At 43.0% G+C, this 133,238-nt stretch overlaps 2 protein-coding genes across 2 annotated transcripts in view; both read left to right on the forward strand.

Annotated features, from left to right (window-relative positions):
• The first annotated feature begins 21,649 nt into the window (after positions 1-21,649).
• ARFGEF3 (ARFGEF family member 3) lies at positions 21,650-109,440 on the forward strand. Its single transcript, XM_074168180.1, has 34 exons — positions 21,650-21,734; positions 22,878-22,929; positions 39,650-39,731; positions 40,473-40,604; positions 56,058-56,126; positions 60,192-60,314; positions 61,901-61,943; positions 62,960-63,038; positions 65,753-65,857; positions 68,575-68,899; positions 71,291-71,403; positions 72,132-73,042; positions 78,018-78,184; positions 79,445-79,610; positions 81,546-81,653; positions 81,907-82,122; positions 82,362-82,472; positions 83,742-83,892; positions 85,010-85,324; positions 86,356-86,489; positions 88,038-88,183; positions 89,737-89,916; positions 90,272-90,416; positions 92,247-92,369; positions 94,353-94,456; positions 96,026-96,170; positions 98,104-98,232; positions 98,791-98,967; positions 99,538-99,652; positions 100,766-100,868; positions 101,513-101,644; positions 103,178-103,308; positions 106,962-108,192; positions 109,249-109,440. The coding sequence occupies exons 1-34, from the start codon at positions 21,650-21,652 to the stop codon at positions 109,438-109,440; spliced, it is 6,540 nt and encodes a 2,179-aa protein (XP_074024281.1).
• A 23,490-nt stretch (positions 109,441-132,930) lies between these two features.
• Positions 132,931-133,238, forward strand: part of SMIM28 (small integral membrane protein 28) — a 6,667-nt gene continuing 6,359 nt past the window's right edge. Inside the window, exon 1 of the mRNA XM_074144401.1 lies at positions 132,931-133,041. Coding sequence (XP_074000502.1) covers positions 132,931-133,041 — 111 coding nt within the window. The remainder of the gene's footprint in view (positions 133,042-133,238) is intronic.

Here is a 133,238-nt window from a genome sequence, read left to right on the forward strand (position 1 = left end):
TCCTGGAGGAAGGGGGGTGTATGAGTTCTTATCGGACCACATCAAATGGGATTTTGTCACATTCGTGTCAAACATGGTCAAACTGTGCCCAATGTCAGAGTTAGTCAGTGTCTGAGTTTCACCAGCCCTCTCAACGTCCTCCTCAAAAGTTCCCACCAGAAAAATCTAGAAAGATGCTGTATCTAGAAAGTATGTACTTGTATGTACTTGTTAATACAATGTGAGTGAAAAATGGGATTGTGAGAAGTATTAATTCTGTCAATAATAGATAAAGCCTACAATTTCTATTAAAAACTAGCTTTAAAAAATAATTTGCATACTTGGTGCATAGCATGCAGCTTTTCAAAGAGTGCAAATGAAAAACTGTAGCTAGGAATTATTGTAACATTTCCTAAAAATTGAAAAAAGGGTATTTTTAAGTTAATGCTTTTAGGAATTTCTACTTTTGTATATTGCTGCGGGACTACTTGCCATTTAACTGTCTCAAGGGCTTTTGTGGCGAATGCATATTGGCTGGCAAAATAATGAAGGGCTGGTTTTAAGATGTAATCTAGCTTTAAATCACCTATCTGGAAAAATTAGTGGCTTTCATATTCCTGCATATTAAATTGTATTGTGACAAGGTATCAATTTACTGTTTAATTATAAACACACACACACATATATATACTACTCACAGATACTTTTTATTCATAACTCCTCTTCCACTCTTCAGTTCTTGCTACTGTTTCCTTAAAATATGGATTTATATCATAACTACATTCGTGTTATTGGTGAAGCCTTGATTACCACAACTTTGTCCTTCTCTAATCCAACCAAATCACCAGGACCACACTACAATCAAAATTATCTTCCTCCTTTACTCCTGATGGTCATTCCCATCATTCAGATTTCATTCCGAATTCATAATAAAATAGAGCTGTAAATAAATTTTGCCTGAACTACTTGCAGGCATGATTCATCAGCACACAATTTTTGCATAGGGGAGAAGTAAGGGCAGAACTGGGCACCGTGATCATCTCCTTTTGTCACAAGTAGCAGAACTTGATTTGCGCAGTGCCGAGAGGTGATTTTCCAGCAGTCTCACTGCCAGCACTTGAGTCACCTCAGAAGGAGAGGCAGAAGGTATTTTCTTCAGCCCAAAAAAGTCAGAGCTGTTGGAAGAGAAGGGGGGTTAAATTTCACCCATTTTGCGAGAAATAGAGTAGGAATGGACCACTCAGGAAACTGCTCACTTCACCACAAGGTCAAAAGTTAGAGAGTTCTCCCCAGTTCAGACAGGACTGTAGATCTGGCTGCTGGTTTTTGTAGCTGCATTAATTGGTTTCCCAAGGCCGTGCCTGCACCTGGAGTACCTCGGCGCCTGGTCACTGAGGTGGCCAGAAGGACACGAGAAGCACCGAGGGCAACCTCTAAGCCCACCTCTGGCTTTTAGCAGCTCTCATGGCCTTCCCTGCTGCTTCCAGTGACCCCACAAAGAGAGAAATGCTGTCTTCTCCTTTCTTTTTCAACATCTGGCTTTTAAACAACTGGGATATTTGGCTGAAGTCAAAAAATAATATACCAAACATGTCATTCTGTGTGATGGAGGGCCTACAACACAGTCAATGAAGTTATCTGCCTTCGGTCCCGATGTTGCTTGGATTTAGTAGTGAGGAAATCTAGCAAGCTAATAAACCAGTGCCTCCTGCAGCAAAACGGGCAGCTCCAGCAGCATATGTAGCTTTTCTCACCTCCGGGCCCTGTAGCCCGCATCTTCACAGGGACCAGATGGCAGGAGTCAGCTCTGTGGGGCTGCAGCGATACACGCATGAAAGACACGTAGTGCTACGATCCTGAGGAAAAGATGCCCTAGTACGGAACAAAATAAGCTGGAGGTTTGCTTCAACTAAACAATCAAAAATGCCTGAATCTATCTAGGAATTCTGGACCAAGCTGCTCTGTCAAAAGTATGTTCTCTTCTACTGTGAACACAACTACGAGTTCTTTAGTAATTACGAACATCTAGACCCTTTTCCCAAATTTTTCTTTTACCGTGGAAAAAAAGGAATCATAAGCTTCTTTCACCACCACTATCCTTACCTTTAATTATTTATTATGTAAATAATCAGATAATTTCATAATCTTTGGGGCGTTATCGCAATATTTTTTCTGTTCAGCGTAAGGAGGGATATGCCGCTCGAGTAGACGCTGCTTTACGTGGAGTAAATCATTTACCACCGCTGGCAATCATTCACCCAGCTATCAGAGAAAACCAAGCGGCGCTGAGTGAAGGTCAGGGATCAGCTCACGGGGACGGATTTGAAACAGGTCAGTGGGAATCTGCAGGCTGGTTCCCAAGAGTGCATTTGGGGAGGTGGGGGGACACGGTGGGTAGCACACTGCCAAGGGCACCCCTCTGCCCTGCAGGGCGGGGGGTCCCCTGAAGGCTGAGTTTCCTTTCCTTTTTCCACTTTACCTGAATATGTTTTCCTAGCCTGTTTACCTCTCAGCTAAAACCATTAGGAAAAAAAAAAAGCAATGTCTGCTGACTGAATACCTGTTGTAAATCCAATTATTTTATAATTCATGGGTGTTGTCCTTCAGCGGCGTCTTATGCTCACTTTCCACCATGTCCAAGTGCCCTAATTCTACTTAATCTCTCTTCAGGCATCACAGCCTAATTAGAACCACCAAAACAAGGTAGTCATTCAACCCATAAAACAGGATAGGGATGGGAGGTACTTGATATAACCCGCAACAACCGCTCCAGCAGTATTTTAGGATCAAACTTCAATTTCCGCCTGTGTGCTGAAAAGCTGCCATTATCTGAATTTAAAAGAAAGCAATTTTCCTGACCAACTCTTGTCAGTAGCCCTTGGTTGAACTCAGCTTATGTTAGAGACTCATCTGGGGCTGGCACAGCCGAAATAAGCTGGCTCTGTGCAATTGATGCACACTGAGCCTGCTTCAAAAGCCTTGGGAAAATACTAGGACATCAGCGTGGCCCGCAGAGGTGTGACTAACCTTTTCTCATTCCAGCAAGAGACAACTTCTGTGAGTCTGTTGGCCTGAGATGACCTGAAATCTTAGAAATAAAAGGATGGTAAAGAGCCCTCCTCCTTCTGTGCGCGCTGTGCCTATGGCTGCCGTCGAAATAGTTGTAAAGTTGACTAGAAATTAGAAATAGTTGTAAAAGTGAGCACTCTAACTCCAGTTTTCTACACTTGGGTTGTGCAGAGGCCTCTGTACTGGCTGAAATCCCGTCTCTGTTAAAGGAAATGCCAGAATCTATCCTGGTGGTTGGGATTTTACCCCAGAGCCCTCTAGAGGCTTCAAGCTCACTCAGATCATGCCCACACCACATCCAGGGTCCTCAGACAGTTAAGGTCTACGGACTTGTTGCTGCAATTTTCCCTCCTTTACCTCGTCCTCTCATTTGCATTTTCAAAATGTATAGAAAGAAAAGCATCAAATAAAGAACTGTGCCATCCTCGACCTCCGAGGTAGAAAAAATTTCGGGTTTGTTCATAAGTACTTTTCCAAGGCTGCAAACTGACCATCTTCGTGCCTGATGGTAAAGAGCGGTAACAAAGTGCTAGCAATTGCCTGGCTAACACTGAAACTATTCCCGTAGGAATGGGAGCTTGGTGCAGCACGTGAACATTATTTCCTAAAGTTGTTAATGTTTCCTTTTGAATCACCCTTCCAAGAAAACCCAAGTTGTAGTGTATACTTATGCACGAGGGTCTGGAGGTTTTCAGCGGGTTTTGGCTTTGTTTTCTTTTAACATAAACTTGTATTTACTCAGTACAGGGAGGGCTTCGTAATTCTGGCAGAGCAGCATGCTCATATTTATTCTGAATTGTGTCTTCGCTTCAAATCAGTGGCGAGAAGATGTGTTTTGGAACGTAGCACGCTTGTGCGACATCAGCCACAAAGCTGGAAACGCAATTATCGTAACTCTGATCTGCAGGGACGCTGTTTTTTCACAGCATCCTGAGTGCAGGCACCAGATTTGAAACTCAGCTTGAGCAGGAACTGAGATTTCTCCTGGGATTACACTATTAGGAAGGACATGGACCTGTTGGAACGGGTCCAGCGGAGGGCCACGAAGATGATCAGAGGGCTGGAGCACCTCTCCTATGAAGACAGGCTGAGAGAGCTGGGGCTGTTCAGCCTGGAGAAGAGAAGGCTCCGGGGAGACCTCATAGCAGCCTTCCAATATCTGAAGGGGGCTACAGGAGAGATGGGGAGGGACTCTTTGTCAGGAAGTGTAGTTAAGGACAAGGGGTAATGGTTTTAAATTGGAAGAGGAGAGATTTAGATTAGATTTTAGGAAGAAATTCTTTCCTGTGAGGGTGGTGAGACACTGGAACAGGTTGCCCAGAGAAGCTGTGGCTGCCCCATCCCTGGAGGTGTTCAAGGCCAGGCTGGATGGGGCTTTGAGCAACCTGGTCTGGTGGGAGGTGTCCCTGCCCATGGGAGGGGGTTGGAACTTGATGATCTTTAAGGTGCTTTCCAGCCCAAACCACTCTATGATTCTATGATTCTGTGATTCTATGATTCTATTACACTGTTTTTAAAAGATCCCCTTCCACGTTTGCTGCTTACATGGCAGGTAGCCCGGAGGCTTTCGGGGGTCCGTGGGCAGGGCATGGGTGGTGGCAGCCCCCGCCGCCAGGGGGCAGGACATACCGCCAAAAAGCGGGGGGCGTGGCCCGGGGGGGCGGGGCAGCGGGGATCTCCCGCCAAAATTCCCATCGCTGCCACCGGCAAAAGGGCTGGTCGTGTCCCGGTACTCCCCGCCTGACACCACAGAGCCTCCCCAGCAGCTCAGCCAGGGCACAAAGTCAGCCCTCCCTATTCCTGCTCCCCTAGCAAGGAGATATTTGGGTGCTTACCTCCCCTCAAACGGCAGGTGGGCTCCCAAAGTGGAATTCCTCTCGCTCAGCTGTTTTAGTCGGAGGCTGAAGTGATGTGTCTGCTTGTCTCCTCGCTGCTGATGGAGAATCGCCCAGTCCATGGGGTGAGCTCCTGTCCGTGCACCCACACCACAGACGTAAGGTAGAGCTGAATGCCTTCATGCCTTCCAGTGGGAATTTGGCACTGCCTTCTTATCAATGCTCATCAATATCTAAAGGGTGGGTGTCAAGAGGATGGGGCCAGGCTCTTCTCAGTGATGCCCGGTGACAGGACAAGGGGCAACAGGCACAAGCTGGAACACAGGAAATTCCATCTTAACATGAGGAAAAACTTCTTTCCTTTGAGGGTGGCAGAGCCCTGGAACAGGCCTCCCAGAGAGGTGGTGGAGTCTCCGTCTCTGGAGACATTCAAAACTCACCTGGACACGTTCCTGTGCAACCTGCTCTGGGTGGACCTGCTCTGGCAGGGAGTTTGGACTAGATGATCTCTGAAGGTCCCTTCCAATTCTTACCATTCTGTGGTTCTGTGGTTCCATTTGTGGGTTTGAGTTCATGTGGGGAGCCAGAAGCTGCTGTCCTGCTGTCCGTTCTTAGCACTGTGACTTTTATATATGTGTATATATATATATATACTTAATATTTTTGAGAAAAGAGTCAAATCTAGAAAGAGTCTTCCATTCAAATATCTTGAGGAAAAGGTATTTGGCTTGATAGATTTCATCAATATTAGCATTTGCTTGCATTAATTACAGAATCACGGAATCAGGGAATTGTCAGAGTTGGAAGGGACCTCTAGAGATCATCCAGTCCAACTCCCCTGCCAAAGCAGGGTTGCCCAGAGCACATCACTCAGGACTGCATCCAGGCGGGTCTTGAAAATCTCCAGAGAAGGGGACTCCACACCGTCCCTGGGCAGCCTGTTCCAGGGCTCTGGCACCCTCACCGGAAAGAAGTTTCTCCTTATATTTGAATGGAACTTCCCATGTTCCAACTTGTGCCCGTTGCCCCTTGTCCTGTCACTGGGAACCACTGAAAAGAGTCTGGCTCCCTTCCTCCTTCAAGCCACCCTTGAGATACTTATAGGCATTAATAAGGTCTCCCCTCAGCCTTCTCTTCTCCAGGCTAAAGAGTCCCAGCTCTCTCAGCCTTTCCTCATAAGGAAGATGCTTTAATCCCTTAATCATCTTTGTTGCCCTACGCTGGACTCTTTCCAGTAGTTCCCTGTCTCTCTTGAACTGGGGAGCTCAGCATTGGATTCTTGTTTCCTGTCTCAGTTGCTCCTTCCCCTCTGTAAAGCCACGCACATCTCAAACCTGTCCACATAGCACTATCAAAGACCGTCACCTCTTTTTTTTCTTTCCAGCCTCAGCACAGGCAGCTCTTGTAAAATGATGTCTTGGTTCCCAGCAGCAGCATCAGGAGCTTTTGGGATAAACTTAATGTCCACGTGCACATCCAGAAGCAGAACATTCCATTGCACAGCTCCACATGAAAGACCCTGTTTAGCTTTTATAAATGACTCACCCAATAAATCGCTCAGTCCGCCGAGGCCTGATTTCTAAGAGACAGTCTGGTTTTTAAGGACATGCTCGAATGAGGGATCACACCACCAAATTAGCAGCACACGTGGACGTGACACTGGATTCACGCCGCGTGCATGAACGAACATCAATACTTTGAGTCATTATTCTCAGGGGCAAATCGGGGGTACTGCTTCTCACGCAATCTCTTCCGAGCCTCGTCACAGCAGGAGCTGCCTCCATCTTCCTCCCTGGCAATGACCCACTTTGCTCTATTATTATGAAAAGCAATAGTTATAAATAGTTATATTGCTGAGTCTTCTCTCCCATCGTGCTGGTCAGATAGGAGAAATTTCCATCAAAAGACTCGCCTTCTTCAAATCAGCTTGATCACACTTAAGAGGGTTAGCTTCCCCTTGCAGAAACAGTACCGTACTTCTAATTTTAAAAGCATGTCTTTCATGAGCTCTTTGCTGTGATAGAGAGAGCTGGGTGCAGGAAGATGAAAGAGGACTTTGCAGAAGGTAGTGCCTGTAAATGCCTGAAAAAAAAATGGGAGAAAAAGTCATTTTAAAACTACGCAGACAGGCAGAGTTAGCACAACCACACGTGACCGAGGGTAAGAGTTGAGAGCAATAGGAAATGTCTCCTTCTCTGGAGCAAAACCCACCTGGACACATTCCTAGTGCAACCTTCTCTAGGTGGACCTGCTTTGGCAGGGGGATTGGACTAGATGATCTCCAGAGGTCCCTTCCAACCCCATATCATTCTGTGATTCTGTGAAAGGGCTGGGAGATGCGGAGCGAGAAGAGGGAGACACTGTGCTTGGGGGGAGAAGTTTCCTTTTCGGCAAGGGTGATGCAGGGAAGTGTTGCTTCGGCTCATGAAGTGTGACGGTACCTACCCGTTTCCCTCAAGTGTTGGTGAGCTTCTTCTGTATGTACTTTTGTGCTTTAAAGTAGCAAACGCTGAGATGGAAGCATCGGATTAGTTTAGAAAAAAGTGGAGACGAGGGATTTAGTTTAAACGCTGTCACCGACAACCAGTAAGCACTGAAGATATGCGCTTACACAGAAAGAGAGGAATGGTAGGCAGGGGAAAAATACCCTCATCTTTTTGCTCCTCTCTTTCTAGTTTACACATCATACAGTAGATAGCAATTAAATTGAAATATAACCTGTGGTACAGTGTGATCAGTTGGAAAAGTGAGACCACGAGAGACTTCAATTGATCACACAATAACAGATGGGGTAATAAAACCTGGGACAATAAGGAATATTTGCGGAACAAATGAAAGATCAACTTCCCTTCTGTTGCAGAAGCAAGAAAATAGGCAAGCGTTAAAGAACAATCTAAAAGGCAAATTGATGAGGGAAAGAACATATGGCAAAGATGGAAACTGTTAAATACACACAGAGGAAAATGTATGTTTTTAAACCGTCTTTAAAACACGCCTGTTTCTAGCCTTTGCCTGCTTTTTTTTTTTTTGCTACCATTTGTGAAGAAATAATTCCTTGGATCTCTGTAGTTCAAAGCAGGAAGGAACTCGGTACAAAACGTAGGTTCAGCAAAAATTTAAAGAAAAGCACAATAGGCAGGGGAAGGAGAAGAGGAGGCTGTATCACAGGTGATCTGAACAAAAATGCTACCAAGATATTTTTTTTCCCACACGTACAATTGTAAAGGAGATTAAGCCACGTTTAGAAAGTGAATGCAGTTAGAAATGGGATAGGAATCAGCTCTGTCTAGGCACTGACACTGTACTTTTCAGTGCAATATCTAAACGGCAACATCCAGTGTATCCCATAACTCTACCCTGCTAGGAAAAGAAGAAACACAATAAACATGGGATATGGGATGGGATCAATGGGATAAACATCGATAAACTACTCAAATACTGGAATCTCTTGCAACTACTCAGAGTCTGTTGGCACAGACTGCTGCAGGGACGGAGGAGCCCAGCGGTGGCTGTGCAGAGATCCAGCCTACAAGGGCAGCTCCAGGCACAGCCAGAGCTCGCTTGCTCTCTGTGGGACATGCGGGACCTTGTATGTCCAGAAGCAGCCCCAAATGGTCTTCAGCTTCTGCGTGAGGCAGACGTGAGGAACAGAGGTACCCAGACCAGTGCTTGCTGCCATCCCCAGCTCAGCACACTCAGAGCAGCGTGGATGCGGGCAGTGGTCCTCATCCAGTGATGACCACTCCAGGACCCATCTGTGAGAAGTTCATCGCAGACTCCACACCGAGCAGCCAGCTCCTAACATGAGTTTAAACACATGCTTGAACCACAGATTCCACTGAGAACACCAGGTCCTGTTGTTCCCTCACTCCATGCCCAGCTCTTAGCTAGGAAAGTCCCACTGAGTTCACTGTGACTGTCCCATATTTAAAAGAAAGACCTGCCAGATATCTGCCAGTTGCAGGAGTGACAGAAGGTGACAGGGCTGTGGCCCACGCACGGGCACTGCCCACTCGTGTAGTGGGATGTGCAGCAGAGATGTATAAACTCTCCCTGGGACCCACAGCTGGATCCAGCCTTCTGCAAACCTTTGCAAGATCAAAAGCAGAGTTGAACAGAATTGAGGTCAAACCCCTGAATTTAGAAGTAACACCTTTTTTTTTTTTTTCTCTATTTCTATGTTTTTTCTAAACAAGTAGTTATTTTTCTTTACGCTGCATTTCCTCTTTCTCACGGTAGTATGAAAAAGACAAATATAAGAAAATGAAATGGAAAAGCCTCTCCCCATCCCTACCCACAGCCTCATTTGAATACATCACAGTGAATCTTGTCACTTGTGGTAATATGAGTCCGACAACATGGAGACAACAGCAGCGCTGATGCTTGTCACCTGGGCTACGCTGCAGAGCAGCGTGAGCCGTGCTCTCAGCAGAGCTTTTTCTGGGCTATGACTCATGCAGAGCCCTGCTTTCCCGCTCCTCTCCCACCTACTCTGGCAAACAAGAGAGTTACAGGTAAATAAATAAATAACCAGCTGTTATTATCAACCAGTAATCAATAAAGAAATTTAATATCGTAGAACGGTTTGGGTTGGAAGGGACCTTAAAGATCATCCAGTTCCACCCCCCCTGCCATGGGCAGGGACACCTCCCACCAGACCAGGTTGCTCAAAGCCCCATCCAGCCTGGCCTTGAACACCTCCAGGGAAGGGGCATCCACAGCTTCCCCGGGCAACCTGTTCCAGTGTCTCATCACACTCACAGGAAAGTAAAAATATACTGCTGCACCTCCTGCATGCAAGTGTATCTGGACCCTGGATTCAACATCACACTTGTGCAATGAGTTTTGCCTTGCCCCCTCCCACTCTGAGGCCTCTGTTGAACCCCCCCCTGTTTCAGGCCGCCTTCTCATTTATGGTCATTTACCTACAGGAGTAGGCCAGCGAAGAAGGGAGGTTTCTGAGGCACTCCACAGCCAGTGAAGAGTAGGCGGAGAGGCTGGGAGGAAGGGATGAAAAGGCTAGAGGATGCAGGTGGTTGGGCAATGCAGACACAAGTCTGGGCAGTGGGTAAGAGCTTGATGTCAACAGCCCTGTCACCACGTTTAAGATCTTTCCAACGATGTAGGTAGGGTTTGGGGTTGTAAGAGTTTCACTTTTCTCTTTTTTCAGGATGGGTGTGTGTATGTGTCTCAGCACAGTTAAAGGTAACCAGATGGAAGTCACAAGAGTGAGCCAGTGTTTGCCTGGTGGACAGGACACTGTGGTGAAGAGGTGAAGAGGACACTGGTGGAGTGTCCTCTTCACCCTGACCATAGTAGCAAAGCTAAACCTGCAGAGATTTCAGAAGCTGAACTTGTGGGCCCAGAAGCCTTGTACCATCCAGTTAACTTTGGCAAAGTGAATTAACATAGGAGGTGTCCATCCATACGGATGGGAGAGGATGTGCTCTATGAGCCTGCTTTGTCTACGCTGCATTTCATCCTTTTGCCGGCTTAACGGAGGGGCAAAATCTTGGCATAATCGTAAACTCTTGACTACCTGAAAGTAGGGACTGCCTTTCTAAGGCTCACCAAAAAAATGACCTCGGTGTCTGTTCCAGGTAGCTAGGCACAGCCAGAAATTAAACAGGAATAATAACATGAGTGTTCATGTGTGACACATTAGGATACAATCAGGATGCACAGCCTGATTAAATCTTCAGACAGACTTAATCTTCTATGAAGATACTTTTATTGGAAGCCCATAAAAAAGCTGCTATAAATTCATTCTTTTGGCTGAACTGGCACAAGTACCTCAAAACAGAGCAACAGCTTTCTGGGTTTTTGAGTGTTAGGCTTTTGGGCTCGTCTTTCTGAAACACTTAGCGGTTTCCTCTCCTCCAGTCACTTTATGTTAGTTTCTTTTCTGGGGGGAGGGTGGGGGAGGTATTTTTTTGTGTGCTAATAGTGCAAGAGTGAAGGTCTTCCCTCAGGCTAGTTTTATTTTGTGGGCATCTGAAACATTTGGGATTAGATTACATACTGGCAAGTAGGACAATGGCATTGCCGTAATGAGCTGGAGGCTAATTTATAGGCTTTGCAGATGTGAATGCATTAGCATGCAAATCATGAGCAGCCCCTGCCTATAAATAAAAGAGCTTACCTTGCCAAGAGATGGCTGTCCCAAAAATATAATGAGTATTATAAATTATAGGCAGGTGTCAGCTTTCTGCTTCCTTTGTATTCTTGTTTGTGCTTCTCTAAGGGAGCATTTAAAGATAAAACTTATAATACAATGCATGGCACAGGCAGTTATAATCTTCGCTGCCCAGTGCTATTATTACCTTTTGCCAACTGCCACTCCTCCATTCGTTAGAGAAAGAGCTGTTCAGATTTGTCAGCAACTTTGAATAAGACGTTACTACAGGGTAGTACTCTGAAAAGGAAGGATGAACGGAGCTGTGGCTCAGGAGAAACCTTCTGCTCACAGCTCTGCCTCAGACATGGTTCTTCCTCAGACTTTATGTATGGCCTTGGGCAAATCGTTTCAGCAGTCCGTGCCATCATTTCTTTAGCTAAAAAAAAAATCAGCAAAATTAAAGTTTGTTTTACCTGTGTTTTCTGTTTAGGTAGTGTTTTGGGGTAAAGCCTGTCTGTACTGTCTATCTGTAGAGGGTTGTATATGTTGGCACACGCTGGGCACTCCTGGCAGTGGAAATAAGAGTAGAAATAGCTTCGGAAGTTACAACTTCAGAAGATATTTAGGAATTAGCTCAAATTACGGGAGCAAAAATGTAAGGGTTTTTTTGTCTTTTGAAACTTGATGAGAAGAACTTAATGAGACTGCACTTAGCGATGTGATTGGCTCTGTCAAGCTATGAACACATACGGTGCTGATGTCTCTATGACTTTGCCAGCTTCCTGCCGCTCCCTACTTTCCCAAATCACCTTTTAATGACAGAAGAGCAGGAGCAGCAAAACTGAGGAATTCTTACAAGTTTCATCAAAACACATTGCCTTGTGGAGGAGAGAATCCAAGAGTATCACCTTCCTCCCCTAAGGGAGAAGCTCTACAGTGAGCTCACAGAGAACCACAGAACCATTAACTTTTGCTGCTCATAGAGCTACTCATTTCTTCCTAAAGTTTTGTTTTTTTTTTTTTTTGAGGTTTATTCCAGTGGAAGAAAAATCCTGAAAGTGAAATAGGCCTGCTGGAGAGAAGGCTCACTGATAGCTTTGCGTATTTTATTGACATGTTACAGCAAGCTAAGCCTTTGCCATCTGCTCTGCCCCCGATTGTAAATGCAAAAAAAAAAAAAACCAAACCCAACCAAACAAAAAGAACAAATCACAAGAGCATCAAGGAGATAAAAGTGATTTAAGTGCCTGTATATGCTCTGCCAACAATGCAGCTTGCACTGAAGATGTTCTTTCTCATGATTCAGACACAAATCACGAGGAAAACCGTTCACACACGACACAGTACATTTCCTGCTAAACTGGAGTTTTCTTGAAGCAAATCTGACTCCACAAGAGGGTTCAACTGTACTTAAATGAAATTATGTGAGCTTTATGTAAAGACTGTCCTTAAATATTTTTTATATTGTTTGCAGCTCAGGCAGCAAGGCAAAATGGGGTGTAAATTATTTAAGGGATAATGCCCATGGTGGAGGAATGCGTGAGGCAATTAATGGCTTTTGTAGGTAACTGAACACCACAGCAAGGCTGGGAGATATCTGAGAGGCACAGAAGGCATTCATTTGAAAATATGTCCCAGTGCCATGTTCAACAAGGAAAAAGTTAAACAAACACAAATGTGAAGATTGTGGTTTTCTGGCCAAGTGAGAATTTGGGAAATCTGTGCCTCTAGTTTGCTGGAGAAAAAGCATCAGAAAGCAGCGAGGTGAATAGATTAATAGAGCAAATAATTAGGAGAGGAATAAAAACTTATGGGATTCAGCACACGCAGGTATCAATAAAGATGCATCATCCGTGGGAAGCTTAAATTTTGCACCCTGTGATAAATCCTCATATTGACATGCAGCTCGTTATGTGGTATTCTTGCTGCATTGCTAAGCATAAAGACAAAAGACATGAACCATCCATACAACATATCGTAAATCACTGTAATGCCCATTTAAGGGTTTTCCCTTAAGAAATGAACTTATAATCTAATGTGTTGTGTTCATCTGTGGAATGAAAATGCCTGTAGAACTGGATTCATTGTGAGCATAATGGGGAAAGATCATTAATGAAAAGATTAACAAGCAGTATATCTATTCCTTGAATTTCTCTTTAAGTTAATTAAGTTAATAAAATTTAATTAGCATCCAGACGTTTGATTTTCTCTTTGAATTATGAAACTAGAGACTCTAAATTGTGGGATGTATATGCTTCAGCATAAAAAAAAAAAAAAAAAAAGAAAAAAAAAGGCCTACCTCTTCTGCTGATGTAACTACTGGACCATCTTCTGTGACTTCAGAAACAAATGGAAATTCAGAGCTTGATTTAAAAAAATAAAAAGACAATTATTTTTATTTGATATACTTTGTATTTATATATCCTTATTTATATATCCTAAATCCTGTTATTCTGATATCTACATTCATTAAGGAGCCAATGACACTCTGTTCTTCTGCACTATGAAGATCAGCTTACCCTTGACATGAGCAACTATAGGACTAATTTGGTCCCAAATGAAGAAATTATTCAGGTTAGACTCTTGGTATAGATAACGTTTTCATCTTACGTGCCAATCTGAAAAGGCACAGTAAATTAAATTAACAATATTCTCATTACTAATGACATGTGATTGCATCAAATAAATATTGTATCTGTAATATATATGTCATTTATAAAGTTGGATGGCATTACAGGTGGGACTACCTTAAGGTTACCTGGCAACTGCCACAGTACAATCTCATTTTCACTCACTTTGCCAAATACTAACTGGGGCTGAAATCTTCCATCTGTATGGGAGCAAGGGTGATTGCTTTGCATTTCCATCAGATGAGTTTCACTGTTTCTAGACAAAAGAGAGAAGATACTGTTTTGCCAATGTTAACACAATCTGATAACCTTTCTCTGAGAAGATGTACTGTCCCTGTTTGTTGTCATGAGGGATTAAATTAGAATGCATGAATGGCTTATGTATCAGGGTTATTCTTTTTGCTGCATTGTGGAAAACTTTTCCAAATCTGCCCATATTTCAGAAAATCAGTCTATGTGTGTTCACTTACGTCACTAGTTTTTATCAGCTGATATCTCTGAAGGGTGTTTTTATAGTTATACGCTAAGACTCTACACAGCAAGGGACTAAACACAGGCTTTCCTGTATTTGTTAACCCGCACACCTGTAGGCGGTCATTAGCGTGTGACGCAGGAGCTGAGAGCGACCAGACCTGCTTATCTTGTACCATAACGGTGTCTGTGTGACTTTGCAGCGCCCAACCCAGACTTAAATTGGTCCTTGTGTCCTAAACGGAGAGTGCTGCAGTAACACATAGCTCAATCCAAGTTACTCTAACTTAATTCAGACTAGAACTGTCCTACATACAGGAATATGTCATCTAGCCAAAGATCTACAAAGGGATAGATATAACTTTTTTAAGGAAAAAAGGCATAGACAGAAGGGCTGACTGAGGTTAGACATTGGCAAGGGGCAAGGCAGGTTGATGTTCGTACAAGGGGAACTGGCCTGGCAAGAAGTAAGGGGCAGGAAGGCAGTGAGAAGAAGCTGAAAGCACCTGCAGAGACAGAGGAGATGTCATGAAGCACGGAAGAGCTGTGGCAGAACCTGGGCAGAGTGAACAAGGAGGCTGGGACTGAAGCTGGATGATCGTCCAGACTTTACTGCAATGCACAGGCTGGACCTCCATGTTCTTTTAACAGCTGTGATTTTGTGTGTACGTTCTAACTAAATACGAGACTATATGAGAGGGAATAGCAAAGACAGATTAAAAAGAAAAGAGGACAGTCATCACCTCTTGAAAACTAGCTGTCAGGAAATCATAGCAATAGTAATTCAGAGCATCTTTAATTCAAGCTAAACATCAAATGTTATTATTCACTTCTGAACATTCATCAGTGTTTAAATTTTATATAAAACTTCTGTGCTAAGATCTAATATCTTTTTGTAAAACATGCCATATATACAAATTTATTCTCAGAAATTAAGTACCTGAAAAGGCAAAAAGGTACCCTATCCTGCAAAAATAGAACAATCCTCTTCAGTCCAGTGGTGTGGCTTCTTATGATTCCTATCTCCCTATTCCTCACAGGCCCAGAAAAAAAAAAAAAAATGGGCAAATCATTGTAGCTACTGTGCAACAACCTAAGCTCTTACAGATCAAAGCAGAGAGAGCACATTGCAAAAGTAAAGGGTTATGGTAGAAGACTCCCTCTCTTTTTGTGTCAGCGAGACCTGAAATCAGACAGTTCTGCCGGTTGCAATTGTGGCAATAAAACGTGAAGGAAAAGAGTTGCCCAGGTCCAATCATGTACCGCTGAAATCAGTGATGCTTACAGTAGTAGTGAAAGCAAGGCTGCTCCTAGGGGTGTTTAAGATCAAGCCAACGAAATACATTCACACTGTATCTCCATAAATAGTCATTGTACTTTAAAAGACCATCATTCTAATAGTCTCATTTTCACCTTTTTCTTTTTTTCTGCTTACCCTATAGTATACTGTAGACAGCAAGGAATCCAGTTTGACTACTAGAAACCAGATGAATCTGTAGCTTTGGTTATTAGATCCCTTTTTCCTCAAGGTTTTTCATTTATAGACTGAGTATATTTGATCTGGGAGCTATTGAAATCCGAACAAAGAACTCTGCAATGACATGCTTTGAAATCCCTGTTTGAAATACCTGTTTGGAAATACTATGTTTCTGCTAGATTTTCCATTTAATGTAAGAGCAATTTCCAAAAGCCTTAAAAAAGATGCATTTGGGCAACGGTGCTCTCCCTCAAGCCTACAAGTCTGTGTGCTTGTGTAGCTATTGCTGTAACAACAGCTTTTGTGTGGTTCAATATCCACTTAGCATTGGATTTTCAGGTCATGACTTAGAGGCAATTACTGTCTACTCTTAGCGAGTTGGAAGCTGAATGCTATATTCCCTCTGATTACATCTCCAGAAAGTATTTGCCAATAACAATCTGAGCATAGATTCCACATTGATTAATAGTACTAGTGAAATATAAAAGGGCATCACTCAATGTGCAAGTTCATTGGTCAGTTTATAGCAAACTCTTCTCTTGAAGAACATTCCAAGAAAGCCTCCAAGCATGTGACTATACCACAGGTCTACTTACAGGTTGACTTTACGGTTAATTTGCAATTTAAGTGTCAAATTCAGGAACTCGGTTCTGTGCCCAGTCAGATGGCAGAGAGAGATGTGTAAGTAATTGATAGGCTCCTAATTCATGTTGGAAGTATTAAACATGCTCTGCTTTTGAGATGATGATAAGTAGCATCTGCAGAGACAAAAGCATATGGGGAGTAACAGATCTTTACACCCTTTGGAAGAGCTTTTGGAGTCCAGGGTTTACCTTCTCTTCTTGTTATTGTGAAGAGAAAAAGCATCCTAAATAGGAACAACACTATGTTCTGGAGCTATCTCGCTCTCTTAATTCAGAATATTTTTGCTTCTGTATCATCTAAGTCTGTCTTAAAGTTGGCAAGATAAGCACCATTGACTAACAGAGTTAAACCACATCTCAGAGAATTCGGGGGCAGCATGAAGAATAAAAGGGAGAATTTTTTTCATGTTTAGTCTTTATATGTGAATATTATACGAATGCATAAATGTCAGAAATAAGCTACTGGGTAAAAAGGACCTTGATCTGACCCAGAATAGCTGTTCTGCGGTCCTGATCCCCTCTTCGATTGCCTTTGCAATTCCGCAGGGAGATGAGAAGATTACGGTAGATTGAAGGCAATTAAGGGGATTTTTGCTTTTCTTCTGTCTTTGCAAAAAGTATGACCCAGCAGGGCCAGAGAGTATTGTCTCTTATTTCTATCCTGCCATGGATCTCAATACTTTACCTTTGCTTCAGCTGTTCTTTACAGAATAAATGTAAACACAAACTGACCAGACAGCCCTGAATATACCCTAGCTATATTCACAGCTCCCACTCCAGGGGGTTTTTCTCCTTAACTCTGTTTCTCTCTAGCTCTAGGAGACAGAAGGGAGGGTAACTGCCTCCGGTATCACGAAGGTGCTGGTGAGCCCATGGCCCAGCTACAGGCCCCTTCACTTCTATTTTTTTGAGCAATTTGTCCTACATAAGGGGAGTCACACATACAGAGCTTCCCAAGGAAAACCAAGCCCAAGCTTCTTTTGCAAGTCTGGTCAGTTCATTCATGGGGGTGCTCCTGGAAAACAAGTAATTTTGAAAAATCTGGCTAAGAGCCATTTTTGAGCCATGGAAACAGGTGGTTTTCCTGTCATTAGAGGGTATTTCTTAGTATTTTGTAACTAAACTGGAATTTCTCACGGACACAGCCCATCTCTTTGGTCCATACTGTCCAGTGTCTGCAGTGTACAACGAGATCTTGACCAAGCATATTGTTAAAATGGCCAAAGTACAGGTATTACATGAGTGATAATGATCAATGGCAAATATATGTGATTATTTGACAGTCTAACATGCTTTTGTCTCATAGTTTCCTACTGTACATTTGTTTCCAGTACAGGTTGGGGGTTGACTTGCTGGAGAGCAGCTCTGAGGAAAAAGACCTGGGAGTCCTGGTGAACAATAGGATGACCACGAGCCAGCAATGTGCCCTTGTGGCCAAGAAGGCCAATGGCATCCTGGGGTGCATCAGGAAGAGTGGCCAGCAGGTCGAGGGAGGTCATCCTCCCCCTCTACTCTGCCCTGGTGAGGCCCCATCTGGAGAACTGGGTCCAGTTCTGGGCTCCCCAGTTCAAGAAGGACAGGGAACTTCTGGAGAGGGTACAGCAGAGGACTACAAAGATGATTAGGGGCCTGGAGCATCTCTCTGATGAGAAAAGGCTGAGGGACTTGGGTCTTTTTAGTCTGGAGAAGGCTGAGGGGGGATCTGATCAACACCTATAAATACTTAAAGGGTGGGTGTCAGGAGGATGGGGCCAGTCTTTTTTCAGTGGTGCCCAGTGACAGGACAAGGGGAAATGGGCACAAAATTGAACAATAAGAAGTTCCACCTAAACATGAGGAGGAACTTCCTTACTTTGAGGGTGGCAGAGCACTTGAACAGGCTGCCCAAAGAGGTGGTGGAGTCTCCGTCTCTGGAGATATTCAAAACCCGCCTGGACACATTCCTGTGCAACCTGCTCTGGGTGACCCTGCTTTGGCAGGGGAGTTGGAGTAGATGATCTCCAGAGGTCCCTTCCAACCCCATATCATTCTGTGATTCTGTGATACATTTTTGGAATCTGAAAGACTAGAGTGACAGGGCAGGTGCGTGCACGGGCAACATGGCTATATGCTATGGGAAGAGATTTAAACCAGTACCACATTGCCTTCCTTGGGTACTGGAAGGAGCAGAGCTGTAGCAGCATGGCAAGCATATGCTGCTCCTTAACTCTGCTTACCAGCCTAGAGAGAGAACTAATAGTACTAACAGAATTCCGTCTCTCTGGGTATCTTGAGTTGTTTGTCTTTGCTTACACACTTCTCGGCTGTGTTCAGAGCTGTGGCTGTATCCTGGGATTTAATCTGCATTCACGTAATGCAAAAGATCAGTAGCGCTGCCAGGTGAGAGTCGCAACAGCACGCTGTGTATCTGCCACTGGATCTCAGTGATGTATATAACCACTGCACCCTGCAGACACCAGATCTGCAAAGGATCCTTCTGACTTCCAGTGGGACAAGGCTTGAAGTGTGCACGGGATCATCAGAGCTGAGTCCTAGAATCATAGAATGGTTTGGGTTGGAAGGGACCTTAAAGAGCATTGAGTTCCAACCCCGCCCTGCCATGGGCAGGGACACCTCCTACTAGAGGTCCTAGATAGCCTCTACCACTGTAGAGGGCTGCCGGCTTTCAACAGCCGGGACACGGCAAGGAGAACTTATGAGCTGTAAGAGCGACCACAGAAAGAGCGACCACTAAGCTTTCTGTCTCTTCAGAAGATAGGAGGTTTCTTCACCATCATCCCTACCCTGTACCTGGATTTCCAGCTCTTGTGACATTCTAGGCCACTTGCCGTGAAGGGGAGCCCAAAGCACATGATTAGATGTGGCCTCCTCCCCGTGCAAAGCACATTCAGTGACTCATTTCCAGCAGGAGACATGGTTACTGTGTAGGTATGTGCTTACTATAGACAACAGAGACAAGGACTGATGGACTCCTGTTCGCTTGGAAATGGAGGGCCTCACATGAAAAGCATCAGCAAGCTGACTCGTGGTGCTCTGACATACATTTGCTCGGGAAGATTCATCATGGCTTACTTGTTTTTCCATCTGCATAACCTTATAGGCAGACCTTAAGGTCCTCTAGGGAGCCTGAACATGACCTTTGTTTCTCTCCATCTGCTGACAAAACTACTGGGAAAAAGCGTTCAGCAGCACAGAATCCATTTTGCTGGAAGACATTGGACAGTGAGTGCAACACAAATAAACGCAGATCTTGGCTCAGTGACATCAGCATCTATGAACACACTGTAGCTCTGGTGAAGATTTCAGCTGCAAATGGCTTCCTGTAGGGACCACAGAGAAATTAACTAGTGAGTTGATGATGCACATAGCCAGAAAATAACCCAAAATTCAAAATTAATTCAGTCTCATCAGTGGCTTCCCGAAAATAAGCAATGAATTATTTACTATGAAGAGATACATATTTATCTTTTAGCATTCCACAGGTCCATCGTTTCTACATTAAAAACACCTCAAACACCATCACAGTCCACTTTGTTGTTTTCCTCTCAGGAGAAAAAAAATAAAAATCAAAGTCAGGAGCCGACCCCCATGCTCATTTCCACTAAGCACATCGCAGAATACAGAGGAAGCACACAGGGGGGGAACAATTCATCATCACGCTTCAATCTGAGCCTTGACTTACAGCATCATGGTTCACTGACAACCGGGGCTGCTAGCTCTTACCAGTTGCCCATTCCAAGGGATGTGGCAGAGCATGGTCAGTGGTAAGAAACTTTGGGAAACTACCTCCAGTTTCTTAGAGGCTGGTTTACATCCTGGAATCTGAAGTTTAATGGTCTTTCTTTTTGAGCTTTTATTTTTTAATCCTTAGTATTATAGCTTTAGGCATTCCCTATCCAGCTCCAAACCTTTCTGGCATCATTCTAAATCCTTTTCTTCAGACACAAGTTTTACACTCTGGCCTTAAAATGCAACTATGGATTATCCATTCATTAGACTTCCGAACACAAGCAGGATCAGCCCTTGTGAGTATTTGGATAAAGGACAGCCTTTGAAAGCCCAATATCCTATGGGAAATGCTATGGCTGATTCACCAGGTGCCAATATTCTGTCTGGTAATTCACAATTGGTACTCTTCCAATTAGCAGTAGGAGACATAACCGCTAATACTGCCAGCTGCTACCTGGACTGCCTTTCGTATCTGCTGTCTTTTTCTTTTCCTATCCTGTTTGTCCTCCTGTATCTTTTAAGAGACATCCCGCAGCAAGACAACGGCATTAAAACATTCAATTAGCATTAACTGATGCAGTCACAAAAAGGGCAAGCAGCCTATCCAAGAGATAAGGCAGGGGCACAACAAACTGAGGAAGGCAGAGGTTTTGCTTGGTAGAAAGCGTTTGGGGAGTGAGGAGGAAGCTCTGAGCTAGCGGAGTGGCTGCTCTTCCTTCCCAGGGGCTGCCTTGTCAGGGCGACACAGGGGTGCAAGTGCTTCTCAAGGCACAGGTCATGACTCCCCGCACCCCCCACCCCCACCCCCCGGCCGTGTGGCTCCGGAGGACGCTGCGGGAAGAGAAGGGCCGGGCTGGCGGGGCTGGGGCACAGGAATCCAGCCCTGCAGGCCCAGGCCACTCAGCGGCGGGGCGGCCGGGCGGGCCCAGGTGCCGGCCCCCGCCTCAGGCCTGCAAAGCCCAGAAAGCGGCTGCTAGCCCCGGACGCGGGCACGCCGCCCAGTTCACCGGCTGGAGCCGCGGAGCCTAAACCGCAGGCAGACACCAAGCCCACCCTCCCGCTTCTTAGGGGCAGGTAGGGGCTGCCGGCGCCCCCCGCCCGCCGGCCAGGCCGTCGGTCGCTATGGCAACGGGCCAGGCCGCAGCCCGCCCGCCGCCTGCCCGCGCCGTGTTCCTCCCCCGGGGGCCGGGGCCGCTGCCGCCGCGGGGGCCAGGTCCGGCGGCATCGTTTCCCCCGCTCCGCTGGCTCTCTAAGGCCAGCGGCAGCCGCTGCCGCCGGGAAGGGACTCCCGCGGCGGCGGGAGGCCGCAGCCGCCGGACTGTGCCCGCGGCGGGCGGGGCCAGGCCCGGCCCCCGCCCGGCTGCGCCACCGGGGCCTGCCCAGGGTGGGAGAGGAGGAGGAGGAGGAGGAGGGACTCCGCAGCGGCAACAACTGACGTGTCCCCGCCATGGAGCTCGGTGTGATTCATCAGCGGCGGCGGGGCGGCAGCGGGGTGCAGCGCACCGTCCCCGCGTAGGCACGGCCGCGGCGGGGGCAGCCCCGGCACCGTTCTGCCACCTGCACCGCCCTCCTCCTCCTCCTCCTCCTCCTCCTCCTCCTCTTCTTCTTCCTCCTCCTTCTCCTGTTCTTACTCCTCCGCTTCCTCGCCGCCTGCTCCTCTGCCCCCGCGGCTACGCCAGCATCCCGGGGGAGGCAAGATGGAAGAAATCCTGCGAAAGCTGCAGAAGGAGGCGTCGGGGAGCAAGCACAGGGCCATCAAGGAGAGCTGCACCTGGGCCATCGGTAAGGGGCAAGGGGGGGGGCGCGGGCAGCGGCGCCGGGCTGACCCCGCGGGGGAGCGGAGCGGAACGGAACGGGGCACGGCCCGTCCGTGACCGTAGCGATGCGGAGCGGGAGCCTCCGACGGGGAGGTTTGGTGGCGGTGGGAACAGGGAGACCTCAGCAAACTTGTTGGGCGCTGAGCCTCCCGCGGGCGAGGAGGGACCGGAGCGCCCTCGGGCCGTTCGAAACGCCCGGGAGCTCCGCGCCGCTGTGGGCACAGGCTGGTGCTACCGGAGAGCATCCCTCTCCCCCGCCTCCTGCATCTACTTCGTGGGTCTTGCGAGGCAGAGAGGTGTGTCGGTAGCTATCAGTTTCTGTGTATGCTGGGGGGTGTCTTTTCTCTAAAAGACACCCCCGCTTCTGAAATCATCATAAAAAAAATCTTCAGTACAGTTTTCACTGCTGTCGGCATTTATTTTAAAAGCTGGATTGTTATTTATTTTTTTTTTGGACTGGATTCCATGAGCTCTTTTATTCATACTGTATAATGGAAATAATCATCAATAAAATGAGTTGTTCTTTTCAGGGAATACGAGCTTAGCTGCATTTCAGCGTCCATCCATTTTCAGAGATTGGCTGTGACTTGAAGTGGTTTTGATGCTAACTACCTGGAGCACTAGTCAGCAAGACCCCTAATTTACATCAGCTTAACTGTGATACTTAAAATGGCTTTGAATTTTTATTTCCCATCCATCCATAGTTACAGCAATCTGTGGTAGTTCATACCTGTTGCTGTCTTATTGCTGGCCTTTTCAGCTTGATGTTCCGCTAATTGTGTGTTATCCTTGCACAGCAGCCATGCTAATATCCTCTATTCTATTGCAGTTTTAGTGTATGTTTTAGCATCTGTGCTGCCCCAGTGCTGATATGTGAAAGGGAGTTCACTGAGAAGATGGTACTTAGATGCCTTCTCACTGGGTGCCCAATGCTCTGATAGATTCATACAAATCTTTGAAGACTCAGAGCAGCAGTGACTGTTGTTCTGTCAGCTGGAGTAGGTATAAACTTCAGGATCTCTGGTTCAGAGATTGTAGCCAGATGTATTTCTATGGTTGAACTCAAAAGTTTCTTTTAAAAGCCCTGTTGTTTCCTTTTGTTATACAGAAACGTTGGATTCTCCTGATGCTACTGTTAAGATACCTCCGTATCAGCTAAGGTAAGAGCTTTTAATGTTGAATCCTGTGGGGCTGTGAGTATTTGTAAAATTGAAGTAAAAATTTCAATTAGAAGTGGACAGAGGAGAGGGCCAAATCTATGTGATTTCTTTAGTCTGCAGATATGTATATCAGGGCCGGTAATAGTGGATAATTTGCTGATGAGCCCTTGGCCTCCAGCCATGAATGAAATGTAAGGAAACCTGTTAAAATGGGTATGACTGTGTATAATGGTGATGCTTGGTTAGAAAGGAGGGCTATCTTACGGTCTGAAGAGTTTTCTTTCAGAATTACAGCCTTCAGTATAAGTGATGATGCTTCTCAGTGTGTTTGTTTTTCTTTTAAATCTAGATCAGTTTCTGTTTACTGGAAAGAAATATTCTAGAAACTGAAGGGTTATATCATCATATAGCTAGGACACTGGGTAGGAACTAAAATAATACAGTTTCTGTGCCTACTTCTTCTGTGAGAGTAAGCCTTCTCCCTTCTTCCTGCCTCCATTTGTACACCTATAAAATGGGGGAGGTGGCACTGCCCTCATTTGTAGAGCTAAATAGCTCTAGTTTTGGAGATTCTGATTGCTATGGAGAATGTAAATATGCAAAATTATTTACTGTCCCTTCTGACAGAACCATTAGGGAGCATCAAAAGAAACTAGCAAGTGCAGTGTTCAAAACAGGAGGACGCTATTTCCCACAGCTTATAGTTGTGAAGTGGTTAGGCTTGCCTTATTTGAGAGTGTAATGGGTGCGAAATGTTTGCATGGGTTCAAAAAGCACCTCAACAAATCCGTGGAAGAAATTGATTGAAGTCTGTCAGATGCAAAGGTACCCCCTTCTTGTTCAGAAGTGCTTTAGTCAGAGATCACTGAGTTTATAAGAGAGTATGGAGGAGTGTTGCTATAAATTTGGCCTCTCCTGTAGTCTTCCTAGATATCTATTAGCTGCTGACAGAGATGACGCTTTTTTTACCACAGTATTACTCTAGTGGGAGTATTTTATTTTTTTTACCTCATTACTTCTCACTGCTCCTTTCATATACACTTGGTGCAGCTTTATGCAAGGGAAATCAGGGATTGAAGAGCTAGTTATTCCAGAGCAGTCGCCAAATAGGGAAGGAAGAAGAGCAGTTCTTTTGCTGCTCTGAAGCCCTGTCAGCTGCAGTCCATAAGGGGCCTCAAGTCAGTGGGGAGTGGATGTAGCTCAGGTCTGACATGACCAGTGCCAGACACATGCATTTCCAACACAGGTTCGGCAGCTGAGAACGGCTGGATGAGTAATTCCCAGTAGCTCCGTTAGAATTAGGTTATGTACTTGGCACTGTGGTTGGAGAAAACTTGGCTCTTTATCTTCCCATTTATCACCCTTCATCTTTACAGTGTATGGTCTCTCTGTTTTTAAGTTCTATTCTCATTCCCTGTGAATTTGTTAGTTAGCTGTTCCCACGTTTCTTGCCTTTTCACTTGCCTGCTGCCTCTTTACAGATATGCCTGCCTCTTTCTCTTCTTCCTCCAGTGTTCTTAATGTTGTATTTTAGTTGGGTTTGTTTTTCCACTGTAAATCCTAATCTTTTTAAAGAAAGCTAATACCTTCACAGGTGTAGCTATGATGAAGTAAGCTCTTAACGTTAGACTTGTCAGTAACAATGTACTGAATATTACTGGACGTTTTGCCCTAGAGAATTTGAATAAAAGCTTTGGTTGTGGGGTTCTTGGTGTGGTTCTGCCACACAACCTCAGACGGTGTGGGAGATGTTGCTGTCAGAAGTACTCTGAGCTTATTCTTCCTTCTCTGATAACAAGCTACTGCCAGACTCCAGATCAGCACACTGGGCCACATCTTGGGCTAGAGTTCGCCTGCATGATGTGAAAATTAGATAAAAGTTCATCTTTGCTTAGTATTTGTTAAAGAACAGCACTGATGGCTTGGTTCCTAACAGTGTAAAAGAATAGCCTTGAAAACAGAGCAATGGCAGTAACCAGAAATACAGCCAAGGGTGCAGGATGGAGAATCCCAACTATGTCCCTTTCCTGCTTTCATCTTGATCAGGTGCAGATTGCATCATCTGCTGTAACACAGATCAGCCCCTGGCTGCTCATCCACTTTGAATCTGCCATTCACCCTTTCTCCTGTAATATTTTTGGGTGTAGTGGCTGAGACTGGAAATATGGGTTGGGATATTCCATGATACTAGGGTTAGAGTGAAGGTATGTATCGTATTTTCACTCCCTAGTCCACAAGTGGGATCTGAGATCCATAATGGTAACATACTGAAAGTGTTAAAGGCAGTGTGCCAAATAGTTCAGCAGAAGAATACATATTTGTGAGCTTTCTTCTAGAAGCAGCAGCTGAATGAGTATTTAGAGTACTTCACAGCGAGGAAAATGTCCCAACTTGTTTAGTAGGGAAGTTTGGTACGTCCTTAGAATATGCTGAATACAAGGAAAGCATATCAGCACTTCTCTACAGTATATTTGGGTAAGTTAATGAAGTAGGGCACATCTATACTGCATAAGAACGGGGGACAGATTCATGATCTGCCAAGTCCGGTTGAGATAGATACTGTCTCTCAATTTCAGAAATAGCAAATCTAGTAAGTAACCCAATCAGTATTGTTTTTATTTCTCCACAAGGCAACATCTGGCTTCCACTAGCAAGTTGTGCTGGTGTTACTGCTGTTTAACAGGGTGGCCATGCCCTTACTTAAGTCCTTTTCCTTCTGGAACTGAAGGATGAGGTCTGCTTATGAGAAGGAGAAAGCGTAAACTGCAAATTCCCCCTTTTCCCCCTTAAAAAGTAAAAGGCCATTTGCTGTTTTTGAAACCACATTTATAGATGTGTAGAGGTTCTTCATAATGTTTTCTTTTAAGACAGCGATCCTTGCATGAGAATGGGGAGGACAAGTTATCTCTTTGCCTTTCCTCAGACTACGACTAGTTGAGTTCAGAGTTTTTTACAGGTTATATCAGCTACTGCTTATGTCCATACTGTTGGGGTAGGTTACTCCTCCATTCTGGCTTGCTCCTGACCTATCCATAGCTTCCACTCTCGTGTTGGGCTTCCTGAACACCAGGCAGGCCACGTGATAGTTTCCTGAAGCCGGTGCAATTAGTTAGGGGGTTCAGCTGTAGCGTTTCTGTGTGAGCTGTGTCCAGCATGTGGCTGGTAGCCGTTTAGGCAGCACGTGCCTGCTGTGTTTGGGACCACCTGGGGTACTTGTGCCCCAAGGGAGTGCAGTGACTGGACATTCAGCCTGGAATGTCATTCTTTAATTAGTTTGATAGAGATCTGTTGGTTATATCTTCAGGGGGTTAAATGAGACTATTTTGCTGTTCAGCATCCTTTGATCTTAATTGAACTTATGAATCCAAATCCCAGTTAATAACCTTGCATATTAATTCTAGTGAGGGTCATTATTTAAATGTCTCACTTTCTGAAGAAGTAACAAATCTCCAACAAATTCAGCCTTCCCCACAGATTCCGGCCAGCTCTGCCTTGAGATAGGGAGTGCTTTTTCAGTACTTTAAATTGTGAATACACTATTAAGCCAGGGTATGGAATTGTAAAGAAGATTAAAGTGGACCAGGATGAAGATGACCTTAAGTCAGTTCAAGGCTTTGCCACAGATGTCCTGTGAATTCCTGAGAAGGGAGAGTCACGTAACCCATTGGTAATTGGTAACGGCTCCATCGTTGCCTGCCTCGTATGATGTTTGTCTCTGACAAACAGCTGTTATGAAAATTAGATATATACTAAGTGCTTGAAGAGGCTGGATGGACGACTTATAAATAATGAATTAGATAGAAGGAATTGATGTGGTGGTTTAATTGGTGAATTGATCACATGGAAAATAGCTTAAGAGAGCTTACTGTTTTCTGCCAGCAAACAATTGTTTGCTGCTAAGTTGGGCCGCGTTCACTTCAGTATTTTCAAAATGACAAGTTCTGCCTTGAGGCCAACCACCTACATTGAGCAAGCCTCTCTTCTTGGCTAATTCCTGGCCAGTTTCTCCATTGTGATTTTAGAGGCGATCTATAAAAGGTAACTGAACAGACACAAGAAAATGAGCCTTGAAAGAAAATGTTTGATCAGAGCAGTTTAATACTCCTGAGGATTATGTATGTACCAGAGAATAAAACAGGAGAGTAGACAGCGCTTGCCAGTCACGTAGTGCTTTGAAAAAACTCAGTTATACTAGAGTTTTTTGGAATGTTTTATGCAATTAAGTCATGCCTTATAGGCTATATAAAACTTAGTGGCTTTCTGTCAGCACGGACTTGGTGCTGTAAAGAGGAGGTTGGTTGGGCCTTTTGAGGGAGGCTGTGGCTTGGTGGACACTTTAGCTGTTGTGTTTTGGTGTTTCTGTCCTTACTGGAACCTGGAATCTTATGTACAGAATATCTTACTACATCCCTGCCATTCTTCATTAGGAAATAGTTTTTTATTATCCTAAAGAGACTTTCTCATAGTTTTAAGGCATTTCGTGTAACTTCCAGGTCTTTCTACTATCCTGTCACTCCTTTTCTTTTCTTCTGACCATAACATTGGCGAAATATGTTTTTGCCCTTTTGTCAGGGTAGCAGAAGCCTCACTGCAGACTTGAGTTTGAGCTGTTCTGTGGCGCTTGTGTGGCTGTTGTCTCTTTGCTCTCAGAGCAACGTGACTGAGTGCAGAAGATGCGTAAGCGAGATTCTCGATAGTATAAATTGCTGTTCGTGCCAGCTGAAAGTTTCCCCTGTTGACTTTGAAGTAATGGCCATGAGACGTGTTGATGAGTGGGGCAGTCTGGCATAGTAACTGATGTAATTTATATTCCTGCTTCAAAGATGAACCAGGAAGGCTTTCCAAATGCTTACTTATCTCTTCAGCTTATCTGTACACTGTGCATCCCTGTACCGAGAAGTTGCAGAAAGTCATTATAATCAAATGGAAGCACAGGCTCAAGCCTTCGAGGCATGGATTCTGGGTGCCAAATCGGAGAGATAACGTGTCTTGGCTTTCAGAGTTGCTGAGCGTTTCCGAGTCCTGTTTGTGTTGGTAGCGGTTCTTATGTTCATTACTGCAAAAGCTTGCGTCCCTGTGGCATTTCACATTGGCCTTTCAAAAATAGCCGATATTTCTGGGGATTTGAGCTGGAAAGTCAGAAGTCAGTGGTGAGCAGGGTCCTCTGTAATAACCAGTTTATATCCAGTTCTCTCTCCTGTTTGTGTCCCACTGCTGTGCTAGTTTTTGAGAGCAATTTGTGAAGTTCAGGAAAACAGTACAATGACAAGCAGTCAGGAAAAGAAGTAAGACTTAAACTTAGCTGAAATCTGAAATACCTATCCTCCTTGCATTTTTGTTTCCCGTAGTCATGGGGATGTGGGGGTGAAATTGGTAATTCTACTCTGCCATTTGTTTTTGCGTGTCTAGCTTTACATCTGATGTACTTCTGCAGAAGTAGCTGCAGCTTACAAACTCCTAAATAAAACACCATGCTCACTGATTTTAGCTTACATGTACTCAACAAATAATAAAAGCAGTAAGTGTGGTGTGATCATCACCAAACATCCAGTGCCACAGAGACTTCCAATCCACTTAGCTTTGCAGATAAGTCATCCACTTAAAGAATCTTGAGGCTTGGGATGCATCTTGGCTTCTCCATTGTGAAGAAATACTTGTGATTTCATCATCTCATTCTTCTCCCATCTATTTTTTTCATAATTTCTGTTAGTTTATTTCTACTGGGAGAGAGTTGATAGGGAAGCTGATATATATAGCAGATCCCCTGACCAGAAGAAAGGAGCAGGGAGGGAGGAATGATGGCCTCTGAGTCTTTTTGGGGAGGCTTCTTTTAGCATATCTCTCTCTATTTTAGTCTTTGTCATTTTTAAAACACTTTGCTTCCTGCTTTACTGCCTCAGCCACCTGGCATTAAGTACTTCTGTGCTTTCCTCCTGAACCTGACTGCTGGATACGTGACTCATGCTGCTCAACCATTACGGGGTTGCTATCTGGCATTCAGCAAGTGGATGCTGAGTTCCCTGGCAGGTATCCGGCCAAGAAGAGATTCTGGTGGCTGTGGTGACTGCTGAGCTGCATCTCCTCTGTTGGCAGTTTACAGGCTGGATCCAGACTTCTGGGGCCATTTATGTAGCTCATTTGGTGTTTTGAATGGTGTACATCATAGAATGGTTAGGGTTGGAAGGGACCTTAGAGATCATCTCATTCCAACCTCCGCTCTGGTCTTGATTTAAAATATTGCATTCCTAGTTCTAATGTTGGGGGGTGGGTGGGAGGAGAAGATTTGTGTTTAGAAAGGCAGTGTCACTGTCTTGATATTGTATTTGGATCTATCCGCATGTTTAATCTGGGATATGTAACTGGCCTGATGGGCAAGTATTTTTATCTCAGCAGAACTTTGCATCTGTTCTGGGACCCCAAAAGACAGCAGCATTGGAGAAGAAAGGGGTGTGTGGGGTTAGTTTCCATCATGCATGTCTGAACTCTTGCTGTCAAGACAAGATTGCAAAAGTGTTGGAAGGCCTCTAGATCTAGGAGTCCGTAAAAAACAGGGATTATGGCTCTTGAAGGTATCAAAGAAGGTTTGGTATTGTCATGGGAAAAGGTGCATGATTTCTGAAAAATTATTTCTATTACTCTTATTTGTGGATTTGTGTGGGATTTGGTTGGTTTGGTTGTTTGAACCTTAATATTCACCACTGCTTTGGGTCTTTATACCTCTTATGGATTCTTCTGAAAGCCCATTCTAGATTTGTGACCAAAGCCCCCAGTGTACTTACTGGTTTTGGCTGGGCTAGAGTTGATTTTCTTCATAGGAGCTGGCAGGATGGGAGTGCGGAGCGGCTGGGCAGGGCTGAGCTGCCTATTGGGGTTAATCCCCAACATACTTGATCTTTAAGGTCCCTTCCAACTCTAACCATTCTATGGTTCTATACAGTTACTGTGGGATGTATGTAATTCATTCAGTACAGGAATAGCACCAATAAAAGAGGAAAGCAGCCATGGTTTTGAGTGTTTGTCTAATTTCTAACAACCAATGCAACTGATACATTGCCCTAAGGGTGGAAGGATGATAATGGGGTAACAGTGTGTGTGTTTGTTTTAAACACCTGATAATTTCTAGTGCTTGCAAAGGAGAAGAAAGTGAAAACATTGGGAGGCTGTTGATAATTGCCTTAGAGAATGAGATCTGGATGGGCAGGGAAACCAGGGGATGGAAGAGGAGAAGTGGCACTGAAACTGAGAGGACTGTTTTCCTACTGAATGAGGCTTGATTCTGCTGTGCTCTTGGTGTGATGCTGTGCAAGTCATGGCTTTTCTTTGTTTGGAAAATGAAGGGGTGAGTGGGAATAATAAGTGTCTTTTCTCACAGTTCTTTTGTTTACATTCTATGAAAAGTAACAAAGCTGCAGGAAATACACTACCTTTGGTTTCTTTGAATGTTTGTTTGCTTAAGAAATTGAATATGCTAAGGTGCAGTGAGTATAAAATTACATAATGCATTGCAAATGTGGGGATATTTTTAACAACCATCCCTTAGGTCTGTCAAGATTTAGCATTGCACTGCTGTGAAAGCTGAATGGAATTGCAGATTGCAGCATTAACCTTCAAAATGTAACTAGTAATGACCAGAAATACACTTCATCCTCCCATTTCTCCATCAACCTGTTTTGTAAGTAACTCTAGGCCATCCAGCTGTAAGGGAGAAAATAAAGTTGTTTGCAAGATGTCTATGCTATAGTATCTCTGTGTCTCTTCTGTCCCCTCAATCCTACCCTGTCCCAGCATTGTAAAACTTTTGATGGAAGTTTAATTCTCATAAGATGCTTTATTTGATGTTTTCAGTGTACTAAAATTTTGGAGCAAAGATGATTTCACTGGAAACAATCACAGAATCACAGAATGACACGGGGTTGGAAGGGACCTCTGGAGATCATCTAGTCCAACCTCCCTGCCAAAGCAGGTCCACCTAGAGCAGGTTGCACAGGAACGTGTCCAGGTGGGTTTTGAATGTTTCCGGAGAAGGAGACTCCCCCACCTCTCTGGGCAGCCTGTTCCAGGGCTCTGCCACCCTCACAGGAAAGAAGTTCCTCCTCATGTTTAGATAGAACTTCTTATGTACAAGTTTGTGCCCATTACCTCTTGTCCTGAAATCCTCAGCTTCTCTTTCAGGCTTACCAAATACAGGGAAGAGAGGTTTCATGGAACAGTTTGATAAGCTTTTGAAATTGTAGGCTGAGGAAGTCCAGCGTGTGCTCTACTGGAGTCCAGGAGGTATACACTAAGGATGGATGCTCTGCTGCTCACCATATCTTCATACTATGCTCAAATGATAATCAATAAAATCACCTAAATGATACGAATTGCTTTATAATGAACATTTGTGAGGTTTACACGTGTCATCAAATTCCTTAAGAGCAGAGTTAGTAAGTGGCTGTCATACCTTGTGCACAAAGGGCAAAAATCTGCTGGGGTGGATGTTCTAGGGAGAGTGATGATAACGTGTCACAGAGAGATTACACCACAGCTTTGGAGACTGGAAGCATCCTGATTATTATTTTGGCCTTGTCGGCTTTAATATCATGTGGAATCTTGTGTTGTCTCTCTCCCTTTCCTCTCAAGCAAAGGTACACTGTGTACTTATGTTTTGTGTTTTGTTCTGTTTCGGTTTCATCTTGACAACAGTATCAGGCGCCTATCTAGGAACTTTGTGTTGAAATCAAGATGTTATTAACGAGTGTACCAAAGAAGCAAATGACCTTAGAAGCGCTCTCCAGCTGAGTGACTGTGCTGAGCTACTTAATTATGATTGCATGAATTCTGTGGTCTCGGCTGCATTAGGCTGGATGGAAGATTAAATCGTTCCTGTTTGGCTTTCCTGTGAATAGAGCTATACTTCTGCTCTTACGGCAAATACAGTTCTCTTGGAAAGTATGTAAATAACAAAAATTAGAAATGCTACCGTGTCACTCTTTTAATACCAAGCAGTATTAAATTGCACTCTGATTCAACATTCCGGGTTGAAAAATTGTTGAAGTTCTAGCTAACAAACTGTATGAAGACACATTTATTATTCCTCCCTTCCTTTTCCCTATGTCATTAAGTGTCCTCTAATAAGAAACCCTTATGCTTCCCTCCAGAGGCAGGTACATTTTAGTGTTGGGTGAAGCGATTACTTTGTGTCTTGGTTTGAAAAGCAAAAAGAGTCAAGGGAAGAGGGGAATACATGAAGGAAAGAGGATGGAAAAAGGAAATGCTGAGCTGGAAGGAAGACCCAGAGGGAACTCTCAAGAGAAAGCTGGAGTCAGCAGCTTTCTCTGGAGATGAGAGAGAATCAGATACAAGAAAGAGAAGGAGAGTTAAACCTCAAGTCGTATGAAAAGAAGCCTTTCCATTGTAACTGGATAAAAGTGAAGAGTTTTGTACTGTGCGGAGAGAAAAAGAATTAGATTTTTTTTGTTTAAAAAGAAGCTGCAAGTGGTGAGGAGAAAAAACAAAAATCATAGAATAGTTTGGGTTGGAAGGGACCTTCAAAGGTCGTCTAGCTCCCCTGCAGTGAGCAGGGACATCCTCAAGTAGATCAGGTCGCTCAGAGCCCCATCCAACCTGACCTGGCTTTTAGCCAGAAATTATGAAGTTATAAGTAAAGGTAGAACCTCACCTTTACTTGTTTACTGGTTATGTGGGAGGCAAATCTCTGGAGATGGGAAACACACACACAGGTGTGTCTGTGCTTGTGAGTAGCTGGGGTAAAATCCTGGCTCTGCTGAAGCATGTCGGAATTTATATCAACGTAGTACAACAGCAGTCTCTCAGCTGGTTTTGTTGGGGTTTTTTTTCACTGCAAGACCGACTGCTTGTTCATTCTTACGTAGCGCTGTAGCACCAAAGTTGTCTAATAGTGCGTGATCATCTGTGTAGTGGTACAGCATCATAAAGATTATTTATTGTTGGCTTTTTTTTTCTTGAGAAGGAGGGTTCTAACTGGAAGACTTCAGATTTTGTCTTTTATCGTGGTGCTCGAAAACATCTCTTAACTGCTATCAACAAACTTGTATTTGCATAGAGATACAAGTTTTAGCGCTGGAGGGTTCTGTTGTGGTCATCTGGTCCGATTTCCTGCATTGTGGAGGCATGAGAACTTGCCCTACATTTATATGCTGCAAGTTCCAAACTTCTCTCTGAAAATGTAATACTCTTTGTAAGTGGGACAGTCATATTTCTGCTGTAGATAAAATTAATCATTTCTCTAGAATGTGAGCAAAGACTTAAAATCTCCTTTCTTCTTGAAGAGCTGTTGCTTGGAAAAGGGTGTATTTATTTCTTGTTCCTCTTCCAGGTTTTAAGTACTTCCATTATGAACCATAAAGTTTTTGTTGGAGTCTTTTATCAACGTTCTCTAAGCTAGCATAGGAGAAGAAGAGTTATAGGTATTTCTACTTTTATATGTACATGTGTTCATATATACACTGTCGGAATTTGTTTTATGCAGATAAAATCGTTCCCTTTTGTGTAGGGACAGTATTTTCTTCTGTTTGGTTTATGTAAGGGTAACAGAATTTTGTGAATTCATCTTTACCATTTATTTTCTCATGGTGGGCCAACTTTTCTGCTTGAGTAAGTGAGGCTGATGGAGTTACGTGCTGTGAAATTTTGTTCATTTTAAGCAGCTAAAACTGAGGAGCTTTTCTTAACTGTCAGTGTTGCTCTGACTGAAAAATGTCAGACTCTGGCTACGACTGTTATCCTGCCTAACAAACAGCATATCAGAAAATGACAACAGCCCCAAATCAAATTCGTATCTGTTCTTTGACTGGGCTGTGAATTATGCTCTGGAATGCAGATTTACATGTTGATAAGGCCCTGAATTTCTGAATTTGCTTCCCCCCTGTAATTTTCAGGGGGAAGATAATGCAGAGAGATGTCTTATTTTTAATGTCTCTTTATTTTAAATCCCATTTCTGAAAATTAATGTGGTTATCACCATTTGCATGAAGAGAAATAACTCTTACAGTGGTGACGAATACTTCATTTACAGTGTCCCCTTCCCAAAGTCAGGTGGAGGTGGAGGTGAAGGCGGGCCATGAGCCTGTCTTCCAGGCACTAACAAGGAGTTAAATCGGGCAATTTCCTATCTTCATTACCATTTTCACCACGAGAGTGACTTAATGATCCATTATTCTCCTCTCACTAAAGGCTTTTCCCGCTACAACGAGGACAGAAATATTTTTATGATCTTTTAGTTACCATAGTAATTTGTCTTGCTCTGACCTTTTTGGCAGCCTGTTTTGCCTGGCCTGTCCTAGCATCCCTTGTGACAGACCTGCAGGGAAAGAGGGAGGTTGATGAGCCACAGCAAACTCGAGCGACTAGAAAAGTCGTTGTAACCCAGCGTGGGGAATATAAAGGCTATTTACGGTCTCATGACTCATTCTGCAGTTTATGAAGTGGAGTTGGGGTAGCTCCAGAAGGACAACCTGTGCTCCTGGAGGTACTGGTCCTGGATTACGTGCTTGGTTCTGTCTCTGACCTGTTTGCAGGTTGCCTGGGACTTAGTCCAGGTACCATGGAGGTCTAGTGGGAAAACTCCAGGTAGCCTCAGTAGGAATGGGACTGAGTCTTTGTCCTTGGTGCTCTCTGCTTACTCTGTTTTGCACGTAACAAGGTCCACACTTACCAAATGCTGTTTTTTTTAATGGAGTGCCCATTAATGCAAATGGCTACTGGTTTATAGTGTCCTTAGAATACATCTTCTTATATAACTTTTTTTTTCTTTAATTGTTGTTCTGGATCAGGACAGGCAGGTAGTTGGCACTCTCTGCTTTGAAGAGAGGGTGCTGCCATCATGTTATATTCATTTGTTCAGTATTTATGTGTTCTACCGGATTTGCAGAGAAAAAGCATGATTAGGAAAGCTGTTTCATGTCTCTGCAATTACTTTCTTTGCTTACTTTCTTTTGAGAGCACTGCTGTGTGGATGTATGCAAACAATACAATTAGCGTGGATTTCAGCATATATCTGAGCAATATCCTTTTCTTCACTGTCATTGCTTCTTTACATCATCTCAACTTCTTTCTTCCCTCTGGCTTCTGTTTTCATTGCTTTGTTTCATCTGTCAATGCCCAGCATACTTTATCCTGAAGCTTTTGGTAGCTTCCCCTCCTCCAAGTCAAAGGTGCTCCTTTCCTTTCATGATCTCTCATGAGTTGGCTCATCTCATTCAGGGTTAAGTTGGTATTTGTGCCTAAAACTGTATGTATGTCCATACCTGCATGCATCGGTATGGAAACTTAGGAGTTCCAGTTTGAAATTAGTTTCTGTACAGTAGTATAAATGGAAAAAACATTCTTAAATGTGTTTTGAAGTACATTGCTGTGCACCAGATTATTCTGAGAACTTCGCATCTGTAAAATGTCTTACATGTGTAGCAGTACAAAACCGGAATGAATTGTCACTTGACAGCGTAGCACTGCAGACAGGGGAGTAAGGAATGAGATCCCGTGGTGTGGGACCACTCAAAACAGGGTGGGATTATAAAAGGGCTATAAGAGGAAACCTCAATCTCGTTCTTCATTGCACTCTTGAGACCAAATTCTGGTCTGCGTTATCATAGAATCATAGAATGGTTAGAGTTGGCAGGGACCTTAGGGATCATCGAGTTCCAACCCCACTGCCCTGGCCAGGGACACCTCCCACCAGACCAGGTTGCTCAAAGCCCCATCCAGCCTGGCCTTAAACACTTCCAGGGATGGGGCATCCACAGCTTCTCTGGGCAACCTGTTCCGGTGCCTCACCACTCTCACAGGAAAGAATTTCCTTCTAAATCTAATCTAAATCTCTCCTCTTCCAATTTAAAACCATTACCCCTTGTCCTTAACTGCATCTCCTGACAAAGAGTCCCTCTCCGGCTCTCCTGTTATCTCTCGTGCAGCCTTATTGAACCCAGTTCTTAAGTGCTAGACCTTAGTAAGGACTGACTGTGTTAATTTACATCGCCCTTTCCCGTTCTGCCTGAGGATTATCTGCCGTGTCCTTCTGTGTTCTCAGACCAGGAGATGATGCATTTAAAAGGCAGCCGAACTGAAGTGTGGAAGATGCTCGAGCTAATCAAACGTTGTGAGGTATCTCTGCAGGTGTTTTATAGCTGTAGCATGGAAATGCTAAAGATTTAATTGACTGAGTGTGTAACAAGAACAGGAAATGACACAGTGGCAATTCATTTTCTCTGAGAATACAGTGGGAACACAGGCTGCAGCAACCTCAATTAGATTTTCAGTTAAACATTTTTAGCAAGGATGGGAAGTTCAGCTAATTGAATCTGTTCTAATTTCCATCCTCCTGTTTGTCATTTTTTGCTCTTCGTTTTGGGACACGTCTCAAGAAGCAGCTCTCGTTCTTCTCTGCTCGTGGCAGTATGTGATGACAGATGGTCGGCGACACGCTGATGTGCAGGGCAGCTATGCACAACCCATAGGAGCTCCCACCTGTCTTCATTACAATGAAACTGAACTGGATCCGCTCCAGTGACTTGTGACTGCCTTCCCTTTCCCCTCTCCTCCCAGTCTTCGTCCTCTTTAATATGAGAATAAGTTTGCTCTGTGTGAATAATGCCCCCAACGTTTGTACTGGTGCATTGAACTGTAGAAAGTCTGAAAGAAATGTGGTGTTCTGCCCTGAAGAGGTGCAGATCTAAATAATCATCAGTTTTTAGCATCCCTGCAGTTAGTACTATACTTTATTGTGACTTTTTTTTTTTTTGTGTGTGTGTATGTCTGGCTGATCGAGTACCAGTTAATGCACAGGTACCTTGTTTTGGCACCTGTTGATCTAATTTCAAGCGTGAATTCTCTCCCAAAGGGTGATAGTGACAACTTCTTTTAAAAGAGAGAGTATGTCGAAGTCATAATGTAAAAGTTAGCACTTGAAGGTGCTTTGTGGGTTAGAGGTGTATTGCTGTGGCACCTCTCTAAACTAGAAAGTCCTATCGCAGTTTACCTGTGTGCTACCTGTGTCCCCAGGTCCAGGCAAAGCTGGCAGTAGATGCCTCTCTACTGGCTAGGGATGGGGAGGGACTCTTTATGAGGGAGTGTAGCGGTAGGACGAGGGGTAATGGTTTTAAATTGGAAGAGGGGAGATTTTGATAAGATACTAGAAAGAAATTCTTTCCTGTGAGGGTAGTGAAGCACTGGAACAGGTTGCCCAGAGAAGTTGTGGCTGCCCCATCCCTGGAGGTGTTCAAGGCCAGGCTGGATGGGGCTTTGAGCAACCTGGTCTGGTGGGAGGTGTCCCTGCCCATGGCAGGGGGGTTGGAACCAGATGATCTTTAAGGCCCCTTCCAACCCAAACCATTCTAGGATTCCTGTCTGAACCCTGGGGTAGTTGTTTTGGCAGTTTCTGTGGATCTGGATGATACAACACTCTATGAGGAAATACTTCCTAGATGTTCTGTAGTTCAAGCTGGTTTGGCTGCTAAACTCGCAGGTTTTAAAAGTCCTTCTAGTGAAATTGATTCCAGAAACATTCAAGAAAGGAGCTTCTGAGAAGATTGGGCTTTGTGCCTGCCTGTTTCTCAGAATATCCTGAATGAACCAAATGGTTAGCTTTTAGTTAGAAGCCTATTTTAAGATACACATGTAGTCTACTTCAGGTTCTTTAGAAATCTGCATAAATTCATGTTTCTTTTAAAAAAGGCTTCTGGTGTTATTATGCCAAATGACCTGTTACAAATTCCTATAGCCTGGGAAGAAGATGCAAATATGAAAAGACCTGCAGGTTCTCGAGAGGTCTTTGCCAAGTACAGAAGCTTGCTAGATTGCTTAACTTGAGCCATACTTTTGACTTTCAAGTCTCTAATTTATCATTAAAGGAAGGGATTGCATTTCCAAGAGCAAATAGCAGACTTGTGTCCCTTGGGATAGCTTGTGATTTGTGCTTTTTGAGGGCAAGGTAGAGAGGAAGGAGTAACAAGTGAACACACCCAAAATAGAGTTGACTTTTCAGGGTGGACGTTTAGTCCCCTCTGCAAGCAGGACCCGCTGAAGGAGTTACCAGAGAAGTTCCCCAAGGCTGAGATGGTCAGTATTGCTAATCTCCATTTAGGTTTTTTAAAAAGCAAGTTCAGGTTGTAGACTGAATTTTGGAGGGACGTTAGTAGGTTTTGGGCAGACTGTGGCAAAGCATGACCTTAGGTAACTTTGACAGTAAGTCTGAAACTCCAGTAATCACTATTGCTCTAACCTAAGACTTCTCCTTGGCTAGTTATGAAGGGAGGATTTGTGAGAGGAGCAGAATATGCACGCTAGTCTACTGCATATCTTTCATTCATACTGGAACTTGAACCCTTAGAGTTGTAGAAGTGTTAGTCAATATTTTTATTATTATATACTTTTGGGCAAATAAACTATTTATCATTGGGTCAACTGAAACTAAGTGAATTCAGGTCAAAGGCAGCTCACAGGAGCAATAGAGGAAAAACTCTTCATTTTGGTGTTTTTAGAAATTAAACGTCTTTGACTCTGCTTTGACAAGACAGGAGTTTGGGGTGTTTGAATGCATTGATGCTTGACATAGAAGAATACTTCAAATGGAACAAGCCAGGGTTTTTTTGGTTTCCAGTTGGATAAGAAAAGACTCAACTAGTTGTTTTCTGTTCCTTTTTACGTTGCATACGCTTGTATGGGGCAGAAATCAATGCAATTCCAAAAGGGCTTCTTGGGGTGCAATGCTGACAGCTGGAGAACTAGGACTCTTAAGGACAGGCACAGAATGGTTTACCATAAGCAAGTATGTCTATACAAATGCAAAAATAGACTCTGGCTGTACAAATAAGTGGCTGTTAATGATACGTGACCTAATGAAGTGTTGCAAACCTTCAGGGAGACTGCAGTTGGACACGGGCTGAGTATCTCTGATCAGGAATGAGTTTCCTGTTGACCAGCAGGATTTGCTGAAAGGTCTTGTGGTTACTGGGTGTTCCTCATATGCTGCAGCTCTTCCCTGATAAGGAGCAAAGAGAGAAGTCACAGCTCCAGGCGCTGTTTGATCACCAAATAAATGAAAAAAATCCATTATCTGAGCACTGAGTGAAAAGTATCTAAAATACTATCCTAATTAGTGATTTGTTTTAATATTAAAAAAAAAATGGTGTTATTCTGTAATCGAATACAGCTTAGTCATAGTGCTAGCACGTGCTAATTCAGCTGTAAACCAAACTCATCAGTGTACATTTGCTTTTGTCTACACCATTTCTAGTTGGAGGGAGCTAACGTGACAGGGCACACTGTACTGTAGAGGAGGCCAGACCAAAACTTGACTGATAAAAAGTGGATTATGAAACCGCTTTTCCAGCAACCTGAATATTACACTTCAGCCACTTACCTTCTGTTTAATGTTTATCACGCTGAGTTGGAGGACCACTAGTGATTTGAGAATCCCTTCTTTATGCTTTGCACATTCATGCATGCACACAGAGAGCTAACAGTTGGGAAATATTTTGTGACGTTTCAATTAAAAGGCCATTCTTAACAGTATGTGAAGAAATATGCCAGCTTTCTTTAGAGGGTAAAAGTGCTTCACAGAGTTGTGAAATTCTCCTTGATTACTGTATGCAAGTGTTATCTCAGTGAAAGTTATACAGCCCTGCTGGAACGTTACTCCTTTGAATACTGTTTTTTAGTTCCATTATTCCCTCTCACTCTTACTTTTTTTAATTTTCCTCAGGGAGAAGTGTCTCCTCCCTCTCCAACTGGCTCTGGAATCGAAGAGCGTGAAGCTGGCCCAACAGGCTTTAGCAGGGATGCAGGTATGGCTTTAGAGTGAGAGTGTGTTAGTTGGCAGTGGGTGTTAAGGAAATCTAGGCTTTTCTCTTGAAAAATACTACAGAAAAACTGTCTGTCCTCAGATGGATCTAACAATAATGTTGAAGTTTCTGTAACAGTGTTAAGAAGTTAGGATGAAAGTGAAGGCTGGTGATTCTGTACAAGCTTGCAATGCTTGAAAGATGAGAGGTTAATAAAGGATCCGGGAACTGCAGTCTCGATGTGTGGGCACTTTCCAGGTTTTTTTGTGCACTGAAAACAGTAGGAGTAGCATCCAGTTTGGAAGTTTATGAAATTGCGAAAGAAAACAGCACAAGCAACAAAAAGACTTGGGTTTGGCAGTATAAAAACCTCCCCTGCTCCTAAAACGTTGCGGGATTTTGCTGAGGGTGTTACTTGGAGTGGTTTGTGATCTCTCGCATCAATTACTGATGTCTGCTTTCTTCTGGACACTGGAGAAGTGGGATTGGGAAAGATGATACCAGAATGGCAGCTGATTCAAAAGATGCGAACTGTGCACTCATCATGGCACAGATCTCCCAGTACCAAAGTACAGCAAGACAGTCTTGCTGTACTTTGGTACTTTATATTATTGGATCAATTTGAAATTCGTATATAGTCACTGTAGCACCAAACACTAATAGGTTTAGGTGTAGTAGTTTACAGCAGAATTGGGCAGAGGCAGTTTTGTCTCAACCTTGTACATTGCCATTTTCTCTCTGCAGAAGCTGCTCTCTGATGAGAGGTTTGTATCCGTGGAAACAGACTCAGATGAGAAACAGTTGCTTAATCAGATGCTGAATGCCGTCAAAGTGACTCCTTCGCTCAATGAAGACCTGCAGGTTGAAGTGATGAAGGTTAGTGTTTCACACACGTCAGTGCTTGGAACAGAGGCTGCATGCCTGAATGCTGGGCTTAGCAAACAAATTAGTTGTTGCCTTGGAAATCATCACCTTAGGATAGCATTTGATTCCCTCCTTCCTGCAGGCAGGTACCAGTTGTTTTCATTTCTACTTGGTTTGTGTTTCCCTGGGTTAAACAGGAGATCGTTATATCGAGAGTCAGTGCACTGGTGGTCCCAGTTTTAGCAAACTGAAACAGGACAATTGATTCACTCTCTGGGAGTTCACAGATAAATGACTTGTAGATTTGGAAGTTTGTGTTTCTGTTGAGCTTTAGAGCTCCTGAGGTGGGCTGTGCAGGTACGTAATTTTGAATTGGTTGTGTGCAGCTGCTTTCTAGTTTGTTTGCTGTATGTTCTCTTTGTAAAATGCTAATGATGGAGCATGATTTGTTTACGCGCCAAAATGTCCCTGAACTAGTGCATAAGGGAAATTACTGGTTTGTGTACTCGGTGAAAACTTCCATTTCTAGAAGTGCTTTAGCATTCTCCTGCATGTGTTCAGAAGCTCAGCTGCCAGGAGGTACTGCTTTGGAGGGGAGGCGCTGCCAAATTTCCTTGCCCTGTCATTGGGTTGGTTGAATGACTTGCTGGTATTGCCATAAAAAAGTGACTTCTAATACCTGTATTATTTGTGTGAAGCAACACGGCGGTTGATATTCTCAGATGTTTCGGTGTAAACTTAGTAGGACAGGGTTTGTTGTGCTATAGCTGATCACTAGTCAAAACTCTTTTGGAGCAAACTTGGTGGTCCTTTTTGCATGGTTCACTATACCTAGTACTGATTGATATGTTTGGATCTACTTGACTGTTCTTTACTTCTAAGTGCATAGATTAGGTATTTTATTTCTTTCTTACATCCTTGTTATGATGAATGTATGTTATCCACACTGATACTACTCTGCACTAGCTCTGCTCTTTGCCACTGAAGTTGTCTATGTGGGAGCAATATGGACTCAGTGTCAGAACATGCAGGTTGAGCCTAGGAGAAAAATCATAGAATGGTTTGGGTTGGAAGGGACCTTAAAGATCATGGAGTTCCAACCCCCCTCCCCTGGGCAGGGACACTAGACCAGGTTGCTCAAAGCCCCATCCAGCCTGGCCTTGAACACCTCCAGGGATGGAGGCACAGCTTCTCTGGGCAACCTGTTCCAGTGTCTCACCACCCTCACAGGAAAGAATTTCTTCCTAAAAAATAGAGCAGGATTTGTGTGGACTGTTACCTGTTTCATAGGAGCAGGCTTTGGCCCACGTGCAGGCTTAACTGGTGACACCCAGATCCTCAGCCCTACCCCAGTGTGCCTCTTTCCTGCCTCTCTTGGCTCTGTGGTGGGAAGGGGGAAGAGTTAAGACTCTATTGAACCCACAGATCTCCTGGAATGAAGTTATTTTATGTAAGTCACTTTTTTACCTTCTTGAGCATTGTAGATTCAGAACCTGCACGCGTGCTGTTTCTTTGAAAGCCATGACATGCCTCTGTCATGCATTGCCCCAACACTGAGAACAACGTGAGTACTCTATTTTACTAGAGTTATGAGTATCTTCTCAAGTTTTCTTGATATGTGAGAAACAAAAAAAACAACTCCCAAAACACCAAACCACATAAAACCCAAGCGAAAACCCAAGATTTTATTTATGTATGGTTTTTTTAAATTAAAAAAAAAGCCAACAACACGTTTAGTTCCAGTTTAAGCACAAAAGAGAAAGGGGAACATCATCTTCATTCCACTGAACTGAAATTGTGATGCACAAATCCTTTTCTGGCTAAAAGCACAATGAAATCCATGTATGGTAAAAATCAGGCCGAAATTACATCCTCAAAACAAAGCAAAAGTTCTGTTTTGATTTAAATATTTCAAGAGACCAGAGGACCAAAGCATATTGTAATCAGGGCAGTTAAAACTCAGAGGCATTAAATCAGAGCTTTTCCTAAAAGTCAAATCAGGTGGAGATTGTAACCTGAAGGTTACAAATTCCATTGCAAGACTTGAAAATGTTGTAGGTCTGATGAACGGCTGAAGCCTTCAGGGGTTTTTCAAGCAGCTGGTCTCAGCAATGCATTTATATCCCTGGATCTGCTAAAATGTGTCCTCGAGGCAGCACATGGTTGCACATTAGACTGTGTTATTCCATCCGGAGGAGATTAAATACATCTTTATCCACTGCCAGATATTAGACACTCCTGAACGTGGGCAGGTTGGTGTGAAACTGGGTCAGCAGCGATACTGGCCTGGTTCTTTGGGACTTGCTGCACAGTTGTATCAGTCTCCTAAGTATTAAGAATGCAACCATCAGAGATTCCACAAAAGCTTTTAGTCATGCAAAATAGAAGTGAAAATACAGGTACAGGAGTACAGACTTAACTGTAAACTGCTGGCAGGTAAGCTCTTAAATATTTTGGGTTGTTTGTTTTTTTTTTTTTAAAATCCTGCCTAGAATATCTCGTGTTGTTCCCCATAAGTGTACACCAGAAATTCAAGCTTCACGTATTATCCAAAACAGATGTTTTGAATATTTATTTTAATGGCTTCTTGTCATCCACCTGTGTTGCAGATGCGAGTGTGAAGGGATTTGATTAGCTGTGGAGAGCATTCTGTAAAGCTTTTTACATTTAGGTGACAGCAAGTTGGAATTGGCAGTGAAAGGAAGAAAACAGGAGAGATTATGTAGGGAAATTGTCCCCCTGATTTTCCAGAGTAGAAGTGAGACTCTGAAGTCCTTGGTTATCTTTTTGCGGGACACCCTTATTATTACTAAACACTGGGTAATTCTTATGTTGTTTTGTGCCCGAAAGAAGGCAGTGGCCTTTTCAGTGAAGAAGGGGGAAAAAACATGGTTTCCCTGTGATGTGAATGGGCAAACATATGTACTAACTGCATTTGATTTCCCAAAGAGTAAAGCAAGCTTTCTGGGGTGTTTAAATTTTGCATTAAGGCTTGCATGTTATTTAACTGCTGAGCCTAGTATTTCTTTAGAATATCACAGAATCACAGAATCTTCTAGGTTGGAAGGGACCTTCAAGATCATCTTGTCCAACCATCAACCTAACTGACAAAAATAAACACCCACAAAACAGCAAAATGCAACACCATCACTAAACCACGTCTCCCAGCACCACGTCAACCAGTCTTTTGAACACTTCCAGGGATGGTGCCTCAACCACCTCCCTGGGCAGCATTCCAATGCCCAATTCCAATGGCAACATTCCAATGTCTGATAACCCTTTCAGTGTAAAAATTCTTCCTGATATCCAATCTGAACCTCCCCTGGTGCAACTTGAGGCCGTTTCCTCTAGTCCTGTCGCCCGTTACTTGAGAGAAGAGACTGACCCCCCCCTCTCTACACCCTCCTTTCAGGCAGTTGTAGAGAGCGAGAAGGTCTCCCCTCAGCATCCTTTTCTCCAGGCTGAACAACCCCAGCTCCCTCAGCCTCTCCTCATCAGACTTGTGCTCAATGACTCTGCTGTCTGTGTATTCTCTGTACCTCTCATACAGTTTATGACAGAGATATAGTAGTATTTTCACAGTATTTTCACACTGGGGACCGAACTAAGGTTATTTAGGTGCTTTAAATCATATTAAAAGATACTGAGAAATCAGGTAATCCAGAAAGCGTGACCAGAGGGAGCAGTGTATCTGACACAAGGCCACTTTAGCATTTACTTTTGCTGTTGCCATGATATTTTGCTATCACACTGAAAAGGCCTCTAATATATGTAATATCAGGGGTTTTTTTTATTGTGTATTTTACAGCTGACTGTATGAAGGGAATGGAAAATCACACAATCATACAGTGCCTTGTTGTTGATCTTCTTGTAATACATCAATAGCTTAATTGCAGTTTCGAACAGAATAATCTAAATATTTTTACTCATATATTTTCTTTACCATATTCATGTGAGTTGGGAAGGAAGAGATATATTGATCACTAATCAAATTTGGTGTTTTATCAGTGAGGCACCAAAGGAACTCACCACTCTATTGATACAGTTGAAGATGGATAGAAAAAATAGGGGGAGGGGGAAATCCTGATTTCTTTCCTGATTTGATGCTTTTAAATTCTGACCTCAGATGTTTTTAAAATGGCTGAAGTACTTTTGCTTCATGCAGTTAGACCTTTGCTTGCGGGAACACATATAGTATTGACAAAAGCACTATCAGATATGGTCAGATCAGCAGAGGGAAAGGAAACTAATCTATAGCTGAGTTTCTAGATTGAGGTCGTTCCAACCTCAGCGAAACTGTGATTTTTACTTCCTCTCTTTGATTTTTTTGGGTAATTTTTCATCTGCAACCCTGACCCTAAAATCTGGTTCCTCCAGGAAAGGCTCCTGGAAGAACTGGAATTCAGCTTTGGAAATAACTGCGGCGTCAAAGCAAGTGAAACCAAATATGAAGGAAGCGGGGTAGGGTGGAAATTTTCCAAAACAGCAAGGACTTTTTTTTTTTTTTTTTCCCTCCACCATCTCACTAATGTTACGGTGACTTTCATTTATAAGTTGACAACCTTCTTAATAATGCAGTACCTCTCTATCTAACTGTGATAACATTATTCTTAAATAACAATGCAAAAAAAAAGAGTTTAATGAATAATTGAAGATCAGTAGATGAGTTCTCACCCAGAAATGAGCTCTCCAGATAAACTGGCTACACTGTACTGTAATGGGTACTGACCCTAAAGTAGTAATTTTTAAAAAGGAAGGTGTGATTGTTCATTTTCCCTTTCTCCTGCCTCCTTTTGTTTTCTTTAGTTACAGACAAAGCCGTGACACGTAATCAGTGCATGTCAGTTCAGTCTGTGCCCAGATTTCCCAAGAAATGTACAACTAACAAGACAAATTTTCAAGCAAGAATGAGAATAATTACCACAATAAAACTCAGTTTTCTGATATGACGTCTTTTGAAATATTTGGTCGTTCTTTCATTATTCTAATTACTGCTGGACATGTTGTGAATATATACTACATTTCTGTCAGTGGAGCGTCCACCTTTGGTTCTTACTATCTCTGAGGAGCCTTCACACAGTATTTGTGGCTACACTACTTGTGGTATTTCTTGAAATAGGCTTGAAGATTTTCTGGAACCAAAAAATATTTTTCCAAAGTGGAAAAATATGGCTTGAGAGAGAGAAAATTCTTCTAATTCCCATTATTTACCTATTGTCTAAGGGGAATCAGCTATTTCATTTAGGAAAGATTAGTTTATGCCCAGTGACTCTGACTTGCATTTCGTAGTGGATTAGGTGTACTGCTTGCTGATGGGCAAAATTTTTATGGGCTTTCAGCGAGGAGTCAGCCAGAAGTCTCTTTAATCTGTGAATAAGGTTTAATGAACCCTTGCTAAATCTGCTATGTTAAGGCAATCTTTTCTCTTTGTCTCTTCACTGCTCCATTAATACAGCATTTGGGAACTCTCCAGTACTAATACTAGACAGCTCTTTTTGTGATTTCAGTTTTCATTTTGGATATATTCAGAACTGAAATTTAAATTAGAGTTCTTGGTAAAACTTAGCATGTGTAAGTACAGACAAAATGGAGCAAATAGCTCTGCCTCTAAAACACTATCTTTAGGTTGGGTATTTGTGATTGTTCTTGAAGATGCAAAGTTGTTCACTGAGTACTAAGAGCCATCTCCTAGTCTTTTTTTTTTTTTTTTTTTTTCCTTTTTTATAATAACTAATTTAATTGATAGGGCCCCAGTTATGGTCAGCAATGGCCCCAAATTAGTCAGCACTTGAGAAGGTCTCTACTGAAGATCTGCAAGGAGTAGTAGAAAGTTTGGAGACAATTCTTTGTTCTTATTTTTTTAACAATCATAGTTGACCTGGTTTAGGTTCTGCATAACCACGTTGCTACAGGTTCAGGGAGATAGTCCTGATCTGATGCAAATATTGGATTAAGCTAGATTGTGCTTGAGCAACCGAGCAAAACTTACTGTCAACTTTTTCAGAAAACTTGGCAGGAACTTTGTTGCTGCTGAGCAGGAAGCCTAACTTTTTACTTTTTCCAAGAAGTGGAGGGTTTGGTGAGGGGCTAGTTAATTTTTTTTTTCTTCAGCCCTACACAACAGAGAACAAATTATATTATGTATTTGAAAAGAAGTTCTAAACTCTTTGATCAAAAATGTGGACAGAATGCAACTGTAAAATCTCAGCCTCTATGGATGATTATATTCTGCACCTTTTTCTTGGGTACTGGTAAATGAGCCGATTACTGTAATAAACTCTCACAAATAATATATTTTCATTGTTTTTTCCTGTTTGAAATTTATCTTTCTACATACAACTCGGTTACGCTTAATAGAATATCATTTGCAACTGTTCTCTTTGTCTCGAACTGTAAAATTAAATCTACATACTTTAGTTCATATATAATCTTGGAATAACAGATCATTGTTTCCCCTCGATATATTTTATGCACTGCATTATTGCAAACATTTTTGAACATCGCTTGCAATGTAAATTGCAGTCCAACCTCTCTCTGAGCAGAGCAGGACTACGTTTCAAATAAAGTAAAAAATAAAAAACATTCTTCAACATTATTGGCATGTCTTAATCCAGAACTGGTTTAAAATTTATATTAATAGAAAAAAAAAAAAATCCTGAATATGTGTAGAGGAAAGATTCACCTGAAGCTGTTCCTGTAATGGTGGTGCTTGATATGAGCTGTCATAAGCAATAACTGATTTTTGTCCAGTCCATAGTCCGGAGATGTGTTAGCAGCCTGCACTGCCAAAGAGGGGAGTCTGTAAGAACTTGCATGTCGTGCAAATAAAATTCTTTTCTAAGATCAGTCCTGTCCAGGGATGCCAGCTGGAGTTCTCAGTGCTTCCTCCGCTTGGCCTTCGCATAAGACAAATTGCTGTAATGTAGACCAACTAAAAATCCAGACTCTCTTGGGTTTACTTTACTCATTGGGGTTTGGGGATTTTTTTTCTGGTTGCTTTTTAAACTCATTTTATGTGTGTGCTTAGTTATAAGTAACCAGGTTAATTCCAGTGGATTGAGTGACCTACCTTGCGTGTTCCAACAGAAGCTCGTCCTTTCCCAAATTAATTGGAACTGTGGTAAATGTCTACTACTCATAATTAAGGTTATGATTAAAGAACTCCCCTGGTTCTTAGGTGCCTGGCCCTCATAGGAGAAACTGTAGTCTTAAATTAAATACCTGAGCTTTCTCCTTAATGGCTACAAAAGATTGAGAATGGGAATGTCCTGGATATGGCTGAATGGATACTGCATAGGAGCTGCCTAAGCCAGTAAGGGATGAATGCAGTATCTCAAAAATCCAGCTTCTTTCCAGGATCTGTGACTCTTCCTCAGAACCTTTCTTATGCTTGAATTCGTAGCCCTGAACAACCTCTGTGGGCCTGGGCAGCTTTAAAAAAAATCTAAGTGCTTAAAAGATTTTCAGGTTAGAAAAGTAGGCTTAGTTTCTTGCCTGGAGAAATTCTAACGCATAAATTTTGCCTTTCTCGGTGCTCCTTCAGCCTTGAGGTGATGAAGGTGTTTTCAGACAGAGAATGTGCTCATTCTGTTGTTTTGGAACTGTCCCAATTGGTGTGGCATAATCAAAAAGGTTGAAGTCAGGCACAAAAAGCAGTAATTAGAGGAACGCTCTACCCTGGAACTGAGGCAACGGTGGGAAGGGTAAGAGGGTGGGATACCTGTCTTCTGTGGTCATTCCTCCTGCAGTCATGGATGGGTGGGAAGAAGGGTTCCTTCCTCCAGGTTACTTCAGCAGTGGGTTTCTTTCCGTGCATCAGGAAAATGTGTGACTGGTCTGTCAGGAGAGAAAATAAAATTGCCTGTGATACGCTGTGATCAAATACTGTATTACAGTATATATATGCTCAGGAGTAACATTAATAGTGCACGGATTTTGCTGTTCGTGTAGGGGTGTTTGTTATTTTGGAGTGCTTGTGACTGGCATTCTTTTTTTTGCAGCAGTGCAGATTTTGCAGAAATGAAGAAAGTTCAGCGGTGTCGGAGTTTTATCGCTGTGCTGTGCAGCATATGCAAGCAGTGAGTCATTGGGTCATTCCTGCAGGTGTTCCAGTACCAAAGTGGAAAATAGCAAGTCCCTAGTACTGGGGAGTGTAATCTAAGACCTTTCTGGTGTGGAAGTACAAGTTCTTATGGACTTTCTTTAGTCTTAGGCACGTACCAAGAACCTGGAGGTTGCTTAACCATTAAGAAAGTGACTTGGAAAGAGACTGTGTGATCACAAAACCAAATACAGAATTATAGAATCATCTAGGTTGGAAGGGACCTTTAAGATCATCTAGTCCAACCATCAACCTAACTCTGACAAAAAAACCCCATCACTAAACTATGTCCCACAGCACCATGTCAACCCGTCTTTTGAACACCTCCAGGGATGGTGCCTCAACCACTTCCCTGGGCGGCTCGTTCCAATGCTTGGTAACTGTTTCAGTGTAAAAATTCTTCCTAATATCCAACCTGAACCTCATAGAAGCTCTTTAACTTTCATATATTGAATCTTTTCCCTGCTGCCAGACATTATTGCTTACTGGAGGTGACAGTGCCAAGTTCTGCTAGCCAAGTTGGCCACATAACAGTGGCACGGAAGGGTAACTTGCCATAGCTTTTGCATGTAATTATACACATAATCCAGATGTGAGAGAGAAATAGATGGTAACTTGAGGTGGCAATCACAAAAACATCTGATCTGGCTTTTTAGTATCTCTTTCCTGGATTCAGGTCAGGAGACAGGGGGAGATCCTCTGGCAGGCTTTGACAGCTTGTGGGATGCTGCTGCCTAGGTTGTATTTGGGGTTGTCTTCTTGCCAATTAATCTAAAATCAGCTGTTGTAAAGTACATTACCACACAGAAAATTCCCCTGATGGAACCTTGTTTGGTGGAACCTTGTGTGTATCGGAGGGTAAGGGAGTTGTCTTTCCTCTCCCATGTCCAAAAAATTCTCTTGGTTTCAAGAATAAATGTCAGCATTTTCTATCCAGGGGATACACTGGTTCCTGTTTCCTTGACAGCTCTGGGTTTTCTTACACCCATGTGTTGACATCCTTTCTGACCATTTTGATAGTGGATGATGTAACTTCATTTTTATTTGAGAACTGAGTTCAAAGGGAAAGTGTTGCAGCTGAGAAGCAGGGGGTTTAATATATTTCTTTTCTTTGCCTAAGTAACACTTAAGACAATTGGTGTAATTTGCTGAGTGGCTGAACAAACTAATCTGGTGCAGAAAAAAAAGGTTCAGCATGTGTCAAGAAAAATAGTAAAATACCCGTCACACACGCATGCAGTTTGCATTAGTAACTATGAATGAGTGAGCATTAATTTCCTTCTTTTCCTGGCCTTTCCCCTATGTTATAACTTCCTCTCTATTATACAGTCTTCTTTTTTCCCCATTTTTAAACCAGCATAGTTTGTAGCATGGAAAAATTAAAAAAAAAAAAAAAAAATTACGTTCATTGGTATGAAAAATGATTACCTTAAAAATACTTATTATTATTTATGTATACTCATTAAATAGATAATTTTTTTTAAATTTGTGTTTATTTTAAAGATGCCTCACTTAAAATTTCCGTTGTGTAAATTTCTTTATTTTGGGTTTTGCTACTTTCCTACTTTTTTATGGTGATGGTCTTTCTTTTCCCTGCATTTTTGTTTCTTTGCCTCATCCATAATTCTACCCACTCCTATTTTAGGGGAGGTTCCAATCCCTCTGAGTAGACCAAATAGCGCTTTATTTCATGACTGATCTACTTGAATCTCTCATTTAAAAATGTCATTTTTCTTTAATGAGAAAAGGAGTATTAGAGTTTAATAGGGTTTTTTTTAAGTCTTTATAAATTTTTTGTTGATATTTTTCAGTTTTGTATTTCTCCATTTTCAGGGGTTTTTTTGCTCGGATATATATATCTTCTAACTTGTAAAGTAATGCAGTATTACCAATAGCCTGTAACCTGGGAAGTGGGAAATGCCATCCTAGCAGTGCTAGTCAGCCTTTTTTTTTTTTTTAATCTTCCCTGCCTTTAAGTGTTATAATTCTAAAGATAAAAGCCCTTGTCAGAGCCGTTAAGAAAACTTGTTTAATATCTATTAAGCAATTGCTTTAAATCACCTCTTTCCCTTCTAAAACTGTAATACCTAAGCAGAAGTTTCACTTGGTTTCATGCCACCATAAATAGTGTTGAGCAGTAGTTCTGGTTTAGTCTGGTGAACTAATGGGCATGGTCTTCTGGGAGCCTTCAGCTTGTCACCGCGGATAATGTGTGAGGCTCTTCTGTACCAGATACGGTCCTTTTGTTTGAAGCCCTAGTGTATTCATAATTGCTGGTGATAGCAAGGGGGTTTTATGGGTTTACTGATTCATGGAAGACACCGTCTCCTTTCTCTCCGTAATTAAAATCTGCTGGTTTGTACACCGATACATGGTGACACAATGCACATGAGTTCGTTAATGCTCTTCCTTTCTCTTGCCCGTGTTTTCCTTCACGGCCAAGGAACATGACACAAGCAGGTTACAAGTTATTCTGCCAAATAGGAGGACACCTCCTGGCCAAACTATTTTGCAGAAATACTGGCTGACTGCTTTAAATGTCAAATTAGTGAATGAGATAAGAGTGTCGTCCTGCCCTGTCTTCTGGCTGGGTTTTTCCTCCTGGAGGGCAGGATTTGAGAATCATCCAAGCACACATTACATCCAAGTTTACAACCTGCAAGTAAAGTAATTCAGGAAAGACTCCCTTTATGAATCTCACATAGGGATTAGAGGTGGCTGCGACATTTCAGCTCTCTAAAGTTTGTACGTGCATCCCAAGTAGGAGAAACAGGAACGTTCAGAGGATTTTGGCAATGGGACTTTGAGTGCTGGAACAGAAAAAGAATAGCAGTAGCATGTGGATGTTGGACTTCGCACCTAAATGCAGTGAAGTGCTGAAGCATCCTCAGGTGGTGGCAAATTACAGTTGCTTTTAAGTTTTGTACCTTTTCCCTCTTTCTCCATCAGGAGGATACTCCTTGCTTTCTTACACACCTTCTGTATTTGATGCGAGTCCACCAGAAGCTCTTCAATGTGAGAATTGCCTTTTACGACAAATTCATGCTAAGCACTCGGGGAACTTGGCTAACAACACTCAGCCGTCTTAGAACCTGAAAATATTCCCTCTTTTTCCCTCTTTTGGAGACCTCTCTTAAAATATGGGATAGACATTGTAACATCAGTTTAATTAGTCAAAATCTTGGATATTTTATGTCAATTTACCTTCATTGTATCATCAGAAGCACTTTTCTTGTTTTGGTTTGAGGTTTTTTTTTGTTTCTACTTACTGTGAAAACTGTCCATGCGTGCACTCTTGTACTACGGTTGGTACCCTGGGAGGCCAGGGAGTAGGAATTGTATTTCTTGTTCCATGACAGTCAGAGCTTCAACAGTAATTAAAATGAATGCTTTCATTATGGTTAAGCCCTTTATGGAAATGGGATTCCATCCAGGCATTTGCAAGATAATGGAAGCCAATTAAAACATCCAGGAGGTTGTGTGACTTTTAAATTGTATCTACAGTCGTGTAAGTTCCTTCTTCAAAAAAAAAATAAAAATCGTTGCACGAGAAAACCTATCTTTCTTTTCTTCTTTAATTTTTAATTTAAAGGGTGGGTTTTAATTTAATAATTTAAGGGATAGTTAAGCAGCCTGTGGGATATATTGTCTGGAGACTCAGTGTTTTCAGTGGCTCTGAATGATTACGTTTGTGTTTGGTTTTAATCTCGTTTTTCGTCCAGTAATCTCAAAGAGAAGCCTGCTGTCCTCCTGTCTGTTCCACGGAAATGGGAAGACAGGCCAGTTGAGTGTCTGGAGCATCGCCAGGACTGCAAACGAGCCCTGCCGTGGCGCTGATGGAAATCATGGCTGAGAGCAATCTTGTGCGTTGGTCAGGGACCATCTTTCAGATCTCACAAATGATTTGTGAGGGAAGACCGTAGCGAGTGGAGCAAGCCAAGAATATGCTGGCTGAGAACTTCTTACGCTTCTGTGGTTTGATCACATCCGATCGTATGCCCTTTCTCTAGCTCATAGATTGCTAGATCTCGTTTTACACAAAGAGTAGCTGTCAAAACTTAGAAGTCTTTTTGTTGAATTTCCCTGAAATTCATAGCAGGGTTTTGATCATCCCTTCCTTACTGCACTTGATGTCTGACTTTTCTATAGTTCATCTGTTGCAAGCAGGTTATTGGCGCTTGCAACAGAAAAAAATAGGCATATAATTGCTAAGTTTTCATGGTTCAGCTCTATGAAGGTAGGAAATAAAAATTAAAAAGGAGAGAGAAGAGATTTCAAAGAGCAAGGGCTTACAGCAATCCCTAAACCAGTGTGTTCTTCCATGTATTGTGGTATATGGCTTCCAGGTTTTGAGCTGTGGGAAGTGTTAGGTGTTAACAAACAGTACAGAGCCAAAATGGTACAAGAGAGCAGAAGGGCCCTTGAAGCAAACGAGGTTTTACAAGTAGGGAAAAATCAGGACACAGAAACCGCTGAATAAGGTTAGTCTTAGCACGGTAAGAAGAGATTTGTCAGTGGGAGGTGACAGTTGTCGGTCTGTGGGTTTATGAACTGTGTGCTACACCTGTGTTTTGCACAGCAGTGTATGGAGGGTACAAATCACAGTTTTTCCTTAAATACAGAATGGTTTGGTTTTGGTTTTTTTTAGCCAGCTGCTGAGCTCTCACAACTATTAGAAATGTCAATAAAATTTCAGGGTAGTTGACAGCTGAGAAGGTGAGACCCAACAACTGGCCAGTAGCTTAGAATTCACTTAGTGCCAAACAAAATTGTTCGGTTTTGAAGTTTTAAACTTTGTAGGTTTGGACTGAGCAGCAGATGGAAATAACAACCCTTATAATTTATGTCGTTATTAACCAAATGAGATTGAGGGGTTTTATAATTGACTGTTTACTTTCCAGCTGTATTCCTCGTCACTGGCACTTGTCCGTGTGCCAGCAGATGTAGCAGAGAAATTTGCAGAGTCCACATCAAGAAATACAAAGTACAGCACTCCTAATTGTTCATAATTAGAAACAGATTGCCTTCCCCAGCAAATTCAAGCGCTCTGTGGCTTGTATCCCTCCTCGCGATACTGAGGTAGACTGTGTCACGCTTTTGAGATAAGAAAATCCATTTCGCCCATCTCACAGAAAAGGGAAACTATGTAGAAGAAACTCGTCTCAGAAACTTTCCTTTGCTCTAAATGTAAATGCCAAATATCTGAAAAAGAGATTATAGTCTAGGACTAGAAGTAAGAGGCAGTATGTACAGGAAGAGTAGCATGCACTTTTCTGTTCTCATTACCTCTAGTATTTATCCCCATTACTCACCTCTTTATGAAGGACTGACTGAGAGTCAAGGCAAGATAGTATATATAGACAAATGTAAAATTGCCGTTACATGATGATTTTCTTGGAACACTTTTTATAGTGAAACCATCTTCTGTAAGAATAGGATCATACTCCTGACTGGTATTTTATTTGCAAAACAAAGAAGCAATCAAAAAAAACCCCAACCTTGGAGTAAGGTGGAACATCCTGTAGTGAAGTACTGAGTTTTCTGTAGTGAAATACTGTCATTTTCTGCTGAGAAAAACGTTTGTAAAGATGCAGTGCATTTCAGTGCATAGAAACTTTTCAGTCTGACTCTCAAAATGCAAAGAAGGTTATTTTATATCCTTCTCGAGAAAAATGGCACGCTCATCCATGGACAGGCTCTTCTGTCTGTACCTGTAAGATCAAGTGGTTAATGCTCAGAGCTGCTCTTGTACAGAGAATTCAAATTCCCCTACAGTTATTAAATGTCTGCTTTCCAGTAATAGATTTTTTTCCCCCCTCCCTGGTGCAAAATAACTGCAGAGAGGAGTATTCTCCCAAGCAGAGATTCAATAGTAATAAAGGGTGTTCAGAGGCTCCAGCGATGCTTGTCTTAACCTGCAGATCAGCACTTTTCTTTGTTTTATGAAGGCTCCGAGATGCTTCTAGGGTTCATTACTACCTAGAGAGAAGATACACCTGAGAGGTGATCTAGTTTCCAGCTTCCTGCTTTAAAAAATTATGATTTTTTTGCTGTTCCACCATAATGTGGAAACCATGCAGCACAATTAAAGCTCAGAAAAATGATGCTTTTTTCTGAACCAAAGGGCAATAATCTTTCCAAACACGCATCCCTTTGCCTCCTTTTTTTTATGTTTAACTTGCAAGCTCTGGCCAGACACACTGTGGTAAAGTTATTTGGGGTTTTTTGGTATTCTAGACTAAGGAGATAACCCCGGGGTGTTGTACATTAGTAGCTGTCACAGAAGCTACTCATAAAATAAAAACCTAGTACAAAAAGCACGTAATAAATAAGAGAAATCATTAGGAGCCAGCAACGCTAACTTATCTGATGCCCCGAATTTCCTTGTGAAGCAGAGAACAGTAGTTCTTAGGGGCTGAGAAGGTGTAGGGACCAATGCATTAATGTGATTGATATTTGCTGGGATGCTTATCCCAAGAAACTCATGCTATTTCAGACCAAGCAAAGCATAAATCCTGGCACTGGGAAAATTCTGTGCTGTGAAGGAGAGAGGACAGTACCTCAGGTTCTCTCAGTCTTCTGTGGGGCAGGAAGGATTGGAAAGGGAAGGAGGGAGGACATTTCCAGACACTAAAGGCATCACACCACAGCACCTCTCACCATGTTGCCTGACTCACCCACCACACTACCCTGGGCAGATCACATCACATTCCCAATCCCCTTCCCTTCAAAGGAAGGTGTGGGACAGGGCTTTGAGTTCTTATTCCTCCTACTGAGTTCAAGACCAGACAAGCCTTCCTTCATGAATTGGGGCTTATGAATTCTTATTTAGCTGCTCGTTATCAAATGACTATAATACACTTACTGGAAATATCCTAGACTGGGAAATCCTCATGTCAAGCAGTAATTAGCAGCTTGTTTCACATAATACATATGTATCTGTGTCACCTAAATAATAACTTGTATGCATTTTTTCCTTCCTCCTTTGTTATACTAACAGAAATGAATGGAAGGACTGATTATAAATCGTGTGAAGCTTGTGGTTAAAACATGAATGGATTCTGTCTATTGAGTCCAAGACCAGGGTTTATCACTGGGTTGTCTTTCCTTCCATGGGGAGATGTAGAAGACAGAGATAAATAATCCACTGGGCTGTACCTCTGGGGCCAATAGTTCCAGCTTCTCAGGAGGAAGCAACTTGACTGTGCCATCTCCTTTATCCCAGTAACTCGTGGTGCTAAGAAGCTTCTGATGTCTGCTCCAAGAATGGAAGGAGCTGTGGCTAAAAGCACATGGGTGGGAAAGGGAGGCAGTAACAGATTAAATTTAATTTTTTTTCCTTCCTCCTTCTCTTTTGACTCAAGGTCTTGCTCTGTATAACTTATACCTCCACGTTTGAGCTGAATGGGAGTTCAGTGTTGAAGATTGCTGAGGTAAGTGCCTCTGTCCTACCATTGCTTGTGTCACTTAACGTGCCCCTGCTACCTAGAGCGTGTCTTCCGTACTGAACCGGTCCAAATCACAATTGCCATCTTAAGGACTGGTATTGCCTTATGTCTGCTGTGAAGAAACAGTTGCAAGTTGGGCAGGGATTGCATGGGAAGGCACTTCTGGGAACTGATGTGTGCATGTAGGCACCAGCTCCTTAAAGAACGAAGACAACTACCAGTTTGGCTCACAACTTCACTAGACAGCTAATGGATTACTGCGTGCTTATACTGCTATACATTCAAAATGATGTTTGCAGTTTAAACTCTTTCATGTCTTCCTAGTGTTTGGGGCATTTTTTTCCCCACTTCGTATTAAGCACGTGTCTGGAGGATGCAGATATTCCGTGGTAGCAGTGCGGCTTAAAGAAGTCCTGCTCTGATGGCTTGCCCTCGTGATACACAGTTACAAACACATGTACATTTGCAGTGTAAACTGGATCATCAAAATCATAGAATCATAGAATGGTTTGGGTTGGAAAGGACCTTAAAGATGATCCAGTTCTACAACCCCTGCCATGGGCAGGAACACCTCCCACCAGACCAGGTTGCTCAAAGCCCCATCCATCCTGGCCTTGAACACCTCCAGGGATGGGACATCCACAGCTTCTCTGGGCAACCTGTTCCAGTGCCTCACCAACCTCATAGTGAAAAAATTCTTCCTGTAATCTAAGTCTGCCCTCTCCCACATTGAAGCCACAAAGTGGCCTTGCTATTTGGCATTTTTTTCCAGTCAGTCCCTTCGTTTTCCTAGCCTGCCCTCTGTAGCAAAGTGGAGCCACTGCAGAATTGGAAAGGTGCTGCCTGTGTTACTGGTAGAACTCTCTAACAAACAAGGCTATGGTCTGGCCGTTTTCTACTGCCTGATCGTTCTCAATTCATGTGTACAGAATAAAGGCACCCCAAATCTTTCTGAATATTATCCGCTTCAAATTAAGGAAGCATCCAACATGAAAAGTGCCATATTTTATGGTTTAAATATTAATAGTATTGAAAACAGACTAAATCTTGCTGTGTACACCTTCCCATGCTTGCCTTGACCCCTGCAAGAAAGTTTAGTTCATGTTGTTGCTTGTTTTTATGCATGTATTTGTAACTCCTCTCTACCTTTTGTTTGACTCTGTTGTGTTTCACTGCCTAACCCTTCTGTGTTTTGCTCTTAGTTGTGTTTTGCATGTCATAGAGCTGGAAGTCCCCGAATGCATGAAATGATCAAAATGTCCATTGCACATCTCCTCGGGGCCCTGAGCTCTCGTGTTTTTATTGGTGGTTCTTCATCAGTGGCTTTTCAAAAGGTACCTTGCCCAGCTGTTTTAGAACACAGGCCTTCTGTAAGATGGGAGCTGAAGTGAACAGTACTGTTGCTTGATAGCTGGCATGGGGAGGGGAGAAAAGAAGGAGATATCAACCATGCTCTTGCCAGAAAGTCAGCCTACTGCCAAGAATGGTATTTCATCAATTAATTCAGGTACTCTGGAAAAAGACTTACAACACAGGAGAATGACCTCAGCAGCACTGGAATGGTTTGGCCTCTGCAAAGGGCTGTACGTGGTTTAAAAGGCTTTAGGATTTTTTGTCCACTGGAGTTCAGGGGATAGCTGAATGATGGGCAGAGTTGGTCCAGGTTTTCTTTGAACTTACAAGACTGTCTTCATCACTGACTAATTGATCTTAAGCTAAATAAAATCCTTTCTTTTTTTGGGGTATAATTTGGGAGTGATCTTGGAATCTTGAAAAAGGGCATCAAGAGTGAGATAACGCTGTTGATTTGGTTCCTTATATACTGCAACCTGTTCTAGTGTATTGTCAAAGGAGATACTCAGTCTCAGTTTGTCATTTGCATAGTGTTTCTAGCAGGAGATAACAAGAGATATACATACCCTTGAAAAGCTGTGGAATGCTGTCTCTCAGTGCAGTTGGGAATAAGGGAAAATAAGGCAAGAGCCATAATTAAGCAGCTTCCATGTGCGATGTCTTAGATCTCTCACTTAAGATAAAGTTTGTATCCAAGAAGCTCAGTCGTGTTTTCTTGTGCTCGTGGCTTTATTGAAATGCTGAGATGCGAGGTTGCCCAAAGTAAGGAGATCAAAAGAGTCTTAGGAACATACCTATATTGTTTTCCACTCCACTCTAACAAAAGCAGAAGTGTGCCAGCAACGTGTTCATCTGAAACTTTACAGCCTCAAGCCCACAGCCTTTCTTTCTTAGTCAATGGAATAGCTTGGTTTCATGTCAGTAGGAGTTAGAAACAATCACAAGTCTTGTCCCTGTGCCCGTCATAATACTGATTAGCCTATCTAACCAGACCACTTTAGTTTTTCCCCTCTTAAAAACTCATCCTCGTTAGGAACTATAAAAATGGCTTTACATCATATAATATCCTTCTCATTCAAAAATATATGCCAGATGCATTTATGTATACTCCTCCTGCGTATCATTTGTAGTATATATTTATATTTATAATTTTTTTCACAGCTTGAATCTATATTCATGTTTCTTCTCATTAGCTATATATCTGAGCCATGGCAGAATGAAGACAAAAAGACTGAAAGTATGTGAACAGTTATTTAATTTATTAAATTTTTTTATGGTTATTGTTAATGATAAAGCTCATTCATAGAATCATAGAATCATTCAGGTTGGAAGAGACCCTTGGGATCATCGAGTCCAACCATCTACCCTACACTACAAAGTTTTTCCCTACACCATATCCCCCAACACCACATCTAAGCGACTCTTAAACTCATCCAAGGATGGTGACTCAACCACCTCCCTGGGCAGCCCGTCCCAGTGTCTGATCACTCTTACTGCGAAGAATTTCTTCCTAATGTCTAGTCTAAACCTACCCTGTTGCAACTTGAAGCCATTCCCTCTTGTTCTATCGCTATTTGCTTGTGAGAAGAGACCAGCACCAACCTCTCTACAATGTCCTTTCAAATAGTTAGAGAGAGTTATGAGGTCTCCCCTCAGCCTCCTCTTCCTCAAACTAAACAGTCCCAGCTCCCTCAATCGTTCTTCGTAGGATTGATGCTCCAGGCCCTTCACCAGCTTCATTGCCCTCCTCTGTACCTCATTGTAGGCCAAAGGACCAAAACTGCTTCTTCAGCTCACAGTCTGAGAAGATTGTATTGTACAATTCTGTCACAAATTCACTCGGCTCCATCAAGACTGTTACCCACTTGGTAGTTACAGTAGTTACTACGGTTATCCAGCTCTTACAGAGACCAACACCTCCTGCCGAAAATCTGATCAAGGAGAGAAATTAATGTATTATGCTTTGTCAGCTCTTTGTGTAACATCATCTGGGGGCAAAAGTTAAGCACAACCCTGGTCACAGCACAGTGTCCAAAAGCCAAGAGCAGCTGGGCACTGGGAGGAGCTGGGAACTGGACGATGCATCCGAGTTCTTTCATTGCTGCCTCGGTTCCTGTGGGATCTCTGAGCCGAGGAGCCCTCGGGTTGATTGCCAGTTATTAAAAGGCAATCATTTGTGTTGTTGATGGTAAAACACTATTGCAATTTTTTGTATTAGGAAAGGCTTTCAGATGTGCTGCAGTATATGATAATTAATTGGAGAAAAGATGGCAAATACCTATACAATAGAAGCAACAACCTTAAAGAACTGGAGGGTATTTACATTGCAGATACAGACTTGCAGAGTGATAGGTACAAAGATGTATGTAAAAATGAACATCTGAAGCAGTGTTTAGGGAATTATCTACAGAGCAAGGCAAGTGCCAAAATCACTTGGGTTTGACAGGAGGGGAAGACTTTGCCAATTTTGCCTTACCGTTCCTCAGCTGTGAGACTAACTGATGAATCGTGTGCTGCTTCTGGATGCTACTCACTCGGTTTCCGTGTTGCTGAAAACTTCTTATGTGCTAATAAAGCAACGTTAGAGTGGTAAGGAAGGCTGACTATCTATGTGAGAGACCTTGGTATCCTCCTAGAATGTGTGAGTGGTTAAGTTCCAGTTCATATCTATGTACTGCGTTCTTGTTTCCCCATCAGGTTTGCATTGAGACATATGTATCTAGCTGTCACCAGCGGAGCATTAACACCGCTGTGCGGGCAACCCTCAGCCAAATGTTGAGTGACTTGACTTTACAGTTACGACAAAAGCAAGAAAATATGGTGAGCCTTCTGGCATCAACAAATGGTTCCATGTCCATGGCTGCATACCTTTTTTGTTTCTCTGAATGCAGTGTGTTGTACTGGCTTGTTGTGCCTTATGGCTTTTATTTGACACTTCCACAGTTAATCCTGTTTAAAAGCTTTTTTTTTTGGGCTCTGACTCTGTGCCTGCTTCAGAGCAGTCTGTCGGAAGCACAGCTCTCACGTTGTCAGCTCTACTTGGCTGATTTATTTTTTTTTCTCCTTCCACTAAACAAAAGAGGTTTTGTTCTGATGTCAGGTTGCCTTGGCCTTTTCCTCTTCCATTCTTTTTTTTTTGTTGTTGTTTGTTTGCTTGTTTTCCTAAGGTTCATTGAAATCCTTTTGCCAAACGTTTTTGCATGACAAATATTGACATAAACAAAACAAATTCTCAACTAAGGAAAGGGTAATTGAGGTGTTTTCTTCTACTTTTTTGTAGAAGGTAATTTAAACTCATGAAATTCTTTGCTTGGTTGCTAGCAAAAAAATTAATTCTATTTATTGCATTATTAAAATCCATGAGAGCTGTTTGGATGAAATCCCAGCACATTGTCAGCAAAACTCTAAATGTTCTGGGTACGTGTGAAATTACATTGGCTTCTTACATTTGTTCGTGCTGCTTTGTATATTATCATCATATCAAAAAAGTACTATTTGTAAAAGTCAGTTTCTAGTTATTAGGAAATTTTAAGGACTGTAGTTGTACAGATTATTTCCCTTACATCTGTTTTGGGTTAAGATGACCACTTCTATTTTGGATTATTAGTCTAATTTGGATTATTGGAACAGAATTAATTGGTTTACTTAAATTTATCTTCTGTCTGTGCCAAGTAGGTTCATTTTACTCGCCAAAACATTTACCAAAAAAAAACCCAAAAACCAAACCAAACCCAATAGTTTTGATATTTCAGTTTGGGTCTGAAAGTTGAATGTTGTTTTTTCTGCTTTTAGCTGTGAAGTAGGTGAAAAGTATCTGAGAGCTGCATTTGGATCCTGGCAGTTTGTTGTTGATGCTCGAGAGGAGAATTTGGCTTCACCTCTTTGTGCACTGGTAGGAAGAATCCGGTACCGCAGCTGAATCAAATGATGCAGGAGGTTGTTTGCATTTCCTGACTGCCATTAATTGTGTTACACTGCAACATTAACGATGACAATGTGATAAACTCTCTAATACTCCATTGATTTTGGTTGCTAAGTACTTTGTGAAATCTAGACTATGCTTTCCTCTCGGTTACTTTCACTGCAGCTTATATGCCTATCTATTACTGGTGTTTGTTAGGTGTAAGAAATCCCTTAAGGACTTACTCATCCCAGTTCAGCTCAATGAGATCTGAGTTCCTTGAATCTAAATATCTATTGAAAACAGATCTTAAGGAATTTTTAAAACTTCTAGCAAAAGCTTCACTTAAAAAAAAAAAACCAAACCTACAAAAACTAACAAACAAAAAACCCAAAACAGATAGAGGACATGGATTTCTTAAGAAAGCTCTGCTGTTAAAGTATTGTTCCTACAATGTTTTTCTACCCCTTGCACTGATTACACCACCTTTGTCTTTCCTCAACAGACAATTGAAAACCATGACGTCTCACAGAAATTCAAGAGTCAAGGTATTTGTAACACTTTTTTAGTGACTCCTCCTAATCCAACTTACTTATTCTTCACTTTCCTTTCATCATCACAGTACTGTTTGATGTCACAGCAATTGCATCTTCAGGATTTCTTACCTTCTCTGTAGCTTGATACTCTCTGTTACCTGTGATAAGAACTGAGACAACCCTTTTAGCTCCTGATACTTTCAGTCGTGTCTTCACTTGGACCATGGTAACAGCATTGCACTCAACAGTACCAATAAATAATTGTTTCAAGGTGCTAACTTCTGTAATTAAGACGTTTCAGTGCTCTGGAGTGCTCTAGTAAGTGCCTTTACGTCCTAAATTGAAATAGATTCATGGAGTAGGACGTGGAATCTGGAAATTACTGTGTTATTGTATTTCAGGCCAGAGACGTGGTTTAGATAATGGCAGCTTTTGAAAGCATATCCCTAGTGAAGGTCCGTTCATACTTGCCAAATGATTGTTTTACAAGAGAATTTTTTTCTACTCCCGTTCTGGCTTAACTTCCAAAATCTTCCCTGATAGGTAAAAATAGTCCCTCCTTTTGACCTTCTCACTGGATTTCTGCAGGAGGACTTGTGTGAATGGAGGCTAAAATCTTTGAAGTGCACGTGCATCCTCTTTAAAGATCAGGACCTGATCAGACATGGGAAGTTCTGTAGCAGAGACAAACTGCAGGAAGAGATACAGAAATTTTAGCTGCCATGTAGAATTACTGGAGCCAGTCCTTTTTCATTATTTATTTGTATACTTATTTTATTATCTGAATTGGGTTTCAGCTAACCTTCTGTAAATGCGTGTAAGCAATCAATGCTCTCTCCTGATTTAATACTATTGCTTTTTCATTGTGTGGAGATCACTTTCCAATCTAGGACTTTTCCTACTGCATCTTCTCTATGAATTTTGGCAGCCCTGCTCATTGTTTAGAAGCTCTGAAAGTCTACGCAGTGAATTGAGGTTGTAATCCAGCTGCACATAAGTAATGCCTCTGATCTTTGTCCTTTTTGGAGGTACTTCAGCTGAGTCTCTTTGTGATGATGTTGTATCTGTCCTCACTGTGCTCTGTGAGAAGCTCCAGGCTGTCATCAAGTGAGTTATTTCAGTTTATAATTTGAATTTATTACCTGGAGATTGAGAGTGTCACTGATACCTGTGATTGTGCTGTTGTAGTGCTGGGATTATGGAGCAAAACTGTGCTTAAATGAACTGTTTATTAGAGGAATTATTGTTCGTGATGCATTCATTTAATCATCAATTTCGATGAGAAACTAATTTGCCTTCTCTGCACACTGTTTGGCTTTAAAGAGTTTCCAGTAAATCTAATCTATAAGTAACTCCCATACAGCAGCTAAATACTTGTCAAAGGGAATTTTTTTTCTTTTTTGGCTTGAAAGCAACCACTGTAGAGAGAACAACAGTTGCAGGAGACATGGGAAAACCTAACAGAAACATTTGATATATTGTACCATTTTGGGGAAGACTATGGTTTAGGAACTACCAGAGCTGACGACAGCACAGACATCTTCGTGTGCAGTTCTTTTATAGGCTTTCCTCCCACGAGTGTCTCTAATTACAGCAAGATTTGAACGGGAAGAGATCCTTATTTAGCATTATTTAATCAGTGTCAGCATTTGGGAAAACAAAAGCATGTTTCTGAATCTTCTAAAGGAACATTTATTTATTTAAATTTTTTGGTTGTGTGCATAGTTACAGGACAATGAGATCTCCAAATGTGTGTATCTAACAATAGCAACAGGCAAAACCAGCTGAACGATTAACTCTTTGTATCAAATTTTGCCCACATGTGAGGCTATCATCTGATAAGTATTGTCCACCAAATGATAATCACTTTGAATTACTGGTTATGAAATATCAAAACTAAACTACCCGACAAGATCTCTCAAAATCACTGGAAGCCTTTTAAAAAATTATGTGCAATCCCAGCTCCCTATAAAACTGTCTTGAATTAGAACAAATTGAGGCATGCTGTAGATAAAGTACAGTAAGAGATTCAGAGGACTTAAAACACTCACTCAGCCATGATTTACTTCATGCTTCTAATTACATACCTAGACTGTTAGGATCTCTAATTATAAGCAAAGCGTTGTAAAGGATTCGGATTGAATCTGAGGAAAATAAATACCATTAGGATGGTCTTGTTAAAGACCTAACTCCATGAATGAAAAGCCTTTATGGATTTCAAGGCCTATTTTGATGTCTCCTTCAAAACGCTTTGTTGATAGCAACTTAAGTTTCTAACCTCCAGGTCAGCAAAGTGAGGTGTTAGTGTGCTGTACTGCATGTTGTAATTTCTTAGTCTGAAGATTAATTCCTACTTCTAGATTCCAAGCATATTAGAATTTGGTTTCGAGGGAGGCAAAGCTGTGAGTGATGAGGAAGAGTTCAGGGAGGTGAATTTTTTTTTCTCGGGACCGCTGGTGACTTTGGTGACTCTGGAATTTGTGGCAGGAGTGATACGAAAACCAACAGCTACGCTGAGGTGGGCAGGGGTGCAATATTTACCTGCAGGAAAATAATTTGGTAGTGAGCGGCATCAGAGCAATCAAGAGTGCAGGGACGCCCTGTGCCATGCCCGTATCGACTGCAAGATATTGATGCTACGCATTAAAACACGTTGTAAGAAAAGCTGTTGGGAAAGAAGACAATTGTATCTGGAATGTGTGCATATTTCCAGATAGGTATGGACTGTTGTGAGGGTAAGGCTGTCACCTCTAAAATATAAAACCAGCCAGCAGTTTTAAGCCCTCTATAGTGCAGAGGTAGAAATCTAGCTTTGAGCCTCGGGATTTGCTGTCTTCTGCCCGGTGTGTGGAACAGGTACTGTTTTACTTGGATGAAAATTCATCTACGTGAACAAAAGGGATTCAGGCAGTGACAGGAGAGCAGGCATTTCTCATGCCTTAATTTCAGTTAAGATAAATCCATTCTTTACAGCTTCCTTTACCTACGATCATACATCAGAAAAAATACGTTCCTCCAGCTCTCATCTGGGTTCAGAAAAGAATGATGAAATCCTAGTCTTTTTAGGAATGAAAAACTAAATTGTGAGTGCAGTTGGCATGGGGAGCTGCTTTCCTAAGGCAAACCTCAGCTCTGCTTATCTCCTGAGTCCCCCAGATAATTCTGAGAGTAGGTACAACACATTGAACATCACAAGTCCATCCATTTCAGGTGACCACAGGATCTTTCACATTCTTTCTCATGAAGCTCATGTTGTGTTTATGGTTTTGACAGAACAACTGGCAAGGCCCTGAAAGGTAGCAATGCCATCATGCGACTCTCTCCCTGTAGACATCGACTTTTGACCATTGTGGCTGTCACCAAGAAAACAGAAAACAAAACAACCAGAAGACAGCAGCCTAAATGCCCTTCAGATTGCTTGAAGAAACTATCCAATAGTGAAAAATCTTCTCATTGTCTCCTTTTCCTCTGTTAAAGGGTTCCTTCCTCCTCAAGTTTTCAGACTGAATTTGAATAATTATTTCTGTTTTCTTCTTTCTCTTTTTTTCCCATAGATTTTTTTTTAATCACTCGCTCTGAAATTTGATTACTTAAATCTATTTTCTCTCTGTTACACAAAGTAGCAGATCACTGCATGTGTTCAGTACAAAATAAATGGGATGATAAAGGTGATCACACCATTGTTAATCCATAGGAAGAGGCAAAATAAATGGCTGCTGTAACTTGCGGTGTAATTTTCAAGTGAAATAACGTAGTTATGTTAGCAAATTAATTAATCTTTGTTTTAATGTGACGTGAATGGCATCTTTTCTCTTTGCCAGTGACAATCGGCAACTTCAGCTTCTTTACTTGGAGTGCATCCTCTCCATGTTAAACAGCTCCTCATCCAGCATGCACCAGCACAAGGGATTCACTGATCTCATATGGTGAGTACATCTGAAGACTAATGCAAAAATTCAGCTTGTAAGTATAAAAGGACCTTCTCACCTCAGCCATGCAAACAAACCTGTAATAAATCTCCAGATGTGAGCAGAGCTTGCTGTTAACCTACTCTCAGTTCATTCTGTGCCTCGTATAAGATTGGTTAGGACCTCGTGCTCAACTAGCACATTAAATCACTGTAGTGAATTATCACTTTAATGAAGTCTAATGTATTTAGCCAGAACAGAAAATCTCTTGCGCTTTCCGCAATAGTTTGGACTTGTGTGTGGCATTAAACACACAAATATTCTGCTTACTGCAGGCCAGCGCTGTGGAGATTCTTACTGGTCTGATGCAGTAATACAGGAAGATAAGCAAAATTAATGTCAGATGGTGTCTGGTGACCAGAAGTGCTTAGGACCTGCCTTGCATAAGGACTAAGACTAATTGGTCTTCATGGTGCTTCCACTTTCCCAAGAAATCCTCTTTTTAATACACTTCACCAGAAAGACTTGACGTCTTTAGTGTTCCTATCTACCTCTAAATTGTTTGAGACGATCACCGCGGAGCACCTCAAATAATCCTTTTCCCTCTTTTTGTTTGCAGTAGTGGTTTTATATAGCATAGGGATAACTGAGTAATAATAATAAAGCAAGAATGTAACTAATATGCAATTCTTTGCAGTCTGTGCTCACCCTGTGACCTTGGCAGTTGATTGTGTTAAGAAAAGATACACATGACTGTTAATAGTGAATGTGTTTCTTGTGCCCTGTACTTTTTCAAATGGAAGTGTTTGATTTGGGTGCAGCAACACGTGGAGGCATCCATAATAACTTCCCTTGCTGTCCCAGGAAAATCAGTGGCTGCTGGACTGGGAGGTCTTTGGGTTGATAACACTTGGCAGCGTTGCACAGGGACTCTGTGCTGAGGCCTCTGGGAGCTCTAAAGTAACAGCAGAATTCTCTCTTTTATGGCAAACCCATTTCAGAAGTTTCTGCCCTTGAATTTCACCCGACCCTCTATTTATGCTTATGTGACTGACTGTGGGGCCGTCCTATAAGCGAGGTTACTGAAATTATCTTGGTTAAAAGAAAATACTTGCTCTTTTCTTTTAAACTTACATCATTTTGATGATCCAGTTCACACTGCAAATCTACAGGTGTTTGCATTTTTAATTGTGTATCACGAGGGCGAGCCATTGGGGGCAGGATTTCTCAACCTGCCAAGGAATACGTGTCCTCCAGATATGTGCTTAAAATTAAGCAGGGAAAAAAAAGCCCTAAACACTAGGAAGACCTGAAACAGTTTAAACTGCAAACATCATTTTGAATGTACAAGTACACAGTAATCCGTTAGCTGTCTAGTGAAGTTGTGAACCGAAGTGATAGTTGTCTCTGTTCTTTAAGGAGCTGTTGCCTACGTGGACACAACTTCCTTTCTGGCTGGCGCTTTGTAGTCAGTTCTCAGCAGAAGATAAAGAAGGGGGAGCAGACAGAGAAGATTGAGCTCTGTGTTCTTCTGACGGTGTTTCTCCGTAGTTTGATACAGCAGCACTTTGGCACTGAGACGTGTGGGGAATATGTTGCCGTTGCAACCTGTGATTGCGCCTGCTTCAAGGCAGGCACGTTTTTTAAGCGGTGAATTGATCTGTTTTGAAGTGCACCTGATCAGAGAAGGAAATGGAATAAGCAGACTCAAAGTCATTTTCTGATGTCTGATTAAAAGCTTTTTTTCTTTCTGTGACTTCAGGAAGCTGAGCTGTTTTAGCAAGCATGTTAAGAGAAGCAATGAAGGTTCTGGGCTGCATAAAAAATCTCGAGAAAATAAGATGTGTTTTCCTATGAGGATGTGTTACTTTCTGTGCTGAATCATTACTTATCATCGGGTGCTTGCTCTCGGCGAGAGCCTGAACCTCTGAGGCATGTGGGTGAAAACCATGTTTGGGACTGCATTCTCATGCAGCACTTGGCTTTTTAAATTAGGGTCTTGCAGACTGAAGTAAAATGTCAAGTACGGGAGTGCAAAGCTGAAATAACAGCTAATGGAGCAAAGTGCTGAGTTGGGTTTGGCTCTGGTTCCACAGGAGAATGATCTGCTGGTGTGAAATCACTTAACTTGAGTGTTCATGCAGAAACTAAGTTGAAGGAACATTGGTGTTTTTAGTGGTATGTGAGGAGTTACAATGCACGCTTTGAGTTACTGTAGAGGGTTTTAATTATGTTCTCAAAAGCCAGCAAAACAGAGGCTCACAACTAAGGGCGCTTACTAAAATACGTGCACGTGCAGCGCAGTGATGGAACATCAGGCCTTCTAGTTAACATAGATTGGGTTTTGTTTGGTCAGGTTTTTTTAAAGCTCCCAACTTGGACTGAAGAAGAAATACTTGGCAGTAGAAATCTAGAATTTCTACCTTGCGATAGGCTGCAGCCATTGCAAGAGGCAGGCGTGCTGTCCCGTCAAGGGCAGCGCTGCGCAGCAACATGAACTTGCAAAATCAGTATCTTGTTTATAAAGCACCCAAAAGTATTTCCATATGTCCTAGCATGCTGGTGCTTGGGAGATGAAAAAAGCCTGGCGTAATTTGTTATTCCATCTAACCACTGCTGTTGACTGATCATTAAAACAAGAGTGTGTATCTCATTTAACCGTGGGCTATTTTCAAGCTGTTCCTGTGAGATTATATTTTTCCAGTTACCATCTGCTGCTTTTCTCTTTTTCTCAGGAAGCAACTGTGTCCAGCCCTAGTAGTAATCCTGGGAAATCCAATCCATGACAAAACTATTACCTCAGCCCACAGCAGCATCTGCCTTGAGGCTGATTCACCTTCTTCAGGGATCTCTGATCATGGCCGGGGTTCAGGTTGTTCCTCCACAGCACCTGCCCTTAGTGGGCCCGTTGCACGGACCATATATTATATTGCAGCAGAACTGGTTCGACTGGTGGGGTCGGTGGAATCCATGAAGCCTGTGCTGCAGTCTCTCTATCACCGGATATTGCTTTACCCACCACCTCAGCACCGAGTAGAAGCCATCAAAATTATGAAAGAGGTAGGATAATCACATGTGCAAATCCAGGCATGTAAAGCAAAATGTTTATTTAACATTAATTGTTACTGGGTAGGTTTAGACTGAACATTAGGAAAGAATTTTTCACAGAAAGAGTGGTCAGGCGTTAGAATAGGCTGCCCAGGGAGGTGGTTGAGTCACCATCCCTGGATGTGTTTAAGAGCCGTTTAGATGTGGTGTTGGGGGATATGGTATAGGGGAGAACTTTGTAGTGTAGGGTAGATGGTTGGACTCGATGATCCCAAGGGTCTCTTCCAACCTAGATGATTCTATGACTCTATGACTCTATGATATGGGCATACCAGTCCATTCTATACCTCAGCAGTAGGGATGCTGAAATTGCCCTTTCTGAGCACGTCTGTTACATCAAAGCTACTCGGACAAATATTTTTAGTTTTACAAAGTCATAGTAGTGCTATTTGTCTCCATAACGCAAGCTGCTATGGCAACTCCGTCAGTGTTCATGCTGTGGTGCTGCACGGAGCAGATCTTACCACTGAGTCATGACTGCTCTTTTGGGTGAGACACACGATAGTGATCCAGTTCTCAACTTCTTTGGCGTCTTTCCCCACTCTCTGCTCTTGCTAGAAGGAGACGTTCATCCTCACAGTGTAGTATTCCAGGCATTAAAGTGAATATATGCTTTGATTACGTGCCAGGTTTTTGAAATACAGTTTTCTTGAGCTTTATGAGAATAGCCACAAGAAAGCTGCCAACATCTTAAGCGGCCGTGTCGAGACCAGTCTGTGCTGGCTTCCTGCCCAGTGCCTCCGACAGCGCTAGAACTGGAGCGCTGAGAGACTTCTTTGAGCAGCAGCTGAAATTGTGGGCTCTTCCGTTTCACGTGTGTGGCTTTCTTTTCGTGTTGTGGAGCACAAGGCGACTTACATCATTTGTAGGAACCGTGGTTTCTCCTACAGGGATTTTTTTCTCGCTTGTGCATACCTGGGATGTTCTGTGTCTGAAGATCTCTCCTGAGACCACACAGCTGCCCACTGGGCTGTTGTCTAAACTGGCAGTCACCCTGGCACTTATTTTCCTCTAATTTTAAACAATAGCAATTGAAGTTTTAGGAAAAACTCAAATCTCGTGTTGTTTCCTGTTGCCTCTTTCTGCTTATTAATATGGGCTTGTTTGTAAAGCCTTCTCCTTGTATTTCTTGGGGGGCATTGACAGGATGCCACTCAACAGGTTGAATCAGAAGGAATCACTTTGCCTGTCTTTGCATGACTATCATTTTGTAACTGGGTGACTGAGGAGAAAGGCCCCCTTTAGTATATAATATAATGCAAGATACTTGCTCTATATTTAGGCATAAAGATTATCTTGTGTGCAGTATCAGTTGAAACATACTCAGTCAAAAATGTAAAGCGCTGGAGAACATTCTACATGTGATTCTTGTTGAATATTTTGCTCTTCTCTGTCTGCTTTTCTGCCTTTAAAAAGAGTGTCGTGGTTTCGGCTGAATTTACCAAAACCGGACCGGCAGATGGCCCTTCCCCCCCCTTCCCCCCCCTAAAAGAGGAGAGAGGAGGAGAAAGAGATAAGGAGATTCAGAAGTTTAGAATGAACTAAACTACTTTAATGAAAAATTAATATTAAAATAAAAATAAAGAAGAAAAATAATGAAATAGATACAATATATACAAAACCGTATCAAGCTCCCAGGATGTCAGTTACATCACCGGCAGGCACTGGGGAAGTCCCAGACTGGACTCAGTGATGAATGGGAACTGGATCTGGAGTCAGGAACACACGGATCGGGATCAAAGGCAGATGAACAGACAGAGTCCTCTCTGGACGTCGGCCATCGCAGGAAGGGGGCTGACCCTTTGATCCCTCAGCCTTTATACTGAGCATGGGGCAGATGGGATGGAATACCCCAGTTGGTCAGGTTTGGGTCACCTCTCCTGTCCCCTCCTCCCCACTGATGTGACCCCTCTACGTTTTTTCCGTTTCCGACCCTCTAAGGGGGCAAATAACGAAATTGGCCGACCTTGGTTGTTATAGCAATAAGTATAAGCAAGGGCCTCCCTGCATATCGTTCCTTGGCGTGGAGCACAAACATTGGGCTTATCATTCTGAGAACGAGCAGTTTTCTCCACAATATGCCGTTAATTTCAGAGAGTTAGAGGAGGCCTAGCTAGGATGTAAAGTTACAGAACAGAAAATTGGTTCGGTTTTACTTCAAACCGGGACAAAGAGGAAAGGTGGTTTTAATAAGTAGAACATCAGTGTGCTGTTTTCCTTTGCTGTGAGAAATTACAGTACTGCTACCCTGGGTTCCAGGGCTTGATAGAACTGTGACTCATTTGTTGTATTTAAATAATGCTTAGATAATCCTCTAGTAACTTCTGTTTCCTTTCCTTTCAGATACTTGGCAGTCCTCGGCGGCTTTGTGATTTGGCAGGGCCCTGCTCTTCTGAGTCAGAATCCAGGAAGAGGTCTATTTCTAAAAGGAAGTCCCATCTGGATCTTCTCAAGCTGTATGCTTTGTTTCCTCCTTTATCCTCTTCTTTCCTAAACCTGTGCACACAGGACACTTAAACAGTTGTTTCTTCAGAAGCGTACCCAAATATGAGCCAGGTTGTGTCTCCCTGGTTAAATAAGCTGTGAAAATGGAAGAGGGCTAAAAGCTCTTACTGGTTTGTCGTCAGTCTGGGCCTGTTTGTAAAACTGTGGATAACTACCGTGTGGAGTTTGCCAAAATACCCAAATATGTTGGTTTACAGCTGGAAATCCTTGGGTTTGGGTCCCTAACCTTGCAATGAAATAATTGTGTGCTCATTTAGAGGTATATTTCCAAGATTAAGTCAAAGGAGGTAATCGAAAATTTAAAGATTGTCAGATTGAGCAAAAGGATTCTCAGTTCTTATAAAGATCATTTGTTGTAGGCAAGATCATTTTCAGGACACAGACAGGTTTAAATTTAGGGTTTATTTTTTATGTTTATTTTTTCGTGTGTTTGTCTGTAAGGGAAAACGTGCTGTGCATGCTGGTACAAACGCACAGAAACTGTTCCCCTGGTTGGCACTCCCTTTACAGAGTGGCCATGTCCACATGGGGGACAATATTTTGTTCTAATACTAGTTGTCTTTCTTGGGAGTAGTCTTACAGGATAATTTCCTTTCTTAAGGTAGATGGTGTTGGATGATAGTGACACGTGCTCGCTGTATGTGCTGCATCACTTAAATAAACTCTGTTTTAATTGTAGTATCATGGATGGGATGACAGAAGCGTGCATCAAAGGTGGTATTGAAGCATGTTATGCTTCAGTGTCCTGTGTCTTTGCCCTGCTTGGAGCGTTAGATGAGCTGAGCCAAGGGAGGGGTCTTAGTGAAGAGCAGGTCCAGCTGCTGCTCCGGCGCTTAGAAGAACTGAAGGATGGGACTGAGACAAGCAGGGACTCCATGGAGATCAATGATGCTGACTTTAGGTGGCAGAGGCGCATCCTGTCCTCAGAAAATCCTGCCTGGGAATCGGGAAATGAGAAGAGTCCTGATATTAGCATTAGTGTTACCACAGACACTGGTCAGACCACTTTGGAAGGGGAAATGGGACAGACAACTCCAGAGGATAATCCAGAAAGTCAAAAAAATTCACTGCCATCTCCAGCTGGACACGAAAGCAAAGAGATTCATTATAGAGAACCAGAGTCAGAGACCATCGACCAGCCAGATGTTGTTCAGAGAAGCCACACCATAGTCTATCCAGATATAACTAACTTCTTATCAGTTGATTGCAAGACCCGGTCCTATGGATCCAGATACAGTGAAAGTAACTTCAGTGTAGATGACCAGGACCTTTCTAGGACTGAGTTTGATTCGTGCGATCAATATTCCATGGCAGCAGAGAAGGACTCGGGCAGGTCAGATGTCTCGGACATAGGCTCTGATAATTGCTCCCTGGCTGACGAGGAGCAGACACCACGGGATTGTCCAGGTCACAGGTCCTTACGTACTGCTGCTCTCTCTTTGAAATTGCTGAAAAACCAAGAAGCGGACCAGCACAGCGCACGGCTGTTTATCCAGTCGCTTGAAGCTCTTCTACCTCGGCTTATCGCTCTTCCCAGCATAGAGGAGGTGGATGGAGCACTGCAGAGCTTCTCTTCAACGTTCTGCTCAGGTTTGCAAGCGTATATTTACTGTCTTACCAGCATGCACACTGTGACAGCACCTTACACAGGTTCTCTTGTAGGATTTCATCTTTAGAGAACGTATCCAGAATAAGGAGGTTTGTGCTTTACACAGCACATTCTTCCCCAGCAGCACGCTTAATTTAGGGCAAAGCAAATTGAATATGCAGGCACTGATTCACAGGGAGGTCAATCCATTGACTCTTAACAGGCTCTGGATTATGTCCTCAGTCAACAGAGAAATCACATTTTCTGTAGTAAGATACCTCTTCACAGGTTTGTGAAGATCGGTTTGCACACACTGTCATTAGAGAGAGGTTGGGGTTGCCCCTTGGCATGAAAGGCGTGGGGAGGACCATCACCTGTTTTGAAAGAGATTTAAATAGCTTAGTACATCGCTGCATTGCTGTTAGCAATGCCAGCCTCGCAAAGAAGGTGATAAAAATTCCACAGCAGTAAACTCTTGAAAGTATAAGAAAAGAGGAGTCACTCTCTTCTTCTTCACTCTAGTTTTTCTCAATGCTGCTATCTACCATGACAGGAAATGCAAAGCTCAAAGCCCAGACCAAGTGAAAAAGAAAAAAAGATCTTACCTTTTAAGAGATTAAATACCTGCAGTTCTTTCAGGGTTAGAACCTTTAGGATCTTGACTTGGTCTATCAAAAAAAACCCACGCCATGCGCAGGCTAGTTTGTGCTGTTGATAGTATATTTAAAATGTGTATAAATACATATATTTTTAGAAGGGTTTATTTTTCCTGACAGTGGCCAAAGTGGAAATGTTTGTTAAAATATATTTCTCTGTTTCTTTAACTTGATTCACCACAATTGCCTTTCCTATTGCTCCTCTCCTAATCATTGCTTCATTCATTTGTGCTCTCTCACACACATTAAACTCATACAGAGTGGTCAGAAGGGATGCCTCCCGTCATCTATATTTTAGCATAATTAGATACAAAGCTGGCTGAATAAGCTGATATTCCTGATACCCTGTTTAAATGCTGCCCAAATAAGCCCTAACTTGGGAAGATGGTAGATGACGTTAAGAAACATTAACCGTGTTATATCACAGAAAGGAGATATCTTGAAGGGGACATTAATATTAACTGCATTCCTAATTGAGGTGCTCAGAAGCATCCTTTCTGTCACAAGGGGTTTCTTTTTCCTGAAAAAGAGCGATCTTGAGGTTGTGCCAAAAGCCCGGGACTAGAACTCTAACTCATACTTTTGTGCCCTTGCTGCCTCGTGCATAAATACACCGCTTCTTTTCTCTTTTATCTATCAAATCCCTTTAGAACATTTTTAAACGTTGGAAGAGCTAGACCTACCAGACTTGTAGATTTTAAAGCTAAACATGGCTTTTGTTGTCATTCAGTATGACTAATACACCAAGAAAGATGGAAGAATATCACTCGATGTCTGCATAATTTCTGGTTTGTACAACTCTTAAAAACATATCTAGTCTTGGACTTAAGACTATTGAGTTGAGAAGGACTTTTTACTTTCCTAAGAAAGCCACCCCATGGGTAAATCTGTACTTAAAAATGTACACCAGTCTGATTTGGTGAAATATTCTTAGAAGATGCCACTCAGTAAGGAATCACGGAAAAATAATAGTAGCAAGTTATTGTATTAAAATAGCTTGGAATGGGTATCCTGGTGTTTCCAGAGGGCTGTGGCTGTTACAGAGTTGTAATTTTATGCTCTCGCAAGATCTGTGCAGTTCATGTTTCAGTTGGACACCTGGAATGAGACTCAATCCTGCTGAAACAGTCCCTTAAGTTGTACCTCAGATCTTAAGCAAAAGTCCATCAGTCCTCCTGAGGTGAGGACTTGTGTTCCTCTGGAGATGAGAGAGGCGTGAGTTTGAAGACCTCTAGAGAGAGAGAGACTTACTAAAGTTCAAACACATGTCTGGGGGTAGGAATTTCCCCTGGATAGCTTCCAAGACATCAGTCTGATCTGCCTCCACAGGCGAGGTTTGAGTCCTTACTTCAGGACTCCTTTGGTAGCACCAAAAATTCAAGGCACGAATTAGGTGATGAAGTTAGAGGAACTGGTCCTACTCGTAAATATAATGTCTATTATTCATGTATAACTCCTGAAGAATATATTAGGAAATTTGAGTGTTGTTAAAGATTCGAGTTGAGAAAGGGGACGGGTGCAGTTTGGAGACCAACCGGTACAGAAGCAGTATTTTTGTGTTTCCGGGAGACCTTGTTTAACTGCTTTGTTTCATTTTTCAATTTTGGGGGAAAATACATTAGTTACAATTTAGTGGTCTTTCTTACAAGCTAGGTCCTTAAATAGTGCTGTAGTATTACTGTGCTTTCATAGGATTGAAAAGAAATGAAAAGAGGTAGGAATTTGAGGCACTGACATGGGAGTATAAGCGCGGAAAAAGCGGTCAGCTAAGCAGACTTATAGTGAAACTAAGATTTGGAAGTCAGTTGGTTAAAAGCCTTCCTAATCTACAGTTTTTATTTTTCCTTAGAAAAGTTCCTCCTTGTGGCTAGAGAAAACGAATGCCAAAAAATTCCTTAGTGACACTGGAGTGTGATGTCTATATTTAAAAATACCGAATTATCTAAAAATTCCCAGCGTTATCTTGACTTGCACAAAACATGAAGTTTTCATTTTTTTTCAGGACCTGCTTTTACCTGGCCAATTTAAATGAACTGTTGCCTCTGTTAAGACAGGGCGCCGACCTCATTGTTTATTAAAGCTGGCAGATTTTATAATTAAAGTTGCTGATCAGTAGTCTCTTAATTCGGACATCGCACTGCAGTTCGTGAGACTAGTTAAGGCATTCATTCTAAAAACCGTGTGCCGTTGTGTGAATAATCATAGCAAACATTTTTAGCACCTCTTTTCAGTTTTGATTCCATAGCTTTTAGCAGCAGGGGTTTTATGTGGTTAAGCATCATTGCGAGTTTACGCATCAGCTGAACTTCTGCTTTTGAGATCTCGGCATCTCTCAAATGCAGCTGTTTATTTTCCCATATTTTAGAAGAAATTAGGGAGGGTATTTTTCCCAAATGCTTTTGGACGCTCAATTACATATCCACTATGTAGTAGCCACTTTTATGTGCAGTTATACACCTTCCTTTTTAATTGTAGTCTTGTATAGGAGGTTGCACATTTTTTTGAAATATTTTAATGCAAAATAAATAGGGCTTTTTTTTTTTTTTTTAACATACCTCTATGCCTTGGGGTTTTTACCACTCTAGCAGATTCTAGTCCCCAAGGTACATATTTAAGAGAGATAAGGCATCAAATCAATGTATTCTAGTTACATCGATACCATGATCCTCCATCCAACAAAGTGTTAAGATGCATCTTTGCCTTCGATTGATGAAGGAGTCGCTGGAGCTACTCACAGGCCACTTTCACGCACGTCATGATTGCAGTTTTTGGTACTAAGTAAAGATTCTCTGTTAAGGTTGACCACGAGAAATCTACCCCGGGGCACGTGGTGACCCGTGTGGGTATGGTGTGTGGCCTGCCCCTGTCACCCCTCTTCCACAAAGGTTGCTCCCTTGAAAACCTCCTCATTTTTAAAACCCACCCTGGAACAGTTACTCTCTCTCTAAATCCGCCCTCAAACAGTTACCCACCTTATCCACGCCCCCAAAGTGACGACAGTGGAAAGTCCGAGAAGGCAGCAGCACAGAGCTTTCAAACCCTCACGAGGCAAGAAAAACATTTGCTTCTTTTCTGTGTGTGGATTGATTTTTATTTTTTTTTTATTTTATTTTTTGATTTTTTTTTTTTATTAATGTTAATGGTTTGTTGTATTTTGTCTAAGAAGAGGCATGAACTTTATGGCGGGAGGAGCATATTCACAGTAAACCACTGCAGCAGTTAACAAATGACACAGCTTTGCTTCATCATGTAACTAACCTTGGAAACTGGTTTTTTTTTGTTTGTTTCATTTCAGACCTTCCTCTAGAATAAGGCTTTCTCTGTAATCTTCCCTGATTGACTTTATGTGAATGGATTTCACAGTCGATGTGAAAACCATGAAATATTGCGGGTCATGTGGGGCGTCTTAATATTTATGGCTTTTTCATGGCTCAGACTACCAGATCATGGGGATTCAATTAGGTATTAATCATCCTTGATTTATGCTTTTCTACCAGAAGGTCAGCTGACTCAGAGGAAAACGTTATGTGCCATCCATCCTACCTGGGAAGAAGGGGTTGTGCCACTGGGCATGATCGTAGGCTGTTGTTTCATACAAATAGTGTTTTTTCAGGAGCACTGAGCGCTTCCAGGTGGCTCATGGGTCTGAGGGAGCCACAAGTGCCCAGCTGTCTAGAAAGCAGGTCTTGTATGAACTAACCAGGGCTTGGAGTTGTAACGAGTTCCAGCCAGCTTGGCCCCAAATATTTATCCACATACCTCTAGGCCGTGGAGAAAATGGTAATTACAGCCTGACCCTGCAAGGTGCCGAGCCCTCCAGTCCCCATCCAGCAACTCGCTTAGGCTGGGACAGATTTACTGGGGGGGGGGGGGGGGGGGGGGGGTTAAAAGGGCCGTCACCCTCATTAGCACCATTGGGTGCGATGTGTACGCTCCAGTTAAGTACGAAGGCTTTGCTTCTGCCTCTCCCACCTTGCCTTTCCAGTCAGAATGGCAGATACGTCCTGCCCTTTGCTTTGTACCTGGCAGTCATCCCAGCGAGTGCGAGCGCTCCTTGTGTATTTCGGATTTAACACGTTGCTTTGCTGGACTGTGGCTGGAGCGTTCAGTTTGCCTTGCAGCACTGCCTTCTAGACGGAGTCCTTATTTTTCTATTCCCTGCTGTAGTGCATTTAATAGAGTAATTTCTACTGATGATATCATTAACTATTCTAGCAAACCTGTTGCTGCTGAAATGCTAGGGTTAGTTTCTGGTATTTTTTTTTTTTTTCCAGGCAAAAATCTGTGTAAAATGTGAGAGCTCACATGGTGTTTTTGTTAGGTATGATGCACTCACCAGGATTTGAGGGAAACCTAAATTTCAGCTTCCAGACTCTGATGAATGCAGACAGCCTCTACATGGTCTCACATTACACTCTGCTGCTCAACCTAAAATTGGCCAACTCGGATTACTACAGAAAGAAGCCTGCCCAAGCCCCTGTGTTGCTGGTGAGTTGGGGAATATGGGAAAACTGTAAAAAAAAACCAGAAAATTTGTTTTGCTTCCTTTCACATGAAAACAGCCCACACGTAAAGCCTTCGGGCTCCTTGCGAAGTGGAGAAATAATAATTGCAAATGAAGCGTTCTCCAAGCTGCTTATGAATCTTGCATGATAAATGCCATGCATCCGAATTACACAGCTTCTCTGTAATTTGGGGAGGAATTAATGCTGCTTACTGATCATCACTGAAGCAGCAGTCATTTTGATGGATGCTCTGTCTTCAGAACTGATCTTCATTAGCATCGTGTGATGCAGCAAGTGTTGTTTGCGCACATTATCAAGGGACATACTTTCATCTTGCAACTACTTTTGAGTCTAATGACAAACGTCTTGCTTAATACTTGATTTGTATTTATGCAGATGAAGACATGAGAAGTTAGAGTGAAAAATAATTAGGTTTTAGTAATACGAACTGATGATTTTTGTGGCACCTGGGATTCCTCAGCTTCTTGGGCTTTTAAAAATTGTTTTGAAGGCTGCAGGAGTTATAAAACACAAATCTGTGTTTTTCAACTAAGTTGCCCAAAAGAAGTCGTTTCAGAGTTTTCCTAAAAATAAAAAAAAAGTGTGATATATGGAACAAAAAAATGAAAAACAAAAAAATTCTGTCAAAATGTAACCGTTATTGCCATCTCTTCCCATGTAAGATAATTTATATCGTAGAAAACTTCTAAAACACGTGGGTTTTAACATCATCATCAGTTCTGGTATGTGCTTCAGCAGCTGTGAGAGCAAATCTGTGACTCGGAACCTTCTCTAGGGGCAGCACCATGCACAGCAGGCCTGAGCATGGCCTAAGTATTGTTGAAAATCATTCAGATCTCTAACTGGACCCCGGTTTTCTGTGGTGACTCTTCAATGCAGAAGGGCCTGATTGCTGGACAGGCAGCAGTAGGTGCCACAATTTCTTTTTATTGGAATGGAGATCCTACCCCTGCCTTGTGGAAACAGTGGGAGATCAGTGTGTCCCCTTGTCACCCTGCAAGAACTGTCATTATGATTTGCATCTTGCATGAACTGCAGTAAGAGAAGTGAGAGTCTCTTGTTCATGTCACTCTCCACCATAGAGACACATTGCAATCCCCGGTTAATTCTTATTTTTGCATAACTTCCTTTCTATTCCTGCATTCCCTTGGGATCAGGAGTAGATCTAGGAGCTGAGGCACACACTGTAGGGCCTAAATCTGGCTTTTCTGGTTCTCTGCAGAAGGAGTTCATGAAGCAGGTCCAGTCCAGTGGAGTGTTGATGGTATTTTCCCAGGCCTGGGTTGAAGAACTGTACCATCAAGTACTAGAAAGGAACATGCTGGGGGAAGCTGGATACTGGGGAAGCCCTGAAGAGCACAGCCTTCCGCTTATCACCATGCTGACGGGTCAGTGCTATCTTGCGGTGACAAGGCTAACTTCCAAATCCGTGTCTAAAATGAGCTACAACAGCATGCTGCTTCATTGCATTACATGCAGAACAGCATGTCGTCACGCAACATGTGGTGTTCCACTAAATTAGCAGTAGAGAAGGAATCAAACTCAACTGTGGCAGGTATTTAAGTGTGTTTTTTGGATCTGACAGAAAGCTTTTGATGCATGGGTTTAGAAACAACTGTGCCTGGGAGACAGGAAGAGTAAGTTTGTTCACTGAACCAAATCATAGAATCACAGAATCGTAGAATGGTTAGAGTTGGAAGGGGCCTTAAAGATCATCCAGTTCCAACCCCCCTGCCATGGGCAGGGACACCTCCCACCAGACCAGGTTGCTCAAAGCCCCATCCAGCCTGGCCTTGAACCCCTCCAGGGATGGGGCAGCCACAGCTTCTCTGGGCAACCTGTTCCAGTGTCTCACCACCCTCACAGGAAAGAATTTCTTCCCAAGATCTAATCTAAATCTCCCCTCTTTCAGTTTAAAACCGTTACCCATCGTCCTTTCGCTATACTCCCTGACAAAGAGTCCCTCCCCATCTCTCCTGTAGGCCCCCTTCAGGCACTGGATAAATGATAAGGCTGCTGTTTTCTCGGTGTCATAGCAAAGGCGTTTCAGTTTGTCTGTGGTGCAGTACAAATATAGATAGTGGCATCTGATCCTGGAAGCCCCTTCCACAGCTTGGGCTCCCCTTGGTTCAGATTAGTGCTGTGCCAGGGGAATGCCAACTGGTGCTGGAGAGACGCTGAAAACCTGCAACGCCTCTAACAAACGCTTAAAAACAACCCTTAGCTTCCTCTGAGGGAAAAATCAAATGGTGTCAGCTAAAAGGTGGCAGGATGTCTATGATACTGTATTGATATAAAATGCACTGTCTGACTGAACACATATACTATATGATTACAAAGTGGTAATTAAAACAGTATATACAGGGAGAACACTGGATTCCGCTGAGCCATTAACTGGTAATCAAAGGGCAGTGCTCTGAAAGTTTTTTGCTGGTTGTACTGAGCTCGGTGTTGCTTTTAGCTATAGATCTGAGAAGCTGAAAGAAACACTTCGGAAAAACAATAGCCATAAAGTATGTGGAGAAGTGACAGAGACACACTGCTAGAAAGGAAATCAACCTGACATGCCTAACATTAAACTCTCTGTGAGAAGCTGGTCTTCTGTCATGGTGCCCAGTGACAGGACAAGAGGAAAAGGGCACAAACTGGAACATAAGAAGTTCCTTCTAAACATCTCTGTCTCTGGAGACGTTCAAAACCCGCCTGGACAAGTTCCTGTTCAGCCTGCTCTAGGTGCACCTGCTTTGGCAGGAGGGTTGGACTAGATGATCTCCAGAGGTCCCTTCCAACCCCATATCATTCTGTGATTCTGTTCTGTTGGAGAAAGGGTTGTATTTCTTTTGTTGAGATTGAACCTACATAAGTCTACTAAAAATCACATTTCAGATATAGGATCCCAGTGCATCTTGAGGACTCAGACTGAGGTCTGTGAGCATCTAGATACAGGATTTAGCAAGATTTGAAAGGTTATATTAAGAAATGTGGAGAGTTAAGGGTGTGGGAAGGTCTGAACTGTAAGAAATACCATGAAGTCTTTGCTGAGAGTTCTGTTGACTGTGTAATGGTGGTGGGGGGGCACTTTTGAGAGTGAGATATTTCCCCTCTTCAAGCAAAAGTTAGTTGTACTGAGCAAAGCACACGATGCCACAGCTCAGGTCTGTGCCAAGGCTTCAGAAGCCTGCCAGAAAAGAGCAACTAAAATGTATACCTGAGTGCTATACAGGAGTGCTAGTACTTATTTGAACAAAGAGCCAGTAGGAGATGCTTTCCATATACCATCTGTGTGTTGAATAGGACTCTGTTGTTTTTTAATGTTCTGGCAGACATCGATGGCTTGGGAAGCAGTGCAATTGGTGGCCAATTGATGGCATCTGCTTCAGCTCAATCTCCGCTTTCCCAAAACCGGAAGACAGATGATTCCATTGTTGCAGGTATTAAGACTGTATTATAAATACAAGTGTATCTACCAGCAGTGGGTTGTTATATACCATAAGCATATTTAGATAAATTGTGTTTTAGAACAACAATGTAAGGGTTGAGGGAAGTATGTCAGTACATCCTACACATGAATTGGTAGTCCAGCATGCAGAGGACAAATATGACTTGGTTTTTTTACCACTGAGGATAAAACTGCCGCTGTGTCATTTTCCAGTAGTAGTATTAGTAATGTACTTCTCACTCCAGGAGTTGCTTTTGCCCGATACCTTTTAATCGGCTGTTGGAAGAACTTGATCGACACTTTGTCCACACCACTGACTGGCCGCATGGCAGGGAGCTCCAAGGGGCTGGCCTTCATCTTGGGGGCAGAAGGAGCCAAGGAGCAGAACCAAAAGGAGAAGGACTCCATCTGCGTGAGCCTGGATGGACTGAGGAGGGCAGCCCGGCTGAGCTGTGCTCTAGGTACTGCAGACTCACAAAACAGGATGGTAACTTTGCCTTGAAGGAGTTTGGGAGAAAGAAAAACAACATCATGTTCCAGTCTTGGACAGGAACCTAAACTGTAGGACTCCCTATAGAGCCCACCAGCCCTAGAGCATGGACATACCCAGCCAACTTTTCCTGTCACAACCTGTTGTTGAGATTGCATGGGATTGGGGAGAAGGTGCTGGTTAAACACTAATTGTGTTGTTGCTTTACAGGAGTTGCTGCTAATTGTGCATCTGCTCTTGCCCAAATGGCTGCTGCCTCCTGTGTCCAAGAGGAGAAAGAAGAAAAAGACATTCAAGAGCCCAGCGATACTATAGCTCAAGGTAACTATGTGATTAAATTACCTGCCTTATCTCATATGTCACATTAATTATATTTTATCTGGAACTGAAATCAGTGGAACAACAGATAAGCCAACAGCAGTTTTCAAATGTGCACTTTTTAAGCCTTGTGATACTCGTACAACCAGAGCGCATCAGAGAAACTATATATTTTTTTCAGTGTTGGGTAGTAATATAGGCTGAGTTTGCATCCTTCTACCTGCCTTGTGTATACATCCTTGGTTGTCTTGTCTCATCATCAGATATTTAAAACTGTTTCTGAATCATGTTAAATAAAGCTGGAATAAAAAAAATTATATACGTAGAACATATAAAAAGCTCTGTATCTCTATACCACTACTTCAACCCCAGTGGAAGTCATTAAAGTCATTTTTTGTCTCCAGTGGCTGTTTAGAGAAGCACATAAAACGTGTCTGATGACATCTGAATTCTAATGGCAAGAAGCCCGTAACAAAACACAGTGTTGCACTAATCACCCTGCTTGGCACTTAAATTTAGTGTCTGAGTAGAGAAAACAAAACTGAACAGGCCTGAGCACAAACTGGCTTTTTGACCACTCTGCTAGAAATGACTGAAGCGAGTTGGCCAGGCCACGCTGAAGCAAAGAAGAGGCAGCAGCGGTGGCCAGAGGCTAACAGATCTGTTCTGTGAAAGCTTGCAAAGCTTCAGAATTTGTTTCCATTCCAATGCAGCATGAAAATTAAGCTTTTCAGAGATTCTCAGGAAAATGAATGAGGTCCAAATGCTTGTAGTTCAGACCAGGATTAGTTTTGCTTTGACAAGAGTATCCATTAGCAAAAGCTCTTTGGTGAAACTTTTGTATGGAAATAGTTGTGAAATCTGCAAACTTTTTTTTTGTTTCCATAGAAAAGGAGATTTTGGTAAAAATAATAAATACCCAGCCAGCCAGCCAGCTCCAAAGAGAAACATGTAATATCACTAGCAATCTGCATCTGTTCTGTGGGCAGCAAGATGTGAATTTGGGGGTGGAGGGTGTCAATCTGGCATTTTTTATGTTTTTTCATGCCTAGAAGATATCAATCAAAAGGAATTTTAATTTTAAAACTGGCTTATGTTTATTAGGAAGAAATGGGTTTCTCTGAGTTGTTGTTTGTCGAAAATCCACATTCTTTTATAGATTTCGGACTGTATACCTTTGCCATCACTCTATATGCAGACAAGTGTTTGTTTAAAAGCTGGAGAAGTTAATGTGCTGTTTTGTTGGTTTTTTTTTATTTTTTCATGCTGCAGTGAAACAGAAAGTGGAGCAGAAACTGGAGCAGATGGGGAAAGTGCAGGGAGTCTGCCTGCACACAGCTCATGTTTTGTGTATGGATGCAGTCCTTAACGTGGGCCTGGAGATGGGAAGCCACAATCAAGATTGTTGGCCTCATGTGTTCAGGTACTTGCCAGCTTTCCCAAAGGAAACAGAATTTATGCCATGTTGCCTGAAAGTAATGGGACTGAGAAAAAGGACTTCACATGCTCTGGGGGTGTTCTGTATAAACAGTGTCAGAGTGAATTAACTGTCAGTATCTGTAAGAATCGTAGAATGGTTCGCATTGGAAGGGACCTTAAAGATCATGGAGTTCCAACCTCCCACCAGACCAGGTTGCTCAAAGCCCCATCCAGCCTGGCCTTGGACACCTCCAGGGATGGGGCAGCTACAGCTTCTCTGGGCAACCTGTTCCAGTGTCTCACCACCCTCCCAGAAAAGAATTTCTTCCTGATATCTAATCTAAATCTCCCCTCTTTCAGTTTAAAACTATTACCCCTCATCCTACTACTCCCCTCCCTGATGAAGAGTCCCTCCCCATCTCTCCTGTAGCCCCTTTCAGGTACTGGAAGGCCATTATAAGGTCTCCCCCATTATAAGGTCTCCCTGGAGCCTTCTCTTCTCCAGGCTGAACAATCCCAGCTCTCTCAGCCTGTCCTCATAGGAGAGGTGCTCTGGCCCTCTGATCATTTTTGTGGCCCTCCGCTGGACCCGTTCCAACAGGTCCCTGTCCTTCCTGTGTTGAGGACTCCAAAGCTGGATATAGTACTCCAGGTGGGGTCTCACACCCCACCTGGCGTGACGGTGCTGTTTTCCACCACTATTCAGAGACAAAATCAATGCTTAGGAAATTTCAAAGTTACCAGAAGTGACAGACCCAGGAAACTAAATGGGCTTTTCAGGCACCTCCAGTAAACTATTTGCTTTCTGGGCACATGGCAGGCCAAAGCATGTAAGAAGACAGGTTATCTATGTGTAGTCTGAGTTAGAGATTGTCTGTTTATGGTTTGAGGAGAATGTTCAGTGCATTGTAGCTGGCTTAGATGTAGAAATTGGTGCCTGCAAATTGGCAGTGGGTTTCCATGTAAGCTGCCTTCTCTCAGCAATGGGGCTGTACTTGCATTATCCTTCAGAATCGCCTCTGGGAGTACGGATCCAAGCGTTTCAGCCTGGTGATTAGCCAGGGGAGGAACTGTTGGTCTGGGGAGTTTCTTCATCTTTTGCTTTTTCTCTTTCTTCTCAGGGTGTGCGAGTACATCAGCACGCTGGAGCACACCCACTTCAGCGACGGTGCTTCCCAACCCTCCCTCACCATCACCCAGTCGCAGCAGGCACACGGAGGGCTGCACCCAGACCCTGAGCCTGGGGACTCTCCCGAGGTGCTGACCCCTGAGCAGGAGACTACCCTCAGCAGCAATCCTGTCATTCAGCCGGTTTCTATCCAGGAACTCATCAAGGAGAGCAGTAAGGGCAGAGCTTTTGACTTCCGTGGAGGCAGCCTGCTGTGTGGGACCAGCGCTGCCAAGGCTGTTCTCACGCTCTCCACGCAAGCTGACAGGTAAAAAGTGAATCAAATGCATCTTCAGACTGGTGGATCTATTGCTTGCGTGTAAAATAATCTGTTATGTTTATTAAAGCAGACAAAATAAGTGGGTGTCTGGTCCTGCCAGGAAGGGACTGATTGACAAGAGCAGTGTCAGTTAGAAAGCAGCTGTCAGGACTTTGCGGCCAGCTTGTCGGCCTGCCCCAACATGTCTGGAGGAGGAAGGGCCACCAAGCATGGTCACAGAATGGCTAGGTTAAGTGGCCCTACAATACGTTCTGCAGACTGATATGTTGCAGACTTTTTTGCTATTTCTCGTATTCTTTCAGCAGCCCAGGCTGGAGTTGAAAATTTCTTATTTGCATGCTTCTAATACCCTTTTCTTCATTAAAATCATATTTGTGTCAACTGTGGCTGCACAATGTGGAATTTCACTGTGATCTCTGTGAATCTATCTCCTATGTAAGCATAAGTTTACTGCTTAAGGGTACAGACTTCAAGTCTTAAATCTTAAGAGCTCACTGCAGCTGAAAATAACAACTCTTGTTTCTATTCCTAAACAGCAATTCAGGTACAGCAACTTTAGGTATAAGACTTGAATTAATTTGTTTTTCATGTAAGGGGCTGTAACTTCAGATGTAGTGAAGTGGTGTAACTCTGAAGTCAGCAAAGCTGTTGCGAGGACTGGAAATAGTCTTGCTGGTTTTTTTGATTGCCGGTTCGTGAACTGCTTATAGCATTGAGATACAGTAACGGGGAAGTGTTGATTCCTTGAAAAAGTGACTTTTTGTTTTAGCACCACAGTTGAACCTTGGAAGGGTTCTGATCGGTCCTACATCACCCTACTTTCCAGCTATCAATTAATAAAGCTTCTGGATCAAGATCTTTCTGTAGCACTGTATAAATGAAAAAGCCCTCAATAACCCAATGTTGTCACCAAAGGCAACACGTAACAGCCATGTACAGCTAAGAGTTTTCCTCTTACATACAGACTTAAATCTGCATCTCATGAAGTTTTCAATTAGATTCTGTTCTTTTACTCACAGGCTCTTTGAAGATGCTGCTGACAAGTTAAACTTGATGGCACTGGCAGGCTTCCTTTACCAGCTGAAGAAGGCTTCTCAGGCCCAGCTTTTCCATTCAGTCACAGATACAGTTGATTACTCCCTTGCAATGCCAGGTAAATCACCAGAAGATCCCTTACAGAGTTCTGTGTTTCATATACAACTGTATTGCATACAGGACTTGTTTTGTATTCTTACAGTTCTAATTTTTCCAACTGAATTCCCAGGAATAAATAAAACACAATATTTAGTCTCATAAGATCTTTCTGTAGGAGAAGTTCAAAGTCTTTTGAAAAGGTTGAGTGCTTTTTTTGGACGGGGGACCACATCCACACCTGCTATGAAGCACTTCAGAGGACATTAATTTGGTTCTTGGACTTTGGGGGGTGTTAATTATCCACAAATATTTAATCACACTCCATTTTGGAGCCCGATCCAGGAAGGAAACTTGGGTGAACGTAGACCTAAGACAGTGGATTTAGGTTAGACATTGGACAGTGGGATAACCTCGGAAGTATTTAGAAAATGGGTGACAGCAAACAAAGCACACAACTGAGGAATGTTAGATAAAGCAGTGGGATTTGTCCCGCTTGCTCTTTCTCAGCAGTGGAGCATGTACTTTACAGTACAACGCCTGTAAATTGTCGTTTCCATCACTGTCTCACATCAAGCAGAAGGATTGGACCCAAAGGAAGATATTTCACTTAAATTTGTGCTGTGCCTTTAGAAGTTACATTAGTCATACGGGCTTTCTTCTGTTCCGTGGTAGACGTGGATTTTATCTGGTATATGTCTCAAATTTAGTCGTTTTCCCCCTCTCCCTGAAGTGCTACTTGTCATTTTCTCAATATGATACTTCAAGGTGTTCGTTTTTTGCTCTTGCTTGTCTTTAGGCCTCAACATTAATCACTTTAGTTTTAATAAACGGTGACCCTCTTATCATGTATTTAGTAGTCAGTCAACAGTAGTTAGTAATAATGAAATTAAAATTAGGATAAAGCAATTAATTGCATTTTTTAATCTTAAAAGTGGTATGCCCCCGATGACATACTTCGTTAGAGATAAAAGCACCAGCATATTTTAAATGAGAGAATGAAGTGTCTTTCCAAATGTTTTAGGAGCAACAGAAGATTAATCCCTTTCAATAGGAAATAATGAATATTACTGCCTGGGGAACAGAAAAGCATTTTCTCACATTCTTTGCTTCACATCCTTTGCTTGATAAGAAACCCAAAACTAAAAACCAAAACTAAATAATTTTCAGTTTATATTTTCTCCTGTAGATGTCACCAAAAGTTTTTGCAACTACTATTTTGGGTCTTAACATCAAATATTTAACTCCTTGCTTAACTTTTCTGCACTACATCTCGAAGCCTTTGTCTTTAAAAATGTTTCCCAAAAAAATTGATCACTTAAATTAAAATAAAGTGTGTTTAATAAGTTGTTCTTAAAACTTGTGTCCATCTCGTGCTCTCTTGCCTACACAGGCATAGGCTGTGTTTTACATTGATTATTTTTTTTTTTTCTGTTTTTTTCTCCCCTTTTTCCCCTCTTCCCCCACAAATTAATAATGTTTAACCTCATTTAAATTCCAATTTAGACATCTAGAGATGGAGGAGCTGCTGTTGCTTAGCTTCCATTTATTTTCTTATACTTTCTTGTAGGTGAAGTAAAATCTACCCAGGACAGGAGAAGCGCTCTTCACTTGTTCCGACTTGGTGATGCCATGCTCAGAATTGTAAGGAGTAAATCTCGCCCGTTGCTCCACCTCATGCGCTGCTGGAGCCTGGTGGCACCTCACCTCGTAGAGGTAAGAGTAGGGGAGAAAACGGGAATGTGCGCAAGAGACGGCAAAGCTGAAAAAGCTGGAGAAGGTTTTGATAGCTCTTAAAACGTGTATTAGCTCTCAATGTTGTCCAATCTGTTTGCACTCCTGTTGGAGTATCCGTACATACTGTGTCCTCCATTGTGATGCTGCCAGTGAGAGTGGTCTTTTAAATAACTGAAATGGGCAGGTCCAGGGATGGTGTGTTGGATTTTTGCAATGTGATAGTTCCCATGTGCCTGTGGTGAAAAAACTGAAGCCTTCTTAAGAGGTTACAAGAAACTCCTCCATCTACCTGCTTTCCCAGTCAAGGGCTGCATCCTTGCAAGTCTTCCCATAAAAGGATTTATTTTCCCACATAGAGCCAGCTCAGCTGGGAAGATGGTGACATTTTTCCCTTTCCTTCTCCTTCCTTGTGAACCCTGATCAGTGACATGCCAGTAGCAGCCACGTAGTGGATTTCAGTCGTAACAAATGACCTTTCCTCAATCAAACTCTCAGTCTTATCTGGTGAAATGCTGCTGTCTTGACTTCTCAAAGCTTTTTGATTTGTATCGTTGATATGAATAAACGTGCGCTACTTCATTTCTTTCTCTTGGTGAGGTGTGTGGTGTCACATGCCCAGATTTATTGGGAGCATGCTTCTCTGGAGTTTTAAGATGAACTGTTCAGTAAATAGCCGCAGCACTTCATTTCATTTACTCAAGAAAATGTGTGGGCTGTCTTACAGCAGAGTTCAGACGTCGGGAAGTCTCCGTGGAATCCCTCGAAATGAAGTAGAAATAGCAAAGAATACTTTTGTTGTATGCTTTAACAGCCCTTTATCTTGAAAGCTACTCTCTCACTTGCCTTTGGATGCCAGCCTGAGACCACTGTAAATACTTTTCATGTTTTGAACACTTTTAAGCCTTTTAAGATCCCAAGTACCTTCCATGTATTCAGATTGCAGGGCTACTCAGTCTCTTTGGTTGGCTTCAGTGCAGATGAGGGCGTTACTAGGAAGGAGCAATATCAGGGAAAGGACAGAATTCAGCATAACCTGCATAGTTGCTCAAAACAGTATCTTTATATCCAGATTCACTGGTGTTTAATTTTTTAATAGCTCTTCCAAAGTGAGAAAGTTCCCATCGCTTTTAAGTTCCATAAATAGCCAAATATAAAGTGTCATTTGGCCATGCATAGAGAGGTATGGTGAATATATGCAGAAACTACCTTTTTTACGGGAAAAATGATCACATGGCAGGTTATTTGAAGTGGCTTCTGTTCTCTGGGGTTTATTATTTTTTTTTCGTCCTATGCTTTTTGAATTGACAGCAAACCTTCAGGCATCTGTGAGACTTCAAGCAGCTCAGAGTCTCAGTCATCTGTTTCCATGGCAGTACTCTCCCATTTTCATTGCAGTGGGATCCCTAGTCGCGTTAATGGTGAAGCTGTTTTTAGGGTTCAGCAACATGAAGGAATTATCTCCCTTAAAATTGTCTCAGTAAAAGCAAATTTTTTTGCTTGGAGAAACTCTAATACTCTTCCTTTCTCTGCAGGCTGCCTGTCACAAGGAGAGACACGTGTCCCGGAAGGCTGTCTCCTTCATCCATGACATCCTCACTGAAGTGCTGATGGACTGGAATGAGCCTTCTCATTTTCACTTTAATGAGGCGCTTTTCCGCCCCTTTGAGCGTATCATGCAGCTGGAGCTGTGTGATGAGGATGTCCAAGACCAGGCAAGTCAGCCCTGATCAGGGTGTCTGTATCTGGCCAGATGGTCTCCGGAGTGCACTTGATCCACTTGAGAGTATTTCCCAAATTCCCTTCAAATGGTGCACCTTACTCGTCTTCGGGGAATCAGGAGGACTCTGCCTACCTAAGCCAGCATTGTGATAGAGCGCAGAGACAGTATACCCGGCTTTAAAGCAATTAAATAAAACTTTTCTATTATCTAAAAAATAAGTAGTCTGAACTGACACAGTGAAATCTAGGAATGTGTTTAAAGCCATCCTCGTTCCTTCTGAAGGTCCACCTATGTATCGATTCTGGTTTTTTATTTTATTCTTTTAACCTCTCCTACACTGTCTGCAGGTGGTCACCTCTATAGGGGAGTTGGTGGAAATGTGTTCTACCCAGATCCAGTCGGGATGGAGACCCCTGTTCAGTGCCCTGGAAACGGTTCACAGCAGCAGCAAGTCAGAGGTTAAAGAGTACCTTGTAGGAGAATACTCTATGGGTAAGGACTTACTGCACTGACTGTTTCGTATATGCTTTTGTTTCCCTGTCTTATTCCTTGAGGACGCAATAACTAACTCAATATATTTAAATGCCCTACCTGAACAGTGGCAATACTCTAGGACTGTACTGAAGTATCTAGTTTGTTAGAGGGAAAGCAAAGATATTGTTCTGACTTTTTAAATCCTCCAGATTCTGGCAGATGAATAGAATGAGAAGTAAATGCTTCAAACCTACTTGAATAGTTTTGAGCAGAACAGTAGTGCAGGAGTACTGAGCTTGGCCTTGTCGATGTCCTGCTGGAGAAAGGAAAGCATATTGCATACGACCACCACATCTCACGTGGACGGTCTTTCTTACTACATGAAACCTATTGCTCTATATCATTATAGAATGATAGAATCGTTTAAGTTGAAAAAGACCTTTAAGATCATCAAGTCCAACCATTAACCTAGCACTGCCAAGCCCACCACTAAACCGTGTCCCTCAGCACCATGTCTGCACATCTTTTAAATATCTGGTGACTGAACCACTTCCCTGGGCAGACTGTTCCAGTGCTTGACGACCCTTTCGGAGAATAAATTTTTCCTAATATCCAATCTGAACCTTCCCTGGTGCAACTTGGGGCCGTTCCCTCTTGTCCTATTGCCTGTTACTTGGGAGAAGATACTGACAGGCCCCAATACTGAACCCTGGGGGACACCACTTGTGACCGGCTGCCAACTGAATTTAATTGCATTGACCACCACTCTCTGGGCCTGGTCCTCCAGCCGGTTCTTACTCAGTGATGAGTACGCCCTCCAAGCCATGAGCAGCCAGTTTCTCCAGGAGAATGCTGTGGGAAATGGTGTCAAAGGCTTTACTATAGTCTAGGTAGACAATGTCCACAGCCTTCTCCTCAACCACTAAGCGGGTCACCTTGTCCTAGAAGGAGATCAGGTTAGTACAGCAGGACCTACCTTTCATAAACCCATCCTGACTGGGCCTGATCACCTGGTTGTCCTGTACATGCTGCATGATGGCACTCAAGATGATCTGCTCCATAACCTTCCCCAGCACAGAGGTCAGACTGACCCAGGCCTGTAGTTCCCTGGATCCTCCTGGCCCTTCTTGTAGATGGGTGCTAAAGGCTAAATTTGTGTGATAATCTAGGGAAGTGCTTGTCCAGGCACTTAATCACAGGGCTTCAAATTGCTAGCACTGTTACAAACCATGTTTGCTGCAGGAATGATTCTGCATCCCTGCCAGAGATGTTTGCTTGTATGGAAACCAGGTAATACAGGAAAATCACTTTGATCTGTCCTTTTGCCCCATTAGAAGGTTTTTTCTAAATGTTACGAGTCATTTGTAAGGGATGTGGTTTTCCTCCTAAATTTTGTCTTTCAGATCTGTTAGGATTGATGACAAAATGCAAGTGTATAGAGCTTTTGAAGACTGATAATCCACTTAGGAAAAGCGAGGCCATTTCGTTACTGTATAGTCTGAATAGTTTTCCTTGTGACTGCTGTCATCTTGACAGTTACCAAGAACTAAACCAGAAACCTCCACCAAACAGAAGCGTTAGCTGATGAGCTGAGTCCAAGAGCTCAACGTTTCGGCAGGCATAAGATTGTATTTTCCATAGATACGGCAAAGGAGGGAGTCTGTAGTACGTCCTAGGAAGGGCTACACAAGTTGCCTCAGGAGCAAGAGAAGATTTTACTTCTGAGATTATTTCTGTGTCTGCCCAGAAGAGAAGAGATTCTACGGATTCAGTTAAATTGTTGAAAAACTGTTGGAAAATCACCTTTACAGGGGATGGGGAAGAGTTGTCATCTTATTCTTTCCATAGGGAAACGTCAAGCTCCGGTGTTTGATGTCTTTGAAGCATTTCTAAACACAGACAGCATCCAGGTCTTTGCCAATGCCGCCACCAGTTATATTATGTGCCTTATGAAGTTTGTCAAAGGACTGGGTAAATATTTTTTATTTTCCTTTTATCCTATTAAGTCATGTTATGTCAAACTTGATCCCACAGAAGAGGAGAATTAGGTTATGTTATACGTGGAATGGTAGGGAAGAGAGAGGAAGTGAAGAAATTGAGTCCAGAATGCTTTAAAAAAATAAAATAAAATCAAGATCAAGGGATTATTTCAGAAACATTTTTAATGCTTTTTATTCTTCAGGTTGTTACAGCAGCAAAGATGCATCTCAGTATTAAATATCTGCTTCATTTGATCTTAAATTTGTATCAGGACTTGCTTATATCCATTTAAATAAAAAAAAACAAACAACAGAATATTGCAGGAATGACCTGTCATAGCGCAGTGGCAGCATGGATTGCCTGCAACAGAACAGGGTATGTTCTACGTTCAGCGGTCAAAGCCACACAGCTCCTTTCTATCCTTGTCCACCTCAGCAGCAGCAGTTTGGCATATGCAACTCTGGAAACCTGCAGAACCTTCAGTGAGATCATGAACATTGCAGCCAACACCACTCTGTCCCCATGATTATTTTTTTTTGTGGTGTTACTGAGGGCGGTGGAGACCAGTCAAGTCAAGGTGACCCCGCAGAGTAATTGTGGTGCTTCATCAAACTTCAGAACAAAGCCAAATGGTGTTGGGTCATTCTGCCCCCGTGTTCCTGTTCCCTGGCTTGCCTTGATCATTAGAATTAAACGCTTTTTATTAAACTGTGGCACTGATTAACTTTTTCTTATCTAAATTTCAAAACTTCTAATGAGTGGCAAAATGGGGTGCTTTTTTTAATATAGGTATATTAATTCACAGAGGTATCAAGTTTTGTAAGCGACTCCCTTTGATTTAAATGAAGCCCCCAGCTGCAGCAGATCCGGTCTTTAATGTTACTCTCGTCTTATTAAGCTATTTCAGCATCAGGGGGTAGAATTCAGCTTGTGATGCATGTCCAGTGCCAATAGAGGGAACTCGTGTTCCTTCTGGAGAACTTAAAAGCCTGTCTTACATTTCTTTAGGTTTCTTACCTTCATGAAATCAGTTTGTCTCCTTTATGGTTATATGTCAAAAAGCAAGATCTTTTTTTGTATTAAAGGATAGCAGTACTATGGGATACTTCAGTACTGAGCAGTAGCAAATAGCATTTATGCCCATTTTAACATAAAACTAAAGAATTCAAACTTCACTGGCAGATCTCAATAGTAGACAAGACTCTAAAATATATTATGGAGGGAATAGTTAAGGGCATAGAAAGAGCAAATAAATGTAGTGAAAGGAGAATAAAGTAGGGTTTAATAAAAGGATATAATATTTATCTTGTGTTTTTTATGAGAGGAGTGGCTTTTAAGGCAATAAAAAGTTAATGTATATATAAGCATTTCGTAAAGCTTCAAATTTGGTTGAGGGGGGAGGAAAACAGACTGTGCAGACGGGGAAAATGCTGGAGTGAATGGAGTTATCCAGGCAGGAGCTCTGCAACAAGGTGCCTTGGAGCTGACCTGCTTTATTTAAGGAGTAAATAAACTAGAAGGAAGAACTTGTGGTAGAAGAATTTTCCAGGGCAGCGGGGTGCAAATGAATAGAAAATAATCAGCACATTAACTGAGCAAAGGGTGAATACGAGCAAGTAATTATACACCCATGGAAAAAAGTGGAGTGGAGTCAATATGACAGATGACTATAAGGTATTATTATAAGAACTCCCAAAGGCCATACTAAAGAGTTATTAAATAGGCACATATTTATTAAAGCATTAATTCATATAAAAGTCCACGTATACGCTGTGGCCAATATTATTATTGTTTGTATGAGAATCATGTGGTTATCATCTAATAAGATCAAACAAAGGATGTTTTCTGGATCCTCTTCAAGACATTAGGGCACAACTGAATGAAAAAGGAAAACTAATGTTGTTTTTGTTTCTCCTTTTCTGCCCTTCCCAATGCTGCCTTTCCCTTCCCTTTCTTTCTACTTCCCATCCCCAGGGGAAGTAGATTGTAAGGAGATGGGTGACTGTGTGCCAGGATCAGGATCTGCATCTACAGACTTGTGCCTTCCCGCGCTTGATTACCTCAGGAGATGTTCTCAGGTACGGTGGATAACCTTATACAGGTACTAACCTGGTCTAGGAAGCAATCCTAACCTCCAGGCTTTGCATCAAGGGTTAGATGGTTTTCAGGAACACACCAGAATCTGTGGAAAGCCTGAGGGTAATAACCTGTTCTGCCAGATGGAGAGTGGCCACCTGAAGGATTTTCACACTGAAAAACTTTTTCACAGTGGGAAAACTGGGAAAACACTCAGACCCCAGGAGCATGTGGGAAAATGCGAATGTTCAAAACACAATAGCAACATATTCAAAGCTGCATTCATTCTTATTTAAACAGTTACTGTAAACAGCGTTGGGAATGAAGGGAAAAAAAAAAAAACCCAAACCCTGAGAATTCTCAGATCTTAAGAAGAGCAACAGGTTACACCCTCTAAAACGCAGCAGCAGCTTATCTGTACCATGAAGGCGTACCTGAAGCTCAGGGCAAATCTCTAACAATCAGAATACTGGCGTGTGTCCTGCGATCTCCTGGCACACAGCACAGATTACTATACAGGGTTATTAGAATGTTTTTTGTCTGATTTTATAATGTTGTTTGCATTTTTGTAGTACCTGCAGGTCTTTTTGTTCAACCCTCACCGTGTTTTTTTTCTGGGTACAATACAAATGCATAACGAAGGGTATATACGTAGCTGAAAGGACTTAATGTCTAAATTCAGAGATAACGGGTGGATTCAGTACACAGACTGAGAGAAAAAGGAAAGAATATGGCAGCTGAGAATAACAAACAGCAGACATATCAAACTGCACTTGCTATCTCATTCACCTCAAAAAATTTAGCAAATGTGTATATCTAATGTATGTTCTGTCTATACACTGTGTGCACCCCATCAGTCTTCCTCATCCTTACAAACCCCGGTCCACTGTGAGGCAGAAATATTTTCTCCTCTTTAAAAGAAAACAGCTGGTTTTATCTCGTTGCACCTTTTATCTTGCCAGTAGAAAAAGAACGGGAATGACTAAAAAGAAATCCTGTCTGTATATTGCAAATAAATGATTTACTTTAGAAGGGTCTGTAACGTACCAGTAGCATCCCAGCTATATATAGCACAATACTGCAAAGTTTATATTTGTTGTGTAGTGGACAGCCCAGGCAATGAAGCTCTGAAATAAAACTGTGCAGGTCCTTTTATCACTATTTACTTAGTCCTTCAGAGCTCCGAAATGTTCTGGGTAAGGCTAATGGACCTTCTTAGGTCATAGGTGCAATCGGTAAGTAGTAGCATTTGTCTTTCACAAGTGAGGAGGGACCACACTCCCTTTCTAAAAATATGTTATTTTAATTACTTTTCTCCCACTTTTTCTCCCATCGACCCTTTATTTGTCAATGAACAGAAGACTTCTGGCCTCTAGTTGTTGTTTTTCATTTACAGTATTGCTGGATGAACAGAACACATGCTGGCATTATGCTTCTTTCATAGTTTTTACTTTATTTCACATACGTGTGTTGTATGTGATAGCTTTTACAAACTTTCCCATATATATATATTTATCTTTTCTTCTTTTTTTTTTTTTTTTTTTTCTCTCTTTCTCTCCCTCCTCCTCCAGTTGTTAGCCAAAATCTATAAAATGCCCTTGAAACCCATCTTCCTCAGTGGCCGGCTGGTGAACTTGCCCCGGAGAGTGCAGGAACAGTCAGCCAGCAGCGAGGACGGGATTGAGTGCATCCTCTCTGACTTTGATGACGACACCGGTAAGCGCATTGAAAGCAGGAATTGCAGAATTAATCAATTGCTTCTTCCACGTGTCGCTGTAAATTTTGCCAACTGCTGAAAGCAAAAAGGAGGAGGAAAACTTCATAGTTTACTGTTTCCCTGTTGTCTACGCACACACACGTGTACGCGCACAGAGCTTGGAAATTCAGATCACATTGCCTTCTTTATGTTAAAAGATGCAGCTCATATATGTGAAAAATACAACCCTTCTCTTGGGAAAAGATAATAATATTTTAATTAATAATATTTTAGTTACCCTGATATTTATAATACAAGCAGTATATATTTCGGAGAGTTAACACAAAAATGCTTTCTAGACCCCAGCTGAAGTAAAGGAGTGAAAACCTCTTAAGGTTGATATTGGCAGGCCTGCCTTTAACAGAAAAAAATGTCAATGTTGAGTTACAGTTTAGAAAGATAAAGAATACTTGTTTAAATACGTTTTCAAACTTACGTCCTGTGGTCTGTTGGACTAAATGGTGAATTTTTAAAGTCCATAAAAAGCGCTATGACCTCCAGAAAAAAAAAGCGACATTTGTCTCCTGGTTATTTGTGTGGCTTTTATGGGTTGTGGATTAATCAGGTGTTTGATGAAGTAGATCTGTGTGGAGCCAAGCAGGAGAGAAATGCAGCCTCGCTGCTTCTGGACTCATGATGGCCCTTCGAAGCAATACAGTCACTCCTGAATATTTGAACTATTGAGATGTTCTGACCTGGCTGCCTCCAGTGCATTTCATTCACATGCATCACCAGAATGACTCAATACCTACTTTCCTCTAGGCTCTTCCACCACGTGGATTGTCCTGTTCCACCGCTACTCTGGATAAAGGAAAGAAAAGTTGCTCTCTGAAAAAAACAAACCACAAATCTTAGGGTTTTGTTTATTATTTAAAAAAACAAACAAACAAACAAACCACTTTTACTTTCTTCTTTCTATGTTTGTGGTTTTTTTCTCTCTGGATATTTTAGGATGTTCACCTTGGATGCGGGAGACCCATGTCACTGGTCCCACAAGATGGAGCAAAATGTTTTAGCCTACTTTGCCATATGGTGGTGCAGTAGATTTTCATAGTGTATTTGACTCCGTGCCAAACTTAACTCAAGATTAACACGATATATTGCAGGAGCATTGTGAGTGTAATAAACAAGATCCTTTTAGTCATTCATAATATCATGGGGAACTACCAAGTAATTAAGTGAAAAAGGGCAGCAATTCCTAACCATCTTCAAAATTGTATTTAAAACTAGTTGTATCCCGTAATCTTTTAGGGATACATATTTGCTTATGTAAATATGAACTCACAGCACTACCTGTATCCTAACTGCTGTTCCTGGTAGTTGTCCAGCTCTGCCATATCCACATTTAATACTCTTCTATCTGTGACCTCTTAACGTCTAAAGATGACATGTTGAGGCAGCCTGATGACACTTCACAAGGTAGTATTACTGTTCAGGTCTGGGTAGCAAGTAGAGACAGTTAAATTATGGCCAGTCACCTTAGGATCCTTACCTAAAAGTGTAACCTAAATGGGTACAAACCATTCTGGGCGGCATTTGCAATGGTAGCAAGATGTTTAAAATATCCCATTACAAAAATAAGAAAAACACCTAAGGTTAAAGTGACCGGACTAGTGGGACTAGCAAACTAAGAAAGACCAGAACAAGACGTACTTGGAGGAGGAAGGATGGGACAAAACACAAACTTAATAAAAAGGGAAGGAAAAGGAGAAACCATCATTTCAAAAATTGATACTGCCCACAACCATTGCGCAGCAACAGTGAACGTGCAAGAACTCATGATCTTTAAGTTAATTAATTTCTTAGCCTCCATCACGTTCTGAAGGCAAGTTCCAGCTGTGGACAATGCGGTATTTCACTCATGGCTTTTAATCTTTGTTTCCTTACTTGTAGGTCTTATCAACGTCTGGATTATTCTGCTGGAAGAATTAACAACTGCTATATCCAACTGTCCCCGCCAGCACCAGCCTCCTACTTTGGATCTGCTCTTTGAATTGCTGAGGGACGTTGCCAAGACACCTGGTAATGAAAGGGCTTGATAAAATGTGAGCTAGTAGAGCCCAGACCTGAACTTCCTAGAATCCTAGACCACTTCTCTGAAGTGTGTTATTTATTCTAGAGCTGCACAGAGACATTCTCAAGTAGAAAGGGATTTTCTCAGGGCGTGATCTGTTGTTCCAGTGAGTGCATTTGTTCTGTGTTGACAAAAGGCATCTTGTAAGAGTATGTTCAACATACTCTTACCTTTATTCTTACCTATGTCTTGCACAAATAAAGAGGTGCAGTACTCTATCAATGTCCGAGCCACAGAAAATGTTTGTCTGGTGTCCAGGAAATGGAAAATTATATATTCCTGTAGACCTGCTGGGAAAGACAGCAGGTAAATAGTTGGCTAAATGTTCGTATGCTACCTCACAGCTACATCCAAAACCGCTTAACCCTCTCTTCCCACAAAAAAAGTTTCAGAGCCTGCTTTCTTTGGCACCACCCCGGCCTCAAGCTTGGAACAACTTAGCAATTTTACTGTGCATATAGGCTTTGTAAGCAAAAATATACAACCATCATTGTGTTTATTTTAAGGCCCGGGATTTGGCATTTATGCAGTTGTACATCTTCTTCTTCCCACGATGTCTCTTTGGCTCCATCGCAGCCATGGTGACCATTCCTACTGGGACGTGGCATCTGCTAATTTCAAGCACGCCATCGGCCTTTCCTGTGAACTTGTCGTGGAGCACATTCAGAATTTCATACACTCAGGTACCTCATTGCACTGTCACATCTACTGACAGCCATCAGTGGCGTGTTACTGGATGGGGAGACGCTTTAATTGCTTTTTGGTTACTCAAGCATAAACTAAGAGGAAGAGGGTTGAAAATTTCTGTTTGCTTGGGCTTTCTTTTCTTTCTTTACAGAGTTTAGAGTTATGGAAAAAGTTAACTTGTAAGGGACCTAGGGAAGTTATTTAGTCCAGTCTCCTCTCAGAGCAGGGCTATCTTCAAAATTAAATCATCACAGCCTATATTATACTTTCCAAAAGAAGGTACTAAGACTTTGGTCATAAAGAACTAGAATATTCAGAAACAGGATCTAACAGAATTTCTCCAGTACCACTTAAGCCCAGATATTTTATATTGTTAACATCAAAAAGACTGTTCTTATTTCAGTTTGATGTGATGCGTGTTTCAGAATTGAATTCTAGTGATAGCTGCATAAAAAGATTTGGTTTTGCAAAGTCTCTGAATAGCGGTAAGTGTAGCAAGACTGTTTATCTCTGATGTTAATGAAAAGGCAATGATGTTAAAACCAGTCTGTGTCTTTTCCTTATAGATATAGGTTATGAAAATATGATCAATACTATGCTGAAAGATCTTTTCAAGCTGCTGGTAGCCTGTGTAGCAGAACCAACAGAAATTATTTCCAGAGTTGGCTGCTCTTGTATCAGGTAACACAGTCTATTTACCCTGTTGGCATATTCAAGAAACAATGTCCTTATATCTTTGAAGAACTTGTGGACTGATTAAGTTGGCTGGCATCTCAGAAGAATCATACAATCATAGAATTGTCTAGGCTGGAAGGGACCTTTAAGATCATCGAGTCCAACCATCAACCTAACTAATAAAAACCCATCACTGAACCATGTCACTAAGCACTATGTCAACCCGTCTTTTAAATACCTCCAGGGATGGTGCCTCAACCACTTCCCTGGGCAGCCCATTCCAAGGCTTAATAACCCTTTCAGTGTAAAAATTTTTCCTAATATCCAATCTGAACCTCCTCTGGTGCAACTTGAGGCCATTTCCTCTTGTTCTATTGCCTGTGACTTGGGAGAAGAGACGGACCCCCACCTCTCTACACCCTCCTTTCAGGGAGTTGTAGAGAGCGAGAAGGTGTCCCCTCAGCCTCCTTTTCTCCAGGCTGAACAGCCCCAGTTCCCTCAGCCGCTCCTTGTAAAACTTATTCTCCAGATCCCTCACCAGCTTCGTTGCCCTTCTCTAGACCCGCTCCAGCACCTCAGTGTCTACAAAGAAGTCTACAATATATCTATTGTTATTTGAATAATGAATTTTAGACTTACTAACCTTTTCTTGCTGTTTTCTGTCTGCTTCAGAACCTGTGATTGTAGGCATTGCTATGTGTATCGCTCCCAGAAAAAGCACTTGCACGTTACTTACATGCAGTTAGTCAATGATTAATCCTTAGGAAAAATAATCAAGTGTCTTTCTGTTGGAATTCACAGGTCTTTAGAGGTAATTAATACCTTTCGCGGTCTTCAGGTTATTACAGTCATAATCAAAACAAGCACTGCATTATATAGTTACACATCGTGTGGGTTTTGTCCTGGCAAGATGACTACTGAAAGAGGAAAAGCAAAGGGGAAAAAAAGTCAAAACTACAGTTGTAATTACAAAAATAGGTCAGGGTAACAACTGAGGAGATTAGGTATCATTAGCTAGCTACTGTAGGGCTTTTTTTTTCCTGTTTTCAACCTCCCGTTAGAACTGTGAATTGTGTAGTTCCTTCTTGAACACGGTAACGTTTTCCTGTGCCCTTGCAGGTACGTGTTGGTGACAGCAGGGCCTGTGTTCACTGAAGAGATGTGGAGACTTGCGTGTTGCGCCCTGCAGGACGCCTTCTCTGCCACTCTGGAGCCAGTAAAGGTAAACTGCCTTTTTGCTGACAGCCAAAATGTAATTACACGAATTACAGACTCACTAACTTTTGACGGGTTGTTTTTTTCTTTTTAAGTAAAGTTTTTGGGTACAGAGCCAAGAAAAGGAGCATAAGGATTACATGGTAGCTTCTGTTATTTTGACAGTTCACTCGCAACGAAAGGTGTTGGATCAACAATGGAGATTGAAATCCGTTTTTCTAAACATGTGCAGACACCACTAGTCACTAGTAGTCCAGACTTAGTTTAAATTGCCCTGCCACGAAATCAGAAGAGTTTTGTAGGTGAAAACTTAGCTTTTGATCTATTTCTTCCTCTGGATTGGCTAAAACTAGACAGAAGATAAAGTCCTTACTTGATCCTGTAGTTGCGTGCTCCATATAGATTTATTTCTCAACTCACTATCTTTCTTGTAACAAAAAAAATCCTGTTAAGTCATCGCAGGCCAGACTACATCAGAAGTTGTAATGCCTTTGCGTCAAACTCATCAAATGCTAAATAGCGGGTCACCAGCTGATGGTAACAAGACAGATCACTCCGAATCTTGTATTCCACATGAACAGGCTGGACAACGCTACAGTCGCTGACTTCAGTTAACGCACAGTGAAAGTCTGATGTTGTGTCTCTCTATAGAACCTGTTGGGCTATTTCCACAGTGGTTCTGAAAGCTTTAGTGGAGACGCCTGTGAAGTGAAGGTGGCAGCCCCCTCCCTCTCGCCAAGTGCTGAAGCTGAGTACTGGAGAATCAGAGCCATGGCACAACAGGTACTGAGTGACCTTTCCAGGGAAGTCCGAGATTCTTTTAAACTTGGGCCTTTTCTTTAGGAAACTACATCATTACCACCGCCTTCCTCACAAGCCCTATGGGCAAAGACTTTCTCGTCGCCAGACTAACATTTGTCTAACAGTAGTATTGAGAAAAAATAATAAAAACTGGTAAAAATACCTCATAAAACTGCCCCCCTGTAAGTAGGAATGAGGAATGGTGAGGGAAAATGCAATTCCTGAGGAGTACTGACTACAAGCCTGTTGGGTAATGTATCTTTAAAAAAGGCAACCCTAGCACACATCAGTGGAAACGTTTCTCATAGAGAAGAGGAAATAGTAGTGGCACTATGAATTCTCATCGAGAATGTCATAGATGTTTTTAGTTACTCTGTTAAAGAATGATAACTTCAAAGGGCAAAAATTGAAACTAGAAAACCAGATTCCTTCAACCTATCAAAGCAGAGTTTAAAGGGGAATGCAGATTTTTTTTTCTCTATAAATACCTGGTAATAGATTACAGAGAAGAAAAAGAGTTACTGAGCACTAGAGGATAATGCTGACATTTAACAAACGATTTAAAACTCACCACTAACCCCTAGTCAGCGGAGCAAGCTTGGAGACAACCTAGTCCTTGTGACTAGAATGGAGGTTGTTCATTCTCTGAAAGTGGTTACATGAAACAAGTTGTGTGAACTACAGCAGGCTGAACCTAATGACCTGCAGGGTACCATAAACCTGTAAATACCGTATGACAGTTCCAGCTTGGGAAAGCAGCTGGATTAAAAGAGTCAACAAATGTTTGGTGTCAATTTCTGACTTGATTAATCATTCTCCGAGGCTGCTTGAAAATCTGAGACACACAGACCAGGGTTTGTGATCACAAATAACGGGGCAGTGGCAGACTTCAAATTGAAAAAAAATGTTTTAAAGATGCAGAACTCAAGAAAGCAGGGAGTGTGTCATTTATACTTTTCTTGTAGGCTATCGATGGCACTTCCTCGAGTTCCTTCTCAGTGGGGATTTGACACAACTGCTAAGATACAAAACAAAGCTACAGCAACTGAGAGCTTTTTCTCCATTTCCCACTCAAAGAATTGCAAGTTAGGTGTCTGTTGTATCTTTATGGCTGAAAACAATCCTTCCAACAGCCAACAGGCAGTACAACAGGCTAACTATGCAAACAGATCCTTGTCTCCACTGTACATGATGTTTTCTGATAGTAGCATACAGACAGCAGAAAGCTCGTTTTGGCGTTTGGTGCTATGCCTTATACAAGTTCAAAGAAAAAGTCCTTTGCCCTTGCTCTGCGGGGTGTCTGGAGGTAGTCCGTGGCTCCGAGCCTGTTTTGGTGAAACAGCATGCTCCAGGGAAGGTCTGCCCAGGGGGATACCTTGTGTTCTCTCCGTCACTGTAAAGTAAACCATCACAACAGATCTTTCACAATGCAGGAAATCCTATTCTCAGCCTCCCCCCCCAAGGACCCAGCACAAACGCTAAACTCGTTGTTTTATGTAACTTGTTTTTTTCTAGGTCTTCATGCTGGAGACTCAGTGCTCCCCAAAGACCCCTAGCAACAAGGAAGGGTTTGAACATGCCCAGTCGTGCGTGCTCATCATTGACCTGCCATCAGATAAGAAACCAAATGGACATACCCAGAGAAGGTAAAATATCTTCGCCAGAAAATACTGTGTCACTAAAAGCAAGATAAAAATATTGTCAGGCTGGCAGAGGTACGAACAGAGCCTGGCAAACCATGCCTCTCCATAGGTCTCATCAAATAAAAATTAGGTTTTGGGACACAGGAGACAATAGTTTACTACTTTTCTGCGCTCCAAATGTTTCCATGATCACACACGGTTGAGCAGGCACGTGCAAGAGCTGTTAGTTATAGACAAGCCTGTGCCAGGGTCTATAATGCGGCCCTTAGAAAGTTAAAGAAGGAAAACGCTTCTGACAGTAAAAGCTGTTAGGTTACAAATACCTGAAGGATACGTAAGTCACACAAAGCCTTCAAGTAGAGAAAATGGAGATGAAATTAAGGAAACAATTCTCATAGGAAATACTAGGAAAATTTTTCCAATATTGAGATTCTTTTAAGAAGTAGAGTTAAAAATACCAGTTTGGAGAAAGCTTTGGAAGTACTGTTATGTTTGTAGTGATACCTTTGCAAATGAAGAAATGTCTGCTTCGTTAATGGTCTTTTAAATTCAGTATTACTGGATTAAGAAGGTAGAAAAAGTTAATGGATAAACTGGAGCAGTGTGAATTGAAGAGACCACATCCAAAGCTGCGAAACTGTCAACATACTGATCTAGGGAATGTTGGTTTTGCTTGGCAATTTCTTTTTTTGTGGAAGTCCTTCTATACGTTACCACCTCAGAAACTCATGCATTTCCATGACAATCTGAACCTGTAAAAGAATATTTCTTTTTGCTTGCACTTGGTTGTTTAAACAACGGCTGTGACGTCAATAGGGCCAAGAATTGGAGTTCTGCATTCAGGGTTTGTGTTTGTATTGCAAGGTATGTAACACAGGGCATGAAATTGTCTTTTACTAGATACCAAACCTGCTTCTGTACCACTTCAGGCATTCTCATTCCAAACTAAACTATTTCTTGCAACAAGGAGCCAGAATGCGAGGGTCGTTCTTTGGATGGGCAGGAAGAAAGACCATGCAAGATGTCTTTATTCACAGAAGTTTCCCCCAAGAGCGGGTGCTCTGTTGCCTCAACCTTCTGAGAACAGGGCCCTGTGCAGAGACGAAGAAAGGTTGAAATCACGGTCTAAACCCTTCCTTCCTGGTGGGAAAGTAGCTGCTTTCTCCAAAGGTTGGCAGATCATTCTTCTTGTTATAATGAATGCAGAGCAAAAGAGTGGGAGTGCTCCCCTCTCATGGCAGCTAAAGCCCGTGCAATCTAACAGGCTGCTTGTCTTTGAACAAATAAATAAGTAAAGCTTGCAATTAACACAAACTCTGAATGCTCTCACACTGCGCTTTGTCTAAACAACTGCAAAAAGTGTATGTTGCCGATAGGCAAATGTAACCCCGACGATGCTCATTTTTCACCAAAACAGGGCTCAAAAGTTGACCGTGCCACTGTTTTTCATATTATTTGCTACAGCAGTGCAGTAATATGCCAGTCTTGCATGCTACTAACTGTGGCCTTCCAAAAGTTTTATTTTAACCTTAGTGGGGTTTCTCTTCTCCCTTTTTGCTTTTGTTTCCTTAATGCTGCCTCGTTTCACAGGAAGCTGGGGTAAGGGAGCTTTTCTTCTTCCTAAAAAGTAATGATATATTTCAGTTCGAGACTTTGGGCAGAGTAAGAAAATACTGTCCTTAACCAGCTTTGGCGTCGTGTGTTTTCACCTATAGCTCTGTACTGGTTTCTTTCGGAAATGAGCAGTATTTAAAACTGTCCTTGGAAATTGACTTTTTGGCCATCAGAAGCAAAAGCAGATCTCCATTCTGATCCTGCTTTTGGAACAGGATTAGTCTCTTGAAATCAATGCAAACACTCATTTAACTCTATACGTGCTCTTCAGAGCTTTTCTGAGTCACAGCCTCTAATGATTTTTACGGCAGAAAACTGCTTCCCCATAAAGAGCTCCCGTGTATGTATTAATCGTCACGATTTTAGCACTGCCAGATAATAAGAGTATTAAATATTACTGATATATCATCACTGACAGCTGTGTCATGGTAAGGGAGCTAACATAGTTACATTAACCCTGGAAGCACAGTTTTGTCTGACCTATAGCTTCTACATGGCCAAGCATACGGTAATCCCTCAAAAATCTCAGGAGGTTTGGGTTTTTTGTGGGTCTTTTTTTTAACTTGGGACCTTTTGTGTGCTTTTATAAGTAAATTAACATAAGGCAAAATTTTAAGAGTTAAAGTATGTGGTTTTCTGGCTTTTTTTTTTCTGTCGCATTCTCAAAATTGAGTTTTGATATGATTTCTCCAAAAAAATTGACTTTTGGTATTTTGAAAACACTTTTGAAAGTTGTTTAATGAAAGTAGAATAATTTTTGCAACAAAAATATTAAAGGCCTACAACTGAACATCTCGTTACATGAAGATTTACTTTGACTTAGACCTAAAACTTCAGTGTTGCAAGCAAACTGAAAAATCTCTTCCTTCACTAGACAGCAGTGCTAATTAAAATGTGACCCATCATAGTTCCCTAAATCAGAACAAGCATTACTGTGTGTACCAGAGCATCAGCTTCATTTATAACATCGCTGCTGTAACCTTTGCGAAGACCTTTTTTTTTTTTAAATGCCTTAAAATAGGTTTCACAGCTTATAATTTATAATCCATGAGATGCCAAACAACGATAAACAATGATCCTGTGTGTGTGTGTGTGTGTGTCCCTTCCTTCCTAAGCCTCCCTTCCCCGTCAGCCTCTTAGTGTTATTTACTAGTAAATGACCCGAAAACTTTGGCTGGGGGTCAAAAATCAGTGAGACCTAGAACAACTTGCAGCATCTCTCCAACAGCCAAGGATCACGCATGAGAAACAGGGTTAGGAACAAATAATTCCATGCGAGGCTCTCAAAAGTTGAAGTCTGAAGAGCAATCAGTGAAATGTGCCTTCAGCAAGACTTCAAGCTTCTTTGCATGTCCCATTGCACTGCCGATGTTTCCGTAGATTATTTTTTTATTATTATTATTGGTTGGCTTTTTGTTTTATTTTCTCTCCTGGCGTTAGTGGAAATGGAAAGAGAGCATTAAAATTAGTTCAGGCCTCGATTTGTCATGGCAAAGTTAAGGTTTGCTGAAATGCCAGTGGAGGAATTTTAAGGGTACTTCAACTTAGCCAAAGTTCAGCAACAAAAATAGAAAATATAGTCAAGGACCAGTGGCAGAAGTGCTGCATAACTTGTGTGTTAACAAATTCCTTAGATATAGCAGGCTGAAATATGGAGAGTAGTTGCAGCTGCCATGAAATCGAAACAGAGAGTCGCCCAGCATTAGACATCTCTGGAGAAAGGGACAAAAGCTGTAACAGAGCTTTAATATCACCTATGCACAAGTGCCGCTAGCGTGCTTGCTGTGGGCAGTTATTTTTCTTAACCAATGTAAGTGTCTTCCCTTCTATGAAAGCATTTGAAAGAGTAGCTGAACGATGACTCCAGACAACTTTTATCTTCCTACACTTCTTTGTAATGAGGCTCTGAAAATTTGGCCTTTCATTTGCATCTTTCACGTTAGATTCTAAAATATGAAGTATTCCTGTACTTCTAGTAAAAGCACAATGCACCATTTTAATTTTATTTTATTTTTTTCCTTCCCGTGCTTGGTTTTACCAAGTATTCCTTTCAGGACGATAGTGGTGAGCTTGCTGTCCCACCAAGTACTGCTCCAGAATTTATATGACATCTTACTGGAAGAATTTGTGAAAGGCCCTTCTAACTTGGAGGAGAAAATGACGATACAAGTACCAGAAAACAAGTTGGCTGGGTTTCTCAGGTACATCTCCATGCAAAACCTGGCTGTCATCTTTGACTTACTGCTGGACTCCTACAGAACAGCCAGGGAGTTTGACACCAGGCCTGGGTTGAAGTGTCTGCTGAAAAAAGTGTCTGGCATTAGCGGAGCTGCCAACTTGTATCGCCAGTCAGCCATGAGCTTCAACATCTACTTCCATGCCTTGGTTTGCGCAATCCTGACAAACCAGGAGAACATCACTGCAGAGCAAGTGAAGAAGATCCTCTTTGAAGACGACGAGAGAAGCACAGACTCGTCACAGCAGTGTTCTTCAGAAGACGAAGACATTTTTGAAGAAACTGCCCAGGTCAGTCCCCCAAGAGGGAAGGAGAAGAGACAGTGGAGGGCTCGAATACCATCCCTGAGCGTGCAGCCTGTCAGCAACGCGGACTGGGGATGGCTGATCAAGCGGCTTCATAAGCTCTGTATGGAACTTTGCAACAACTATATCCAGATGCATCTGGACCTGGAGAATAACGTAGAGGAGCCTCCGGTGTTCAGAGGTGACCCTTTCTTCATTTTACCATCCTTTTACTCAGAAACCTCCACCCCGTCGACCGGAGGGCAATCTGGAAAGGACACACCGTCAGAAGATGACCGGAGTCAAATCAGGGACCAACTGGGAGATAGCCTGACACCCCGAGGAGGGAGTGGAGAAATGTTGCTGCTACCCCCACCCCTAAGTCCTAAATCAGAGAAAAAAGAGCAAACGAGGAAAAAAGAATGGTGGGAGAGTGCTGGCAACAAGATCTACACCATAGCCACTGACAAAACTATCTCCAAGCTCATGACAGAGTACAAGAAGAGAAAGCAGCAACAGTCCATGACATCCTTCACCAAAGAGGTCAAAGTGGAAAAGAAAGGGGAGCTCTTGGGTTCAAGAGGGCCAGACTCACCCATACTCCAGCGGCCACAACATCTTATAGATCAAGGTCAAATGAGGCACTCATTCAGTGCTGGTCCAGAAATCTTGAGACAAGAGAAGAGACCACGCTCAGGATCCACAGTCAGCTCCCTGAACGCGTCTGTTAGGGATGCCGAGGCCCAGATACAGGTAGGACATATTTGTAGAATGCTAATAATAATAGCAATAATTTAAAAGATACCTACAAATATTTATTTTTTTTCTATTGCTGTTATAATGATCATAATCTCTTCATTAAATGTCTTTGTTACATAAGGAAGTCATGTTGATGAGGACTGAATATTTCAGCAGCTGGCACTGATACAAACCTGATTCTGTCCTACGAAACGAAAATCAGTCTTCAGGGAAGTGTTCTCAGGCACATCCAGCTTTCAAGAGTGCTCCTCTGGGGCCAAAGCAGCACTTAGTCCTAAGAACTAACACCCTACGATGAACTCACCGCTTACTGCTAAGGGCTGTAGCCCACTTAAGGGCTTTTGAAAACGTGATGCTGCTTTTCGCAATGCTTTTGTACTTAAGAAGGGGTTGTTTTTTTTATTAATTCCACAGCAGAAATAGTGGGCTCTGTTGCTAAATAGAAACTTGCTGCTTGCATCTCCAAGTGAACAAATCAGTGAAAGTCTTTGTTCGCTGTGGAATGAAATAAAAGGTGATGAAGGGGGAGGGTGATACCTGCAATACAAAGTAAAACAATGACTTAGAATCATAGAATGGTTTGGGTTGGAAGGGACCTTAAAGGTCATTGAGTTCCAGCCCCCCTGCCATGGGCAGGGACACCTCCCACCGGACCAGGTTGCTCAAAGCCCCATCCAGCCTGGCCTTGAACACCTCCAGGGATGGGGCAGCCACAGCTTCTCTGGGCAACCTGTTCCAGTGTCTCACCACCCTCACAGGAAAGAATTTTTTCCTCAGATCTAATCTAAATCTCCCTTCTTTCAGTTTAAAACTGTTACCACTCGACCTATCGCTCCACTCCCTGATCAAGAGTCCCTCCCCTTACAGTACTGAATGTGAATTAGGAAGACACAATGAACATTAAATAAATATACTGGCATTACTCAGTTCTCTTCATGAGGCTGCAACCACCAGATACATTATTTTCTGCTTCAAGCGATGGGCTCCTCAATTTAGAAAGGTCTTCTAAAAAGTCTTTTTTTTTTTCTGTTGTATCCAATGTGTTTGTAGGCCTGGACCAACATGGTGCTGACAGTTCTCAACCAGATTCAGGCCCTGCCAGACCCAACGTTCACAGCCCTGCAGCCGGCGGTGTTCCCCTGCATCAGCCAGCTCACCTGCCACGTCACGGATATCCGGGTCCGCCAGGCAGTGCGGGAATGGCTGGGAAGAGTGGGACGGGTTTACGATATCATTGTTTAAACCTACCTGTGCTCTGTTGCACAGGGGAGCAGACATCCAAGGTATACAGCAAAGAAGTATTTGAGGTTCGTTAATTGCCTAGTTGTTGGTGATAAATTAAGAAACAATGAGCTTGTCGATGTGTATCCTCTATCCACTTCAGACTGTGTCCCTCACTCATGAGTGTGTCCGGGGAGGGGGGGGGGGGGGGGGGGAGTCTGGCCCCAGGACCCAGAAACTGCCAGTAAATCAGGGTGGTACCTAAAGGGGTGATGATACATTTCAGTAGCCTTCATTTTAATTCAAATTTGCAACAGTGGGAGCCACGATAAACTCCAACAGAACTCCCACGCTTGGAATTAGCTGTGAATGCAACTGTCAAAACCAGGCCAGTAAGCCTATGTAACTTTAAAAAAAGAAATAAATAAAAGTCAGGAAGAGGGAGGGGCTGCAGGACAAGTAAAAAGGTGACACTTGTTTGGGATAAATTTTCTGCCTTTTGAAATTAGCATGAGAGAGGAAAACCAAATAAAAGATTATCGTAGTAACTCTATGCCTCACTCACCAGAGAAAGTAGAAATTTATTTTGCTCTGAGAAGAGCTTTTGAAGTCTGGTCACATTTGGGGTAGCTAATAAGGGACTATTAAAGTATCCCAGGTCTAAAACTGGTGAACCAAGCACAGACTATTCATCCTGTCATTGCTCTTGTGGAGTATTGCTTGAAGAGAAGTGGCACTGTCACGCTGCCCTCTCTACACCGCCACCCTGGCTGCCTCTTCAGCTACACCTAGAGCTGATCCTTTTTCCATGTGTCTAATTCCCACCCCCCTGCCCCGAGGGCAACAGGGAAGTTTGTTTTGCTGTTTCCTGTGAAGCTGCGGGGGACGGAAGACACATCGCAGAGCAAATACCAGCATGTGCCAATATCCAGCATCCAACTAAACGGAGATAAAGCATTCCAGTTTAAGCAGCGCTGCAGCTCAGTTAGCTTACGCTTCTACTGGAAATTTAGATATTTGCTTATACAGAGCTGCTGTAGCCGGGAACACCCTTATCACCTTTGTTAAACTTAGCTGATCGCTCCACAAGGAGCTGAATCAAGATGGAACATAGTCTGAAAGGAAGGAATGTTTGCTGGTTCTCTCCCGTTTCTTCTCTGCTGCTGTAAAGAGAAGGGGACAGACCCTCCTGGAGGTACATCCCCCTCCGTGCAGCACTCCTGCGGGCACTACCACAATTTGCTGGTATTATTAAGGGTGGGGGGAAGAAGGGGAGGGATTGACTTTTGTATTGTCAAACTCGCGCGCGGTGCTGTTCACACTAGACACAGCAAAGGGTTACCTCGCTGCAGAGGTGGTCACAGCCCCTGGGACATTCCATCTCGCACTCCCATGCTGCATAATTTGATGATTAGAAGTTGAAATGATTTGTTGAAAAGAAGTTGATTTTAATCTTGAGTGACCCCCTCACGATGTTCTCCCAAGGCTTTTAAAATGTGCGCACCGACTAAATATACAGCTTCAGTCCCTGCTTCAAAGCACCCTCAAAAACAGCATCTCTTTGTATCAGGCCTGGATTTTGCCCAACTAACTGCTTTTAGCATCTTAAATATAGAAAAACAGAGGAAGCCAGGAGCCATCATCCCATCTGATGTGTTCGCTCCTGCTTTTTCCCTCCATTGCCCACTTCCCGTCTGTCACCTGCTGGACTTGTGCGGGGAATATTTGTCCCATGATTTTCTGTAGCATCAGTCACACTGTTTCCCTCTTTCAAAACTTCCCTTTGCTAAAGTGTTTCAAGGACATAAAAATTCCTTAAAAACCAACTCTTTCTTACCACCTACGTTGACTTTATAAATGAGTCATTTAGCAATTTTTACCAATTTTCCCCCAACAATTTTAATACTTCCTTGGGGACAGGTGGGATTGGCCCTTGGTATATGGGAGAGTAGTGGCATGGTTTGATTTCTGTTGCCGTGACTTTCTTACACACCTTTAGGTGGAGTAAAAAGGTGGTTATATTTTTGTTAATCCTTTTATTGGGCATCTATACAGAACTGCTTTTAAAGCAGTACATTAACTAGGCAACAACAGAAATCAGAATAATTAATCGTATGCAAAGCTCTGCTGGTTTTCATTATACGTACATTGAATGGTTGCAGATCCTTTGTCGTCCTAATCTAAAACTAAAGCAAAACCCTAAATTAGTTGGAGAAATAAAATTGATAGCGATACCAATGGAATCACTCGGGATTCCAGAAGAGGGCCTAGCGTCTAGGAAAGGCTGTGGTTATGTGCTGTGGTTGTAATGCACATACTCTGCTGTAAAACAGAAAGAAAAGCTCAGTGAGTGACAGTGTGACAGTGTTCCCTCACCGCCCCCTCAAGGCCACGAAAACAGCACAGACCAGTGTTATTTGATTAGCCACTGTCTTGACCCAAAATATCATTTCATTTCAACTTTTTACACTACAAGTACCATACTGAAAATGAGTAGGAGTAAATTTTCTGTATCGCTGTTGCCCTACTTTAAACTTTGCCGTCCAAATTATGCACTAAGTGCCCATTGCCACCCTCAGTGCCTCTCTATTCATTAACACCCTTCCATAAGAGTCACTTGGAGCAATTCCAGAAATGTAATTTAAAAGGATGGGGGTGAAGGAATGTTTGAAGCAGCAGGCTTCACGGAAGCAAAGTTTAGCGTGTGCTGCTCTTCCTTCTCCTTCTATGTAAAACGGTAAGCATTTGAGGAGAGCAGCCCATGGCCACCTCAGGAACCACTCATCTGAGCTGCAGAAGCTTTCTGATGCACCTCCAAAATATAAGTAAATTAAAAGTGGAGTTGGTTCATCAGATTCTCAGCTTTTTTTTTTTGCTAGTTTAGCCATAGACATCAGCAAGCCCCAAAGAAGTACAGCACTAACCATGTGAAGTCACTGTTTCATACACCCATGCAGTCTGTTTCTGCCTTCAGCCTCCCAGAGCAAGCTTTTAGCCCCAAGGAGGAGCCTGCCGGGACAGTCCCAGCAAAAGGCTACTGGCACCAGCCTGTCCTAAGCTTCAGAAGGGGGCTCCCCAACTCTGAACACCCCAACAATGTCCAGCTGTACCACACCGCAGTGGCTTTTCCGCTTGTGAGCGAGGAAGCGCCTCACTCAGCAGCACAAGGCAGCCCTTGTAGCCACACGTGTCCTTCTCACACAACCCTGTCAGATCCTTCCTTACAGCCCCATAACGTAATGCGTGAGGTAACAGCAGCATCTTACCAGCTTCACTGTTAAATCAGAACATTTGAGCCTTGAAAAAACAGAGTCTCTGTGTCATAGCCTGACTTTGCTCTTTCTCTTTGCTCTGCTTAATAATCACATTAGTCTCTTTTCTTGCACTTACTCTTTTTTTCTTTTTGTCACATAAATTTCTATAGGAGCTGGGTTTGATTCTTACTGAACTGGCCGGTTACTTTGAAATAAAATTAACTGACCACTCATTTTTTAACTGAACTGCTTAAAAACAAAACAAAACAAAAGTGTGGTGCTCTGGCATCATTCGCAGGTCCCAGAGCTGTTCCTCTGCTGCCTTTGCCTGGTTCACACCGCCCTCCTCAGGGCCACCACTCCAACCAGGAGCACATTTTCATGTCACGTTTCAAAAATCTCGGAGGCAGCCACCAACAGAGAAGGTTGCTGTTGACCAGCATCAGCTCCCTTTACACCATGCAAATATTTAAAGCTGAAAAAAAGCAGCATACTCCTCGGGAAAAGTGCTACTTTTCTTGCATAACAGGCTCAGGGTTGGACCCCAACTGATAGGAGCTCAGGCCGTCCTATATATTTGCACTTTATTCTGCAGCGTGACTACATGCAGATGTATAAGATGATGGATGTGTTTACCTATAGCTTCCTGTAGCTCCAGTCACTGTCGTACTGAGCGTTCTGCGTATTTACAGAGCGTTACCCACAGTAGGAACATGTTTATCGTGCTCTCCAAATATTTCTGTCACATCAGCGATGGTTAATGCACTTGTTCTGGAAACTTTTCTGAGCGTTCAGCAGCCACAGAATTACCACCACCGCCTCTTGCTTTCGTACAGATTTACTGCTCCCTTAGAGATAAACACTCGTCTAAGAATAACTGACTTCATTTAGCATCTAGAAAGAATTATTAGGGAAAGACTTACATAGACCTGGGCAAAACTTCCCTTGTAAAACTCCAAGCAACGGCAACACAGCTTTTGCCTCATCACAGATGAAAAGAATTCATGTCCTCTGGACCATACCTGGCTCCTGTCAAGGCCAAGCAGAGTTTACACCCATAAGGTACTTTTCCTTTCAATTATTTGAGCTTCGAGTTTTCTTTAAAAACCTAAACCTTACTCTAAAATTCACTGATGAATCCTCACCTGCCGAAGATATAACCCCCCCCCCAAATACCGTGTGTTACCATATGTAACCTCCATCTGCACTTGATATAACAGTACTATAGTAGCACTCGATATAGGACTATTGATATAGTAGTAGTTGATAATAGTTGGTAGCGCCACACCAGTGTGAAACCAAGTGGCAAAGGCATCAGCAAGTAGAAAGACCAGGCTGGATGGGGCTTTGAGCAACCTGGTCTCCTGGGAGGTGTCCCTGCCAATGGCAGAGGGGTTGGAACTCGTTGATCTTTAAGGTCCCTTCCAACCCAAACCATTCCATGATTCTAGGTCCAGGTCCATGTGCTGCCTGCACTTTGTACCTCTCTCACAGCTTGGGCCCACACTCAGAGTGCCCAAGCTGTCGAAATCAATGGGATTTACATACCTGGAGATGTTTTACATACCTGGAAATCTTCAATACTCAGGACTCAGTCCTTGAACCCTTCAATCCCCACGTACAGGTTTGCAAGTTCTCAGGAAAGGGGCAGTCCCGTACAGTTCCTGATGTCACCCTCTCTGCTGCTGTCCTCTACGCACCTCCTGCTTGAGAAAGCCACAAGAACCAGCACATATTCCCATCCATCCCAGCACCCCAAAACTAGAACTTTCACTTCTGCACAGATCCAGTTTTGGCACGTAGGAGGCTGAGCACAGCAAGCCAAAGTACATTTATTTCTACCTAGTTTATCAGTATAAAAGCTTATTCAGAAATTGAGCGTGTGGTTTGGCTATCTTCACCTTTAGCAATCCATTCGAGAAACGCCATTATTTAGTGATGCCTTGGTTTTTAATTCACCAAAAAGAAAGTTAAGTCCTTTTGGCCCTTGCCCTTGCTTTTGTGGGGGGTGTGCTAAGATTATGCTTAAAAGTAAGCTATTTACTCATTTCTCTGCTTACGGGCAGTTCTGGGAAGAGCTGGGTACAGTGCTAATCCTGGCATAGGATATGAAATACAGTTAGGGTTTGGGGTTTTTTTTCAATTTCTGATCATTCCACAATTGTTGGAAGAAATAATGCAATACCATAAATTTTAAAAAAAAAAAAAGAAAACTTTCTCTTCTTTTTTAGTATAAAAGGACCACGTTACCGTAGCACAGAAGCACAAATGTTGGATTTTATGCAATGTAGCTAACAGCATCCGGCAGCCAGAGATCCCTCTTTGCTGAAATTCCCTATTTCGAGTAGAGTTTCTGAAGGGACACAACCAAAGGGTCTCTCAGCAGCCCTCACCGGTCCTCACCTGGGACTCCAGGAGGTTGTACAGCTGCGAGGAAGAAGCTGTAGCTCCTCTTTCTGTTGTTTCTACTAGTTCCCCTCAGAACAGATATTTTACATGTGAGGGTAACTGTATCACATCACACTAAACAAACAGCTTTGACCAAAGATGGAGCGCTGGCTATTTAAAAAGAAAAAATAAAGAAGTATAAGTATGCATGATTTTTTTTTCACTTAGTGCTCGGAGGTCTCCAAGCTAAGAACTAAATGCAGAGGGAAGAAGGAATGCCCTAATTCTGTATGATCCTGGATTAATGCAATAATGAGCTCACCTGTGGGACCAGACCCCCTCAAATTCTCTTTATTTTTGGAAAATTCGCCAGTTGAGGTTTGCACAGCCTCCTCTGCCACACTGAATCAGGGAACTGAGTTTACAGAGGTCATTTTTTTGTTAAGAAACATGGCAACAGGAGCTAATTCAATCCTTTTACCACAACATCCCGCTTTTCAAAAGGTAGTTGGGTACTTCCACCAATTTCATCTAAATACCACGGAACTCCTATTTCCTATCCCTGCATTTGGCTGATCGGGGCTGGGGTGAAGTACCTTCGCTACGAGAAGCTGAGAGGAGAGAGCCGAGCTGGCAGAGAGGCAAGGGACACGGGTTCAAGCAAGGGACAAATATCACCTCCCCAGGGTGGCTGTGGCTCCTGAGCCCCCAGCTCTGCAGAGGGAAGCAGGATCCTATGCCTATAAATACTGAAAGGGTGGGTGTCAGGAGGATGGGGCCAGTCTTTTTTCAGTGGTGCCCAGTGACAGGACAAGAGGGAACGGGCACAAACTTGAACATAGGAAGTTCCATCTCAACACGAGGAGGAACTTCTTGCCTTTGAGGGTGGCAGAGCCCTGGAACAGGCTGCCCAGAGAGGTGGTGGAGTCTCCTTCTCTGGAGACATTCAAAACCCGCCTGGACATATTCCTATACAACCTGCTCTGGGTTGGCAGGGGGGTTGGAGTAGATGATCTCCAGAGGTCCCTTCCAACCCCATACCATTCTGTGCTTCTGTGATCCAACACCAAAGGGAGAGCAGCCAAGAAGGGCAGAGCCCCGTGCTTCTGTCCTGGCTGTTCGCTGGAGCAGATGGGAGTGAGAGATTGGAAAGCACCCAGTGACAGCAGTGAGCACCTTGGTTTAGTCTCTCCCACTTTCTCTTCTCTCCCCCGCCCCCTTTTTGTCATTATTTGTGAGACTGCAAACATACCTCCCTGGGCCCTTCATCCAGAACCGAACGCTGGAAGCAAGCCAAAGGGAGCGTACGCTCCGTTTTGCCAAAGATCTAATCCTTTCCTGCTCGAAAAATGAAAAAAAAAAAAAAAAAAAAATTTATTTCCATTATGATGGCTGCCACAGGAAGCATTTTTCCCCACAAAACACGATTCCCGGGACTTCATCTCTCTCTCTCTCTCTCTCTAGCTGTATATTCAGGAGGAGCCACTACTGGTTTTTAAGAGAGGACTGTAAATCGCTTTAACATTCTATGATTGAGTTTACCTTCTATCGCGTTCACACCCAGCTGCAGTTCCCCCGGTCTCAGCCACGTTCCCTTCCTCTGCCGTCCTGCTCTTCCTCAGAAAAAACACCTCCCCGTCGTCCCCCGCCATGTCCTGTCGCGCTGCTTTGTTTGCTCCTTGGGTGTCCAGTGGTCGGGCAGTCACTGTCGGCTGGCTTGCAAATTGTATTTTGTGTATATTTTATTCTGACTGAATTCTGAAATGGAAATATTTTAAAACAAACAAACAAACAAACAAAAAAAAATTATAAACTATTTATGTTGCTTGTGTTGTAGAATAAAGAAGCAAATGCAAAATAAATGATGCTCTGATTTTGTCTAAAGATACTTATTTTACAGTTACTGAGGAAGAAAAGGAACAGAACTGAGAAAGGGCCTAAAAAAAAAAAAAAACCCAAGTATTTTAGGCTGTTTCTGCAGTTTTCACAGATGACCAGGGGAATTCAGCCACTTTGAACTGCTGGGGGTTTGGGGTTTTATTCGGTGGGAGCCAAGATCTAAACGCTTTAACAAGTGAGCCCTGCCCCGCTCCCTGCCAGAGCCTGGGCTTGGAGAGGAGGAGAAGGGTGAAGCTACCGAGACAGCTAAAGCTGCAGGTAGACAAGATCTAAACAGGTGAAGCATTTCTCCCTCCATTAAAATGAGGAAAATATTTCTGGCTTTGATTCCATTAGAGATGGAAATTAAAATTCAAACAAACAAACAAAACCAACCCCACCAACACACAGACATGGCAGAAAAAGCACCTACTTTCAATCACATAAATAACTTTGAAAACTGGCCTAAAAAGGTAACCTTAGAGATTGAACTCTACAAATTCCGTCACACACTGAAATAACCACTTCACTGCCATTGAAATCCGGATGGTGTCCATCCCAACCAGGAAATCCACTGGTTCCAAACACCTCCGGGGACCAGCAGCCATCGCAGGAGAGGGTTCCTTGGAGCGCTATTTCACAGCCAAACTTTTGTTGGGTTTTTAAGCTGGTGCCCCCCAATCACACTCAGTTTATCTAGAGCTCAAAAAGCGTTCCCGATCTGCAGGTGCCCGCAATAAGCACGGAGGCTGCAATGGTTCCTCCCTCCAAAAAGCTTGGCAAGAGTTCTTCCTTATCGCCTAAATCCCTCTTTTGATTAAAGTTGGATCAATGACCGCTCCTGCTTGGAGAAAACCCTTTAATTTAATGGAAATAGTTAATGAAAGCAGTAAATACCTTCTTCACTGCAGCCACACACGCTTCCATGAGCAACCAAAATTTAGGCAAAGGAGAAGAAAGGGTTGAGCAATGCCCCTGTCGAGCCCCGTGGGGCTCCCCAAAAGCAGGATTGTTTCAAGCCATAAGAAGGTACAGTAACCCTTCGGGTGGTACCCACAGCCCAAAGGCAAGTTTTCCATACCATCTCAAGAGGGAAAGCGCAGCCGACATTCCCGACGGGGCTCACCGGGATCTCTGGGCATGGTCTCCCAGGCACTGAAGCCACACAAGGTCTGGCCTTCAACGCCTGTTACACGACGGCCTCATCAGCAGGAAGGGTGAGAGACACGTATCAGAGCAGATTTACAAAGCAACTAAATGAGGTTGTGATGCCTTAATAATCTTACGGCACTTCTGGCAAAATGGGGAGTGTTAAATTTCAGGTGGGGTGGCTGACACCCTGGAGGGCCGTTCTGCCATCCAGAGAGACCTGGACAGGCTGGAGAGCCGGGCAAGGAAGAACCTCATGAGGTTCAACAGGGAAAAGTGTAAGGTGCTACGCCTGGGCAAGAAGAATGTCAGGCATCAATACAGGTTAGGCATGGACCTGCTGGAGCCAAGCTCCGAAGAGAAAGATCTGGGAGTCCTGGTAGACAGCAAAATGACAATGAGCAAGCAATGTGCTCTTGTGGCCAGGAAGGCCAACGGAATCCTGGGCTGCACAGGGAAGAGTGTGGCCAGTAGGTCGAGGGAAGTCATTCTCCCCCTCTACTCTGCACTGGTGAGGCCACAACTGGAATACTGCATCCAGTTCTGGGCTCCCCAATTCAAGAGGGATAGGGAACTACTGGAAAGAGTCCAGCGAAGGGCAACAAAGATGATTAAGGGATTGGAGCATCTCCCTTATGAAGAAAGGCTGAGAGAGCTGGGACTCTTTAGTCTGGAGAAGAGAAGGCTGAGGGGAGACCTTATCAATGCCTATAAGTATCTCAAGGGTGGGTTGAAGGAGGAGGGAGCCAGACGCTTTTCAGTGGTTGCCAGTGAGAGGACGAGGGGCAACGGGCACAAGTTGGAACATAGGAGGTTCCACTCGAACATGAGAAAGAATTTCTTCACAGTGAGAGTGACAGAGCCCTGGAACAGGCTGCCCAGGGAGGTTGTGGAGTCCCCTTCTTTGGAGATTTTCAAGACCCGCCTGGATGCAGCCCTGAGTAGCATTCTCTAAGCAATCCTGCTTCAGCAGGGGAGTTGGACTAGATGATCTATACGGTCCCTTCCAACTCTAAAAAAATTCAGTGAAATTCAGTGAAAATCCCAACGGTCGGATCTAATTCCGTTCCGGGAAGCCACCTTCTGCTGCGCCACACCTCTCGATTGGATCCCCATTAGAAAGATTTTCGTTTCCTCCGAAACAGCGCTCGTTAATGTAAAACTGGGTAAATGCAGAAAGCCAGCGTGCCATCGTTTCACTCCCTCCTCGCACGTACAAATTCCCAGCTGCCTTCTCACCGGGCGGTGGGGTCAGCACGGCTTCTGCTGCCACCCGTGTGGAGAGGGAGAGGTCCACACACAGAAGACACTTGGGCTTCTTCCTTCGTGGAGGAACAAAGCGTTAAGAACACTCGCCAAAGAAAACAGCTGTCAACAAATATTTAATTAAAAAAAAAACAAACCAACAAAAAAAAAAGAAAATTAAAAATTAAAGTGCCTGTGTCACCACTACCATTTTACAGATGGGATGAACAACGGAGCAAGTCAAAAAATTTGTCCTTGACCACAAAAGGGCCCAAAAGTTCCTACACCACATCTTCTGGCCTCTTGCTTATCCCAGAGCTGTGGGCCTGTGGGATAATCTGGCAAGAGGGAGGGAAAAAAAGGAAAATAGAATGGCAAAGACAGTTTATGGGAGGGATAATGGAAAGGCAAACTGGAGGTACCAGCACATACTTCAGGGACAAGACTAAAGGGAGGGGAAACACACTGTGGATGCAACAGCTGATGCGCCACAGGGTAACCATCAGCACATCCATATAGGAGACCACCAGCACGTCCGTACACCCAAACACTCAGAAAGCACCACCACGGTAATAATGGGACAATATTTTCAGTAATCCTGCTGGAAGCACACTCTTGCCAGAACAGATGTTTCTCGGTCCATATTTTACAGATGGAGAAACCTTTCTTTCGGTCCCCTGAGTGAGCCTGCGATGGAAATAAAACAAGAAGTAGAACCAAGCTTGGGTCCTGTCCTCTGATCCACATGAAACACAGGGTAATCTCCAATTTCTGAGCTTTTGGCAAAGGAGCCAGCATCAGGATAAACCTCTTAACGTCTGATATCACTGTAAACAAACACAAGCTGAGAACTCTTTATCCAAATGCCTGGCACGATGTCCTGAACGGTGCGCTCAGCACCCAGGCTTCAAAACCCAGCAGAATCAGAGATAAATCAGAACAATGTAGATGTAAGCACAGGTCAATTAGGTCCCACTCTTATACTGAGGGGGGAAAAAAAAAAAGACAAAAAAAACCCCATAAAACTCAAACCCACATATTAGTCAGGCTGCGTGTCCAACTTTCTGATTCCTGATAGAAAGCCATGTTAGTAAATCTGTTTTGGTTTTTTGTTTTGTTTTTTACAAAAGAATTGTACCTTTATCTACTGTATTTAACTGAGACCATACATTTACTCTGTACCATAAAGGAGAGTCAATTCCTCTGGTTTGCCAGCTCTGAGGAAATATGCCCAAGCTGGATTATCGTTGTTTGCTGTTACTGTCACCACTTCTGAGGAGATCTCTCACCATCCCCATTCCCTACCACGGTCAACAAAATTACTTAGAATCATGGAATGGTTTGGGTTGGAAGGGACCTTAAAGATCATCCAGTTCCAACCCCCTGCCATGGGCAGGGACACCTCCCACCAGACCAGGTTGCTCAAAGCCCCATCCAGATAAGGTTAAGATAAATTTAAGATTAAAATAATTTAGAGTACTTTCCTGCATGGCATTTATCAATTATTTACTATGGTTTTGAACGTTGCGTTACACTCCTGGCCAACTGCTTTGCACTTCAAATCAGGTTCTCCTTTCTGCCAGAGATTACGGGGAGAGGAACAGATCAAAATAAAACTGGATTAAGATGCTACACTGAAATCTGTCCCTCAAAGGAAGTGTGCCCAGGAGGTCAGAAACAGACACGTCTTCAAGCTTGGGAAAAAAGAACGTCGAACGTAATGAGAAAGTGAAAAATGGTTTTGAAAAGGTATGGCAGTAACTCATGTAAGGAGAGGAAGGTGATGAGGCCCTTGGTTGGTTCAAAACGCTTCCCTGCGAAAGCAATTCATCTGCCCTTGAGAAAACACAGGAATGGGTTTCTGGGTAGAACTGCGCTGGTGGCACCGCAAGAGCGAGCGCCCCGATAAAAATGTTCTCAGGAGCTGCAGGGATGGTCACCAGAGCAGATCTTACATCTCTCTCGCATACATTACCTTTTCTTTTAAAAGGACACTAAATAATTGAATATCTTGATGCAGGCTCTTGTGACCAGCCCCAAGCCCAAGAGAATAAAGATTATTAGTTTGCAAAGTCAACCATGGGAAAAAAAAAAAAAAAAAAAAGAATAAAGAAAAAAGTGAAGGTTTAAATCTAGTTTGCTAATACTTTTTTTTCTTACAAGTTTTCAATCAAATCTCCTTTAGCATTTCAGGGGAACAAGAGCAGTAGGAGGGACGGAACAGAAATGCCATGGAATTTCGTAGGCAGAGCTGTACTGAGAGTGGGGCAAGAAGGATGGCCACCATTAAGTGTCCATCAGGGGTGGTGTTGGGGTATATCTGTGCCACCCCAGACAGCAGCACAGATTTGCAGCGATCACTAAAGAAAAACAGGCTGAGACAGAAGAGCCTGGGGCAGGGCACAAGATGCCAAACTATGTCACTTCTAGTGTCTCTTTTAGAGCCTGAGCCACCAAACCAAGCCAGGCCGGCTGGACAAGCGTCCCTTTCAAGGAGACATCATCCTTCACAAGGCAAAAAGCAATGTTTGGAGCCAAACAAAGTTATGAAACCTGAAGAGCAATGTCAGAACACAAACGCTCTAACCAGTGGGGTCCAGTGCTGCCCCTACAACCTGGGCCCATCATACCTGCTCGCCCCTGCAGGCACCATCACCCCACAGCAGCCGCCTGGTTCCTCCTGCCATAACTCACCAACTCACTTCACCTTGAGAGCGCGAGGCTACACCTGGAAACAGGATGAGAGGATCCCCACCTTGTAGCAGAAACCAAATCAAATTAACTGCCTCAGCTGTTCAATTCATAGCCGAGTCTGTCTGTCCCCCGCTGCCCCAGGAAAAACCTAGTTGGTCTTTAAAAAGAAAATCCACATAGAATCAGCCTGGACCCGAGCCTTCCCCACTGTTCCCATCGAGCAGCACTGGAGCTTCACACCAGAGCAGCATCAATGCAGGCTGAGCCAGAACACAGCACAGGACACCTTCTTCCCACTTGTTATCCAGGAGGAGGTCCCTGCAGGAGGTGATTCCTCAACACTCTCTCAAATGACGATAAAGTCTCCTGGATTTAGGACGTGAAAGACTGCGCACATGAAAGAACCGTTCAGATCATCCATTCAACCTCCTTGAGCCCCAGACCAGAACCTTCTTTACGTTTTGGCCCTTCTACTTGTAGAAGCCCCCACCTCAATGTCAGCTCCCCGCAGGAGACACTGTCACCTAACTCCATACACCCCGATATCAGCACATCATGTGTGGGCTGCAGCTTAGATTTATCAGCTGAATACCGAGCCTGTGAGTTCTAAAGCTGTCCACACTGAACAACAGTTCTCAGGAGCCCCACTGCCCAGGTATTTCTAACACATAATTATTCCCCTCCAATCATTCCCACATCCCTCAGGCACCACGAGTCTTTCATGATCTCCTGGTTTCAGTGCCAGATCCAGCTGCCTGGATAAGCCTCTTGTTTTAAGAAGCCACATTTAAAGCCTTTGTATCTGTGGTTTCCTCTTGAGGGTGTTGTGTGATGCCTTACCTTTTTTAATACCAAGGGCCTTTCATTTCCAATCCTGTAGCATACTTTCCACTCGCACCTCTGTAAGCTCTCTTCTCCCCAGCCCAAGGACGCTGTGGCAGTGCCTTTACCCGGCTGCCACAGAATCATAGAATTGCCCGGGTTGGAAGGGACATTTCAGATCATTGAGTCCAACCATCAACCCAACACTAACAAAAACCATCGCTAAACCATGTCTCTAAGCACCACGTCTACCCATCTTTTGAACACCTCCAGGGATGGTGCCTCAACCACTGCCCTGGGCAGCCCATTCCAAGGCTTAATAACCCTTTCCGTGTAAAAATTCTTCCTAATATCCAATCTGAACCTCCTCTGGTGCAACTTGAGGCCATTTCCTCTTGTCCCATCACCCATGACTTGGGAGAAGAGACCGACCCCCCCGGCTACACCCTCCTTTCAGGGAGTTGTAGAGAGTGAGAAGGTCTCCCCTCAGCCTCCTCTTCTCCAGGCTGAACACCCCCAGCTCCCTCAGCCGCTCCTCACAAGACTTGTGCTCCAGACCCCTCACCAGCTCCGTTGCCCTTCTCTGGACCCGCTCCAGCACCTCAATGTCTTTCTTGTAGTGTCCCAAGTGCTCTTATCCTCATGGTTTTGCACCGGTCAATTCTGAAACATTTTTATACCCCTTACATTGGAAAATGTCTGCTGTTTGTGTTTAACTTGTCCCTTTTTTCCCCCCTCTGCCTCCTGACATTTTAGTTTCCCGTCTACAGCCCCACAGTAAGAGTTCCTCAGCCTTCCCCTCCAATTTCCAGTTGGTAACTTCAGCACCTACTTGGGTAACCAAAGCACTGTGGGGTACCAGGAGCACCCAGAGCACACCCCAAGGAGGAGGATCAAATCTAGACCGTGCATCTTCCCCATAAGTTGGAAAGTAGGAATCTTCAGATTGACAACAGGACGTTCAGCTTCAGGACGTGAACTCCGAATTGCAACAGTACCCAAAACGTGTGTTATTTCAAGCAAAGGGATGTTCCAGTTCACCTAAATGAAAACAGCACAAAATTGCCCAAAGCCTCTCAGCCGATGCTCTGTTAAATAATGCACATTTCAATTCAGGGAGCTGCATATGGATTCAGAAGCCCATGGACAGGAATCATCTTCTCCCTCTCCCTGAAGGAGAGCCTTTCCTTGACCACGCAGCACAACACTGAACAAGTGTCTCCCGATTTACAGCCCCAGCTCTCCTACAGATGCAGATGGCACCTCCAGGGAGGCCACCTACCCCTGATGGGGTCCAGGAGAAGCATGTGATGGGCCTGATCCATGCCAGAGAGAGCCGGGTAACCTCCTGCTGCTCCAGCTTATCCTCCTGCAGCTTTCTCCTCAGGGTTCCTCCCTTGGTTCTCCCAGAGGCCACTTTTAACTCTCCTTTTAACCGTCCTTTTATAGAGCCTGAAGGGCCCCCACCACGCTGTCTTTGGTCCCCTCTGTCACCCCGCTGTCTTTGGTCCCCTCTGTCACCCCGCTGGCCCTCACACCCATGCAGGCAATTGCAATCCTACAGTCAGCCCCACAAGCTTACAGGCTACATCAGCTGGTTTAGTTTGCGCAGATAATTTTCGACTCCTTTATTTGTAAATATGTTTCAGGGCAGGAACGGATTTCAAAAGCTGTATTTCCTCAGGCTTTCCAATGTTTTAAGCATTTTAACAGTGACAAAAATGAAGACTTACAGATTCATTGTTAATGACAGGAAAGATATGGGGGCGCGCGTAAATCTGTAATTAGAGACATTAACCTGTAAGAGAGTACGTTAATACCCACAGTTCTGCTCTGGAGCTGCACCTGGCCTTAAAGTGATGACAAAGCAGTAATAAGTAATATTTGCATTTATTTTTTTCCAATCTGGTGAAGAACTGAGCTAGTTTTAGTAGCCAGAAGAGCTATTCCTTTCTCCAGCAGTGCTCTCTGGGCCACGCTGGTTCTCAGCACCAATATCAGAAAAGACCAACTCCTTTGACATCCGGAGCCGATAGATTTTTGGCAGCAAATGACATTCACCAAATCAGGCTATGAAGATATGAAGATTTTGTAGAAAATTTACTGTGTCAGCAGCAAGATCTGACGCCGAGCCTGCTGTATTGAGGTACAGTCTCACGGGGTCTGATACAGGGATTCACAATATTCCAGCAGAAAATCGTATCGCTTTGAACGAAGAATTGCTAAATGGGTTGAAACTCAGTCATTAGAGGCAAAGCAAAAATTACATCATCACTGAGTGCACTTAGTTGGGCCGAGTTGCTTTAGTGGGATCACACAGCGGCCAGAATGAGACACTGTTTTGTCAAAACACTGTCATTAGCCATCTCGTCAAAGAAGTCCAAAGCACTAATTAAAGCCCCACACGATACTGGGGGAAGACGGAACCACCTGAAAACACACAGGGGAAAAAAAAATTCCAAATGGACCGAAAGATTATTGTAACAGTAGAGATTTTTTTAAAACGTGAGATTCGACCTGTGTGAATTATACATCTAACCAAAGGAAAAAAAAAAGAAAAAGAAAACACACACACACAAAAAAAACCACAACAAAAAACCACTAAGGGCAGCTGCTGAGCAAAAAACAAGAACTTAGTATTCATGGAAGACATTCGGAGCTCCTGGACTATGGAAAACCAAACAAATTTAAAAACAATCAAACAACCAACAACAGAATCACAGAATCACATGGGGTTGGAAGGGACCTCCGGAGATCATCCAGTCCAACCCCCCTGCCAGAGCAGGTCCACCCAGAGCAGGTTGCCCAGGAACTTGTCCAGGCAAGTTTGAGTGTCTCCAGGGAAGAAGACTCCACCACCTCTCAGGGCAGCCTCTTCCAGGGCCCTGCCACAACAACAAAACCCCAGAAAACGTCCAAGGCAAAACAGGACGATTGACTATTAATCCACACCCCAAACACAACTGTTTCGGAGACCAGAGAATCCATCTCTTCCATCCATCAATCCATCCAAGAGAATCCCGAGAAGAGCCTCCCTTAGAGATTGCGCATTGCTATAGGGAGGGGTTTGGGGTTTTTTTTTTTTTTCAATCTTTCAAACACGCCACAAGAGAGGTTGAAATTTGGCTGATCTACATTTTCTAGGTTTTGCCACTATTATACATTATTTCACCAATTCCCAACTTACTGAATAAACGCAGCACAAGACTCCACAGGTCACTCACGATGTCCGTATCTGAGGCCAGCCCAGCGATACACAAGGTCAACAACCGGGGTAGGTAACACCAAATATGATGAACAATAACATACTACAAAAATAAATAATGTTTGGTGAGATGCAGATAAAGCTTAAAAGTTTAGAGAAAGCTCAGCTGAAGGTTAACCAGACATTTACATTTTCTCCTTTCAAGTTTATTTCCATATATTAGCAGATAGCATGGGGAAAAAAAAAAAAATACAGCAAAAGAAATAAAGTGTGGATAAAGGATACAAAAATGTATGCGCTGCTCTTTAATGTGGGTGAAAAGCACATCTGCTCCATTTCTTAAAGCCTTATAAAGCAGGGATGCAGCCATCATTGCAGATGTTACAAAGATTAGAATATATAATGGTGCCCATAGTTGGTAGTTAAACGCAGGCAAATTTTACAGCTGCATTAGACAATTTATGGAGTATAGGTCTCCCAGACGTAGAAAATTTTTAATTTTTTTTTTTTTTTTAAGCCAAGAAAGCAATAGTTCAGTCTTGTTTTTAATGGTTTAACTTAAATTAGGTTACATTGCTGGTATTAGAATGGTAGAAAGCTCTAGTTTTTAAAAAAATGGAAAAGAGGAGATATTTTATATTGCTACCAAATTAGCATCTTCTACAGGAAATCTCAGTCAGTGGTGCTTTTCGGTGTATTTAAGGAACGACTATTTTTTACTTAAGGGGACTTCATTTATTTTGATACACCACAAGGAGTAAGCTTTTCCAAAATACGGAATAAGCTCCTCCTTCTAGCAACCCCTGTGAAACTCAGGTGAAATTAAATAGACGCAGAAGCCAAGAGATTACAGCTCAAAAAGACCCAAAAGCGGCCGCCCCCCTTCCCGATGCCCGGCTGACCTTTGCTTCCTCTCGCTCGTGACGGCCACAGGACAACCTACAGGTCATGCCCAGTTTCCAGGTCAAGTTCAGGGTTCCCAAGCGGAACAGCGGCAATCCCAAATCACTCAAAAGTAAACTGAACTCAGCAGCACGTTTAGGAAAGCTACGGTAAAATGATGGAAGAATTACTGCATAAATTGAATGGCTCTTTTCTATTCCTATGGTTTGTGGATATATTACTTCATCTTGGTTTTTAATTCTGATTTTTTGGCTAGCTGCCTTCATAAATGATGTGCTATGAAGTTCAGTTTTAATTATTGATGAAAATAACAGATTTGAGTCAGCATAAATTGCAAAAAGAAATCTTTAACGTACCTCCCACAGAAGCAGAAGCAGTCAAAAGTGTTTTTTAGTTCACGACCGAATGCAAAGCACCCGATAAGCCCCACCACGGGCTCCAGGGCAGGAGACCACAGAGTCTCCAGGAGGCTACAGCACCAGGATAAATTAACCTTCAAGCAACTGGAGGCCTGATACCAGGGTAACTGAACAGCCGTGGCTGTGTGTATGGTGTATTCCTTCTGCCAGATAAATGCTTTCCGAGTTAGGCTTTACTAAGACAAAAAGTAGTCCCCTCGTTTGACTTCAATTACATTGAATAGGAGTAAGATAATGCAGTGGGAAACTGGACCACAGCCCACTTTGGCTGTGAGAGGTAAGACCGCACACGGAGCTTATGATCTGCTCCTTTGGGCAGCTATTGGTGACATTTTGACGGACTGTGACAGCGGCTGGTAACAGCTCACTTTTGGACAGTGCTCTTATACAGTGGGCTGTTTGGTGCCCCAGCTCCCTGAAAGGTTTACCAAGCATTGACCACATGGTTAAGTGGTTACACAAGCCAACGTGGGCTGAAGAGAATAATAATAATAAAAAAAAAAAACAAAAACACACCAAGAGACACAAACAAACAAAATCAAACTTCTGTAGTTTAGCTAACGAGGAACAAAATACCACACAGTGCATAGTGGCAGGCTTAAATAAGAGAAGCCCGCTGGAGAGGGTACAGCAGAGGGCTACAAAGATGATGAGGGGACTAGAACATCTCTCTTACAAGGAAAGGCTGAGGGACTTGGGTCTTTTTAGTCTGGAGAAGAGAAGGCTGAGGGGCGACCTGATCAACGCTTATAAATACTTAAAGTGTGGGTGTCAGGAGGACGGGGTCAGTCTTTTTTCAGTGGTGCCCAGTGACAGGACAAGAGGTAACAGGCACAAACTTGAACATAAGAAGTTCCATCTCAGCATGAGGAGGAACTTCTTCCCTTTGAGGGTGGCAGAGCCCTGGAAGAGGCTGCCCAGAGAGGTGGTGGAGTCTCCATCTCTGGAGACATTCAAAACCTGCCTGGACACGTTCCTGTGCAACCTGCTCTGGGGTGACCCTGCTTTGGCAGGGGGTTGGACTAGATGATCTCCAGAGGTCTCTTCCAACCCCATATCATTCTGTGACTCTGTGAGAGAAAACAAGAATTCAGGGTGAGGATGACCAACTGTAAATGAAGGGGATCAAATCTGGCCTGCCAGAAATTACCAAAAAAAAATTACCCCAAAACTCTACACGGTACTGTCAGATGGATGCTGGTCAGTCACCAGCACCCTGTCATGGCTCTGGAGTTCTTCAAGCGTTGTTATACTACAACACTTGAGGGGATATTCACAGGAGGGGAATATCCCGAGGTCTCTCTCCAAGGGCTGTGCTTTCAGCATCAGGTCAACACCTCAGCGGTTCCTCCTCCTGCTCCCATACCAAGGTACGTACCATCAGCAAACACACATTTTGGAACTGGCTCCTCCTGTCTCCCTTTCTACGGGCCACGAGTACGAGCAGCTTCTCCACAAACGCTGTTCTCCAGAACACCGATTTTCAGTGGGGCTGTGCCAACCTGCACCCACCCTCTGAAGGGGTTTAATGGGGGGGAGGAGATTGCTCCTCAGAAAGTGCTTTGTTTTTGAAAAACAAACGTAGTGATGCTTAGCAAAAAACAAAGCCAAAGTCGCTGTAACATGAAAAAATTATGAAAAAAGAGCAAATCCCTATGAATTGCTTAATTACCCAAGTGTAAAGGAACAGACAGGAGCTGACACCACTCCTGCTTGAAGGACACAGAAGCACCTATCAGCTGGTTATAGGCAAGAGACAGGATCTCCCTCCTTTTGGAATCACAGAATGGTTTGGGTTGGAAAGGACCTTAAAGATCATCCAGTTCCAAACCCCCTGCCATGGGCAGGGACACCTCCCACCAGACCAGGTTGCTCAAAGCCCCATCCAGCCTGGCCTTGAACACCTCCAGGGATGGGGCAGCCACAGCTTCTCTGGGCAACCTGTTCCAGTGTCTCACCACCCTCACAGGAAAGAATTTCTTCCTAAAATCTAACCTAAATCTCCCCTCTTTCAGTTTAAAACCATTACCTCTCATCCTATCTCTCCACTCCCTGATAAAGAGTCCTTCCCCATCTCTCCTGTAGGCCTCTTCCATCAGGGAAGGTTCACCACCGCTTCTGGAAAGCAGCAAAAGAAACTGGGGGAAGAAAGTAGCAAGAAATTTGAAAGGCACCTAGGGCACTGTTGATGTTCTGTTTCTGTTCCCTACCAGTATTAGTGGCAATACAGGCTAGAATTACACCGCTGGCCTCGAACACCTCAGCAAATCAGAAAGATTAATTATTTATGACAGACAGCTTGAGCTTCAGACTGCAGGCAGTGGAGGTGCCTGTTTTCTGTGGTGGCTTCCTCAGAAAATCTCTCCCTGCTCCCCTGCTAGAGCATCAGAAGTGATATCAGCAGCTCTGCCTCATAATTAAAAACATCACATTGTCGTTGTTTTACAGACCTTTACCAAACTTTAATCAATTTGGTGCTACCACTCCATGCCAGCTATTTGCTCCAGATTATTTGGGAGGGCAAATGTTACATTAAACTATTCCAAAGATCAAAGTTGGACGGTGGGGGGGACGACGACTTTTGTCCTTGTAAGGTCTGAAGACCTCCAAAGATGAACCTTCCCAAGCCTGACATCTGGCCATGGGGCTTGCAATCAAGGATGTTCCTCGTCCCCCCAGCTTCCACGCTACAGCAGGCCCAGGCTACAGAGGTATTGATGGACTCCTTGTGAGAAGGAGAAATAAGTGTCACGTGTGCCGCACAGGGCAGGTAGAGATCTGCACAGATTTGCCATCACAAATCCAGTCTCGAGGGGTGCTGTTTCCATTCTGCACAAGAGAAGACCTCCTCTACAAAGGCAATATCTCAAATGGGCATCCAACCACCAGCAGCAGGAAAATGGTATCCCCATCGCTCTCACTAATCTTCCTGCCGGGTCCACCGAACATATAAAAAGCCAGAGAGACAATCATTATTTTACATTCTAATTACCCGCATGACAAAGGCCACCACATTTCCCCAGATTCCCATTTGGCCTCAGCTCTACAAAATTAAATGATTCTTAAACATTTTCCAGAGGTCGAGAAGTCAAAGCAGCACTCAGGTAAATCAGGTCAGTGAGTCTTAAAAGCGCACACCTTATTTTTTGGCTAAAATTCATCTAACTAGAATCCAAGGATGCCAAACAGGGTGTTTATACTGTAAGTAGACATCATTTTTTACTTCTCATTATTCATGACACAGTCCCAAAGCAAATTTATAGCAAGCTTTTAAAATTAGCATTAATAATCTTAGGGGCTGTATTAAGACCCTAATTAAGATAGTACATGAAAGTTTCCTGCTTGCACGTGAGGTGACAGATTTAAGCTGCACAGTCACAAGATTCCTTAAGGATTTTGGTTTCTTAACACCAGTTTGGGAAAGATGTTTGTCATTCTTGCTTCCATACGAGGTGTCGAGGCATCAAGTCAGAAGTATTTCGCTGTCTTGGGGTGACATTTAGGACCCTGCTTCTCAGGGGATGTTGTAATTCACAGCGTAACTCCCCCGGACTCTGGTTGTGGCTCCAAGCACCCACCACCCCTGAAACGGAGACCTTAGAGCCCCTTCCAGTACCTAAAGGGGGCTACAGGAGAGATGGGGAAGGACTCTTTATCAGGGAGTGGAGAGACAGGACGAAGGGTAACGATTTTAAACTGAAAGAGGGGAGATTTAGGTTAGATTTTAGGAAGAAATTCTTTCCTGTGAGGGTGGTGAGACACTGGAACAGGTTGCCCAGAGAAGCTGTGGCTGCCCCATCCCTGGAGGTGTTCAAGGCCAGGCTGGATGGGGCTTTGAGCAACCTGGTCTGGTGGGAGGTGTCCCTGCCCATGGCAGGGGATTGGAACTCAATGATCTTTAAGGTCCCTTCCAACCCAAACCATTCTACGATTCTATAAAGCGCTTTCCAAGATGACAAGCGAGGCACCCAGGAAAGGAGTAGTCTTCTCAGAAGCATGCAAAGGCTTTGCTGAGGTGACCTTTCCAGCTTCACCCAGGACCCTCCTCAGCAGAAGCAAGAGCAGGGCCTGGTTCCCGGTGAACAATGCGGCTACTTCAGCACCAAGACCAACCCTTCATTTGATATTATTGCTCCCCATCCACTGCTTACATGGCAACTTTGGGTAACAAAATTGATTTATCAAACAATCTCCTCTCTTTCCCACTGCCCAGATTCACCTGCAGGGTCAATCCCTCCTGCCGTCGTGGGGATCACAGCCAGCCTTCCAGATTTTTCCAGAGTCATCTCATTAGAAGTGTCAAGTGCTGGCACTTACAACTGCCATTGTTGGAGCTGCCAATTAGACCTGCAATTTTCTGGGAGCCATCAGCTCAAAAGACGACTTGACAAAAGGAAGTTCAAGCAAGAAATATGAGGTTATAATTCTGACCCCAATTTTGTATCATCAGTCCCGAACACAACTTTTGCTTGAACAGGATAGCCTGGAGAAACCATGCAAAATATACCACAGTTGAATGGGGTACTACCAACAGCCTCTCCCTCTGCTCCCACCAAGGCAGAAAGACACCTCCGACTTTTCAGTAAGGGTTAAACCTTGATCGAATTTTCAACTCAGATTAAATATTCCTCCCTTCAGAGGTTAACATACATCACTGACATTATTTTTATTATTTTTTTCTTTGTTGGATAAACAGCACAAAGGCTTCCCGCTGGAAACAACTGCCATTTAACAAGGTGTATCCTAGAAAGCTGTAAACGACTCCTCATTTAACTGAACTGGCAACTCGGTATTCCTGAAAGCCATCGTTTACTCTCGGTGACCAAAGCTTTCCTGGCAGAGCCCTCTCTCTGGATTTATCATTAACATCTACATCCTAACGCCGCTAAATAATTCAGCGCAGCATTTAGCCTTGCGTCCTTGCTTCTCTACCCAGAAACCGCCCCCACTATTTACTGTACGTTCCAGCAACAGGGAGGAAAAAAAAACCTGCCTGGGTCGCCCTTCCTCCTCGCGCTGTGTAACCCAGGGGCAACCCCAGCTCCCGACACGCAAGCGCGGGTCTTATTTACTGTATTTTGTTGGGAAAAGTGTTTATTTATTAGGTGCCTAAATACGGAGGGTTATTTATCCACACGGAGTCATGACCATGTGGGCTCAGATTCGCGTGCAAATTCCCCTTTTAATAATCCTAATGCAGGGAGCGCTCCAATCACAGCGCTATCAGTCCCGGCTCCCTGGTACCTGATGCCAGCTTTGCTGGTAATGTAGGCCACGGAAGCAAATCCAGAGAGATTGAGTTGGAAGTGGAGGGCGGCTCTGAGATCTGTTTGCTTCCCGAGGAGTAAGGGAGGGAGAGAGGGAGGGAGGGAAGGAGGGAGGGAGGGGATGTCTAACTTCTTTTTTTCTTTTCCACTCTAAACGGGCTATGGTTTAAAGAGGGATCATTAGCCCGAGAGCATCCCAGCTGGGTGGAGGCCGGGAGGCGGGGACGCAGTGGCGGGCGGCGAAGCGAGGTGGAGGCAGGAAGGCAGAAGACCAGATTAATGACAGCATGAGGTGGCTCTTGGGCAGCAGCTGGAGAAAATTTGGACACGCCGACAGGGGAAACTACGACTGGCTCAACAGTGAACCGGGGGGGCCGCTGCTGGAAACGGAGCTTCAGGTCTGTACCCCCCCGTTCATCCCTGTGGCGCATCCTTTGACTTCGTGCGTACATGTGTGTGTGTGTGTGTGTGTGTGTGTTCATCTGTGTAACGCCTCGGTGTGTAGCACAGAGTAAATACCTGGGTCTCGGGACGTATCAAAGCAGCACTGCTCCGTTACCTAGAGTCAGAGCATTTATTTAATGCTGTTAAGTTG

The sequence above is a fragment of the Numenius arquata genome, chromosome 2 (genome assembly GCF_964106895.1).
Source record: "Numenius arquata chromosome 2, bNumArq3.hap1.1, whole genome shotgun sequence".
NCBI lineage: Eukaryota > Metazoa > Chordata > Aves > Charadriiformes > Scolopacidae > Numenius > Numenius arquata.

Coding starts and splice junctions, on each gene's coding strand:
- ARFGEF3 (XM_074168180.1), top strand. CDS start 21,650: ATGGAAGAAATCCTGCGAAAGCTGCAGAAGGAGGCGTCGGGGAGCAAG. Junction 73,043..78,017: donor CTCTTCAACGTTCTGCTCAG/GTTTGCAAGCGT, acceptor TGTTTTTGTTAG/GTATGATGCACTCACCAGGA. Junction 86,490..88,037: donor TTACTCCCTTGCAATGCCAG/GTAAATCACCAG, acceptor ACTTTCTTGTAG/GTGAAGTAAAATCTACCCAG.